This window comes from Phodopus roborovskii, unplaced genomic scaffold (assembly GCF_943737965.1).
Source record: "Phodopus roborovskii unplaced genomic scaffold, PHOROB, whole genome shotgun sequence".
Lineage (NCBI taxonomy): Eukaryota > Metazoa > Chordata > Mammalia > Rodentia > Cricetidae > Phodopus > Phodopus roborovskii.
The window spans coordinates 1,466,056-1,610,234 of NW_026126424.1; the positions used below are offsets into that span (position 1 = coordinate 1,466,056).

At 46.1% G+C, this 144,179-nt stretch overlaps 1 protein-coding gene across 8 annotated transcripts; it reads right to left on the minus strand.

The window, feature by feature from the left end:
* Positions 1 to 5,817: 5,817 nt before the first annotated feature.
* Positions 5,818 to 112,912, minus strand: Lef1 (lymphoid enhancer binding factor 1). Of its 8 annotated transcripts, none has more exons than XM_051185494.1 (12): positions 112,895 to 112,912; positions 111,193 to 112,035; positions 109,012 to 109,078; positions 107,472 to 107,605; positions 40,057 to 40,189; positions 35,333 to 35,423; positions 33,818 to 33,901; positions 31,571 to 31,693; positions 30,206 to 30,368; positions 24,551 to 24,658; positions 20,593 to 20,641; positions 5,818 to 6,104 (listed from the first exon to the last, which is right to left on the minus strand). In XM_051185494.1, the coding sequence occupies exons 2-12, from the start codon at positions 111,397 to 111,399 to the stop codon at positions 6,025 to 6,027; spliced, it is 1,239 nt and encodes a 412-aa protein (XP_051041451.1). In that variant the 5' UTR covers positions 111,400 to 112,035; positions 112,895 to 112,912; the 3' UTR covers positions 5,818 to 6,024. The 8 variants fall into 8 exon arrangements, with proteins under 8 accessions (XP_051041451.1, XP_051041450.1, XP_051041452.1 ...); XM_051185493.1 differs by having other exon boundaries at positions 111,193 to 112,038; positions 112,895 to 112,909; XM_051185495.1 differs by lacking the exon at positions 112,895 to 112,912 and adding an exon at positions 19,926 to 19,966 and having other exon boundaries at positions 111,193 to 112,630.
* Between the last annotated feature and the right edge of the window lie 31,267 nt (positions 112,913 to 144,179).

Here is a 144,179-nt window from a genome sequence, read left to right on the forward strand (position 1 = left end):
TAACTGCCTCATGGTCCTTGCAGAAATAGCCATTGACTCAGGATTGCCAGGTAGAGGAAGTAAAACAAAACCAGGAGTCTCTAGACTTGAGGTTTGGGTGAATGAACTGCAGCCTCACTGGGGATCCAGAGCCCTCAACCTCCATCGTAAGGCGTGGGGAGGCAGGCTGCAGAGACACGCTTCTTCTGCCAGCTGACTTGAAATAGGACCAAAGAGACAGAATACAGAGGCAGTTGACCAGTGTCACAGTGTCCACTGCAGGTAGAGACTTCAGTTTACAGACATGCCCACGGCATTGGAAGGCCAGCTGCTCTTTGGCACATGGCCTCACCGTGGATCATTGACCTGATGTCTGCAAGAGTCATAGGCCTAAGGGAAGTTCACTAGGACTTACAACTTTAGATTTACTTGTTGCTGAGAAAGCGTCTTCCTGTGTAGCCCTGGCTGGCTTCAATCCTACGGCTAGCCTTGAACTTTGGACGGCCTTCCTGACTTTCCCTCCTGAGGTGCTGGGATTGCTGTAAGCCAGCACCTCTGGCTTATGTGCCCCTTAAGTCTTGGGTGGGCACACTTGTGCTGGGGGTGGTGCAATGCTTGGCACCTGTGTATTAAAATCAAAAGAATCCCAAATGTGGAAGTCAGAGGTGGCAACATTGTTCACTGCTCACTGGTGTGATCTGCGATTAGCAGCTTCCTCCTTTCCTGAGACTCTGTATGTACCACAGTGTTTCTGTAACACCTCACATCCCGAACCTCTACTGGCTGAAGACCTCATTATCCAATCTGCAATGCTGTTCTATGAAGGGGAGGGAGGAAAAGGAGGAGGGAGGGAGGAAGGGAGGGAGGGGGAGAGAGAGAGAGAGAGAGAGAGAGAGAGAGAGAGAGAGAATGAATGAATGAATTAAAAGAATCATTGTGAGAAAGCCTGAGGTTAAAAGTGAGGGGCTGGAGAAATGGCTTAGTTGTTTAAGAGCATGTAGTCTTACAGAGAACCCATGTTAGTTCCCAGCACTTATGTAAGCGCTTTGTCAGGCCCATACTACCCATAACTCCAGCTCCAGGAGACACCATCTACTAGCTTCCATTGGACATTGCATACATACATGGATACAAATCCACACACATTCATGCTTAATTTTAAAAATGTCTTTAACCATAGTCCCAGTTGCCAAGTGCTTCATGGAGAGTAAGGAAAGTGGCTTTTGCAAGGGCCATCTAGTAAGAGTGATCTAGTAAGGTTTCTTGACTAGAAACCGAGGGACAGACAGCCCCAGCTAACTGGAACCCAAGGAAGTCAGCAGGGATAACCTATGTGGGCCAGATGCCAGGAGGTGCCAAGAAAAATAATATCATCCACAAGTTACCACTAGACCTTGTTAAGCCCCCCAGGTGAACTCCACACAGACCTTGTCTTATGAGGTATACAAGTTGGGCAAGCCAGACCTGGGAACCTGTGGTGGTTAGAAAGAAAATGACCCACAAAGGGAGTAGCGCTATTAGAAAGTGTGGCCTTGTTGGAGTAGGTGTGGTCTTCTTGGAGGAAGCGTGTCACTGTGGAGGCAGGCTTTGAGGTCTCATATATGCTCAAGCCATGTCCAGTGAGACAGTCCACTTTCTGTTGTCTACAAAATGTAAAACCATGTCTGCCCGCATACTGACACATCCCACCACGATGACAATCCTGGACTGAACCTCTAAAACCGCAAGCTGCCACCTCAATTAAATGCTTTCCTTTGTAAGAGTTGCCATGGTCATGGTGTCTCTTCACAGCAACCCTAGCTAAGACAGAAGTCCAAAGGAAAGCCTATGGTGCTGGAGAGACAGCGCCTGGTCAAGAGTCCTTGCTGCTCTGGCAGAGGACATAGCGTGGGCTCCTAACACTGACATGGTGGCTCACAGCCATCTGTAACTCCAATTCCAGGGTTCTCATCCCCTGCTCTGACTTTTGAGGGCACCAGGTATATACATGGCACATACATACATACATACATACATACATGTGGGCAAAGTGCTTACATTCATATTTTTAAAAAATCATAAAATAATAATTTAAGAAACCTTAAAGGCCTGTGATAATAACTAGGCCAGTTTGTGGGGCTTTATTTCCGTTGCCTTACATACTTTTCTCATGGAGAAAACAACATAGCATAAAGTATAAGTCAGCAATGCCACTGACTTCAGATTCTGTGACAAAGGTTGAAAATATGCCCACTCCTCTAATGCTGCTGTGACTGCAAAGAGGCACTCAAGATGACATGTGGCCACATCTGCTGTGCATGCCTACTGCTCTTATGTCCATCTGGCCCGGATGCTTTCCGCCAATTTCTCTCTCACGCCTAATATGGAGATAAGTTAATTTAACTATTGACATCTCAAGCTAGATTCAGCAAAATGTGTCATGTGTAACCTCAGCGTTGGGGAGGTGGAGGCAGAAGGATCATGAGTCTGAGGCCAGCTTGGGGGTACATAGTAAGATCGGCTAGGGCCCTCCAGATGGCTCAGTGGGTAAGAGTGGCAAAGCTAGGACCCAGGACCCACATGACAGAAGGTGAAAGCATTTACAAGGTGTCCTCTGGCCTCCACGAAGTTTTGTGGTACACACACACCCATGCAAAATACATTTTTAAGTGAGAGACAGATGATGTTCAGATTTCATGAACACACACTTCAGTGTGTGTGAATAATACCAACATCCCTCCCGCCCTGTCTAAGTGCCTTTCTAATCTTGAGTTCAAAACAGCCCCCATTAACACTTCCCTGAACATGACTGCACACTATAGAGATTGTATTTTTTCCCCACAATGGATCAAAATGAATTGTAATTGAAGGGGAAGCCCATTCTGAACTATTTTGTAGTTACTGAGGGTCAATCACTGTTGCTCTGCCCTAAGTGCTGAGATCTGTAGGTGCAAATACACCGTCACAATAAAGAAAAGTAAGCAACCTTGTCCCGCTTGGGTTTTTGCATTATTATTTTCATATCATTGTACATTATACCCTCTTTTCCTCTGTTCTGAGGGAGATGGAGTTTTTCCATTCGATAGGGACATAAGTTTAAAATAGCAGCTTCTAGAATGATACCCAAGAAAACCAATGACATCTTTATCATACACTATAGGAAGTTAGACCACTGTTTTTCTAGTAGAACTAAGAAGTTCAGCTACTCGCAGTTCCTACTTGAAAGCAGTCACGTTAACACGCAGAGGCTGACTGGACAGCTTTTAAAACTCCTGGCATCTAGTATAGTGGTGCCCTGGCGGTCCCAGATTTAGCTATCACTCATTGATTCACATTAGCTGTTTTGTCTGTTTTGTACAGGGTCTTCCTGGGGTAGAAACAGTGTAGGAAGCAAGCTACAGCTTTGCTATGTGCTATGGAATTTAAATTTCCCTCTCCTGTTTGGATCCTTCTCCCTTAAAAGGAAGCCATGCAAGGGTCTTGTTACTGTTGCTCAGCAGGAGTTTCTACATTGTTGCAGCCTTAGAGACCAACTATGGGAGAAAATAACTGGTTAGGATAGTCATGGGCATGAAACAGTTGGAAGGTCCCTCCCAACTGGACAGGTATTGCCAGTAACCAGGACAACCAAAACAGGAGGAAAACACCCCTTTGGAAGGATGAGTGTGCCAACTGTGATCTCAGGCAAGGCCAAGTTCCCAGAAGGGCCGAGTTTTGTGCGAGCTGCAGGCCAGGGGGTCACATCACTTTATGATCAAACAGAAGTGGCCAGGAGCATCTCTCAAGCCATAGGCACCCTTTTTGATCTCTCCTCTCTCTCTCTCTCTCTCTCTCTCTCTCTCTCTCTCTCTCTCTCTCTCTCTCTCTCTCTCTCTCTCTCTCTCTCCCTCCCCCCTTAGAGCAGGGGAATGTCTGATTCTCCTTCCCTACTACAAACGCCTCCAGGAAGCAGTTTGACAGAATGGCTGGGAACTAGCCTCACCCCCGCCACCTGTATCCTTGATGAACATGTTTTTGCTCGGACATGGATGAGATTCCATCCCCTCCCCCCCCCACCGCCCCCTGAAAAGTAGTCTACCGTGTTTGATTTCCTAGCTCACCCCTCAAATATCATGGTGGCAGCGTCAGAGGGAGTGCCTTGAACCATGTGTGTTCAGGAGATGATCCCTGAACGAAGGGTGGAATAGGAAATCTTTCTAACAAGTGGGACCCCCGAACATAATACGCTTTTTCCTGGTTCAAGTTTAGGATTAAATGAAGAGGAACTGGAGAGGTTCCAGAGGATAGTAATGAAAATGATTAAAGGGCTGGTGATGAAAGCCGAGAGGAATTGGGATTACTTAGCCTGGGGAAGAGAAATCTGAGGGGTGATTTAATGGCAGTCTTCAAGTGCGGTGCGTGGAGGGTTATTGCAAGCATGGGAACCAGCTGTTTCCCAGCTGTGCCCACGCTTGAGAAGGAAAGAACTAGAATTTCAGGATTTCTGTTAGCCAGGGACACCAGGGGATCCCAAGCAAACTCAAGAGGTGAAAGGTCACAAAGGAGCACCATTTTAATGTATGGAGCTCCTGCTAAGGCAGACAGCAACATGTACTAACGTAACAAGGGCTTACGGGGAAAATATGGGCTATCACTAAACCCCGGGAAATCTTAGACTCTGAGGGAATGGATGAGCCCCAAGATTTGGGGAGCTCAGGTTGAAATGCAGTGAACTCTGAAGAGGGGAGACAAGAGCCCTGGCTGGAGCCTCACTCCACCGGGGCTGGAGCCCTCATGGAGCCTGTGGTGTGCAGGGAGAATCCCATTGCCACATGGCTCTGCCTGACTCCGGGGTCTTCATGGGGGGGGGCACAGGGTTTACCCTGTACCTTCCACTGTCCTTTCTGACGCGGGCTGATCCCATGCCTCTCCGACTTCGGCTCATCACCAACTCTCAATTATCAGCGGCTTTATTCTTAATAAAATGACACTTTTAAAAAAATGTTTTATTACAAAGCTTCTTTTAAAAAATGCTCAGCACGGCAACTCAAACTGGAATGACAAACGTTAAGATGACAGTTTGGGGCAAAGGCTGTGCCTCGCTGTTGAAAAATAACAGGTACATCAACGCTCATTTTAACAACTGGCATAAATTCCCACTAATTGGCTAATAAAAACAGATACAAATACAGAACATTTAAAGGAATAACAGTTCAAGTGCTGGGCTTTTTACAAGAGTGAAAGGAAAGAAATGAAAATGCACAGCAAATGGGTGTACGTTAAAGTTTGTCATTATAAAAAAAAAATCAGAAAATTAAGTGAGATGGGCTGCCAATCGCTAACAACGAGAGTGGGTTTGGCTAATGGTTTAGCTCTATCGGACACTTCACAGGACAGAGGCCCCTGTGTGTCACGGAGAACCCGCCTGCTGGACAAGCCCTCTCAGGAAGACAGAAGGCTTCTCCTCATCTTCTTTTTATCCCAAACTCTTCCAGACCTACGAATTTCGCTGAAAAGCTCAGAGCTAGTAAAATATACAAGGAAAATAAATTTTCTTTAAAAAGGAAATTTAAAAATTAGAGTTAAAAAATAAAAGAAGCAAACACAAGCTTGATCCTTTTGTACTGTTAAATAAAAACTTGAAGAAGATAGGAAAATGAAGACAAAAACGGGAGGAGTCCTCCACAATTCTCTCGCCAGGATGCTGATGCCTGCTCTGGTCGCTGGGTCGGGTTGCGGTGACAAGGTACTATCCTTGAGAAGGGTGACAGGTCTGCACAGAAGGGAAGTGTGCACAGAGACCAGAAGCAATGCCACTCAGTGGGCAGGGCCTGCTAGCATTCTCTTGGGCTTTTTTTTTTTTTTTTTCTTTCTTTTTTTTTTTTTTTTTCTTTTTCTTTTTTTTTCTTTTTCAGAAACAACCGGTTTTTGACTTGCTTTTGGAAGTTGGCGCTTGCAGGAGACGGGAGGAAGGGCCGGCAGTGACTGTCTCTGTGGGTCAGCATCTCTAGCAGTGACCTCGGGGTAAAGAGGCTGTCAGAGCTCCTTGGGGGTCAGCCGGGCAAGCTGTGGAGGCAGTCTGGGTTTTCAACAAGCTTCCATCTCCAGAAGAGGGCCTGGGGTCGCCGCCTTGGCTTTGCACGTTGGGAATGAGCTTCTTTTGCCACCTCAAGAAGGAACAAAGGAAATGCTATTAATATGAACTGGCCATTGGGCCTCTAAAGACTGTACCTTCTATTACAGGCAGCAATGTCTGACCTAGTCATCTAAATGATCCATTTTCTCAAGTTCATGTTGGCTAAAACGGATTGCCGGATACTAGCCAAAAGAACCTCAAATACATCCCAGGGTAGGTGTATAAAGCTGAATTTTTACTTGGCTCTGTATATGCATGTGCAGACCTATGCCATGGCAAGTATTTATAAAGTGTTGGGCCTTGGTTAAACAGACAAAAAACCATGATTGAAAACAACATCCATAGGCGGGATAGGCTAGACATGAATCGAAGAGGTGAGCAAGAGCCAGGCCAGGGGATGGCCTGTCATGCTGAAGTATTAGCTGGTTTTAGTTCACTCTAGGAGCCACTGCAGGATTCTACACAGTACTAGAACATTCCAAACAGCCAGCATGCCGCTAACTCCTATAGGACAAGCCCAATATACCCAGGATACAGTGGATACATCTCCATTTACCCTTAAGTCCTCAAGATGATTCCCTCCACAGTCATGAAGACATTCAATGTTAACCTAAAATGAATACTCTGCAGGAAACTGAAAATAACTTTTTTTTTTTTCAAAAGCAAAGAAGCCCTTAGTCCCCAAAGTTTTAATGACCTGAGATTTTACAACGCCACTAAAGGTTAAAAAGAAACACTGTAACAAAAGGAGACAGAGGCGAGCAGAGGCAAGGTCCTGTCCCTTCAGCCCTTCACTAGTCCCCATAGCTTTGAACATGAGATAGAGGTGCAGGAGCCCTGTGTCCCATCTGGAGCCCGGACAGCCTCAGACGAGCCCAGGCCTCTGTGCTTCTGATTGGTATATCCCCCTTACAAGTAGACTGTCCCCCCCCCAAAAGGTTAATTCTGTGGGGTGGGCTCCTTCACACTCCCAACGAAGAGGAAAGGAAGGAAGGAGTCTGAGTAGTCGGACAAAGCTGGAACCATCTGAGGTGTACGAGCAGGCTGGGTGGCCAAGTGCTTTCCACAGGACTGCAGTTCAGAGAAGAAGAGGGCACCTGCCCACAAGCTGTGCGGAGGCAGAGGGCGCGGCCTTCTGTGCATGGAGGACCGCAGGGCCGTGCGGGAGGACGGCGGGCCGTGCGTGGAGGATGGCACACCTGTGTGTGGAGGACGGTTGCTCCCACCACAGCTGTCTCTACAAATACCTGATCTAAACTGTGAAGCAACTGTTTACTGAGAAATAAAACAAAGCAAGAAAATGGGAAGGAAGCATGGCAACAGGATAACTGTAAGTCTCCAAAGATTTAAAATCCTTACTCTGCAAAGCTAACCTTTCCCAAGTTAGCAGAACAACAACCTGTTCAGTTACAATCCTTGTTCCCAACCAAGCAACACATCGGGCCTTCACAAGGAGGGTCAAAGAGCTAGGGAAGGCAAGACCTCTCTAATGAGAGAGGAACAGACTGAAGAAGTCTGGGAAGGACACGGGCCCTGCACGTCCTCTGTTTACTTTGTGCTTCTGCATGAAGGCTGTCCAAAGGCTGTTATTCCTGGTCAGTTTCCCCTCAGTCTGTGACAGGAAAATATTTTTCCTTCCTTCCTTCCTTTTCTTTTTTCCAAGACAGGGTTTCTACATGTAACAGTCCTAGCTGTCCTGGAACTTGATTTGTAGACAAAGTCGTCCTTGAACTCATAGAGATAGGCCTGCCTCGCAAGTGCTGGGATTAAAGGAGTGTACCACCACCACCTGGATGAAAATACTGTTTCTTAAGGATATATAGCCTTGAAGTCCTATGCTGCTGGTCCATGCCAGGCTGCTGGGATTTAGACCTGACTGGCCTAAGGGAGCTGGGAATGTCTCTGTTATCTCTCTGCTGGGGTCTGTCCCCAACTCCAGGTGCAGGGAACTCTAAACCATGCAATGAACACATCCCCTGTGACCTAGCTGTGACCAATATTCCCCTTCTTCTGCACGCCTGCCTACAACCCACCCTGTCCCTCCCTTCTTGAGTTGGGCTCAGCAATAATTAACAGTCAAGACAAGCATGGCTGGCGAGAGCATCATTTTTCTCACGGACAAGACATAACTTACCTGGACACACTCTCCCTGTCTCCTCACAGCCATTCTTTGCCACGCACTCAGGGTTTGGCTGCCTTTATCTCACATTCTGTTGCCTTGCAACACCCCCTGACAAGTTGGCCATCTTCAGAGGTCCCCTGCATGGTAGCCTACCACCCAAGTTGCATCCCGATTGGGGAACTGTCATTCAAAGTGGCAAGGAGGCTCCTTGACTATCCTTGGCCACCCTGTTAAAATACCCAGACACCAGGGTAGACCAGCTCTTCTTACATCCCATGGGAGAAATGGGGTCTTCAGTGTGGTGTCTTCTCTCTCTCTCTCTCTCTCTCTCTCTCTCTCTCTCTCTCTCTCTCGTGTGTGTGTGTGTGTGTGTGTGTGTGTGTGTTAATTCAAGGTTCTTTAGAAGAAACCACTGGCACTAAGTTCCAGAGATGGGAGACTTGCCACAGTCTGCAGTGGGGCCGGGCGGCTTGCTGGCAAAGGACAGGGCTCCACCCACCGAAGCCTTCCCTTGCAATCAAAGCAGCAATTACCAAGCCTTCAGCTTCAAAGGCGGCCAGCAAGTCTCCCTTACAGATGTTAAGGCCAGTGCCCTGCCATGTGGCCATTACTGCAGTGGCTTGACAGAATACAATGCCCTTCATGCCCTGAGCACTGCTGTGTTTCTGGAACTATCTCCAATCTGACATAACACCCCTCCACTCGGGTAGAACCGAGATCCCCTCTCCTGGCTTAGGAAGAGCGGGAATGGAAAGGGAAAAGCTGAAGATTCCTGGCAGGTGAACTGCACTGACCCTGAGACACTGGGCCTCTGGCCTTGGCACAAAACTGAGAGGGAAATAAATGTGGGATTCTATTAAAGGCCCGGAGGCTTGGGAAGGCCCTGGACACCTGGGCTTGGCAGCTAAGGCAGGGATAACAAGGCAGGTCTCTTAGGGCCAAAATGCGAATTCTCCTACCCTTCACAGCAGGCTCAGAGTCTGTAAGCAATCAAAAGCACTGGTCTGGGACAAGATTCGCCCTCCACACCTCCCCCCCCCAACCACTTCAGCCTAAATGCCACCAGCAGGAAGTAGGGGCCTGAATGTGTTTGCAGTTATAACATCATCTTTGGGGGCGGGGGACAGTATTAGAGATTAGTTTTGTGAGAGGTGAAAAGAGGTTTTAAGTGAAAGAATTGCCTTGTGGCAACATACCACACCCCTCATACCAGCAGCCTGTTGTTCTCTGCTTGTTACGGCAGGGCGTGAACTTCTGAGTTGTACAATTTGATGTATGTGGAGGGTGGCTGTACAGGATTCCAGGGCAGGAAGCAAGCATGTGGACTGGTCTAGCCCTGTCTTTCTGCAGAGGAGTCTAAGGCAGATTATGACATGACTGGCCGAAGGTGACCCCTGTAAGGACAGTTGGGCCATTTCCCCAAGCATTCTGTTTCTACCGGGCCATCGCCTTATTGACCCTGGGTCAAACTCTGCAGTTTCCCACTGCCGGGACAGTGCTGTGTGTTCTCACTTATTTGGAGAGGAGGAACTCATGGCCCAGGGTGGTGATGAGCTGGCTTGACATCACCCAACCCACAATGGGGAAACAAACACACTTCTGCGCCCTCAACACGTTCATCACCACACTGTGCAACTAAACTGCCACCCACTTTCTTTACCCTTCCTTCCTTCCATCCATCCGTCTGTCTGTCTATCACTAGGCAACAGCACCTTTATCTTGGCAATGTGCTCTATCTACATCTAGAATACCACAGCTTTGCCCAACCCAAGACGCCACACTGTTTGAAAGCAAACCAGTAAAGAGACCCAAGATCACCAATCAACAACAACACTCCGACCCCCTCTGAGAGTCGTCCTAGCCTATAAGTCTGGCTGTGGTTCCCTGGCAGTGAGACAACCCTGGGGTTTGGGAAAAGGAAAAATGGAAATGTGTGGTCAGGGAGCTTGACACTGAGTTTTGTTTCTGCACTTGAATTAGCCCTTAGTTCCACACTCGGGACTGGTCCATTGCTAACCACAGAGCTGTGGGAGGGAGTCAGGAAGGGGTCTGGAGCCCTGGCTTTGGACTCAGATTAGATCAAGGCGGAGGCCCAGTGTGCAGCTTTCTCCTGTGTTAGTCACCATGAACAGAGAGACCTGTTAAACTAAATTTTGATGGTGTCAAGGTGACTTGAGGCAGGCCCGGGACCCATTGGCCATGACTGCAGGGGAGTTTTGTCTTCGGTCTATACAATACAGATCGGCCTGGCCTGTGAGGACGCATGTCCTGTGGGGAGGGGAGGCTGCGGCCCCAGTGACCGCTGGGTCTACAATCTGCAGGCACATTTGTGGCACACTTTACAACAGTGCTTCTCAACCTTCCTAGTGCTGCGACACGGCCCTTTAGTACAGTTCCTCATGTTGTAGTATCCCGCAAGCATGCAATTATTTTCATTGCTACTATCTAACTTTAATTTTCTACTGTTATGGATCATAATGGAAATATGTGATGCTCGGGATCTCTGATATGCAACCCTTGCGAAAGGGTCATTCGACCCCCAAGGGGTCACCACCCCACAAGTTGAGAGGCTGCTGTTCTAGAGAAAGGCTCTGAATTAAGAGGACATCAAAGGCCCGTTTTATTTCTGTGGACAGGAAGCCCCACTTCCAAATGCTGTTCCTAGTCCACGTTTCTCTTATCCTGACAGCAGTTCTCGGAGAGAGGGCAGAGGCTAACGCCCTATAAAAATGAGGCCGCAAATCCACGTACACTTGTGTGTTTGCTTTCAGATCAGGCGCCCTTTGCTTTAACATTGCCTTGTGAATCCGTATAAGTACGCGGAAGGCGGGAAAGTAGCAGTGCACGGTATAAGACCCTCAGATCAGACAGTCCTCAGTCAGGTTGCAATCCAAGCTCTGCAATCATGACCCTGATTTACCCGGGAAGTCGTTGCAGCCTGCCGAGCCCTGGTTCCTTGTCTGTAAGAAGCAGGTGGCAGCCTGCCCTTGCTCACGGATGAAGGAAGAAACAAGGGACTTACTGGTGCCTGATGCTCTAAGAGGGAGAGTGAGCCTCAGATACTACCTCCTTGGCATTTAAAGTGCCAAGTATGAACTCAGCAGGCACTGTGGGAGGGCAACAACCCAGGGTTCCTCCACTCCCCAGAAAGCCAAGAATGTGGGATACACAAGCCGAGAACGGGAGGGTTGAGGGGATTCAGGCTGACCAACAGAGAACCAAGACGGAGCAAGTTGATGCCACTTACGGGATTTCTGGTATAAAAGAAGGAGCAACGGGCGATTCCTGGGTACAGGGTATCTTCTAAAACAGCAGTAGCTGAGCAAGTCTGGAAGGCAGACCAGAAGTTCCGGGCATGCAGCGTACACCACATGCTAGAGCTGAATTAAAACCGAATCTTGCTTTGGCCTTTTCTGCCACATGGTGCATGAAGGAATGAAGTCTCCCTGCTAAAGCCCCAGAGGCCTGAGCAGGAGATCAGTGGTGACAGCAGAGCTTCAGGCATGGAGGACAGAGGAGGGGGTAGGAGGGGTAGGAATGTCACACAGAGCCACAGCGATGCCACGGAATTCACCAACAAACCCAACACACTTTACTTCTACTCAGCACCTTTGTACCTCTAAGTCCGGGCCCTTTAGTTTTGACTTGTATTATTCAAATAAAATTCATTTTTTAAAAATATCTCAATCCCCACAGCATGACAGAAGCCACATATTCCTGGGGAATCATTCCATATTGCAAAAAAAAAAAAAAAAGTTACAAAAAAATTCGAGAGAGCAGTTTAACATTTTTTCTATATTACTTGGAGTCACTTACAGTAATGCCAGACTACTACATATGTAATGCTAATATACCACGTATATACTGTAGCATATATAATATGGTACACACTCTGTAGATTGTACATGAAGTACTGAGAAATACATTTCAGCGTACCATGTTGAAGATAGAATTATACTTAAAGTCCTTTTTTTTTTTTTTGTATGTTTTATGTGTACAGGTGTTTGGCCTACATTCATGTCTCTACATCACCCATGCTCCTGGTGCCCGACAGAGGCCAGAAGAGGGCGCTGGATCCCCTGGCCTGGAGGTTGTGAGCTGCAGTGTGGGTGCTGAATATCTAACTCAGATCCTCTCTCTGGGTGAGCATCCAGTGTCCTTAACTACTGAGTTCTCTCTCCAGCCTCCTTGAATCCTATATAAACAGTCCATGTTTGGAGCTGTGGATGCTGACAGTGGTAGAGCCTATTGTCTTGGAGTTGTGATAAAACAGAGTGGGGAGTGGAGAGTTTATTTCATCCTACACTTCCTAAGCGCAGCTCATCCTCAAAGGAAACAAGGCGAGGAGCTGATATAAAAGTGACACTTAGCAGCTTGCTTCTCGGGGCCTGCTCAGCCTGCTTTCTCATACAACCCAGGACCACCTGTCCAGTGGAGGCACCACCCGCCTGGTGCAGAGCCTCCCCACATCATCACTAATTAGGAGAATGCTCCACAAGCCTGCCCACCAGCCACTCTCAGGGAAGCATTTTCTCAGTTGTGATTCCCTTTTCTCAGGTATCTCCAGCCCATGTCAAGTTGACAAATAAAAACAAAGAAGCAAACAAAGAAACACACACAAAAACAAAAAAAAAAAAAAAAAAAAAAAAAACAAAAAACTAACCAGACACCTACCGTGCACAAGATCCTGGGTTCTACCCTGGATACCACACACATACCAGTTCCCACGTTCTGATATTTAAGGAGATAGAATTCCGGGTTTCTGAAAAACTCAGAAGGTGGCACTACCCAAAGCTGTAGATACCTCACTGAGAAACAGATCCTAATAAAAATTGTCTAAAACAACTCATTATTAGTATAGAAGTTACTTTGGTAGACAGATGTAATTGCCTATCATAGGTTTTAGGACAATTCTAGGTGTTATGTTATCTCAAGGGAGTTTAAGTAAGCCTCTTGTGCATCTCTTCATCCCCAGTTAAATATTTTCTTATTTATTTCTTGTACATGGGTGCTTTGTCTGTCTGCATACATGTGTGTGTATAATGTGTGTGCCTGGTACTTCAGTGGCAAGAGAGGGGCTTTGGCTACCCAGGGACTGGAGTTGTGTTGGTTCTGGGACTTGACCTTGCGTCCTCTGGAAGAGTAGCCAGTGCCTTAACCACTGAGCCATAGGCTAAGTTGTGATGTCATCTGATCAGTGGACCGGGTTGATAACTGAGTTCTACTTTCCTATTTCTGCTTCTCTGGCCCATCAGTGTGAGTATCCTTGATTCTACAAGATGGTCCTGTAAGCCAGATACAGGCTGCTCCTGTAGTGTTATCCCTTGGTAAGGATGCTTTCCTGTCAGATGAGAAGTGGAACAGATCTGCATATGATGGATGTATATCCTTCCTGTACTTTAAGCCATCTCTAGACTGCTTCTAGTACCTAAAACAGTGCAAATGCCATGAAATGGCTTCTGTATTGTTTAGGGGATAACGTGGCAAGGAAAAAAAAAAGATGACCCGCTAGTGTTGCAGGTTCAACTACACTGGTCACAAGTGAGGAGGCGGAACGATGTTCAGCGGTGTTGCAGAGGCCTACAGTGGGGCAGTCCTACCTGACACCACTCTCACAGAGCGAGCACAGTGCTGAACGCACGTCAAAACCAAGTTCTGCTTTCTTTGGAACTTTCTGAAGACCCAGAGTCTTTAATCTACAGCTGTCTTTGCCCACAGCCGTGGATACAAAGACCCCGGGTTCTCACAGTGTGCAGAGCACAGTATCAGGCGTGGTGTAAATAAGAAGTCTTCCACTGTCTCAGGCATGAGAGCGTTCGGTCCCCCGTTAGTGGAGCTGTTTGGGGAGGCTTAGGAGGAAATGTGTCACTGGAGGCGGGCTTTGAGAGTTTGCGGGTTCTAGTTCCCTGCTTCATGGTGTGGTTCAAAATGTGAGACTTCAGCTTCCTCAAGCTCCTGGCTCCATGCCTGCTGCTTGCTGCCTTGTGTCACTGCTAAGGTGGAACCTGAGCCCAAGTACACTCTTCCTTCTGTATGTTTCCTCTTAATGTTTCATCACAGCAACACAAAGTAGCTAGACACAGTGACCACAGCAATCCAGGGCATAATTTGAAAACTCACAGTTTACCATGGCAGATACTTTAGCCAACCAAGTTGTCATTATGTAACCATCTCTATGTTAAAACTGTGTGACCAAGCTTCGCCCCCCCCCTGCCCTCCCTGCCAGAGTTCTGAACTTTCTAAGGAACATTACAGCTCACAGAGCTCGCTGCCGTTCAGATTCCCAATCCAGGGTTTTCCTCACCTGTGGCAGGCGTGGCAGCCATTTGTACACACACTGCTCACTGAGAGGAGAGTGGACCCAGGTAGGCCATTCCTTCAGAATGGCCAAGCCAGGGACAGAAGCCCTGGGAGACCCCTTTCAGGACACTTAGCTCTCCAGCTTCAAGCAAAGTAAGCCAGGAATCTGAGGCAAGACAGACACAGCTAGCAGCCTCTTGCCTAGGGACTAGACACTTCTTTGGGAAGGGGGATGCGGCAGCCTCCACTAGGGGGCGGTGCTGAGCCCAGAGGAACTGTGGCCTTGGCTGACCTCACTCCAGCTAGGTGGACACTGCACAGCCTGGAACTTAGACACTCACTGCGTGTGACTCCTGGCCCCTCTAACCTGACAGCTACTCATCTCCAGAGAGAGGGGCTCTTTCTCAAGTCTTTAACTCCCAGTAACTACCTTCTGCGTGTAACAATTCCCACTGGGGTGCTTCCTTCCTATGTGCTACAAGATGAAGAAGGGGACAGTAGGTGAGTGACATTTTCTCTTTCTAGGTCCAGGCAGGTGCCTTCATTTTTACTGTGTGACTATGGACAAATGTTAAGATTTCTCCAACTGCCTCCAATTTCTCTTTATTTCACAAAAAAAAAAAAAAAAAAAAAAAAAAAAAAAAAAAAAAAAGCCTGGTGGGCTGGAGAGATGCCTCAGAGGTTAAGAGCACAGACTACTCTTCCAGAGGTCCCCAGTTCAATTCCCAGCAACCACATGGTGGCTCACAACCACCTATAATGAGATCCGGTGCCCTCTTCTGGTATCCAAACATGCATAGAGGCTGAATACTGTATACAATATTCAGTATAAATCTTAAAAAATAAACAAAACAAAACAACAAAAAGTTTGGTTTTAACTTAATGCCAACCCAGAGGCAGACACCTAGAGGCTAGGACATGTAATGACATTGGTTCATGTACACTTTCAGGGTAGAATTAGGGAAACGGCTCAAACGTGCCAGGGTAAGCTTCAAATTCTATCGGAAATAAACATGTTTGAAAACCACGGAGGATGTCTGACCACTCCCCAACTCTCAGAGGACAGGGCTGAAGCTGGGGTGGCAGGTCAGGCTCCCCGACCCTGGGGTTCTCTGCCTTCTTGCAGGCCTTGCATCTCAGTCCTTGCTCTGCATCTGGGAGGTCCTCTGGGAGGAGTCACAGGACCCAGGAGCCTTGAGCCTTTCAAATGCCAGCATCAAACAGAAGCCAGAAACAATTTTTTTTTTCAACATAAATCCAAGCCCTGCACAATTAACTCCTGCAGCCTGTACAGCACTTGCAATTACCTCTCCCACACAGCTCCTGGCCCCAGGGCAGGGGAGGCTGAAGGTTCTACTTAGTGATAAACACGCTTCTTCATTTAGTTAGCAAGCCTCTGAGATAAAGATTGTGCCAGAGCCAAAGTGGGGATGGGGTGGGTAGGGTGGGTGTGAGGGGGTTGTGTGTGCGTGCATCTCTGTCTCCAGGAGAAGTTCTGTGCCTTTAGCCAGAGGAGTTCTCCGCCTTTTTAAAGAACCCTGCTTCTCCTTTTAAATTAGGTTGTGGATACCATGTAATCAGAGGCACTACACTGAAACCATATCTCTGTACAATTTTGGCTTTGGGTTTGCTGTACTACCGTCAATATTAATGAACTTGTTTTTAGAGTTGGTTTTTAGTTAATAAATGCAAGTGATCAATTTTCCTGATGTTTCAAAACTTCCAGTTCTTTGCTTACTCTCTTCTGCTTCTTCACTAAAGTCAGGAAGAAAGAAAAGTTGAGGCCTTGATAATGACCTCTGGCCCCTTACAAGCTGCTGAGGTGTTATAGGTTCCAAATCAAACCCACAACGAAGCCCTACAAGGTCCTGGCATCATCATCACCATGCTCTGGAATCTAGGAACTCCGTAGCCAACATACAGCCCAAATGTCAGCCATCCAGGGCACTGCCCCTTTCCTACTCAGATTTACCTATCTATTTTACATACTCGTTAATATAACTAACGCGCTGTATGGAACTCACGGCTCGTATCATACTATTTCATAGTTACTCTTCTTATGCCTACAGCCCCTCAAGCTGGAAACTCCTCTGGGAAAGGAAAGGATCCCATTTAGCAAGTAGCCCCTCCCCAAGGTAGCGCTTACCCTGCAGGAGTCATCCTCACTGGGGGTTTGCGGTGAATAAACCACTAGTCTGGCCTTCCAGCAGACATAGCTCATCTCCCAAGGCCCTGGGCTCTCAGCTTTTCCACAAAACTGGGAAGGATGTATTTGGCTGTTCAAAAGCGCTCACAGGAATGGCTCTTACCGATCCTATTTCCAGCAGACCAAAGTGTGCTCTGCTCCTGACAGCAGGTCAGCCATAACCCAGAGTGAATGTGCATGTGGAATTTTCAAATGTACCGCCTTTTGGTCAGTTCATACCATCATCATCCTCAATTTCTACATGGGGCTTCAAGATGCTCACATGGGATAGCCACCCCCAAACGTAGAACCATTAAATATAACTCATGCATTCTGAGGGGTGAGAACACAAGTATCTGGAGAGCTTTTTAGCGTTTGAGCTGCATTGCATGTTCAGGGGTGTGAGCTCAAAAGATCTTTCTCATTTACTAGGAGTTTCTTTAACGACATAACATTAGTGACAGCATGGACCGATAAAATGGAAGGGAGGACAGAAACAACGCATCAATCTACAGACAACTGATTCCATAAGTATATACTGAAGAAACCACAACTACTTGGAGAGGTGGGAGGGGACACTGAGTGCCCACCTTGAGGAGGCTGAAACTAGACCATCGTGTCTTACTCTACATGGATCGAAAACCTTAATGTAAGAGCTGAAACTCTAAAACTACTAAGGGATATTGGTGCAAGCATTGATTTCGGGAACTGGACTCCAATAGGAAGAAAAGAACTCCATAAGGTATTTCATTGGATCAAACAGGCTTTGGCTAAGGAGCTTTTCAACAACAATCCTGACAGGAGCTAACATCCACAATATATTAAAGACAAAGAAAATCTTTGGGAGCAGTTGCCTAAGAGTATACACACACCTAGAGAATGTGAGTTCGGCTCCCAGCAGCACCCACGTTGGGCTCATAGCTGCCCTTAACTGGTTCAAGGGGGTTCAGAGCCCTCTGCTGGTGTCCACGGGCACTGCACTCATGTGCACAACCCTGCTCACAGTTAAACTATCACTTTCATTTTATGGGTCAGGATTTCTCTGTGTATCTTTGTAGACCAGGCTGGCCTCAAATGCAGAGGTCCAACTGCCTCTGCATACAGAGTACTGGACTAAAGGCATCTGCCGCCATCACCCAGCACAGTTACAAATTTTAAGTGACTTGAAGCAAACAAAAACTTCAAAAAATAAACACGTAATGCAATCGATATATGAATAAATTATCCAAACAGATACTTTTGAGAAAATGTTCAGCATCTGTAGCTATCAGAGAAATGCAAATTATAACTACACTGGCAAATACGCACTAGTCATAATACATCCATGTAGGAAAGGAACTCTTGCATGTAAGTCAGTATAACTACATGGGAATCAATGTATGGTGGTTTCCCAAAAACACTAAAAGTAGACCAACAGTATAATCAGGCTCCTGGGTATACACCCAAAGTCAAGTCAGCATACAACAGAGATGCCCACACACCCATGATTCCAGAGGGGCTGTTCACAACAGCCCAGAGGTTCGGCAACAAATTAATTAGATAAAGAAAACGTGGTAGACATACAGACACTGTGGAGTACTATTTAGCTATAAAGAGGAATGAAACCCAGCCAGCTGAAAATAGAGTAAGTCATTAGGAAAATGGAATAAGCCAGGGGTGATTGAGCTAGAGGAAATAATCTAGACCTACATACAACAATGTGTTTTCTCTCAAGGTAGAAGCCAGAAGTCTTAAACAGCATGAAAGCAGAGAGTGAAAACTATCTGGGGAGGAGAGGAGCTATGGGAGGGAGCGGCGTGGGGGAAGGCAGCAAATCAGAACAAAGCGTACTGACACATGCCGATGGAAATGTCCCAACAGTGATGGGGGGGGGGGACGTCAGTCAAAAAGAAACATTAAAATTCCATGTGGAAACCTGATACTTTGTAAGCTAATTTAACGATAAAAATAGAACAATTTAAAAAGGCAATTCTATAACAAGATTATTTTGTGTACTAACCCAAAGATCTAACTTTAAAAAAAAAAAAAAAAAAAAAAAAAAAAAAAAGGAAAAAGATCCTGAAAATTCGAAGGGACTGCTAGGAAACAAGAAAGGTGAGGAGACCCGGGAAGGGGGGTTGAGATGGGAGGGAGGGCTGTGTGTTGGGGAGGGTGGATATGACCAAGCAAGGTCAGTGTGTGTGTGTGTGTGTGTGTGTGTGTGTGTGTGTGTGAAACCTACTAAAGTGTAGTTAATTGTTTTGAGTTTAAGAGACCCGGGAAGTGTCCCTGAGTCCACTAGAGGGGACCTGGAGGAGGAGTCCCTGTCCCCTCCCAGCTCGGGCACTGGGCTTCGTTAGTTTTTAAGTGTACTTGGTACCATCCTCTCAGAACTGAGAGATGGCTGTGGGGATATCGCTTCAAGATTCTGCAGTTTGGAAGTGAGGAGAAACTTGCAGCAAATGACCCGAGGCACAGGCACAAGAATGGGGACAGGTCTGTGGCCTTCAGGCAACAAGAGCTGGCAAAGTGGTATGCAGACCCAAAGGGCGTCCAACAGGACCGGGGACTGACTATGCAGGTTCTAGAGAAAGAACACCGAAGAAACAAAGGCAACCCCTTGGTGGAGAGCAGCTACACCCTGTCCGTTCAAACTCAGGACCCAGCCTTCATTTGCGAAGCCAGCTTCCTGGGTCATGTGACTAGAAATTAAAGACAACATAAAACTAAGCGAATTCAGTTTTACTCACAAATCCTAGGGCGATGGATGGCTAACAGCGGTTACCAATATAGAAAAACAGGCAACAGAAGAAATAATCAGTCACTTAAGTGCACAAATCTTTCTCGCTGCAAATAGATTGCCCACACATCGTTTCGACTGAGTCTTTACCGTGTAACAGGACTGAGGGGGCTACAGTGGCATCCCTCCAACACATCCCTGTCGGATGAGGAGGGTGACACGCTGCCTCTTCTTTTTTTTTTTAAGGGCAGATTTTTCCACCGGTTGGGGGTGGGGGTGGGGGCGAGAGAATAGAGCTGTAAGCAGGACAAAAGGCGTGGCAGCATGAAAGCACAATGTTTTGCAAACGCTCACGCACACTGGGCTAAAAACCAGGGGAGCTTCAACAGCGCTAGACTGATTGTGGTGGCCTTCTCCTCTCTCGGGAATAATGCTGAGTGGAGCTGGTGAGAGCGGGAAGATCCACAAGCAAAAGCCTCTTGTTAGAGCCAGATCAGCAATAGGACCAGAGAGTTGATGATCTTACCATGTTTCAGATGTAGGCAGCTGTCATTCTGGGACCTGTACCTGCAGAAAATTGTGTCTTTAACAAATTTTTATGGAGAGGTTTCTGTACATTCCAAACACGTAGTAGTAGCTACAATAGCATGTGGACCGGTTCGCTTTGCTTCTTACGGTCCTCATGGCAGCCCTTTCTGTTTGTGCAGTGCATGTGGTGGCCTTCCGATAGGAAGAAAGATGGACCAGCGTGGGACCTCACTGACTCCCGCAGCCAGTGCAAGCCCCGCCGCTTGTGGTGTTCAGTATTAAGAACCCAAAGAAAGACTCTCGAGGGAATACAAGGCAGCATGTTGTACTGTCATCATAAAAGTCACATCTTTAGGGACTATGCAAACAGCGCAGAGGCAGAAGCCAAGAGGATGCAGACAACAGAAGAAAAAAAAAAAAAAAAAATCAACCACAGCTCCTAACTATGACTCTAGGGCAAGGGGACGGGAAAGGGGCTTTTTACAGGAACCTTCACATTTAAAAGAAAAGTCTTTTTGAAATGTTCAGGAGTTTCAGGAAAGAGAGCTGAGTGAAGGGATCACACGTGACAGTCACTGGACGAGGCAGCGTCTAGGAAGATGCGGACTATTTACGAGGAGTCTCGCAGAAGCAGGAGTGCCCACAGCAAGCTACGAGGTACCTACCTGAAGTGGATTCCTGTAGTTTCTCTCTCTTCCTCTTCTTCTTCTTGCCCTGGAAGGACAGAGGCACAGTGTTAAGACAGGGAGTGGAGGGGAGGCATGCAGGTGTGCACTGCATGCAGGAAAAGCACGGCCAGAAGGTGGCCGGCCAGTGAGCCACCCAGAGTGACTGGCTTTCAGCTGTGTCTGCGCGTGCGTGCGTGTGAGGAGTCCTGTGTTCCTGCTTCCTTCCGGGGCTACCCCTCCTCCTGACTGCCCTGGTGGTGTCTCAGGTGGTGCCCGCGTTGATTCTGTGAAGGATGTGAAATGAACTACACGATGTTTTATGTCCACAGTGTCAGAAGAGTGCCCAGATCCCTGTGGCAGAAGCATGCCATAGCCTGGGATAGAGGGAGAGGAGGAAGTGGGACCTGGCAGGCTGAGACCTTCACTTCCGCCGATACAGGAGCAAGTTTAGATAGGTTCCAAACACACCTCCACGACAAACACACCTCAGTGACAATCTGGTCATGCTTTAAGCAGCTTAGCATGTTCATCTCTCTTCAAAACTACCCCCACTTAAAGAGGCTACAGTCACAGCCCGTTTCCACGAGCTGCAAGTGGCTAACCTGTGACAGGTATTTCCAGCTGAATAAACAAAGGAACGCCCACCGTGTACTTCCGTACCTCAGAGTTTTACAAAGTTGACTGACACTCTTCCTAAACACTAAGGCGAGCAGCCCGGATTGTAAAGAACATCATCTTTAATCTGACCAGAGGTGTTCCAGGGGGAGGAAGGGAGCATGCTCCCTTCACTCAAACAGTTTCTGCAGTTTGGGATGTTCCCCTGAGGCTGTTTCCGGTTAAACCCTCTGCGCTTTCCTCTCCTGCTCGCACCTGCATGAGTCTCAAGTGTCATCTCTTTCAAGAACTTTCTCTGTCCCATGCCTCATCCCTCTTCCTTAGACAGACTGGGGCTCTTCTGCTGAGCAGATGACCCTGAGCTCAGGGTCACAGCCCATCTATTTGCCAGCAGCATAGGCTCTGAGCCTCTCTCCATCCTCCTCCACCTTACAGCCAGCCAGTGTGGATAGCTCTGAGAGTCACTACTGGTACCGCTTGTGTGGTAGTTTAGGGATAAATCAGTGAGGTGAGAGAAACTCTCAGACTTTATGGAGGGTAAAGAGGGGCCCGTTTGAACATGTGGATTAATTCATGCACAATTAAACAATGTTTTGTCAAAATTACAAAGTATGCATCCTAGGAGGCAGGATAATCTCACTCAAGAAAAATTCTATGCACGGCTGACTCACAGAAACTTCCTTTATTAGCCCAAATTATGGATGTAAACTTCAATTCTAAAAAGTCAATGATGTCACTGAGTGGGCCATTTTAACCATCAACCCAGATGTGGGTTTAGTGATCTCAGAGGCCCAGGAATCATCCTCACTCTACATCCTGCTCCTGATGCTAAACTCCAGCTGGGAATATTGTTTGCAAGGGTGCTCTCACACGACTCGGCATTGCCTTAGCCATCGATGGGATGGTTAAAAAAATAGTATCAACGAAGCTGGGTTTTCCCTTCATTCAGGCAAGGCACAGGAAGACAATGTTCTTTAACAGTCAGTCATGGAGAGTAAAATCTTTAAAGATGAACTCATAGTCCACCAGCTTCCTTCAAAACTACCCTCCTTTCGTGCGAAGGCGGGCAAAGGAATAGGTAAGTCAGAGAAGAGGGACACATGCTAATGTCCGTTACATCTTTCTAAATGCTAAAACCTATCACTTGAAAACTAGAACTAAAATTGTCAAGACATTCAGCAAGCAATGCAGGTATGTGCAAACTTCCAGCTCGGCCAAGCTCTTGTATGGGGTCAAGGGGTAAAGGTCAGTGGCCCCCTCCCAGGCAAGTCACAGCCAAAGGGCAAGCAAGACAGGGCGAGAAGGGGACACACAGTGTCCCCCTTACAGGGCACAGCAAAGGCTCTGTAGGCACAGATGCCAATCACTACTCAGGAGGGAAGCTATGGCGATCCTCAGGGCCAGCTGATGTGGGTTTAAATTGCAGTTCAAAGCTGCCAACCCCACCGCTGTGGACAAATGACCTAACCTCGCCGACCTCACCAGCCCTGAGAGGTGGACCGATGATGCTGATGCCACTGGACAATTGTAAGGACGGAAAGTAACAGAGGAACATAAGGCATCGCCTACAATGTGTGCGGTGGTTGCTAAACCAACAAAAACGACAACGTGGGGCATGGCTGTGCCATTGCTCCTAAGAAAGTGCCCATAGGACTCTCATTTCCTGTGTCAAGGTCATATCTGGCAAACATGCTCCAAATTCTGAGCAGTAAAATGGCATTGTCCGTGGAGCATACTGTAGAATTCCTAGATAGATACACATGCGTTCAAACGCTGCAGTATCTAATAGGGGACATGTGACCTCAGGCACACACTGCTGTCATTGTCTCCATGGCAACTGGAGCTTCTACAGCAAAGGCCATCGATAAACTGTACAGGGATTCACATGTGTGCGTGAAGGGACAATTGCTCTGTGTGAAGGCTGTCCCAAATGGTATTCCTACTGCTGGTCTCCCGCTACAGACTAATGTGTCCCTTAAAATTCCCACTCCTCCTGACACCCCAGAACGTGATGGGATAAGTAGAACCTTTGGGGGGTGCTGACTGGGGCACAGACACTATGAACAGGACTCGTCCTTGGGGAAAGGGCAGCCTGTGAGAACACAGCCAAGTGCTCGGGGTTGGCCCTTGGTCTCCAATATCTAAGCCTCCGGAACAGTGAGTAAAAAACTTTTGCTTTTAAGCCACCTAGGCTGTGGTATTCTACTGCAGCTGTCTGAGCTGAACTAAAAATGATCTTCAAAACATTCTATTGTGACTTTATTTAAAATGACAAAATTTCAGATCTATCGTTCATAATACACTTTCTATGTGACAGTCTGTACTATAGCCAGACAAGGCCAATAAGATGCTCAGGCTGCACAGCGGCAAGGCAGCTGTCAGTACAGGGGAGGTGGTCCTCGACAATAAAATTATAGATTCTGATACAATAGATACAAAAAATAGATATTGATACAATAAAAAAGCCTAGAACATGATAATCCCTACTTCATCTTTATTCAAAGTACATACAAGATGCCAGGGTACATTAATGTGAGGTTTATACTCATCACCTGGAAAGAAATATGACAACATGTGTCAAGAACTTCAAAATGTTTATAACTTCTTTCTTAAGACCCTGATACTGTGAATCTAGCCTGTGGAAATAATGGTCCTGTGTACAGGAGAAAAAACAAAACAAGACATCCTACTATGCACAGACATATCCACAGCAGTGTGGATCCTATGACTATGAAAGGGTAAAAAGAAAAGAAACAGAAAAATATAAAATCACATAAAATCAGGAAAACCCAGGAAATTGAGACACTCACTTAACAGGATATGGACATAAAAGTGATTTCATAAAAGAAAAGTGAATTTTTTATATAAGAACAGGAAACATGCCATAAAATACATGTACATATATAATAGTATTTTTACCTATATTTGAAACTAAAGACACACAGAAAACCTACTAGGAGGGAATATAGCTATCACTAATCTTGCCTTTACGTGGTGAAATTATAGGGATTTTTTTGTTTGTTTGTTTTACATCTTTTTCTGGTATTCTAATGATAAAGGGTTCTCTGTTTTGATTCTCGAAGGAGCTTTGTTTTACAGATAAATTAGTACTCACAGCAACAAAATAAATGCTTAAAGTTTTTAGACCCCAACGTACTTATGAAATCTTCATTACACAGTTCGTTAATTTTCCAAAACACGAAACAGTGCCAACACCACGCATCCTCCAGACATCCCCTTGAGAGTGAGGGCAAGGCAGGGGTGGGGGTGGGTGGGGGTGGGTGGGGGTGAGTGGGGGTGGGTGGGGGTGGAAAGCCACAGGGATCAAGAAAAGGCTTACATAATTGTCTCTTGCTGACCAGCCTGGATAAAGCTGCATATGTAGCTGCCTTTCTTTCCGTGCTAATTCATAGTATTTGGCCTGTTCTTCCCGGGAGAGGGCGTGCCACTGAAACCAAAAAGGAAAAGGGGGAGAGAGACAAGGTAAGTGAGGCCCCAGTGGTCCAGTCCCGCTCATGCTTCCAACTCTGAGGGATGGATTTGACAGAAACGTGTAAACTCCATTCACTTCCAGAGGGGAGCAGTCCTGGTGCTACAAAGACCCTATTCGGAGAGTCCGCTGGCTGGAATAAAACTCGCTTCTGGTTTCTCTGCCCTGGGGTCCTGCAGCACATGAAACACATCAAAGCCCTCACAGCATAAAGACTGTCACCCATCCATTCTTTCTGCCAATACAAATTAGAAATAACTCCAAAACCCAGCTTTGCTCTTCTTTCTTCGTCCGGAGCCTACGCAGGTAACTGAGTTCAAGCTGCACTTACTGATGCGAAATGTGATAATTTCCACATGCCTTTCAGAACAAACACCCCCTCTTCCCACCCAGACTCTCTCCCAACTCTGTCATCTAAAGTCTGGACCCCGAGTCACGTGGTACCATTCACCCATCTCTATCACTTCACACTCACACATGCCCATGTCTCCAGAACACTGATAACACTGCTCACAGGACACACTTCCGAGTGTGGTTAGCTTATAGCGTCTAAACTTGCTTGTCATCTATGAGACCGGGGCTTCTGATACAGAACATACATTCGCTGACAATCTGTGAGGCTGTGTCCCCCGCCCCCCAGTGTAACTGATAAGCAACAAAATTGTGATTCTGAAGGCAAGGTATCCTCAGGGCTTCAAAGACTTTGCATGCATACTTTTTTTTTTTTTGCAAACATTTGTGAACCACTTGTCTGGGTCCCCAGCAGACAGTTTTCTAGTATTTTGCACACTCCTTCAGTACCAGGACCTGCCAGAAGAACCTTCCGTGGAGAAGTTGGGTGCCCACTACCCAGGAGATGATGTCACTAGGGGACGTAGTGAGGAAGAAGGGCCCCTCCCTGAAAAGTCACGTAGGTAGCTGGAGCCTCTGCCCCCTCTGGCTTTGTATCAGGCCTCTAGCACTTTGATTCCAACCCCAGTACTTTGCTTTAGTTTGTTCTTGGCTTTTGTTGTTGTTGTTTGTTTTCCCCTAAGTGACTTAAAAAGGAAAGAAAGAAAAAAGAAGGCGTGGTTGGTTGGGGAGGGGAAGGAAAGGAGAGATTCTGGTGAAAGAACAAACCCTCATCAGTGTGGCCTTGGACTTGAAGGTTTGGCGTTTTTTTCCTTCAGAAAGCAGGAATGCCTGCTGCTCTAATCTGACAGCAGAACGAGGGAGCCATCTCACGGGACTCCTGGCACCTTCCCACTATGCCAGCAGGGCAGCCCCAGCACAGCCCACAGGCCAGGCAGCCACTCCATGCAGTTTGAAATCTCCCTCTGTGGTGGATCGGGCAGATGGTTTATTTTCTAATTTTTAAATTGCATCAAAAGTGCAGAATGTAAAGTTAAAAAGCATGGCACACCGGTGACTTGGTGTGAGCATAAAGGCAAATCAGGTGATATACTTAAAATGCTTTTATTATATTTATCTGTGCGTGTTTGTGTCTGTGTGTGTATGTGTGTGTGTGTGTGTGTGTGTGTGCGCGCACACACACGCACAAGTGCCTGGGCACACATACCACAGCACACATACAGCGATTTAAAGATAATTAATGTGAATTGATCCTCTTCTTCCATCATGTGGGTTCAAACTCAGGTCATCAGTCCTGTCGCCACGCCCCTTACCTGCTAAGCTATCTTGCTGGCCCACAGTAATATACTTTTGTTACAAAACCATAACAACTACAAGTAGGGGAAAGGTGGCAGAAAACTGTTAAGAAAAGAAGTCACATGAAAGACAGTTCTGTGTACTAGTAGAATAAATAAAACAGGACAAATGGAAACAAAGCAGAAGGCGTGTATGGACTCTATAGTTGGCTGTTCTGTCCAGAAAGCCACTGGGCTTTCATTCAGTTATTCGACCAATCACAGGAAGTCTCTACAAACTGGACACTGCGTGCGTATATGTGTATGTGACGCTATGTATATGTGTGTGTAAGAATGCTTAACAAACTGACACGTGCGTATATGTGTATGTGACGCTATGATGTGTGTAGAATGCTTAACAAACTGGACACTGCGTGCGTATATGTGTATGTGACGCTATGTATATGTGTGTGTAAGTGCATAACAAACTGGACACTGCGTGCGTATATGTGTATGTGACACTATGTATATGTGTGTGTAAGAATGCTTAACAAACTGGACACTGCGTGCGTATATGTGTATGTGACACTATGTATATGTGTGTGTAAGTGCATAACAAACTGGACACTGCGTGTGTGTATGTGTATGTGAGAATGCATAACAAGACATTGATCGTTGGTATTTACTAGCTCTCATGATAAACAAATGTGGCTACCAGGCCTGGAGAGACGGCTCAGTGGTTAGTTAGGAGCACTGACTGCTCTTCAGGAGGACCCTGGTTCAATTCCCAGCACCCACATGGCAGCTCACAACTATCTAATTCCAGTTCCAGGAGGTCTGACGCTCACGACAAAACACCGATGCACAAAAAACTTTTAAAAAATAAAAATTAAAAAAAAAAATTTTTTTTAAAAAGTGACTACCAAAATGCAAAATGTCAGTTCAGATGGGTGAAGAGAAGAAAATGCCAAAAGACAAGAAGTCTGCCACTTTTAAATCTGTCACTGTAGTCATTGGAAATGTCTTGTGCCCTATATCACCTTTTGTGACAGGAGAATATTAGCATGACTGGGAGCTTTGTAACCTGAGAAAAGTCTAGAATGGTAAATTAACATTAACTCCCCAAAACACGCATCAAACTTGGGTCTTCTCCCCAAACTACCAGGTACTCGCTGTTCAGGGCAAAACGGGAAGAGAAGATGTGAGCCAGTGTGGCTTCAGTTCCCTATCGGTTCCTAACGCACAGAGCATGAACACCCCATCAAGAGTCAGGGGTCAGAGGTCATCCAGTGCAGCAGGCCTCACAACAGTCTTGGAGTTTTTCGTTAAATTAAAAAAAAAAAAAAAAAAAAAAAAAAAAAAAAACTAAGAAACTGGAACGACAGTCTTCCTTTCAGAGGTTTCGGAAACATAACTGACTAAGAAAACATTTTCCTAGCTTGTCCATTACTTAAAAAAAAACAAATATATTATCAAAAATATATATACATATTAAGAAACTGCTAAGACATTCCTTCCAACAATCAAGTTGTAGCAAATCTGTAGTAAGCAGACTTCATGCAACAGCTGGGCAAGTCAGTTTATTTTAAATAAGATTTGGGCCCTTGCTATTTATGATATACATTAAGAAAACTTTGATTCATCCATAGGAATGGGCATTTCTATTTTAGAGACAGTACAGACAATTTAAAAAAAAAAATCAAAAGATAAAATGTTCCAGTGTGGATTTAAGATCCACTTTCAGGCAGTGCAATCACGCCAGTGTAAAACTTCGTGATTCTTAAAGCCAGAACTTTAAAAGAGCCGGGAAGCGCGGCCCCACCAGAGGGAGTGCTCAAAGGGCAGAAAACCTGATCCTAATCAAAGAGCCAGAGGCCTATAAATAGAAACAGGTGTCTAAATCAAAGCCAGAGAGAGAGCCCAAATGAGAACCATCCCTAAGACATACAGGCTTGGGTCTGGGGACCGTTCAGGGAGCCGAGAAAGTAGCAATTGTTGGAAACGTGCATTAAAAGGAGGAAACATACCTCAAAGATCATATCCTCACCCTCTTGAGCAGGAAAATAATTCCTGCTGCGGGGCCAGGGGGCATCTGACTCAAAGACAAAAAAAGGAAAAAGCTAAAGAGAGGTATGCGAGCTGGAATAAAGAAGAAAAAGGCGGGGGGGGGGGGGGGGGACGGGACAAAGTCAACCCCTCTTTGCCTCTGCTGGCTTCTTCTAGAAATGAAGAGAAAAGTGGTTACCAGCTGTCAAGCTTTTAAGGTGGAACCCTTTGGAGCTGGTGGGATCACTCCTTGGCTGAGCTCTGGCTTGGGAAATCACTGTCATTATCATTATTGAGTGTTTAAGAACCCATAGGGAGGTAGGGCATTGCTCGGGGAACACCACAGACTATAACCTGCCCCTGTGCCCAGTTTTTGAGAGCTCCGTGTCTCACAGATTGGAACTGGTAATGGGTTGAGGCTCTCCAGTAGGAGTGCGTACTCAAGACCTGCTTCTGTCTCCTGTGTTGGCTGTGGCCTCCTGAATGTCTTTATGAGTGTTAATGGACTGAGTGGGGAGAACAGTAAGGAAGTATCACCAGCTGCAGCTAACACACAATCCCCTCTATGCTTTCCAGGGGTGGCTAGATCCGCCTCACCCTGCTTGAACTTAAAAAAAAAAGTCAAAGCACATATACAGGGACCATGAACCAAAAGGCTGCCATGTGCGCGTTCACGCGCGCGCACACACACAGCACTAATACATAAAAATGAAGCATTCCTAATAAATTGTAATGCAGTGTCGGCAAAAAAAATGTAACTTTTGGATTGGGCGAACTTGAGTTTGCCCTACTGCTCCACACATATCCAGCCAAGACCTCTCCAATCCTGTGGGAAAGCACTCGGAAGGGCTCATCTTTTGGACAGCTGCTGGAGAAGGAATTTTAAGAGTTCCCAAACCCGGGTTTTAGTCTAGGGCCTCTGTTTATGACAAGGGGTGAGGAGCTGTAACAGTATGGACTAACGGAAGGGTGGCGAGGGAAAGGGACAACCCAGAAACGCAGCACTTGTGGGCTTTAACGGGAGAACGAATCCTAGCACTGGGGAGGCAGAGGCAGGCGAATCTCTGCAAGTTCTAGGACAGGCTTCAAAGCTACACAGAGAAACCCTGTCTTGAAAAGCAAGCAAACAAACAAACATGACTTCTCTGGCCCCCAAGGTCTCGGAGCACAGCAGCTCTGCTTGTGCTCGGGAAGGGGTGGCCTCCTCTCCCCTCTGGGCTGCTCTCCCTGAAGCCCTACTATGTGTAGGTTTAGAGACCTGCTGCAATCCTCACCCCTCTCCCCACACTACTCCAGTTGGGGACACCTACCCCCTAAGAGCTCCGTCACTCAGGAATCACCTTAAGCGCGATGTCCTCAGAAAGGCCTTTGCTGGCCCCTGCCGTTCTCTTGCATTTGCCTGCTCATCACAACCACAGTATTTACTACAGATTTTAGTTTCATTAATTTGTTGTTGCTGCTGCTAATATCTATACCTGGTCACGAAAACACGGTACCCCAAGAAGGTAAGGACCGTGGCTGTTTTGTTCGGCGACTGTTAGCAAGCATCATCACAGACAAATAAAGACACTTGATACGTACTGTTTACCGAGTGGTGGCAAAAGCAGTTACCAGTTCTGGGAAGTTTCTGAAGTCCCAGGCATAGTCAAAATTGTCTACAACGCACAGATCAGGGTACCTCGTGCCCTACTTCCCAGTGTCCTCACGCACGCGCGTGCGCGCGCACACACACACACACACACAGACACACCACCCGACATGTAACTAAGTCTCAGCACACTTTAATGAAGCCATGCCATGGTAGTCATAACCGTTCCCACATCCCGTTCCTTACCCTTCTGCCCAGGATCTGGTTGATAGCTGCGCTCTCCTTTAGCGTGCACTCGGCTACCACGTTCGCCCTCATTTCCTTCATGTATAACATGAAAGCGTTCAGGGGCTTCTTAATGTGAGGTCTTTTTGGCTCTTGCTCCTTTCTCTGTTCATGCTGGGGCTTCCTGAAAGGTGGCGGTGGTTAGGGAAGAGACAGGAGAGAACATCTGTTCACATTGCCAAGTTCAATGTGAGGATGACCCTTCCCAGCTCTCTGCCAGCCCCTAGGACACCATCAACGTGCAAGGACAGCGTGTGGCTCCTCTGATGAAAACCCAAGTTGCAAACAACCAAATCACAGGGTTTCTTCGTTTACACAGTGACACTGAATAAGTTTCCTTCACTCAGAAAGCTCCAACTAGGGCCCCAGAGTTGAGGCCCTTGGTCACCTCTAACTACAGGTAAGCATTCCCTTTCTACTGCAATGGATGTTCACTTTGGGGGATGGGGATTGGGGATTAAAGGACTCTGTGAAAGCAAGCACTTTCCCCCAGGACCTCCTCCACCCCTGTTTTTTTTTTTGTGTGTGTGTGTGTGTGTGAGAACGTGCATACTCATGCTCAAGAGCCTATCAGAGGTCAACCTTGGGTGCTGATTCTCAGTTGACATTCCTTGGTTGGTTGTTTGCTTGCTTAGAAAGGGTCTTTCACCGGCCTGGGGACCACACTGGCCCCAGGGTTACTCTTGCTTCTGCCTCCCTGGTGCTGGGATTACAGGCATGTGCCACTACACCTGGCTTTTTTACATGGGCACTAAGGTTCAAACTCAAGTCCTCATTCATGCAACACAAACTCTTTGTAACTGACCTGGCTCCCTAGCCCCAATGGGATTTTGACTGTCTCATCAAACAAATGTATATTTCCTTTGAATATATTTTCAGAGTCTTTATGGGCTGCTGTACATAGCTTGTCATCCATAGACTAAAGAGGGAACGTTTATAACTCCTCCACGACAAGGCTCCAAAAGTTTGACCCAGTGCTGGTCCAATGGGAGATCTGACACCAGTGGCCACTTTTTCTGAATTCTGTGCTGCCTAGGATTCCAACCCAAGTAACTGCATTTCCAGAATGATGTGCACCTAGCCTGCCACTCTGTTTCCTTCATTAAAGGGAAGTCTGGGGTGGCAAGTGGTCTACAGCTCACAATCCCTCTACATCCAGGACACAGCTCCACCCTGGTGTGTGTGTCCATGAACTGTCAATCCTGTGGTCCTCTGCAGTCAAAAACCAATCAAGCCCCTGTTCTCAGAGCCTTCCAGGCTGAGCTACACGGACATTCACAACTGCAGAGGAGGCTCAGAAACACGAGGAGGCGGGGGTCTACTTACACGTGCATTAGGTCGCTGTCAGTGTGGGGGTGCTCCTGCTTGACCTGAGGCGTTACAATAGCTGGATGAGGGATGCCGGTTGTGTGGGGGCCGGGAGGACCAGGAATCATATGATGGGAAAACCTATACAGAGAGAGGAAGACAGTATGCACTGCCACTGTTACGGCCAAACCCAGGCAGAATTAGAACTCACTAATTGTCATTGGCTATGAGTGAAGATGTATGTATAGCCACCCAAGTATTAACTATAGACTGGAGTAACAACTGTTTTGTTTTTTCTTTCTGTATTCAGATGGAAACTATAATTATTCCCTGGGGTTTTTCAAACTGGGTATTCTTCCTCAGGAGGGCAGCAGGCACAAGATAAGGGGAAGCTGAATCCTTTTTTCTTGCAAACAACTTTCCAACAGAAATTTCAGTAAGAGAAATGACTGGAAACATGACACTTTATTAAGATTTAACCATTTAACATCACATTTCAAAATCGCACAGGAAGAGTATACTCATATGGCTGACTGTTGCATTAACCTCAGAAGGGAACAACCAAGAGACAGACAGGACGAGTCCTTAGCCCCTAATTTATAAGGTTTTCCGTAGCAATCGCCCAAAGAGACCTTCCACAGTGCGGTGAAGTTTGGGAGACAGGGCCTTAGGAAGAGCTGATTCTGGAGCTAAGGACAAGGGTTAAGTCACAAGGAGGGACAGGATTCTGCATACAGGCAGAAGCTTCACCTGCCAATGTCTTTCTCCTGGGCAAGAATATGTAGCCTTCAAAATGTTAACCTGTCTGCCACCAGCCATTGCAAAGGAAGTATTAGAAAAATAATACTCCAGATGTTTGCTGACATATCTCAGCAACACTGGGTAAATTTGGATATGCCTTAGATTTTTTTTTTTTCCCTTTCTGATCAGCTTTAGAGTAAAAGCTTAATTTCACAAGAAAAACCGTCTTTTGGTCTTTACCAAAGAGTGTACAACTGACCTCTCATTGGGAAACGAGAAAAGGGTATCTGCTAGGGGCCTAGTACTTCAGAAACAAACTTCTTATTTATTTTACTTTTCTAGAGACAGGGTTTCTCTGAGTGGCTTTGGAGCCTGTCCTGGCACTTGCTCTGTAGACCAGGCTGGCCTTGAACTCAAAGAGATCCGCCTGCCTCTGCCTCCCTAGTGCTGGGATTAAAGGAATGTGCCACAACTGCCCTGATCGAACTTCTTAATTATTAAGGAGACAATTTACATACTTGAGTAAGTAATGATGCTTTGCTAAATGTAAAGATACACGATGCTTGATGCTGGTTATGTCCCTGTGAGGGAACCTTTGTCTTTAGTTCTCAGTGTTAACAACTATAAAATAATAATAATAATAAAACAAAGACTAGCCATCTAGAGTTATACTTCACTGAATGGAATATATATATATATATATATATATATATATATATATGTATATTTGAAGCTGAAATTTACCACACAAACTGTAAACATCAAACCCACATTTAAAAAAAAAAAAAAAGACAGGTTCACAACCAGTTAATAGCTCACTAGCTCAGCATGGTGACACTAGCTTCCTCAAGAAAGCCACATGGGATACATAGATGACACAGCACAGGCTGTGTGTACATCACGGACGTCAAGCACAGGGCACAGAAGGCAACCCTTCCAGAAGCAGAAGCGCCACACAGAGCAGCCCCAGAGGGCTTCACTTGCAGAGACATTGTCCACACAGGGCCTGATTCACACACTAGGATGCACATCCTGCCACCACAGCTGGGCAGCTTGTGCGGACTGCCCTCTGTCCCCCTAAAAGCCAAGGGTCAATTGAGGAAGGATCTGAGCTACGGGGTGTTTTCAAGTACTGCCCGCATTAATCTGACTTAGGTCTCCGCAAAGGGAGCCATTGTGGAACTTTGATCCAACTCCTTCCATCGCCCTGTCCCAGTCTACCTGCCCCCAGCATGATTGAAATCAGACAAGTTCTTCTAAGGACTACTTTGGGGGATAGTTGTCATCCCACAGGCAGGTGGCAGTGGATCCTGGAGTTGCGATGTTTCCTAGTGTGGCAGGTGCCTTGGAGTCTCTGTGACACCTAGTGTGGGAGCCAGGCACACTGCGGGCACGCACGCACGCACGCACGCACGCACGCAGGCGCTAGGTTACGAGCTCCCAGCCAGCCAGCCCAGGGGCAAGCGGGGCAGGGTGCACACAGTGCGAGCAGAGGAGCAGCCTGGCCGTTCCACCTCCACCTACCTGGACATGGAAGTGTCGCCTGACAGTGAGGATGGGTAGGGTTGCCTGAATCCACCCGTGATGGGATATACAGGCTGACCTTGCCTGAGGTCACAGAAGAGAGGAACCCATCAATGACACAACACGAGTTACCGACTAGCAGTCAGAGTTTGGTGGCAAGACAGGAGGGGCGTCGGAAGGCGGCAGGCCCCCAACACTTTACATGTGACCCTTTTCCTTCCTCGCCCTCCCACGTTTCACCCATCAAAGCACGGGGTGCCTTGAAGAAAACCCTCCCTCCCTCAGCTCTGAGCACAAGCTAGCCCTTCAATGGTTCTTTTATCCCTTTCCCTCACCCAGCACCTTTAATGCAAAGTAGGACTTAAAGATGCTTACTGAATATATTGCAGCCCACAGAATAGTAAACTGTGCCTTCAGAGAAGCAGCTTAACCAACTCTTTATCCAAACCTTTGAGAGTTTAGAACTAGAAAGGCACAACTCTCCTATTTACATAAAAAGACACATTTCAGAGAGACCCCCCCTCCCCAATCATATACCCCCACTAGGATGAAGAAATCAAAGCCCGAGTCACTGCAGTTACTTTCCCCTCCCTGGGAAGTCCCTCCTCCCCTCTCTTCTTTCAAGTCCCCCTTGTTCTTAAAGGGGGAGGGAGTTGGATGCTCTGGCCTGGCTGGAGAAAATGTCAGAATGTCTGGGTGTGCAATTGGGTTGATGGCATGGGCGCTGTGGGGACAGCAGGCTGAGAGGACAGGAGAGGGTTCTGTTCAGCTGCAGCACCATTTCAAGAGAACAATTGAGGAGGGAAGGAGAGAGAGGCACTGACTGAGCTGGTGGAGAGACCTGTGTGATAACAGCCACACTCTGAAAAAATTATTCTTCTCATAATTGGAAAAAGAAAAAGGAAGGAAGGAAGGACGGACGGACGAGCAGCAGCCTTTGGGACGTTTCTGGAAATAGCCACTGCACAGGGAAACTTTAGCATTTGAAGTCTGAAGGAGTACCAGGCTCCTAAGTCTTCCTTGCTTCCCTGAGTGAGTGTGGGTGCTTTCTTATTAGCGGTCAAAGGATGCTAGTGTTTGGTCAATTTCTCTTTAGCTCTGTAACATTTGCCTCATTTGCAAAAGTAGACATACCATGAGTCTAAGTCCTTGGTTCAAAACCTTGAGTCGTTAAAGAGAAATGGGAAGAGAAAAGCCACTGAGCCTCAAGTTCCATATGGCACAGCAAATGCCCAAAGGCGCAAACTGAATCCATAAAACTACAAGCCTCAAAGAAAAAATGCTAGGCAGTCATTAGTGGACGGGTTCAATTCATTTCAAAGCCCCTCTGTTTTAGCTTTGGTTTTGTCTCCTGAACCTTTCAAATTGAAATGAAATGAAGATAGCACCTTGCTCGTTAGTGTGAAATCTCCTCCATTCCACAAGGGCAACCGCGCACAGAGCTCACGCCCATGAATGGGAAGTGGAAGGACACATATTCAAATACCCAACCCAAGGTTGCAGGAATGCTCTTACCAGCCGAGGGGAGGGGTGATCTGCCCAACAGCACCCGGAGACAGGGGGTAGAACGTGGGGATTTCTGGAGCTGGAGGGTGTCTGGACATGCCTGTTAAAAGGAACGGAAAGGTATGGTGTTTACAATCACGGGACAATCGTGCGGAAGGGTGAGGGAAAAGCAGACTAAGGCTTCATGCCATTTAGTGATTCTGGTATAGAAACTGCCCATCAGATCCAGTGGATGGAAGTGAGTCTTTCTTCAGATTCCAACACCTGGAGAAACAGGGTCTTCAGGCAGACTGCTGTAGCGGAAGAAATCCATGCTGGAATGAAGAGACTGCCAAGGAGAGAGCCATCTGGGCCATCTTTTGATGATCTAGTCTGCCCTGGTTCCCCTTGAAGAAAATGGCAGACTGGTGTTTTTGTGTGGACAGCCCTCCCTAAGAAGGTGGCCTGCCGTGGGGCTCAGAGATTAGGTAAATTGCCATTCTCACTGGCTCCCTTATAGACACACAGATTTGGGAAATGGGAGCCCTCAGCGGAACAGAGATTAATTAGGACTCCTCCGCAGCCTCGTAGTGGGCACACTTGATATGATTCATCTGTTCTGTGCTGCCATTTCAGCTGCCTGTAAGCTCCTCGTCAGCCCGCGTCCTCTGGGTCCAAGGTCACACTGTTCTGGATTAGTTGTATTCTCCAGCAAAGGGGAATGCCAACAAACTGTGTGTCATGCTTGAGCTCCCCTGGGAGCTGAGTGTCCTGTAACTGTGAAACCCACCTACCTAATCCTAGTCCTCGATGACGCCCCTGTTTAGACCTTACCTTAGGTAGAGGGGGAGACAAAGCTGGCAAGACAAATACACAAAACGGAAATTACGAAATTTAATATTCCGGGAGAGGCGTTTCTGAAAAGCTCTAGGTAACTAACTACACTTAGACGTCCACAGTTTCAGAAGATCATTTCTGCGTAGGGCGTAAGTACTTACCAAGACTCACCAGCAATGACTGCAAATGTGTTGGTTAATATGTGGAAACAGATGAGTGTAGGAGAGGGTGGGGCTCTTTAAATAGTATGGGATTTTCCTACATAACATGCCCATGGACTGCATGTGGAGCTTAAGATAACCAAAGGACTTGAGCACGAGAGAATGACTTACATGCTACCTTCAATGTTGATTGATATTGCTTGTGTATCTGTGACAGACTACCTCTCAGTGCCTTCCCAAACAGCGGAGAAGAGGCAGGTCTACATGTCGAACTCAGTAAGGCTCTCACCTCAGGTCAATGTACATTCTACTGTTTTCAGAATCACTCCAAATCTCCTTTAATCCCCCCCCCCAATTTTTCTGGACATACTAATATCCTTTGACCCCAGCCCAGTGGCTCCCCAAATTTGTTCCCTGGCATGTTTTTCTTCTTTCTCGGAAAGGGCAGGGGTGGTCCCAAGTTCATGCCTCAGGACCTTTGGCAAATTTTTCAACTTGTCGCTTGCTCCCTTATCCTAAGATTTCCAAATCCTTAAATCTCAGGGTCTTCCTTCCGGGAGGTTCAAATTAAAAACTACAGCCCCCCGCAAAGACAGCCAGACCCACCTAGAATATTAGAAATGTGGGTTTTACTACTTATAAATGAGAATGGTTTCCAAGGACAGCTTCTGTATATTTCTGCCTTGGGCTACCGTATGGACGTAGTGCTGTCTTCCCCTCTGCCGCCACCACCGCCCCAGAGGAAGCTGGCGAGCCCCTGGAAACAGTGGCATCAGTGACTCTGGTTCTCTAGCTACATGACACACACTGAAGAGAGCAGAAGAATGAAGCAACAGAATGGTTAGTTCAGCTTTGGAGGGCAAAGTGTGAAGATGGCATCGTACAAACTCAAGTTTATGGAAACCATAGTTTACATATCCCCTGAGGCACTTGACACGGAAGGACATGAAGCCCAGGACAAGCATGCAATTAAAACCAGGATATCCACGTTAAAACAACTAGAGAGTGTGTACGGGATACACTATAGTAATCACAAACTTCACAAAGGAAAACAAAGACGAGAGAAAGCAGAGAACTAGCTGCTCGCACCACGGGTCCCTTCTCTAAACAAGCCAGGAGGAGTGATCAAATAAACTAGGGTCATGCAAAGCAAGGGAGGAGAGAGGCAGACCGGCAAGCAATGGGGGGAATTCATTAATCAGTGGGTTATATAAACGGCTGATCAAAACTGACTGGTCCTAGAATTTTTCAGAAAGAAACCACTCAAAAGTAATGTTTTGGTTTTTCTATTTTGTTTTGGGTTTTGGTTTTTTCAAGGCAGGGCTTCTCCGTCTTGACAGCTCTAGCTGTCCTGGGAAAAGCTTTGTAGAACCAGATGGCTTCGAACTCATAGCAATCCAGATCCACCTGCCTCTGCCTCCCAAGTGCTGGCATTAAGGACGTGCACCGCCACCGCCACCGCCACCTGGCTCAAATGTGGTGTCATTTTAAAACAGTGACTGTCTCAAAATGCTCAAGCAGGGCCCAGGACACAGAAAACATTTCATCATGAAATTAAACAAAACTAAAATACATTTGGTGATTTTTTTTTTTAATAGCCAAGACTTCTGAGTCTCCAGACATTTTTCACTCATATCAACACAGTCTGCAGACGTGAATTCCAGCTCAGACCTGCTCAAGATTGTGAGCCACACAAGAGAGACAGTGTCCATGAGGGCTGGCTGGAGACAGCCCAAAGGTACTCAGACACACAACAAAGAACATTATACCGACTTTATGTCTTTGTTTTGCTTATCTGCAGCACTAACAACAAATAGAAAAGAAAAACAAGGATCTCACAGCTTAGGCAAATGTGCTGCCATCAAGCTACATGCCCAGTTTCCAGGCCGACATTCTCACCTTGTCTACACAAGGACACCTGAGCTCCACTCGGGTCCAAGGCCAACAGCCAGTGTTCCGCTAAGGTTCTATTTAAACCGCTAAGGGCCTGAGATCTCTAGTGACTGGCCGCTAAGTGGTAATCAATAGCGAAAGAGAACAGGCTCAGGAGGCCACTCTCCTCACACCTTCCATGGAGGGTGCCCCCTGCAGGTCAGAGGGCAAAACGCAAGTAGTGGCATGCTTTGGCCTCTGCATTCTGGGCTTCCTTGTGTTTTATAGGGCCTTCTGTTTTGGGATTTCCAAAGCCCTGCTGAGTCCCAAGGTTGCATGTGTAGGGCAAGACAGACAGACAGACGGACGGACGGACGGACGGACGGACAGACAGACAGACAGACAGACAGATGGACAGACAGACAGGCTTGCTGAGAGGGTGGGTGGCAGGATGAGAGAATCATGAACTCTTTGCCCAGACCCTCCATACACCACAGGCAAAAAACCAAGCATTTCAATTTTTATTCGGACCCATAAAAATGAGTTTTTCTGCAAATGAAGGGCAAGCGGAGCTTCATCATTAATGCAGGGAACCGAGACTGAAATTGTGCTGTTTTGAGTCTAAACAGAGGTGGTTTCGTTCTTTATTTATAATACCTAAGCTGGCGATGCGACATAAGAGAGGACAGTATAATGGGAATAAAGTGGAGTAAAGAAATCTCCAGAGGCTGAAAAGAATAACCCTTGAAGCAAAACATTCCCATGTTTACATTGTATGATATATAGCAAATATATATTGTAATATATAAATAGCTATTAACGGTGGCTGGAGGTGGAGCTCAGGGTTGGGAGTGAAGGCCCCAAGTGCGATCCCCACATTTTATGTAATTAATTAAATAAGAAATTGAAAGCCACTGACATCTTACATGGCAGTCACCTCCCCCACCCCAAGCCATGGGTTCTTTTTCCCGTAGTTTTTGTTCTCTATGGTTAGCTGAGGTCTAAAATAGTAAATAGGAAAGCCCAGGAACTAGTGATTTTATACATTTTAAACTGAGTGCATGATGAGAGTTTTGGCTTCTTGTTCCCTGCCTAGGATATGTGCGCCATCCCTAGACCCATGTCCACACTGTATTCCCCATTATTCATGTAGTAGCTGTCTGAGTGATCATAGCAAGGGGTCTACTATCCTAGCATTACAGTGCCTGTGGTCAAATAAGCCCGGTGTCGTTTGAAACTGACCCCGAGGGTACAAGCCATCAATCTATACACTTTTCAGTGGCAAAGGACTGTTCTATATTTAATATGGAAGGGAAAGAAATCATACTTGGGTTTCTAAGATTTGGAATAAAGCCACTTTTCCTACCTGTGAAGAAGGAAAGAGAAATCTTTGCTAGCTGGGATGTTCCTTCTCGAACCATATGAGGCATAGTTTGTGAGGAAGGTTAGTGATAGAGAACCCTGATTAAGTTTGGGGCTCACATCTATTCAGTGGGCAGGAGGAGTGGGGGCTTGAAAAACATCCCCTATAAAACTCAGTGGACGAGTGACAGAGGATGGAGCTTTTAGTCTGTTTGTACAGCCTACTGGTTTGTATTGCAGATCAAAGACTTTTTCAGATCCGTCACGTGGAACATGATGGTATTCCACTTTGCTTCTGTTTCGTGTTTTGGTTTTGCTCTTGGTCGTTTTGTGTTTGTGAAAAATTAAAGCAACAATGGCTGTTATGGACTTCTGAAGGACCACCAGCTAACTGTGCACACATGCATTCTTGACTCGCACGGGGCAATGACACCTGCATACCTGGAACAGCACCAGCGCTCGGCTCATGAGGCACGGTTGCTGGATTGGCAACAGAGGCCTGGGCAGGCCAGAGGTGCTTACCTTGCTTGGAGCTGACATCGGATGGGATGTGTGACGGGTGTGATCCTGGAGAAAAGTGCTCGTCGCTGTAAGTGATGAGGGGGGTGAGGGGGTGGACCGCATGGGATGGCTGCACCACCGGCACTTTATTTGACTGCAAAGTAACCACACAAGGCCAACCGTTAATATGGCCTCCTGCCTCTCGTCTCCTGTCCCCGAGAAAAGAAAGTCACACAGGGGCAGTAGGCAGTCATCATTAAGGGGACACAAGAGCCGTGTATCCCAGTTGCCAGCATTTCTATGACAAATACTCAAGTACAAGAACGTCCCACAAAGAAGCCGATGGTGACTTCACCAGTGGCCTGCAGAGGTTTATCTGGCCACTATGCCTCTCGTGACCCAAACCTCTTCCCCCTCATTCCCTCCTTGCTTTCTGCTTGATAAAGAGCTGCGAGGCAAAAGTTGTGATCTATAAGCTTTCCACCCACTACTTATGTCTAGCTGCAGAAGTCCATTCAATAAAAAGCTGCCCTTTGAACAAATCAGCCATCAAACATTGCCAACTGAAACAACTTGGTAGGCACAGATTGATAATGTCCAAGTGCATCAAGCCTCGGCACACCTTTCAGAAGGATGCCCAGACAACCTCTGCACATCTTGTAGCTTTGTCAGATGTGATCATTTGCTTTTGCTGCTGCTCGGCTGTCTCCTGCTCCGCTGGGTTCCACAACAATTCCCAACCTTGTATTTGCTTTCGCAACACAAAAATCGCAGTTTGAAAGAACACTTCCAGTTGCTGACACTGAGCATTTGAACATTCTTCGGCAGGGGACTACAGGTCAGGCCTGTAACCCCAGCACTCAAGAGGTTGAGGTGGAAGGAATGAGTGTTGGAGGCTAGCCTGCACTAAAGGAAAGACCTCATTTTAAAAACAACAAGGGCTGGGGAGATGGCGTAGTGGATGAAGTCGCTTGCTGAGTCTGGTTCACCATAAAAGCCTCGGTGCGCTGGAGCACGCTCTGCCACCCTGACACTGGGGGAAAGGACACAGTCAGATTGTAGGGCTTGCTAGCCAGCCAGCCAAGCCAAGAGGTTGAGTGCCATGTCTCAAAGATGAGGTTGGGAGTGGCAGAAGACCCCTGACATTGACCCAGTGTGTGTCTGTGGAGGCGTGTGCGTGTGCGTGAGTGTGTGTGAGTGAGCGTGTGTGTGAGTGTTGCGTGTGAGTGCGTGTGTGAGTGTGTGTATGTGCGTGTGAGTGTGTATGAGTGCATGTGTGTGAGTGTATGAGTGTGAGAGTGTGTACGTGTGTGAGCGCGTGAGTGCATGTGTGAGTGCGTGTGTGAGTGTGTGCGTGTGTGAGTGTGTACGTGTGCGAGTGAGTGTGTATGTGTGTGTGAGTGTGTGTGAGAGTGTGTGAATGTGTGAGAGTGTGTGTGTGAGTGCATGTGTGTGAGAGTGTGTGTGAGTGTGTGTGAGTGTGTTTGTGTGTGTGTGTGCTACAAGGAAACTTTGTTCTTTTATACTGGGGATCCACTATTGGCACATGTTGGCCAATATCTATTTAAATTCTGAGACATGGCTTCAGAAAGTTACCCTGGCTGGGCTTGAACTCATGGCAATCCTCCTGTCTCAGGCTCCTGGGTAGCTTACATCACTCTGTCCAACTTACAAACAAATTTTATTGAATTTGCAAGCCCCAGACTATATAAGTGCATTTTCAAAAAAGGATCCAGATTTGCATGGATAATCTATGATCATTTTGATTGTGGCAAAGTCAAAAGTCATCCTTCCACCCAAGCCAGGTGTGGTAGTGCATGTCTTTTGTCCCAGCCTTTGGGAGGCAGAGGCAGGTGGGTGTCTTGTGAGTTCAAGCCAGTCTGGTCTACATGGCCAGCCAGGGTATATAGTAAGATGCATCTCAAACAAACAAACAAACAAACAAATAAAAGGTTTTCTGTGTTCTAGAAAGTGCTTACTAAATAAATCAGTAAGAGTAATGATTTAAAACAGGCTCAACATTAGGACAACCATTTTAAAAGAAACAATGATTTTAAAAGAAACAAGCTAGTGACAATATAATGTATTTGCGTGTGTGTGTGTGTGTGTGTGTGTGTGTGTGTCTGTGTGTGTACAGAGAGGAAGAAGGAAGGACAGACAGAAGATGAAGGGGATGGAGGGGCAGACTAGATTCCCTTGCATCAGGCTCCCGAGTGCCACCATGTCCCATCCCTAATATACTGTCGATTTGAAAACAATGTAAGTGGACATTAACCTTCATAAAATAATTCATATGTTAATTAACTGGACTTGGCCATTTCACTTCAAACCATGTTACATGTAGTAAGTGCATACAATTTTATTCACAAATAACAATGAAAAAAGAAAGAAACCTCCCCATGCCTCAAAGGAAGGAAATGCAACACACACACACACACACACACACACACACACACACGGTGGCTCTGATTTTCCACCATCTACTACTTAAAGCATCCTCAGAAGGATGAACATTTACAAACTGTGCAGTGATGAGCAACTCAGATTTCAGAGGAGCAGAGTACAGCGAGCTCACCAGTTCGGGCTTGCCTTCACTGTAATTACTTTGAATTAGTGACATTTTACTGTGCTGTGCCAGGCTAAGATGAATGTGGAATGAGTTTCTCAAGAAGTAAATAATCATATTAAAAAGAAATCGAGGAAGTGGGCTGACTGGTGTCCCGACGTGAACTGTTCAAATGTTTGGCCATGTCTCGACGGCTAGCGGACTCCACAACACATCATGTGGGCTGCACCTGCGGTACACGCTCACTTTGGATTTGATGCTCTTTACCAAGTAAGCACCAGAAGTGTCTGATTCAACGTGAAGGTCACCTTCAGGAAAATGAGGAACAGTCATCCTGGTGACGCTTCACGCTCTTTCCCCCGTCATTACAACCAACCACCCAAAAGAAACCCATGTGCCAAGAGCAGTAAAGGCAATAAATAGGTCACACTTTCTTGGGACAATGATGGGATTTCTACAGTGCTTACTGTAACAACCCTTAAAAAATATCTCTGTAGATTGTTGGGTAATTATGCTTCTGCTTGATAATTACCAGGCCCTCTCTAATGGTAACCTTTGCATGGCTCATCTAGCCCTCGGCATTTATTAAACAGAGCGCCATTATCAAAGCCACACAATTTTCCTCTACATATATTAACACACACATCCATGCATATAAATGTGCAAAAGGCTTAAAAATACTTGAATGCTTTTCAAGTGTTAATGATGTCATTTACTAAATATGTAAGAGGGGCTTCTGAAATGCAGGGGAATCAGAACGCTAGGGAAGTGAGCCAGGTAGGGACAAAAATTATACATTATTGTTTAAAGCAGAATAACAAAAAACAAACAAACAAAAACAAAAACAAACAAAAAAAACCCTCTTGCTTCCCGAATTTGAAAACGGATACATTTTGACCCTAGTTTAAAATAACTACTCTGGCGCTGACTCTTATATCCAAAGTCTCAAAAGTGTAATTGCCAAGTAACCCACACAGATATCGTCTTAGGGTTGTTATCGACAGCTCTGCAGAGATCTTCTGGAAGGATCTCTCTATTTTGCATGTCTTTCTTGTCTCCAGAGCACCACCCTTAGGAACTTGCATTGGCAGGCAGCCGTCCTTAATGTCTGACCTGTCCCTCCAGCCATACGGCTCAGACTCTGGTGCCATGAATTTTTGCTAAATTATGCTATCCTTGCTCTCCTCTTAATTTTACGGTTTTCAACACAGATTTGCTTTCCTGTGGGAAGGAGATAAGAGGCTAAGGATTTTAATTTGAGCTCTGGCCTTGTCTTATATTTTGCAAGATGGATGGCGCAAGCAGTCCTAGTAGGTGTGTTAAAGGCATCGTGGATTATGTCCATTTTTTGTGGTCGAAAATAAAAGTCACGAAATCTCAACAATATGTGTGAGCAGAATTCTAAGGTCTCCTGAAGCCCATTTCCACAATGTGTCTTAAATGAAGCAACGTGGACTCAAGCTACACTGACGATGCCTGCCCTGCCCGCCTCAGTGCCCCTGTGGCCTGAATTTGTAACACAGTGAACAGCCACAGTTGGCCTCAGTCCTCAGTTTATGACGCGATGAACACAAACCATGTCAGAACTGCCACTGTGGTTAAATCCTAAGCCAGAAAACAAATACAACAATTCTAGATTCTGCCCTTCTCATCTCCAAGTGGCAGGGTGTATTTTCTGGGAAAAATTATGAAAACACTACCTAAGTCTATCTCACAGCAACATTACGAGCTGTGACACATGTGTGTGGGTGCAGGTGTGTCCACTTATTAAGTGTCTGAAGAGTTCCCAAGCACCATTATAGCACTGATAACACAGATGTGGCCTCTACTATCACACAACTTATCATCTAGGGGTTTGGAGGCAGGGATAGCCAGCATTGTGGAGAGCGTGTCCTGGAGATGGACACCACATTCAAAACGCAAAAATGACCTAGATCTGAAACGCAAGTGTCAAGTGGTATGGGTTGGAAAATGGGGGAGGCATCATGGGTCTAGTCCTGAGCCTTTGCCTCATGGTAAAGTTGCAAGAAACCGAGAGAACAATTACATTCCTGGTCTCTTAAAAGGCAGGGAATAGAAGCAGAGGTCATCGAGGAGAAGGCTGTGAAGCCAGGACCATGGGCAGCACTGGTACAGCCCAGCCCACCACCCGGCTCCGGGCCTGGGGGCTGCCCCATACACAGACTCCAAGCTGCAGGGAAATCAGAGGACCTTTATGCGCTCTCTCTTTTTTGAGCCCTGTGCACACAGTATTTTACTCCATGCAACTCAGCTTTCTCTAGTCTGGAGAGAGAGAGAGAGAGAGAGAGAGAGAGAGAGGGAGGACAACGGTGGCATTTGTGTCTTCTTCATCCCTAGGCACAGTTAGGTAAATCTTACTTTCCAGTATAGAATCAGCAGATATTCCCAATATGTGTTCCTAATTTCATTACCCCTGATGACTGGGGTGCATAACCACTCCATCTTTCTCTGACGCTCTGGAAGCGCCTCGACACCCCAATCTATTGCTTGGGGTCACCCCGATCTATTGCTTGGGGATGTTTAGTAACCTCCTTAAGTCCCCAAGGCAGGAAGTGGCAGAGCGAGACCAAAAACAGATTCCAAGTGCACCTAGTTGGTGAGCCAAGGGAAAGTAATGGAGATAGAGGGATGGGGCAGCAGGTCTAGAAGATGGGCAGAAAGCAAAGAGGGGAGGTGGCCACAAAACAGCTGTCCCGCTTGTGCTGAGGGCTCAGACATGGCCGTTTGGGCAGCATTTTCCCAAGCTTGGGAGGCCCACCACTGGGGCATTCCACCATGTTAAACGTAACAGTAGTGGCACCTAATACTGATGGAGTGCTCACTGTCCTCTGGCACTTGGTCTGCAAACCCTTCTGAGGCAGGCGCGATCACTGCCCTTTCATGGCAAGATCAGACAACTGCGTGGAGGCACAGGGCCACTCAAGAACTCTCCCAAGCGCAAGGAGCTAGTGTGGCAGCATGCGCGGAGTCCAGCTCTGGAAGCCAAGTATATTTCCAGCATATTACGTGGCCTTGGACTCTGAGCTGACCATCCTGGTCAGGGCTGACGGCGTGTGACTTCTACGCGAAGACTCTGTGGTCTCTGTCCCGGGCCCAGGAATTGCCTCAGACAAAGAGGCACCTCAGCAGAGGTGGTCAGGGCAGCAGAGACTCAACAGCCACCTTTCTTTACACAGCTGGAAAATCTCCCAAGGCAGGCTGGCTGGCCGCCGCCCAGGCGGGACCCTGCAGGTAGGAACCGCTTTGGCATCACAGCCAATAAAACCCACACCTCCTGTGGATATGAAGTGGGTGCCACTTAGGGATCTGAGAGCCATCTCCGAAGCCAGGTTCCCAGAAATGACCCACTCGCCACTGGCTGGCACTGGGGCGTCCTACAAGTCCTCAGTCCCTGACGTTGTGGTTCACCTCTCTCCCCCGGCTGAGGCCCTGGGCCTGCTGGGAAGTGGGAGAACTGGATGAGTGGTCAGTTGACCTGGTAGCCTATATCCAGATGTCAGCTCGGGATCTCACCGTGTACAAAGCATGTCATTACAACTGCCTGTGGATTTTTACCAGGGGCATTCTCGATTATAACTGGAATACAGGGATAAATTGAGTAAATACGCTACCAACTGACCAAGGTGAGAAATGGCACCTGGCCTCAACTTTTGGAGTCTGGTGCTACTTAAATGCAGCCGTGTGACTTCCCCTCTCTTCTGAGAACCACAGCCCAGCCTTCTCACAGAGTGACAAATTAATCTATGAACGGGGCAGGGCGCACTGAGTTAGTTCCTTGTCAGCTAGGTAGAGCTCTGTCCCAAACACTCCTGACCACCCTCCACAGCCGAGCGTTGGGCTCAGGTCCAGTGTGGCTTTCACAACTGAGAGCATAGCCATTGGAAGACAGCAGCCTCTGCCAGGTGATGAGGGAGCCCCGGATTTCTCAGCCTTCCTCACACCCAAGTCTTGAGCAAAGGAGTAGTCTAGAGATCTTCACCATCAGGACATGGAGGCCTTTTGTGACAGGAAGCAATGAATATGGACTGAATGCCCCCAAGAGTGCCTGTCACTACATGAATGCTTTCGGATGTGCTCCAGCACGCCTCCACTGAGGTGGCTATCATTAGCACGAGTATACAGATGAAGGGGCCGAGTCCTTTTGAACACAAAGCTAAGTAGTAATTAGCAGACAGACTAGCTGTGCCAATGTTGGTTTGATACCAAAACCTTTGGTCTTCCTACCCGAGACTACGGTTTTTCAGTCCCTTTCTCCACCTCTGTTCTGTGCGACCAGCCATGTGAATACAGCTTGCCACGCATCTGATTGCAATGGAAACATCCCAGCAGGAATAGCACCTTGGAGAAGGCTGGGGCATCTCCAGCAGACTAGTGGACCAGAACTTTAAGACAAAGGAGGAAAAAAAAGCATGGAGTACCCATGATTCTCCTAGCCATCAGGTAGTGACCACATATGGTCTATTGATCCCAACCCAGCATCATACCAGAGGCTAAGATTGCATTTCACCGAGAGACCTGAAGCTCTGAGAAGACAATTTATGTAAGATTATCCTGAAAGTTAAGTTGCAAGTTAGAATTTGAGCCCAAATCTGTGTGACTCTGAAGCTACAGCTCGTAAACAAAAGAATCAAAACTAGGAAGCCCTGGCATTCTTTGGTTGTCATGTGTCAGCCACCAGTATCAATGCAGTTTAATATTCAGACGTGCAGACACTGGGGCAGAGTTCAAATCCTGGCGTGCAAGTGCCAGCCAGTTCCTGTACTTGGTAATCCATTCAGTTTCCCAGAATCTGTTTGCTCATTTGCAAAACTGGTGGATTCTAGCTCACAGGGTTACACTGAGGATTAACAGCAACACAAATAAAGCAATGAACTCAGGTCCTGCCTCATCTGTTCGGCAAGTGCTCTGTGGAGTGGATATAAAAGAGAGCCTGTAAATGAATGTGCATGCCCCAAACTTCAAGCCACACATCTCTGGGGTACCCTGCCCTGACCTATGCTTTTTTTTTTTTTCCTTCCAGACTTTCCTGCTCTAAAATACTTTTAATTTGTGCCTAAGTTTCAAGAATTTTCCTCTGGTTACCGCTTGTTGAAGTACCTTTCTCATCCTTTAGGACCAATGGCACCCTGTGCCTGCAATCTGAAACAATCCTACCATTCCGGTCTGGATCTCACTGCTGCATGCACACACACACAGCTGATCCCTGCTGCATGCACACACACACACAGCTGATCCCTGCTGCATGCCAGTACACACAGCTGATCCCTGCTGCATGCAGACACACACAGCTGATCCCTGCTGCATGCACACACACACAGCTGATCCCTGCTGCATGCAGACACACACAGCTGATCCCTGCTGCATGCACACACACACAGCTGATCCTTGCTGCATGCCAGTACACACAGCTGATCCCTGCTGCATGCCAGTACACACAGCTGATCCTTGCTGCATGCCAGTACACACAGCTGATCCTTGCTGCATGCCAGTACACACAGCTGATCCCTGCTGCATGCAGACACACACAGCTGATCCCTGCTGCATGCACACACACACAGCTGATCCTTGCTGCATGCCAGTACACACAGCTGATCCCTGCTGCATGCGGACACACACAGCTGGTCACTGCACTTGCTTTATTTCACTATCAGCAGCAGCTAACACAGTAGATCCCATCTATGCTTAGCTTACAGGCAGTTCTAAATGGTTTAACTCCGAGGTAACCGTTACAGTCTTAAAAACCACAACATGCTGATGAACCTTTGTTTATGCAGATTTATCAAGAAACAGTCATCATATTCAAAATTACAATAAAAATCTAAAAGCATATAATACATCTTAAGATAGCAAAATTTATTAAAATTTTGTTTTAAATCAAAATGAGAATAGCGGCCTTGTTTACACCTCCTCCCCTTAATAGGAGACATGGATTTTCATCGTGTGTTTTTACATTCAGATCTCCACTGTGGTATGTCATATTTCAGTCCAACTTCACAGAAACACTATTGCAATGGAGGATCTTCTAGACGTTTCAGACAATTGTGGGTCTTCTTCTCTGATACTAGATCAAAACCTGACAGGTGGCAGCACTTTCTTTGTGGTTATTCACAACATACATCACAACCTGTGGCATTGTAGATTCCCTCCCCCTCTCACACACACTCTGAACTTACCCACGTGTGACTTTGTAATATGGTGCAATGATCATTTGGAAAGTGAAAACATTAGAAGAGTTCACTGGGCTGACACATTTCTTTGCATAGTGTTGTAGAATATTTAACTATGTAAAGATGTGTTACATTTGTTTAATTATGTAAAGATGTGTTGCTGTTTCACCTTGACTGCTCAAGGCACCAGATTGGTCTAATAATAGCTAGACAGCCAATAGGTAGGCAGTAGAGGAATAAGCAGGTCTGATGGGAAGAGAAGAGAATGACAAGAAAGAGAAGGAGATGTTGCCCAGGGCCAGACAGCCGGGCAGCTGCCAGCTAGTGAAGACGTAAAGTAAGATGTATAGGACGAAAGAGAGGTAAAAAGCTCCAAGGCAAAATGTAGATGAGGAGAAATAAGTTAAAATAAGTTATAAGAGCTAGCAAGAAATGAACATAAGATAAGGCTGAGTATTCATGACTAGTAATTCTCCATGTCATGATTTGGGAGCTGGTTGGTGGCCCAAAAGAAAGCCTGCTACAACAGTGTGAAGACCCCATTTATTCCTGATTCCATTGTAAACGTTTTGGAGACTGAGGGGGGACACCAGGTTCACAGTAGTGTGCATCAGTTTTCAAAATTCTAGCTTTTGTTTGAAAGCTTAATTTTTATCTTAATCACTGGCATTAAATTAAATCAATTTTCTTCACACTGCATGGCAGATGCATTCCACTCACTGTAAGAGAATATGTCAGACACCAATGTTGGTGTCTGCCTTTCAATTATATGCTTGGAGGTCAAAGGTTAACAAAGCTGATCATTTTAACTGGCTTATTAACAATATCAGTGACATTTGACCTTTCTGGCAACACAGTGCCAAATGCAGCCGCTCTACACATGCCATCACCGGCTGTTTTAGCCAATCCTGCTTTTCGCCACCAGTGCAACATGGTAATAAAGACGGAGAAGGTTTTCTGTTGCCCTGAGAACTGTTTTGAGTCATGGATGCTTGGGTTTAGAGCACGCTTTAGGGGCTGACGTCTGTGGTGAAGTTACAGCATGTGGCTAACTGTTGTGTGCAGGTGACACAAGCCAGCTGGGTGAAAGGCATTATTCCGGTGACTCCAGGAGGCAATGACTTCATGGCTTACATGTTTGGGATGGTTTGGGATAGGGAAATTACACTGTATGTGTTACTCCCCTATACCGTTGCTATAAGTCTGTGTAACTCTTTTGTATCACTAGAAAGAGATTGTAACTGAGTGATTTTCCCCTAACATTTAACTCGGGTCCTGGCAAACCCAAGATCGTCAATATCTACTTGTCAAGTGCTTGTCTGAACAGGCTTTCAACACTGCCAACTCCTTTTAAGGGCGAATTAATCCATGCCTTTACATTACAAGCAGGGTTTCCTGTTTTATTCATTTTGTGTTGTGGCATGAAAAATTACAACACCATTATCTATTTGCAGTTTCCAAGGAGCAGGGCTTTGGGTCAATTTGACCCGGTTCTCTGATCAGTGTAGCACAAGGCCAACTTCTGGTATCCGCCTGGCCAAGTTCTGTTGTCCCTGTCAATGTCCCTATTTCTTTACTGGATGTTGGTGGGGGAAACACCCACATTTCTTGACAAGTGGTTCTCTCCATCATAAAGCCAGCAATGGTGTGTCAAAGTCATTCAGGTTTTTCAGTTTCTCAATTTCCTTTTCCATGATCAGCAGAGAAACCTCCACGCTTTTCTGAAGGGCTCATGTGGCTCCCCTGGGCCTCCCTAGTGACTTGCTTTCTGATGTTGGGGAGAGGAGGAAGAAGGAAAGGCGGGCCACACTAAGCCTAATAGAAAGCAGGCGCAGCGGGTAAAGCACCTGCTGCTCACACATGGGGACTACAGTTTGGATCCCATTACAACTGAGCAATGCTGGTGGGTGTGGTGGCCTGCCTGTAATCCAGAGAGCAGAAGAAACAAACAGGATCCTGGGAGCAGCACAGCTAGCTAGCCAGATCTAGGGGCTCTGCCTCAATACATATAGTGGGGAGCAATCGAGGAAGATGCATGCATGCGCACACACATGCACACACACACATGCACACACACACATACACACACACACATACACACACACATATACACACACACATATACACACACACATACACACACAGACAGGCACACTCACACCCCCCCCACACACATACAGGCACATACACATACACACACATACATACACACACAGACAGGCACACACATACACACACACACAGACAGGCACACACACACACATACACACACACAGACAGGCACACCCATACCCACACAGACAGGCACACACACACACACACACAAAGACACACACACAGACAGGCACACACACACACACTCACACACACAGGCGCACCCCCCCACACATACATACACACATAGACAGGCACACACACACACATACACACACACAGACTGGCACACACACACACACATACACACACAGACAGGCACACACACACATAGGCACACCTACACAGAGGAAACTTAGTTTCCTATTTTCCCCTTGTATCATCCTTTGCAAACAAAAGTGACCATTTGTCGCTGCGATTATTCTGATTATAAAGTTATGAGGAGGTCATCTAGCTTTTGTGTTTCTTTGTTCACACAGAGGCTATAGCTTCCAGTGTGTACCACCCGTCCTCACCAGAGACATACTTCAGAAAGAAGGAAGAGAGGTAGCACATGCTTCCCTTCCGTCCTCCCACATCTGGGAAATCGGGCAGAGCTGTGGTACAGGAGGCCTTCCACATGAACTGCACAGTCAGAGCTGAAGGAACACGAGAGGAGGAGGGCATAGTCACACATGGATGTGCACACACACACACACCCACTCATTAAGGAGAGATGAAAGTCAACAACAACAACAACAAAGCAAAACAAAACAAAACAAAACAAAAAAACTTCCTTTGAAGAAAGTCGAGGAAAATTCCAACAGTGCTTTGGCTTGCTTTCAACATTTCCAGTCAATAACATACGGGGTAACCGACTGCCTTTTAGAAATGTTGTGTCAGAGCTTCAGCTTTAACTTAAATGATCTAACTCTTTGGGGTCACTGGAAAGAAGGCACAGATGTGTGCCTCCACTCCAAGAGAGGCGATGTAGGTGAAGAGTTCAAAGCCTGCTGGGTGAGTGAGACAGGGGAGGGTTAAGTTTCCCCTACTTTTCCTTAGGGGTACAACCTCACACTCCTGGTTCTGCCTTAAAATTGTTCTTTATTATATCTTGCTCCATTCCTACTGTATAGCAAATAGTTACACAGCAGTCTAAGGCAGTTATGCAGCTACCTAAGGCTGGCTCTCCTGGGCCAAGCATGGCCATGGCTCTCCTGGCTCTTCTCTTCTGGGGCTCGCTGTTTGCTATAATCATGTTACTCTTGCTTTAGACTTTGTATTTCCAACCCTGTAAAATTTCTGTCTTTAAGGATATGTAAAGATTTCAACCCAAACTCCTCATGATGCTGCCAAATCCCATTACAGGTAATCCAACGCTGAAGACTTCTCTCTAACCAATGTAGTAGGGAAACGGTCTTGTGATCCCTCTCAGAGAAAGAGTATGCTGTCACCATCACGAATGTTAACCTTTAGCTTCCCCAAAGAACTTTTGTGAGTTACGATCTCAGGCGATTAGTGGCGGGAATGCAGTGATGTGTAGAGATGGGCATCGAGATTAATGCAGGAGAGAAGTCAGTGGACAAAGACTGGAAACCCTTCCTCGGCTGGGCTCCAGACAACAGAGCATGTGTGAGGAAAGCCCATGACACATAAACTCTGGAGAAGATGCAGACTCACAGGGAGGGTGCTCCCTTGAGTGTCTGTCTTCCCAGGTCACCAGCCACTGCCACTCTTGGACGTGCCTTTATTGATTTTTTTCCTTAACAAACTGTCTCTATCTCTATTTTTTAAAAAGCCTCCCATAGTCCCTCAACCAATACAAAGTGGAAGGTCACTCACCCCAGCTGTTTATCACCTCCACAAACCCGAGCATGCATCTGCCCATCTGCTCACAGATGTGGAAACTAAAGCTCACAAGGACTAAGCTTTGCTGAGATCACATCTGCTCTAGTCTACTCCGATAAACAGGTCCCTGGGAAAGTTGAGATCACAAAGGGGAAACACTCACCCAGGGAACCCCAAAGGGACTCCCTGTTCTCAGTAACTGGAGTCTGTGGACAAAGAGACTGGGCCGCCTAGAAACGGAGGGAAGACCAGAGTGTGGGCATGAGGATGATGTTTAGTGTGCGACAGTGTAACATCCATCACCTGACTGATTTTGCAGCCTTTGACACACCCCTGGTGCTCTGAGCACACCACTGCTTTTCCTGAATCAGTCAGGATAAACAGCCAAAGACAAACCAAAGCAGACCTGAGGTTTACTGTGCTTGGGCAAAGCATTCTTTGTAAGGTGATATAGTGGCTAACACTGAGGCCAGACAAGAGATGGAGCATCATGGGTGAAAGGCTGGCTAGCATCCTAGGACACAAAACCAACAGGACCAGCACCTGGAAGAGTGACAGGGACCTGTCTACAGCAGAAGATACAGAAAGATATCAATCAAGTGGTCTCAACATTTTCTGGACCATGGACACTGGAAACCACATTTAGTCACAGATCTGTGGATTGGAATGGGGGTGCACAGAGTAACTAGGAGTAGGTGGGGGACAGGATGCTCCCTGGTCCCTTGATTTAAAAAAAAAAAAAAACCCTCTCATATCCCAGAAAAGAAGTGCTTAACTCTTCATGGCATAGTAACTAATTAGTACTGGCATGCTCAAGTTTCGTCAGTTTGATGACAACAGTATTTGTAGGAGCACTGGTCAGTTTTTGTCAATGTGACAAAATGTGATACAAACTAGCATCACCCAGGAACTGCCTCCATCAGACTGGCCTTGGGGCATTTTCTTGATTAATGACTGGCATGGGAAGGGACAGTCACTGTGGGCAGTGTCACCGCAGACAGCAGTCCTGGGTACTACACGAAAGCAAGCCAGTCTTGTATCGTTCTGAACGGTCCCTGTGAATCAATGGTGTATGCCGTGGAGCGTTCTCAGCCAGGCTGAAGTATGCTTCGGGGAACTGCTGGAGGCTCCTTCCCATTCACACCACCCACTCTACCTGGGAGGAAAAGGCAGTTTACTTGGAATGAAAACGATGCTGTGACATCACGACTTTCAGGGTGTGCTTATGAGTCAAGGGAAAAGCACCTTTGGTTTTGGATTTAAAAAACAAAATCCTGAAATGAGTTAGAAACTGAGGCAGAAGACTTAAGACGGATGAAGCAGATTCCAACCCTGGGTTTCCACATAATTCTTGCATATTCTGAGTCATTTTAAATGGACAAATAAGTCAATCGAGACACAATCCTCAAAAATATGTAAATAATGTATATACACATATATAATATATATATACACCTTTAAAAAGACTTTCAATCATATTTACATATTTTCTAATCATATATTCTATATTTTTCTCTCTATATATATTATTTATATGTTTTCAGCAAAGAATCTTTCTATTCTCTACAGCACAAAGATGACAGTTAGCTACGAACTGTGCTAGTGAAAAAAGCCACACTTCTGTGACTACAGAATCCAAGTCTATCAAGCTCTTTCTTGTGTCACTGAGTGTTGGTGGGAAATGTCCTTCCTTGGCCCCTTTGAGTTCCCATCATTTTTAGGTACTCGTGGGAAGAAGTCAGAGCAACACTAAAGCCTGGCCAGTTGGTGGACCTCCGTTCAGGGCAATCCACACTGCCCCAAGTGTACAGTCGTGTCCTGGAAACAAGGGAACTCACTGCTGGACTTCCAGGATTTTAGGAGCCTGTGTTGTGTAGGATGAAACCGGTCACAGCAGGATTATCTGCACTCTAGGAATCTGGTCTGTTGGCAAACACTAAATCCCTTAGTATAGTATCGTACAACTCTGTTTCTCTACTTATGTCTCCCCGTGACAGGCAACTGAGACAAAAACCCTGACCTTTGTCTAAACTATTCAAGAACAGAGTCCCGAAAACGATCATTTGCCAAGACCTAGAATGTCCACTCTCAGCGGCAGGGGATGTGGTCCCAGTCACTCACTCCTCTGCCAGGTCTACCCTTGCTGCTGGGCTGCTGGGCTGCTGGGCCTAACAGCACTGAGTTACTTACTGCACAGGTAGAAGCTCCCATGCACTACAATGGGAACAGTGTAGACCAAACGTAGTGAAAAGCACTTGAAGTGCCTTAAAGGGCCAGGAAGACAGCTGTGTGCTGTACAAGCCTAACTGTCCAAGGTAGATCCCCAGAACCACAGAGGAGGAAGGATTGACTCCTGAAGGTTGTCCTTTGACCTCCATGAGCACTCTGTGTACATGCCCTCCTCCCGCAACACACACACGCCACTACCACACACATGTGCATGCCTCCCCACACACCATCATACATATGTATGTGCCTCCCTACACCATACACATATGAATGTGTGCACACACGTGGATATTTTGACTATCTGTGTACCACATGGGTGCCTGGTGCCCACAGAGACCAGATGTGGGTGTTATATACCCTTGAACTTGAGTTACAGACAAATGTGCCACTTGGGTGTTGGAACAGATCCTGGTGACAGATATAGTATTTTTTTTTGCCACAGTAATAAGGGTTAGAGCTTTGGAGATGAATCAGTTGGCAAAATGCTTGCCACAGTATCAGGAGAGACCTGAGAGCAGTTCATAGCAAGCATGAAGAAAGCCGGTATCTGCCATGCCGGAGGGATAGAGACAGAAGGGTTAGCTCATTGGCAGGCAGCCTGGCTACATCAGTGAGTTCCAGGCCTAGTGAGAGATCGTCTCTCAAAATGAAAGGTGGAGAGCAATTGAGACAGACATGACATCAACCTGTGGCCTCGCATGCACAGCTACACATACATGCACTCATATGTATGTAAACACACATGTCTATGCTACATATGAAGAAAAGGAAATGAGTTTTACATAAAGATGCAAAACTGAGGACTGGAGAGATGGTTCAGTGGTTAAGACTGCTCTTCCATAGGTCCTGAGTTCAATTCCCAGCAACCACAGGATGGCTCACAACCATCTGTAATGAAATCCGGGGCCCTCTTTTGGCCTGCAGGGATACATGCACACAGAACACTGTATACATAATAAATAAATAAATACATTTTCAAAAGTGCTAAAGTGGCAGGGTGGTGGTGGCACACGCCTTTAAGCTCAGCATTCAGGAGGCACAGGCTGGTGGATCTCTGGGAATTTGAAACCAGTCTGGTCTACACAGCAAGTTCCACAACAGACTTCAAAACTACACAGAGAAACCCTGTCTCAAAAAAACAAAAACAAACAAACAATAACAAAAAAATGGCAAACAAGCCAAAAAAAAAAAAAAAAAAAAAAAAGCAAAACAGATTTCAGTTGGGGGTTCTGATGGACGGGACTTTAAAACCTGGGGACAGTGCATCAGAGCAGCTGCCCAGGCCAAAGGCACAGAGGCTGACACTGGCTAGAGACGGCCAGAGAGACCAGAAAGGCTGCTGCTATGCAGCATGCTGCCCCAAGGAATAAATGCCCTCTCCAGGGAAGGAAGGACTCGGCATAGAGAGTTTTGAAACTCTTGTCTTCTGGAGAGAGAGAGAGAGAGAGAGAGAGAGACAGGAGAGCAAAATTAATCTGCGGTCAGGACTGGAGGCTCCTGGGCCAGGAACTGGATTGGAAGGTCAAGAACCCAGGTGTCCTTTCTGGTCCTATCTGCTACTGTGTATAACCTTCAGTAAATGACTGCCTACTCTCCCGAACTCCGGCTTCTCTGCTGAGTGAGGGGAAGATTTTCCCTGCACTGGCTTTGTGTTAGGATCAACGTGCAGAAAGCTCAGTGCAAGAACGGGAGACCACCCTGTCAGTACGGCTTCCGTTCCGTTCCAGTTTGGCCTACTGGAAGCCATCAAGGCCACGTCCCACACTGAGAACGTTTCACTACAGCCAACATGCATGACTTCCATGAATACCCAGTGAGTATAACCTGGGATTTCGCTGAAACGGTAATAATGGCCTCACAGGTGCCTGTCACTCACCGTGCCTACTGCCCACGGGCAGCCTACTTCCGTGTTAAGGCAACTTTGTGGGAGAACGTGTTTTCTATGGCACAGTGTCATCTATCTACATACCTCAAGCTACGACATCTGAATGCCCATGTTATAAAGGTGATCAAATGGATGACTAGCCAGAGAAGATCAATCAGAAAGTAGAAACATCTTAAATGCTAGAACAACAAACACGGAGATAGCCCAAGAACATAAAAGCTTGTGGAACAGAAATGCACTTGGGAGAAAGCAGACAGGCGAAACCTGATGTGTGTGGCTACAGCTACTGAAAGCTGAACTCCTGAGATCAACAGATGGTGACATGTTCGCCACGGTCATATCTCCCAAGCTCTCTCTGGCTCCGGTGGCCCCAGGACCATCAGTTGAAAAACTCTGCATTCCAATCCTCTAATACTCTGTAGTTTGTCTCACACCAAGAAGTGACCCCGGAAGGAAGGAAACATACTTGTGGTGAGGCATGACTTCAAAACTGGGAACAGTAAAAACTGCTTTTAAGAGACCAGGGCCAGCCAGTGAGCCAGGCCTCGACGGAAGTGAGTGCTGGTAATCTATGGGAGCCTAATGGGATTTACCCAACAATATAAGACCCTGGGAGGGACGCGTCAAATGTCATTAAATTATTTCCATTGTCTTTAAAACGAAAGACCAATTTCTTCCAGTAGAAAAACCAGTGAGATTGTGTTTATAGTGTTTTTATCCTAAAGACTGAGAGGCCAAAGGATGGGACCCTACAGATGAGATGCCTTCATCCTGCCAGAACTCCATCAAGGGCCACACCTCAGATAGGACTCCCAGAGGATGGCCTGTACCCTAAATCTACTCAGAACCCCAGTGCCCCCATGAACCTAACCTCCCATAAACCCAGATGACAGGTCTGTGGCTCAGGGCAACTACACTGCCCAGACCCAGGGGAGGTGCTGGGAACTGGTGCTCATCAGGGCTCAGACAGTTGAGCTGAGGTGTGGGTTAAAAACTTCTATGACTTGGGGCTTGCAGAAGTAACTGTAGAGGAAGAGTCCCCATCACATTCCGGAAATCTAGCCTAGAGGTCTTATTTGAATCCTTCATTTTCAAGGGTTAAGAGTGAGGTCCTGTCTCAGAAATCTAACACCACATGCAGTCAACAAAATAGCCATTCCAAGGAAAGGTTGCACAAAAACTTGGGCCAAAAACTAGAAAAGAACCACAGCACCTCCATGTGCTTCAGAGAGACGCACACCCTGGTTACAAAGCAGTTTCCTCACAAAGGAACATTCCATCCCAGAGGGAAACACTAAGACTCTGGAAGTAGACAACTTACAAGTCTCAGAAATCCCTGTGATTACAAGACTCATAGGCCCCTCCCTTCCTGACTTTATGTAAATAATAAAGACAGCTACAGGACTGAGATTCCCATCCTCTTTGCTGCCTCTGAGCTGTGCAGAGGGTGGCAGAGGGTGCTTTTGTGAGCTTCAGCCACAGTGGGGGTCACTTTTGGTGATGCAGCTGTCTTTGTGTCACCGATGTTCCTGTAAGCGACCTCTCACCCACACTCCCATAAGTATCCCAGATACACTCTGGTTGGCAAGTCGTACTTTGGGGAGGGGGGGGTCATTTCTTTGGTCCATCATGGGTTCCCTGTCTGGGGTAAAAAGATAGCTGTTCACATCTCTTCAGGAAAAGTCACCAACACAGTCTCCTTTGGATTTCCCAATCTCTTGGTAAAGAAGGTGCTAGTAGCTCTGTGTCTCAGAGAAGGGAGCTTCAGGGGCACAGGGCCTCAGAGACACAAACAGAAATCACAGCACCTTCCGGCCCTCCTCTGATGTGCCACTGCCATCTGTGTTTAGGCCAGAAATGGTCACACAGGGCCATCTGAACACACTAACTACTTGGGTCACCATTTGAATCACTCACAAATCCCACACTTGAGACAAGCTCACCAGTGAACATCAGGAAGGGCTGTCCTGTTTAGAAAATCCTTGCCCATCAAAAGAAGCCACACCATTAAGGAACTTTCTGCACCCCCCCCCCAAATTGTCCAGTTCATTCTAAGAATGACCATGCTTCAGGCTTCCAACTGGAGCAGTGCTCAAGGTTCCCAGTCAACTTTGTCACCTTTAAAATTCAACCTTTATATCACCAGGATTGGAAGGTGTCTTCACAGGAACCTGTGGGGAAGCCTTTACCCCACATTTAAATCCAGTCTCCGTCTTGAAATGTAAACATACTGTAAGCCAATGGAAGGTGTCTTCACAGGAACCTGTGGGGAAGCCTTTACCCCACATTTAAATCCAGTCTCCGTCTTGAAATGTAAACATACTGTAAGCCAATGGTAAAGGTTCTCCTGCTTAACTGATTTATCCTTCCCTAATGGCCCGGTTAATTGTGTCTTCACCCAACAAATGTTCTGGTTCAGTATTATCTTCACTTTATTTTCAATTGGCTCATTTTTAAAGCTTAAAAAATATCCAAAACAGACGGAAAACTATTTCACAATTCCTCAAAAAGTTAAACATGAATTACGTTACCCAACAATTTTATTCCTAAGATCCAAGAGAGCTGAAAGCATTTATTCACACAAATAGTTATATATAAATATTCATATGCAGAACTGCATATGATAGCCAAAAATCGGAAACCACAAAGGCCACAGACACAGGCAAACGGCGAGATATACATGATAAGGAATATTATTCACCCAATGAAAATAATGACGCACTGGCATACAGTTGATGAACCTAAAAACATGTTAAGTGAAACAAGCCAGATTTTTAAATATATATATATATATATATATATACATATACATATATATATATATTACAACTTCCTTTACATAAATGTACAGAATTAGCAAATCCATGGAAAAATGATGAAAGTCTACCACTACCTGAGAGGAGGGACTGGGCCTGGCTGGTGAAAATGCTCTGTGATTTGACGGTTTTGACAAATGGCCAACCATATACACTATAATGGCACCCGCTGAACTGTACACTTTGAGTGGATTTAAGTTTATGTAAATTAGAGCCAAATCTTCACAAAACCCAAAGGATAAAAATGGACTTGGACTAAAAAGATTGTTTTCTTGTGTTTGTAGAGAGAAATCCAAGATTGTGAGCATATAATTGACTCTCTGAACCTCGTAATTTTATAAGTTTTGATAACAAGGGAATCTGAGGAGGCTGCAGTTGGAATTTTATACCATGTGTCGGGGCACTGTGGCCCCCACATTAAACAGGGGACATGTCTAGAAGCTCCTTCCCCATTCTTTCTTCCTGGCCTATGTCTCAGAGACGGCATAAAAGCTCCTTGCCCCTCTTATAGCCCAACTGTTTGCTAACACAGACCTTTGGGAGGGGCAAGGGAGAGTGACACCTCAGACGCCTTCCTGTCCACTATAGCCCGGCATGTTGCACACCTCCTGGGACCTGGCCTGGTCCTTGTTCTCAGCTGCCATGAGCACGCACACTGGGACTTGAGGGGAACACGGTGTACAGATTCTAATAGCCAGGCTACATGGGCCAGGCGCATGTAGCCTTCATCAATACCCTGAAACCGCACACGTTCAGCTCTGGGCTCAGAGGCACCACTTTTCTTCCCCATGTTTAGTAAAGAGACTTTTTAAATGGAAAGGAGCAGACTCCACGCTGAGGCAGCATTCACCTTCTCAGACAACTGCAGACTTAGAATCAACGGTTTAAAAGTTGCTCTCAGGCAGGGCTGGCAAGATGGTTCAGTGGGTGAAGGCACTTGCAGCCAAGCTCTGTGCCCTGAGTTTGGTCCCTGAGCTCCGCATGGCTAAGGGAGGGAGAGAATAAAGAACTGACTCTTACAAGTTTCCTCTGACCTTCACACACACACACCAGCTGCACACACCTCCCCCACGGCTACACACAAATAACAAAATAAAATGCAACAACATTTAGCTGAATGGTGGTGGCACACCTCTTTGGTCCTAGCACTTGGGAGGCAGAGGTAGGTGAACCAAGGCCAGCCTCGTCTACAGAGTGAGGTTCCAGGACAGCCAGGCCCACACAGAGAAACCCTGCCTAGAAAAATCAAAGAAGTTGTTCTTTAGGAATTTTAAATAAATGACCATGATTATTTACACTTTCCCTACTAGTTTCAAAATTCACTTCAATGCTGTTTCAACTCATACTTTCCGTCTTCTTGGACGTGAACGAGATTTGAAGCCTGCATCTTATTTTTCTAGGCTCTGGCCATGTTCTTCTGACTGAGCCAGGGCTAAGACCGAATCTGTTCTGCAATCTCTCAAGGCCCTCCTTAGCTGCCTGTCAGGATATCCGAAAAGTTGCCTATGAGCTTGGGATAAACCAAGTATCTGCTACAAAAGGGCCCACACTGCCACTCCAGATGAGAGAAGCGGAGAGTTGATGGGGGACTGCAGAGCTTGAGATCAGAGTGGCAGCTTCCAATGTGCCATCCTCCATCAATCACTATAGGGGGGATGCTCACATGAGCCACAGCTGGAATCCAGTGCCGCAGCCGGGACTCCAAGCTACTGCCTGGCTCTGCTGATACTGGGCAGAGGCGAGCCCACTCCCGTCAACACAGCTCAGTTCTGTCCAAGTCGACGAACGCTGGATCAAACAGCTTGCGTGGTGACGGGCTGAGCCGTGGAAGGAAACAAGGGATGAACATGAGCACAGCTTCACCACCTTCCCAAGAACCGAGTCTCCATTTGGAGAGGGAGGGTATCTTTGCAGATAAAACCAATCTGGAACGCGGAAAGCAAGGGCAGCAGGAAACAAGTGTCCAGGCAGGAAGAGACAGTGAGTGTGGGAATGCACACAAACATGAGCGCTGTTGCGGGTACGGAGAAGATTGGGGAGTGGCGAGGATGCCCGAGGACCCTCATGGGCTGGCACAACGTAGGGGAGAAGAGGGAACCCGGCACCCGTACCAATCAACATCCATGTACTGAGCCTCAGGTTTCCCATCGGTGCTTCCCGCAACCAAATGAACAGTGACTTCCACGAGTCACTAGGCTACCGAGTGGCAGAAACGACAGCCAGATGCCCCACCCTGCCACTCCGAGCCCCTCCATAATGCTGTCTGTCTTAGATACGTTTCAAAGATCAGTTTACAGAACCGCAGGTGAGACTTGTAAACCCCAGTGGAGCTGGCTAAAAAGTAAGTAAGTAAGTAAATAAATAAATAAATAAATAAATAAATTAAATAAAAAGTGTAAGACCATGTGACGGTGACAGGGCCTGGTGCTTCAAGCCTGCAACCCCAGCAATTCAGGAAGCTGAGGCAGGAGGATCACAAACTCTATCTCAATGTGTGTCTCGGCGGCTGCAGAGCCTTACCAGGGTGCAGAGCTCTACACCGTGCTGATGAAGGGGCGTTCACATGTACACCTGTGCCTTTCTGTTCCCTGTGAGTACTGAGAGAGGAACCCCACAGCAGGGGAGATGGCAGATGGACCAGAGGAATGCTCTCAGAACCCAAAAGCCAGAAAGCCTCTCCCTTTCCAAGAGCTCCCTGACCTGGGTGGGACCCTGCTGCACCTCTGGCAACCCCACGGCTGCTGTTGCGGCTGCCATCATCATCTGTGTTCCACAGGAAGGCAGACCCATGCCTGGGTGTGGGGGCAGTGACCTCTATAGCAAATACAAATTGTGGCTATGCCCACGGGGAGGGTTTCAGCTTTGTAGCAGACCATACAGCTTTATCAGACGTGGCTGTAGGGGAAATCACTTTCTGGATAAAAGGGGACAAAGAGGAAAAGGCCTAGAAAGAAATGCACTGAAATGTTTAGCTACTGTCATCATGTTAGGGTATAGGCAAAGCTTGTCATCTACAATTGATGTGTTATTCCTGGGAGTCAAAGATTTTTTTTTTACTAAAAACAAACAAACAAACAAATAACACTGTTGCCCTATGTAAGTTGCCCTGTTAGAAAAGGACACTGCTAATGTAATCTTGGTTATGCTATTGTCGTAGCAAAGAGAGCCTGTCCACACCCACAGGTGCACACTGAGATGTGGGGTGGGGCGGGGCTATGTATAGTATATGTGTTTTAAGAGAAGTCATGCTACCTAGTCTTGAACTTGCAATCCTCTGCTCAGCCCGCTGAGATTAGACAAGTGCCACCACACCCAACTACGACGAGTCTCAGGTTCGGTGAGTGGATAAGGAGGACTGGCATTGACACCCACCATCCTGCCCCACTCATCTCCCTGCTGCTTCTGCTTGCCACTGTGACCTGGACTGAGACAGAGACCAGTATGGGCACCCAACCGTAGGGACGCCTGCCACCTGAGGTTTCTTGAAGTGGCGCCCAGAGAGCAACCAAGAGACAGACATCAGAGCTAGGGCCGATGAGACCCTGACAGGTACCTGAGAAGGGAAGGGAGGGAGAAGGGAGGCCCCCACCTCCAGATGCAGCCACCCACCCCGGCTTCGGAGAGAGCATGGCAGCAATGGCCACTGAGGCCCACACAGGCTCTGCCGGTGTGCTGATGGCGGGACCATCCTCTCCATCGCTCAGGTTATCCATGCCGGCTGTCGGGAGCGTCACAAAGAATGGCAGTACCGAGCGTGTCATCTTACCTGCAGTTTGTCACAGTGCCTCTTGCTCTCAGATTCTCCTGGGTTTGACTCATTCACTACAAACCCTTTCCCCCAGTCAAAAAGGCTCCGCATTAAGGACATTTTACTGGACTCGGTTCCTCCTACCCAAATGGAAGCGTGAGGTAGACTCCTGCTTCCCTTCTCTGGGAGCTGGGGGCATGGCATCAAGATCAAGCACACTCAAGAGGGAGCCCTGTGCTGCAAGGCAGACGTCCCGGCCCGTCTGACAGACCTTTCCCATGTCACAGACAGGATGACAAGCAACACCAACACAAAGGTCAACCTTCTCAGGTCCCTGGCTTGCTGGTAAGAACACCCACCTTGGCTTAGGAGAAACCCAAAACAAGCAAATGCCACCCACCTCCCATACACACTCCTCAGGTGCCCCCTCCCTTCTACACCTGCCACTATTACCCCTGTTAAATACAACAGAAAGACCCTACAGAGAAATCTCACACGTGACTAGGGTTGACTGGTGTGTGTTTTCATTTTCTATCTGTGGCCAGGAAGACAGGATGGGAACCGGGCCAGCTGTGGAATTCGGTAGGTCTGTCCCGGTCGGTCCCAAGTTTAGCATTCGAACTTGGACGTCTAAAATCTCGACATTTCCATCTGGGTACCCTGTCCTGTTAACAGAGGCACTTGGCAGACAGAGGGGCAACTTGTTAGATCTGTTTATCTCCATCTAAGCAGCTGTAGGTGCGTCTGCCTGCACGAGCACCTGCGTGCAAGACGCAATTAAATAAGAGATGTGAGACCATGCTTGAAGCCTTGGCATCGGAGCCTTGGGCAACTCCATTTGTCTCCATTGTCAACAGACAGAAAGTGATGACTTCCCAAGGCTGTGCGCCTACAAACGCTTCTGAAAGTCTAGAGGGGCAGCTTGCCTTCCCAGACAGGACATACGGACTCCACCCACCGACACCCTGCTACAAGTCTGAGAGTCACTGCTGCTGCTTGGAAGCAGTGGGCTCTGGCACATCATCCCATCCTCATCTTCCCTCAGTTGGAAAACAGGAGGGAGAACTGGGCGCCCTGGAGGGCTGTGTAGAGGGCACATGGTAGTATGCCCAAACCTCTTAGGACTCTGCTGCAGATGGTGCTGTGGCCGCCTTCAAGTAAAGGTATGTGAAATGCCAAGGCCAGGGCCAGCAGGCACCAGATGCCCCAGCTGTGCTGGACTGATTCACACTTTGATCTAGAAGGCAAAGCTCAAACATCCAGGTTCTCTGAGCTTCCTGTTGTTGCCTAACAAAATCGGGGGAAGTCATTTTCCCCTGTCAAGTCCTAGGCTCTTGGCTTGGTTGGGGGGCCCGGCTGCCACAGTGCTCACACCCCCATAATTAAGCAGAAGCCACCAGTGGACAACACTACTCCTGGGAGAATCACCGGAGCTTTACCAATACAAATTACTTTCCACCAGCTTTGGAGCAATTATCACTTTTAAAGGCTGGAGGGGGAGGGGTGTGAAAGGGAAAGTAATGAGGATTCCCACTAAATAGGTTCTTCCTTTCCAAAGCTTCTCCTCAGCGAGGTCTCCTTTCAGCAGTGTGGGGCGGGGGATGGAGGGGGGATGAGTTGGTGGGGTGGGGGGGGGGGGAGACAACACGACATAAGACACGGGCCGACTGTGGCTCTTGAGCACCGAGTTTGCATTCGTGTGTGTGTGTGTGTGTGTGTGTGCGTGTGTGTGCGTGTGTGTGTGTGTGTGTGCGTGTGTGTGCATGTGCGTGTGTGTGTGTGTGTGTGTGTGTGTGTGTGTGTGTGTGTTGTTGTTGTTGTTGCTGCTGTTGTTGCTCATGGTTCAATGACTGAAGCCACTCAGCAGCAACATCCTACACCGGCACACTTTCACTTTCTAAAGGCGGGGGGGGGGGGGGGCTGCATCTCAAGATTCTGTTCCCATTCCTACACAGTGGGCACCCTACACTCTGCAGGCGTTCACTGTCATCACAGTACAACAGCATTGGTGTGCCCCAGGGGCACAATGTCTCTGAGATGGAACTTTTGTTACAGAAATGACCAACACAAACACTACTTCTTCACCCTCCTGAAAGCACTTCTCGGCCTTTGGTGACTGTCACCCGGCTCCTTTCCATGCCCTTCCCCAGCAAGGCGCCTGCAGTGGCTGTGTGACTGGCTTCCTTTGGAACCCTGTCTACTTGCTCAACTCTGCTTCCTCAACTGTAAATGGAGAGGATGGTGTTTATGATATTAGTAAAGTACTAAAGAAACAGGCCCATGAGCCGGCTTTAGTGGCTCACGCCCTTAGTCCTGGCACTTGGGAGCAGACACGGGACAGAGCAGAGACTCTGTGAGTTCAAGGCCAGCCTGGTCATCATCCTGAGTTTCATTCAGGTCAGCCAGTGCTATACAGCGAGACCCTGTTTCTAAATAAACAAGCAAGTAAACAGAACAATACATGCAGAAATAAATACTCATAACATCCACAACCCTTAGCCAATGCTCGGTAATGACATGGCTATCTGCACCCCTTAGTTCTTATTGTCACCTGGGAAGAGGGAATCTCAGTGAAGGAACTGCCTCTATCAGAGTGGTTGTGGGTGTGTCCCTGAGGGCTTTTTCTTGATTAATGATTGATGTGGGAGGGCCTGCCCACTGTGGCTGCTGGCACCCTCAGCAGGGGTGGTTCTGGGTTCTATAAGAAAGCAGGCTGAGCAAACCAGCAAGCCCCTCATGGCTTCCGCTTTGGTCTCTTCCTTGAGCTCCTGGCTCCCCTCACTAATGGACTCTACTGGTGATTCATAATAAACCCTTTCCTTTTCAAGCTGGGTTTTGTCATGGCAATCGAGAAGAAAGCAAGGACCACCTTTTGTATTATCGCCATAGCATCTTTGAGATCTGTTCAGGCTCTGTGAAGCAAGCTATGACCTTTTGGTGAATCTGATGAGAAGACAGTGGTTAGTGGTTCTTCATGGACGAAAGTGGCCTAACAAACTAGGTCAAACTACAAACAGTAGTAACCTCCTTGCAGCACCCCCGGGTCTAAGGGATCAACCCCCCTCCCCACTCCCAAAGGGTGCAACAGAACTTGGGAACCAAAAGTGACAGTGACCTTAATAGGGCCCAGTAGGAGCCAAGGGGAAGCTTCCCACCCAGATGCGCGCAAGTGGATGAGATGTCCCACCCTGCCTTCAGGTCCCGTCTCCCGGGCACGCCGGCTAAGGCTGTGCAGCTTCCTAAGGGTGGCATTTATTATCTTGATTGCCCCCGGACTGCTCAGATGGCTCAGTCAAACAAGCAGCCAGCAGGCCGCCGAAGTCTTCACGGACCCCTTGGGAGGAGAGGGGATGGGGTGGGGTGGGGGAGGAGAGTGGGGATGGCTGCAAAGCTGGATCCTCCCACTCCCTCAGCCCACACATAGACTCTGGAGAGGGACGAAAGATGGTGGGGTGGGTGGGACACGGGACCAGCGCCAAAGACCCTGGCATACAAAAGGAAAGTATAAAGCGGGCTTCGGCCCGGGCCTTGCTAAGTGTTCAAAACAAGGGAATCTGTACTGTGATGTTTTGACAGAGGCAGATGGGACCCACGTGGAGGTGGCAAGAGGTGTGGCTATTGAGCATCTGTGGGGGAGAGAAGCCACACAGGTCCCAGTGTGACGAGCCTATACACAAAGAAAACGGACTGGTGTGAAGGTGAGGGAAGTGAGGAGCAGAGTCGGGGCACCCACCCTGCCACAACCCCACAGCCTGCAGGCAGGCCCACCCCAAACATCCTGTTTTGCTGCACACCACAAGCACCCCAGACCCAAGATGGCTTCCAGGGCTGTCAAAACACCAGCCCCTGCGCCCTCAAGTAACTGTCTGGTACCCTTTCAAAGCAAAGGATGGGTCAAGCAAGGTGGCTGTGGGCCCATTGGCAGCGCAGGGTAGGGGTAAGGGCAAGAGGCTGGTCGGCAGGAGGCCCTCCACACCCACACATGGCCCCGAATGTCACCAGGCTCAGAACAATCAGAGTCAGAAAACAAAGATCCAAGCTGAAAGTCCATTTGGGCTGTAAAAGACCCAGCCCTGGACCCCAAACTTCTTTTTGTTCTTTAACCCCATTCACAAGGCAAAGAATAAAAGGCAGCATGTAAGTTTAAAGCCATCTGAAGTTTTTTATTTTCCTTAATGAAAAGTAGAAGAGAGCCTAGCAGCAGAGGTGGCTGCGGGGACTGGGTTGGGACCTGAGAGTAAAGAGGACAGGGGACTGAGGTAGGAGACCGGCTGACACAGAATAAGTTAACAAACAAACAAACAAAAAAGTCTAAAGAGGCCCGTGTTGGCTTGTAATCATATCTGAACTTGGTTCCCTGATTAATCTCCACCCTGGATTAAAAAAAAAAAAAAAATCTGGAACTGGAGAGATGGCTCCATGGTTGAGAGCACTGGCTGCTCTTCCAGAGGACCCAGGTTCAATTCCCAGCACCCACATGGCAGCTCACAACTGTCTGTAACTCCAGGTCCAGGGAATCTGACACCCTCACACAGAAAATACACGGGTGAAACACCACCGCACATTAAATAAATAAATAAATAAATAAATAAATAAATCTTTCAAGGAAAACTCTAACTTGAAAACTTCCTGCTGTTAGTTACTAGAATCTTAGCCTGTTGTGCACTGTGCAACTGTGGGGAAGCAATGGGGTCAGAGTGGCCTGGGTCTGAGTCCCGGGCTTTGTTTCTTACAGGCTGTGTCACCCTGAGCTATGGCCACCTCACCACACCGTGGCTCAGTTTCTGAAGTGAGGACAGCCAGCGCCTGACCGCACAGAGCCGTGCAGGTCACGGACCCCAACACAGAGCCCGCAGGCGGGGAAGCGAGGGGCTACGTGGCACAGCTCCAAGCCCACAAACCCCCAAGGTGGGAGCCTGTGTGCACAGGTGCCCTCAGTTTGAAACACCCCTGCACAACTCACCGCGCCGCATCCTCTTTTCTCTGAAGAAGTGAAAATTTCCACCTGAGACAATTTGGTTTCTTTCTCTAAAAATGAAAATTCAGCTGTTTCTTCTAAACCCGTGTAAGACTCATTGAAAACCCAAATTATAAAAAAAAAAAAAAAAAATCTTGGCACTGGGCTGAGGGAAAAACAGCTTCAATAGAGAAATAGATTAGAGATAGATTAGAGATAGATGCCTTTCTTTGTCATAACTCCATAGCTGCAGTCAAAATAACAAAACAAAATTGGGAGGTGGGGTGGGCTGTGCATTTGTATGCTTGTAATCTCAGGTATGAGAGAGAGAGAGGGGGAGAGAGAGAAAGAACGAGAGGAGAGAGAGGGAGAGGGAGAGAGAGAGAGAGAGAGAGAGAGAGAGAGGGAGGGAGGGAGGGAGGGAGGGAGGGAGGGAGGGAGGGAGGGAGGGAGGGAGGGAGGGAGAGAGAGAGAGGTGAAGAACCCAGGCAGGGCCCGACTGCAAACACAAAAGGAAGCACTGTTTGCAGTCTGGTATTGTATTGCACCTATTTCCCTTGACTGTGTATCTTGTTATCTGGTTTTGAGGGTTGCCTTGTTTGCTAGGCTGTGTAAGACACACGGCTTTTTACCACCTTTACGATATGACCCATCCGACTGTCTTCTTTTCACCCTTTGTGGATCCCCAAAGGAAATGAAAGCATAGCAGGGCTTTGGACAGGGACCCCAAGCAGATCCCTTCTGCTCAGGTTTCTCCCCAGCTCAACTCTGCGCCCAGCGCCCTTCCCTCAGAGCAGGAGCTTCCAGCACACAGCGAGGTGGGGGGGGGGGGGCAAATCGAGCAGCCAGCCCAGGGTCACTCGGGAATTCCAGGAAGGCCTGACCCTTCTCAGGGCTTTGATGTAGCAACCTCCTGCAGAGCCAGAGCGGTAACGGTGGGGGGAAGCTGCTCAGACAAGAGGAGGAAGAGCAGGGAGGGGACCACAGTCCTGTGAAGGACACTTCTCTCTCGGGGTAGCCACACAAGGTCCTGGGAGGTTGACTCGGTCTTATCAGAAAAGAACAGCAGGGAAGAGGGAAAACAAGAAAAAAGTTTAGCACTCTCCTGCCTACTAACTCCCCATTTTAGAGGCCAGGAAACCCAGGCTTGGGAAGACGTCAAGACTAATCAACACTTGAGAAACACAGCATCATATCAGTGGATGATAAGGCCCACAATTACTGCCATTTGGGGTACCATGAGCCAAGTACCCACGGAGCAACAAATGTCTAAACCTGGTGAGAGGGCCGTCACTGCCCTCTCCCTGTTTTTAGGAGTAACCAGCCCTGCAAAAATGAAACAGGTTGCCTCAGACCCAATCTGACTGTCAATGGAAGGCCACGCTCTGCTCAAGCATAAGAATGGTTATTTTACAAGATAAACTCAGCAGGATTTCCCGAAGGGTTAGGTGTCAAGGAACCCATGCTTTCCGCTCTCCACTTTTATTTTATTTTATTGATTGATTGATTGATTGAATGATTGATTGATTGACCAAGAGTGGGATCAGAATTCTCAACTGCAATCAGTCTGCAATCAGCTTCCTTGTGCTTTTTATAGGATAGGGGATCCGGGAACAGCCAGGGGGCCAACTGAGAGGGAACTCCCAGGGCCATCCATCCTGTAAGTGACCAGCCCTGCGAGGCCACCACAGGTCTGCAGAGGCCCAGGGCCTCCAGGTATATATAATTACAATGCTTCTTCTAGGTGATTAGCAGGTAGACGATGAAGATTTCAAGTAGTTTGTTTACTTATTTTTTTTAAAGGCTCTTTCTCAGAGTGACTCATAGCAACAGTTTAAGCAAACAGCTGGGACTGGCAAGAGAAGGCCATGGCCGCCTGCTCTGCAGGTAGGATGCACTCAATCTGTGTAGTTAATTAGATCAGCCTTGACTCATTTTCTTTAATGAGACACTGCAAAGCGCAACACCCACCAGACCTGTTTTCTGGATTGTGTTCCACCTGTCCGACGTTCTGTCTCATCCCTTCTCGACTTTTATTTTTGATTGCAGCAAAAATCTGTAATTTTTTTTCTCCAAACACAGATTTTCTGCAAAAGCATGGCATCTGAATATCTTTGTGAAAGAGCCAGAGAGCCACAGCACAGGCTTTCTGCTCAGTGATACTCGCACCAAAGGTAGGGATCACAGACATTCACAGTGTGGGGTTGCTTGAACTGCTTTGCCTTTCAAAAAGTTTGCTTCAAAGAGGCTTAATATTATTAGCAGTTCTTTTTTTTTTTTCTTCCTTTCTGGACTGTAAGAATATCCGCTAAGATGATTTTTCTCCGTCTTGCTCTAACCTCTGTGACTGTTTTGTAGGATTCTGAGGTCTAGCAACCAAGAGGAAGGGTGTGATTGAAGTCTTGTCTAGCAGCAGGCAGCTCCCCCAACACAGGACAGGGGCGCAAATGTCAGGCCACAGAGCACCACACACTACAGACAAAAGTGGGTCTTTGTGTTGCAAGTCACTTGCTAAATCTGTGCTCTGTAGCCCGGATTTTATTCTTGGAGATACTTGCCTCCTTTAAAGTGACAGGCTCCTTTCATTTAGTTTAGATAAGAAAGTCTACCAAACAACTGAACGCCCATAGCTGACCTGTCAATTGCTTTACAAAACCCAGAGTCAGGCCCATGCAATGGTGGCTCTTTCTTACCTGCAAGGGTATTTTACATGTGTTTCCCATTTCATCACCAGGACAGTACAAGGACATGTATTCCGGGGCCTGGAGCTTTCACTGCTTTGTTAAATGACACTAACTTTGTTTTGAAAGCTGGGAGTCCACAGTGATAAAGAATTCCCTAGTACCCACTAGTGTCCTCACAGTTGGGGGCCCTGCCACAGTCCGTCCTCAGACACCAGAAGTTTGGCCAATCATTGCTTTTTGTTTGTTTGTTTTGGTTTTGTTTTGGATTTTGTGAGACATGGTCTCTCTGGCTATTATCCTGGAACTCACTGTGTAGACCAGGCTGGCCTCAAACGCACAGAGCTTCCCTGCCTCTGCCTCTCCAGTGCTAGGATCAAAGGCCTGCTTGCACCAGCACCGCCTGGCTCTGTTGCTTTCTAACACCAGCACAAGATGTCAGCACTGAAGATGGAAGGAGAAAAGATGACAACTGATTACTGTGAAGCTAGCTTTGATCTCATGGACCCTCTCTACGGTCTCAGGGGACTCCAGAAGTTCAGAGAGCAAGCAGACTTAGAGAGTGTGTGTCCCAGAGTGAACCTGCTCTTACTGGTCAGGCTGAGGATCAGTCTCACTGCTGAGAGCACTCGCCTCAGCATAAGCGGCATTGAGGCCCTGGATTTGATCTCTAGCAACAGACACACATCACACAACTAACACACACATACACACACATACACACACAGATACACACCACACAGACACATACCACATACACCACACAAACCCACACAGATACCACACAAACACACACAGATACCACACACACACACACACACACACACACCATAGGCATACTACAGAAACACATACACCACATCATACACAACACCCCATCACCACCCCTACACACACACACACACACACACACATACACACACACACCAGACACACCCACACACACCAAAAGGGAAAGATTAAAAACTTGGCTTTGTTGGGGCTTTCCCATTTCTTGACAGAAAAGGACAGAGACGGCAAAGCATGAGCCGGTTGCACTACAGGCTCTGGGCAGAGCCTTCCCACCCTTTCTCTTCCTCCTAGGCCACCTGCTCCATGAACACAGATAACTTTTTCTGGCTGAGATCTTGGAAACCTCCAGTATGGCTAAAAGTGAGCTGCTGCAGTGAGCTGCATTCACTCCCGCGGCTTCAAGCATGCCCTTCACCCCACCAGATGTGCATGTTTCAGCTGTTCTTGTTTGCCCTTGAAACATAGAAGAAGACTGCAAATTTCCCTGGGATCGCCGCCCTCGGTTTCCACTGCTTCCAGTTGAAAAACTTTATTGCTATCATTCAGACCTGAATTATTTTCTTGGACTCTTTGGGCCCTCGGCAGAGTTTTCTCTGTTGAGAAAGGGTTTCTCTGGTTGCTTCCTCCTAAATCAATGACTGCATAATCAGAGAATACGATTTGCTACATTTGATATGTAACATTACATGTTCTTTGGCATTTGTTAGCACGTGACTTGCAGCCCAGGGTTTACGTTCTGAGTTGCTGGCGCACAACAATCCATATAATGTATGTGATGAGTCAACACTCATGTTGACTTACTCATTTCATCCATAACGTTTTGGGAGGGAGAGCTTGGTGACTTACCAGTTCCTAGTAAAGTTAAAATTCCTTACTAGAAAGATTTCTCTGTATTTCCTTGGGGTTCTGTCACTTGCAGAGGCTTTTGTCCTCTATGAAACAACTCAGAACCACATTTTCCTCCGTATGGTATCACGGTTCTGTTGCAATTGTTTACCCTGCTTGCTAATACTTTCCATGGTCCTGCTTTCATAATTTTCTCCTTTGTCTCTCTGTAGGCTATGATCTTCCAGTCTCTATTCTATTTCATGAATCCACCTAAATCAATCTGCTATTAAACCTATCCATTTTAGTTTTAATTTTTTTCTTCTATAGAGTGGATTCTTTTTTTCAAAATTAGGTGGCCATTTTTATAAAGCTACACTATCTAATGTGTAGTCATTTAAATTTCACCTGGGATCTGTGTCTCTGTTGCTACATGCAAGTGATCCCTTCCATTCTGAGACATAGCACTGAATTCAGATTGTGGGGTCTGGCCCACCCAGCCTAATGTGCCAACTGTGGCTCTTTGTGTGCTGTGATGCTTACCATTTCTTTACTATGAGTGTCTACTGCTGATCAGCTCATCGACAGGTACTCTGAGGCCTCCATTGAAGGCAAGTGCTTCTAGCAAGGACTCCTCCACATGCTAGCAATCATCAAACTGGATACCTCTTATAGTCAATGCCCAGGCTGAACTCTTCCACTGTGCCTTAGTTAATATGTGTGAACTCAGAGAGTAAATCTGATCGAGAGTCAGTTGTAGTTACGACTCCCAGGAACACATTCTTCCCTTTCAAGACAGCACAGATGTGTGGCATTGCCTTTCATTGACAAAGCATGTTTATCTAGTATCTAGTTCACCTCTACCTAATGGTTGCTGCACTCACAGGCTTGGGGATCCTTAATTTCTGCCAGAGTTCATTTCTCGTTTCCCCCACTAAGCAGCTACTGCATCCCTGGACTATGCAAGATGCAAAATGAAGGTTGGCTCATCACATTCCGGCAGCACCAGCATCAGGGGTCCTGCTCACACCACGGGGTTCCCACTGCACTTGTTCACTGTCCTTTACTTTCTAGCCAGCCCCGGAGCATTCTAAATGTGTACTTTCAGAAAACAGTTGTCTTCTGGCTTCCGTACATGTGCAGGATGTGTACAAGCAAATGGGCACACACGTATGATCCCCATAAGCCACACACAAAAAATGTATTTTTTTAAAAATTGAAGAAGAAAGCTATCTCTTCCGTCAGCAAAACCACGTAGGATTATCACTCTAATCTCTGTGAGGTAACTGATGCTCTCATCCAGGGCAGAGACTTTCACTTCCTGATAGTCGCATTCGTGAGGGCAAGAGATTGAGAACCACACGTTATACATAACACGTCAGCAAAGTCGCCAGCGTCACCCCCTCATTCACTTACTTCAACATCTTCTCAGTGAAACTCAATAAAAATCACACTCAGTGGGACTGGTAAAGGGGACACACTCACACACACACTCACACTCACACACACACATCTCACATCCGTTTTTGGTCCGCTTTTTGCTCCCCAAATACTTTGGAAGGCAATTTTAGATGTGAGAGGTCTGTAGATTTGACCTTCTCTTATCTGTGAGCACTCTGTTCGCAGTCAAGCCTGCAACTAGGCCTACCGCTTCCATCTCCAGATAAACCTGACTTGTCGCGTAATTGAATGACGCAAAGATGGCACTAAGCTGTGGGAGACACGATCCTCGACCTGTTAAATCTGATCTGAGTGGTCTCCACAAGATTTTTATCCTCCTGACTGAGGACATTAACACATCAGCATAGACTAGGGACAGTTTCTCTCTGCTAATACACCAGATGTATTGGTATTCATTGCAGTTAACAGTTCAGTCTAAGCCAGCCAACCAAGTATCGTTATCATTGATCAGTAACAGTTGTTTGAAATGAGTTTCTTCATGTGCTATTGCTCCCCTACACGCCCAATTTTCTGCCTTTTCATGTAGTGCGCTCACGAATTTAACTGTTTTAGAACTCATTGAATAAGCTAGCAGATTGTTATGGAAGGTCAAGCAGAGCCGTGCCAATTTACCGACAGTTTATATATTAGTGGTATGTGGATGACTTTGAGATCTCACCGAAAAATAATGTGCAGAATAACATAACAACACTACATAAAGCTCTTAAGAGCATTTTAAATGGCTTATTAGTAAAGTTTTGGGAACTGACCCACAATATATAGTGTGAGTGCCTCTGGCTGTATAGTCTCACTATCATCTGGAGTTAGAGGCCACAGTTTGTCTGTGAACTTACGTTAATAATGTAACCTACTACAGATGGTAACTGTAATCTATGTATGAGATAATCTGAAATGTATGAGTCTAGTTAAAATTCTGAATTAAAAGTTACTAACTATAACTTTATTCACAAGGAAGATTGTGTTTTCCAGTCAAGAACACAGAAGCTCTCAGACTGAGGGAGAAGAAGGGGCTATTGTTATTGTTTGGTCCAGTGTATGGTCCTACTGTGAGTCCAGTGGCCTTAACTATGCTCAAATATGTGCTTCCGTTTCCTCTAAGGACTTAGAGGCCAATTGTCATAAATTGTAAGTATTTTATATATATGGGAATATAAGAAGCCAACTCTAGTTTTTGTTTTTTGATAATAATGAAAAAGAGCTAACATAGGTACATGTAGTAATGTCAGGAAGCATTTTAGCCAGTTGTACCAACCTCAGTAATCAAAACTTTTTCCTTTCAGTTGCTAACCAGGAAGGACCTAAACTGACAGAATATAATATGACCTTTTGGGATGTACCTCAGTGACAGTGTCTTGTGTGGTCAATACCACAGAGGCAAAGTGACAGGGTTGAGATGCAATAACCATATCTATTGAAAGGGTAGCCATTGTTATCATTTATTATACGTTTAGTTAACATAATAACATGATTATGTTATTTATTATAATCATAATACAGTAAGATCACAAATTATGTAGAATTAATGCTTATTGGCAAAGACTAGAAAAGTTTGAACGATGAAGAGTGATCAGTTTATTGGAATAGGGAGGACGAGTATGAATGACTAATTTTACAGCAATCAGACGAGAATCATGACATAAAATAACAGAGTGTCTCCCAAGTCATAGGCCATTTTGCTTCAGAAAATAGGGGCCAAATAAATGCCCATGATGCCCACTGGATGCCAGCTTCACTCTGTCTTTCCCCAAACATGAAATGCTGAACGAGGACCTTCCTTCTGGCTCTCCTCTCCTCTCTCCCTCTCCCGGAAGCCTTACCATCTCTAGTAAGGGCAGTTACAAGCTCACACTACCTATGGATTGCACATATTTTGCATGCATTGCCCCAACAAAAGGTTTTAAAAGTAAAAAACACAGTAGTTCATGAGGAATAGAAAAGGAGACAACTCCAGGCCAACATCAACTGTTTTTAATTCTAAGAAAATTCTCGACAGAAAGCACACAGCTACCAGGACACTCCACTTATCAAAACAACAAACAAACAAACAAATGTCCTGTGATTGTTTCCTTTACTTTCAATTTCCAACAACAAAATACTTGTAACTGACAAGGTCAGACCCTGTCATTGTAATTGTTTGGTAACATGAGAATATGCGTATAGTATCTGTTAGCAAAAGCTGGCTAGATGAACAAAGGCACAACACATCTGTTGACTCACTGGTGGGTAATCGCTTTAATCATACTGCATGTTCTTTGAACAATTTACCTAGTGTATCTGAAGCGCGGATGCCAACTGGTATCTATTTAGGAAAGAAATGAGACCCTCTTCTGCCATATTATGGGTAGCTGCTTATAAAATGAACAGCAATCCATTTTTCATTCCTTTTCTTCCATAACATCTTCAGTACTGATGATCACATCGCAAACATATTACTTCATAATACTTCTCTTTGAATTTCAGAATGAGCTAACATAACCCATTGAATTTCTCCCTTCTAATGGGGACATTTTAGAAGCACGGGTCAGAATTATCAACTTATAAAAGAGGAAAGGGCTGGTACATGCTTGTAATCCCAGCACTGACAAGGCTGTGACAGGAAGATTTGTAGGGCTTGCCAGCCAGCTAGTAAGCTTAATCCAAGGACCTGCTCAAAGGAGGGTGGCCACTGAGGTTGTCCTCTGAAAATAGCATGCAGCACATGTCCACACACACACACACACTCATGCACACATGTGCACGCACACGCGCACACACACACACATGCACACACACACACACACACACACACAGAGAGAGAGAGAGAGAGAGAGAGAGAGAGAGAGAGAGAGAGAGAGAGAGGTGGCTGACCACTACCTGACTGAATGAATGACTTTGATATTAAGTCCAAAGCAGCTTTTGCATGGTGTTCGCCAGTCTGGCAGCATGGAGTGTAATCATACTGTAATCACACTACCAGGTCTTGTCAGAGTGTTGCAACAAGACTTCCCCATTAGTTGGCTAAATGAAAACAAGTCCCCAGATTCTCTCCTAGATGTGAAGGCTTTCTTAAGTCAGGGAAGAGTGAAAATTGAAGTCTGTTTGAACAATATAAAATAGAGTAAATCTGTCTGTCTGTGTCCATATTGAACTGTGGTGAGCTGCTTTATAGACATGTTTTCATATACCACTCAAGAACACCTACAGGATGCCTGCAAGAAATCACCAGAAGCTGGGCAGTGGTGGCACGTGCGTTTACTCACAGCAGGGTCAGGTGGGTCCCTGGGAGTTTGAGGGTGGCCTGATCTATTGAGTGAGTTCCAGGACAGCCAGGGCTACACAGAGAAAGCAAAATCACCAGAAATTCACCCCACTACGTATCCCTAGACACAACCCTGGCTGCAGGGAAGACATTTGGAAACATCAAACTCTCAGGTCAATCATCACACATCAAACTACCAAAGTCAGTCTCCACAGACTGCTCATATGGTCTAAACAGAAGGTTGCAGAAAAACTAAGCCTGTTGCTAGCCTTTGTCATAGGCCAAAAAAACACTCGCTAATCAGAGATCAGCATGATTAGCTATGATCTCTGGCTCTTGAGGAATATAAACTTTGAAAAGTTCTAACAGGTTAAAATCCTCTACAGAATCATGCCTTTCTGTTGTTTTAGTATAATATAAAACTGACCTATTAATAAGCAGACTAGAATGAAAAATAGAGCGCCCCAGTAAGTAATCCAGAAGAACTTTTTATATAAACCAGTGTTTATAAACCATGCAAGAGGAACTAGAAATATATCTAGGCTAGGAGAGTGCTTGCCTATTGTACACAAAGCCTTGGATTCATTGTCCAACATGTTATAAAACCAGGCCTGGTGGTGCATGCCTGCATTGCCTATACAAAGAATGTACAGGCAGGAGGATCAGAAGTTGATGACACTCATCCAGAATAAAAGATTAAAAAATAAAAAGGCAAAAGAGTGTGTTGTGTGTGTTGGGGGGGGGGCTTGCTTAGAGAATGCATTAAAACAGGGCTTGGATTTACAAAGAAATTTCAATCACAAGTTTGAGGTTCTTACTGTTGATCAGCACAATAATCTCATCAGACAATGAGGCAGGCACTTATTTAAAGCAAAAGGGTCTAGATTAAGGCACCTATTTTGTTTATGATACAACATATAATGTTTGCCTGAAGATCAGAGTGCAAAGCTAGCCACACTAGTTAGCCACAGAGGCCAGGCAGTGGTGGCTCACACCTTCAACCCCAGCAGCCACATTAGTTGTCCATAGAGGCCGGGCAGTGGTGGGCCTTTAATCCCAGGATTCGGGAGACAGAGGCAGACAGGTCTCTGTGAGTTCAAGGCTCACCCTGAGCTACCCAAAATTGATCCCAGCCTAAGAGAGAAACAGCTCACACAAAGGTGATCTCAGCACTTTGGACCCCACGCCTTTAATCCCAGCACTCGAGAGGACTATAAGGTGGGAGGAGACAGGAGCTGAGAGCAGTCTGAGGTTTGGTGGAGACAGATGCAGTCTGACAAGCAATGCCGTCGGGAACAGTCTGAGGTTCGGCGAATCGCCCCTTCAGCCTGAGCACTGGTAGAGGTGAGAACTCTCTAGTGGCCAGCAGCTTTGCGTCTTCTCTGGTCTTCAGCTTGAACCCCAACATCTGTCTCTGGGTTTTTATTATTAATACCAATTAGAATTTGTGCGATAGGTGCCTGCCCATATCAAGGAGAACTAGGAAAAGGTTCTTGGGTTCCAGGAGAACTGACAATGTATCCACACCATGTGAAATGGGTCTAGCACTAGACCAGGGATGACATTCTATGTCTGACCCCTCAAATCCAACCCATACCCACTGCTCAAAGCACATACTTCCCCCAAGGCTCCTCCTCCTTGTACCAACTTTACCTTTTCCTTTTCCATTGTCCTAAACATCTTGAGTGCTGCGTACCATCACCACCCATCCACCCAGTGTGGACCCACAGTAGCTTAGACCTGTCTCCCAAACTTCCCTCTGAGACCCGTGGGTTTCTCCAGGTTTCTTCACAAAGAGTAGTCCACAATGCTTACTAAATCAGGCTGCCTGAGAATGACCTGGACAGATTAGTAAAACACCGTTTCCAGTCCTCACCCTACAGAGTTCTCAGAAGACCCAAGGTGGAGCTCCGTAGCTAAGCAGCTTCCAGGCACTCAAAGACCACACTTGAAAGAGACCCACACCAGGTAAGATGGGCGTTTGGACAGAACATCGCCAGACTTTCATTCAGACCTTACCATGACAATGTGATCATGGGACTGAAGTCATAAATGTAAAGTGCTGGTGGGCTCCTCCTTGGGGACTGCCACTCTCTGCAGCAAAGTGCCTGTGCTTAGCTTACGCTCTCATTGTGGCAATGGCTTGGTGCTTTGGGCTTGTCCTCCAGAGTAACGTTCCTTGGAGCTTTACTGCCCTACACTAAACAAATTGTTTGTCAGATTAACAATGCAAGGCTGAAAGGGACTTTATGGAGGTCTATCTTCCTACACACTAAGTTCTTCTGATACCATCCTTAAGGACATGCCATAGGACTCCCAACCCCACCATGAAGATCTGTGCCTGGGCACCAACCCTTTGAGAAATCGTCTCATTTTATTGTCAACCATGTGGGGGAAAGTCTTCCTTAAAGATAGTGGTTTTTGTCTTGTCAAAATGTCCGTCTACACAGTGCAGGCCCACAACCTCTTAACACTGGAAAACCATCTCATTTTATTGTCAAATGTGTCGGGGAGTCTTCCCGGAAGTCAACAGTATTTGTCTTGTCAAGATGTCCATCTACCAAGTGCAGACCCACAGCCTCTAATCTGATACCCAGAGGGGACATTCATTACAGGATTTTAAATTTTAAGTTTTAGAACAGTTTGTGACAAGCATACTTTCTGTCATATATTTGCCCCTAGCGGGGTTCAGGGAATCACTCTAATTATCAAATGCATTTATATTTTTGGAGTGAAGTGGGAAAATTTCCCACAATTAGTGGGAAAAATATATAAATAACTTCAGATTGATTAGTGTAGGATTTTACCACGAAATTTAAAACCCTCAATTCCCAGATATCTGTCAACTGCAAGGCCACACATAAAGGACCATGACCGCTACTGTACTGTCATCAGTGAAAACTACAACCAACCTACCTCCTTCTCCACATTAGGGGTCCTGCACCTGGCTGAGATGGCTGCCACACTGTTCCTCCACACAACCATTTTTATGATTTACCAACTGCCTGCATAATTAATTCATTGCAATGAAGGAGAGCTGGGAACACATTGGGTGCCTCAGCCAAATAAGCCTGAGGTCTAAAGATCCACTGTAGAGTGGGTAGGAGAGTTGTCAAAAGACCTAGCCTTCCGTTTAGAAAAGAGAAGCCCTGTGACTGATGGACACAAACTTATTTTAATACACCTAGACATGTGCACAAATCACTTCACGTGATTACAAAACAAATAGGAAAAGCAAGAGACAGTAGTTGGCTGGCATCACGTGCTAGGCAGTTGGATGATTTACATACGCGTGTCTCATCTTTACACTCACTGTTCTACGAAGATGATGATGACATCATTCTTTACATGAGGAGACTGGAGCCTGGGCAGTGAAGTTACCCAAAGCCACAGGGAAAGCCAAAGGTAGATCCAGGATTCCGCTGCTGCTAGGGACACTTTAATCAGTGGTCACAGAGGATACAGATGCCCCACGGGTCAATAAGAGGGGAATCACTGACACTCCCCAAAATGACTAAGAATGACCAAGTGGCAGGGGGTGGGGAGGGGACTTTAGTGTGGCTACTGTGACACTTTGCGGGGTGATGTATTCAAATGCTGGAGGAGAAGAGAAGCCTCCTGTAGTGGCCCAGTTGCCCTGAGACCACTAAGATTCTAAAGGCTGCCACTTCATCAACTCTAAATTCCAGATGAAGGACAGCCTGCACCTGCCCTGCACTGGAAGGAGTCAGATCTACTCTCAAGTGCTCAGGGTGGCCCCAAGTGAGCCAAAACAGAGGAGGCAAGAAGGAGGCTGGCAGAGCGGGCGAAGGGACTCAAACACCAGGGCTTAAAGACCTAGGCTTGTTCTGGCCAAAAAGCAAAGGACAAAGGTCTCCACCTCACAAAGACAGGGGACTCTTGAGCGTTTTCAGGGATGGCTCAAAAAAAAAAAAAAAAAAAAAAAAAAAAAAAAAAACCAGACTGCTCCTAGCCTGGGCTTGGGCGGGCAGTGGAGAGTTAGCTTCCTTCACTGGGGCAAAAGGCAACAGCCCCCACTCTGTGGAAAGCCTGGACCAGTTGGAGAGGAACTTGGGGAAGGGGTGGGGTGGGGAGCTCAAGTAAGCCGGCTGAGTGACACTTCAATGGACTGCCCACGGAGGGAGGGCTTGAGGCAAGCGGAGGCTCGCAGGCCCCCTCCAGCCACCTAGTGTAGGTAATTACCCTCCCCTTCAGTCCTTCAGGGCTTGACCTGCTTGGATCCTGGGATGCTGGTTCCTTCCTCTGCTCTCCTCCCCCTCCCCTGTGGGCTGGCTCCAAGGAACCTGTACATTTTGGCTCCACTCCTTCCTTGAACCCTGCCCACATGGGAACAGTACATCAAACGGGGTAATTAAAAATCCTCGAAGCTGACTTCTTTTTACTCTGCCTAAAGAAAATTGTTCATGAAATGGCCAAACTGGTCAAACGAACACAAACGCTCGCTCGGAACAAGGTCAGGATGCGGTGTGGAAGGAAGCAAACCCTTCCCGAGGTTGGATTTTAAGTAGGAAAAAAAAGCTAAAGCCTGGCAAATGAGAAAGACAGGGGAAGACTCTGAATTTAAGTTAGAAGAATTTTGAGATTATCATATTAAAAGTTTTAAGTTATGAATCATGGTTCATATTTTTTTTTTTTTTTTTTGGATACAGAAGCCAGCAATTACATCTCACAAAGAAATTTCATTTGTTAAATTTCTACTTGATATTGGGGTTTTTCTATCCAACTTTGGACTAATTTCTATTTTGTCCTTCTACTGAATCGTCTCCCAAACCTTTAAAATTAGGTCCCACTGGCTATTCAAGAAGGTATTCTAAAAATCAAAGTATGGTTTTATTTCATTTTGAAAAGAAAAAGTATGTTCTGCACAGGACGATGCCAGCTCAAAGGTTCCTAATGAGACAGCATCAATCTCTGGAAATTTCTTTTTTATAAAACACCCTTGGGCTCTTTGCTGTAGTGCAACTACTCCAGATTTGAATGCCCCGCCTACATCTGGAAAGCTCTGCAATACACATAATCCAATGCCGGAAGTCAGCATCTTCCAGGATTGCAGGAGGAATGCAAGCCCAGTGTTGTGCTTTCCATGCTGTTATAGGAAGCAACTTAATTCTTAGTTTGTGAATTTTAAATTAAAGAAAATCTAAGGTTATTTGCCCTCATAAATTGATTTTTTTTGTTTTGAAAATATCAGTACTTGTGATTATTTTTTACCAATTTGTTATAAAATTTATTATCAACCATTCTATGTTGGTAGAATTTTAAAAATAATGATGTAACTTCAAACATTCAAGAGCAAAGGGGAATTAATTTCCAGTAATTTCTCTGAAGTCATCTTAGAGGTACAGTCCCTGAAAAAAATATTTTCAATGAAGACTCTGAATCTCCCTTTAAAATGACGAGTTTTTCTAGTTCAACCATTGCTAAGAACAAAGATGCTTGATTTACACTAAGCTCATTTTGATGAAAAGACTGTCTTTTATTTATTTACTTTAAATGCTTCAAAGTTGACTTCAACTTCAAACTACATGCTGGCGCCCCTCCCCTAAATAATTAGCAATTATTCTCCAAACAGGACAGAATTTGCAGCTAAAAAGGGGAAGAAAAAATTTCAGAATAGTTGGTTTTTTTGTTTGTTTTGTTTTTAACAATACACATCATTAAAATTGATTTCTCCTTAAAACAGAATGTAGCTTAAATATCACCAAGCTATGTTTACTCTGCAAGAATTTGAATTTGGAGTCTGTGAGGTTCCTGCAGTTAGCCCTAAAGCTCCTAGCAGACCTGCAGCTGACCCACAGGAAGGAGCTGCTGGGGAATGAGGGGAGCCCTCCACAGGCCCTGCTGGGGTATGAAGGGAGCCCTCCACAGGGGCTGCTGGAGAATGAGGGGAGCCCTCCACAGGAGCTGCTGGGGTATGAAGGGAGCCCTCCACAGGAGCTGCTGGGGTATGAAGGGAGCCCTCCATAGGCAAGGAGGAAACCCTGCTTACACTGAGCTTCAGATCCATGACAGGGTGTCCTCTCAGAGGACCATGAAAATCTACTGATCTCACTTTTGCTTGTGACATCTGCCAGCCCCTGGACTAGAGTTTTAGACTCTAAACTCACATTTTATCTGCAATTGAAAAACCTGAAGACGGCTTTCCGTTTAATTGCTGCAAATGTAGTCAACTACACATGTGTAGACTCTGAATAAAAACCTTGTCTTACATATAATATATAATACTTATATAATGTTAAAACTATTCTCCTTCAAATAGATAGCTAATTCTCACTGGTGTCTTAAAAGGGCTAGAAGAAAATATAAGAGATGGCTTTGCTTCCCTAAAAATAAATTACTAAACCTTAAGACTTTAACACATTCTGGGGTCCACATTTTCTCCCATGACCATGCAGCCCCTACGAACACAAAACTAAAATCTGATCCTTTTTCTGCCACCTCACCCTGGACTCTATGCTGTGGACAGGTCAAATGTGGAAATTCAAATATCAAGCATGCATGATATTTCAAGAAAAAAAAAGAAAAGAAAAGAAAGAAAGGGAGGGGGGAGAGAGAGAGAGAGAGAGAGAGAGAGAGAGAGAGAGAGAGAGAGAGAGAGAGAGAAGCGGTTAATAGGGATGGAAAGTATGACAGCTCATTGGTTAAGAGCACTTAATGCTCTTGCAGAGGACCCTGGTTTAGCCCCCAGCACCCATCCTGAGTGGCCCCCAAACACTAATAACTCTAGCTCCACAGTCCCAACTCCCTCTTCTGGTCCCTGTAGGCACTGCAAACACATGGGTCACATAACGGCAAGTGGGCACACACACATTCACATAAGTTATAAAAGTAAACACAAAGAGCAGGCTCATAGCACAAGCCAAAACCTTTTTAATTGCATGGCAAACAGGCTTGTGTTTTCCAAGCAGGCTAGCACTCACTAAGATCTAAGTACCAAGGGTGTTTGCATTTTTCTCCCCTTCTTCTGCACCTTAGCTAGCCACTCTTGCCACTGAATACTGAGGGCTGAGAATGTGAGGGATCTGAAGGTGTTCCCAAGCAAGGGCAGCAGGGAGCTCCCTGCACCAGACACAATGCCCTGCCTCCCTTCCTTCCTTCCTAGCATGTCAACACGAAGAAGCCACTTACAACAAACATCCTGTAAGCAGGCTGGAAGGATAACGAGAAGGGATTACGGATAGGAAATGGCACCCAGACTGGCGTGGAAATGCTGGCTGAGGCCAGCCTGAAGGAGAGTCAGAGGACAAAGTCCTAAAAATACAGCCTGGGATTGCCCTATCACAGCTCCATTTTGAGAAACCAGAAAAAAAAATCGCACCTCTTCTCCCCAGCCCTAGGGCACCTACAGCTAAACCAAGCTTCAGTTTTACTGTAAAGAACATTCGCTAATGCCCCCGCCCCCTTAAAGCCTGAGATGTATGGAAATGGCACTGTCACTCCATGGTAGGAAATAAAAGTTGCTGCAGACAGTGTGTGGTTGTTTTGCACTTGAGTTTATTTAGTTTTCAAAAGAGTGAATCATCTGAGCTATGCAAATGAAAGTTATGATGGCTTTACTCAAATGACTAACTATGGTTATATATAGAGCACAGTTCCTTAAATAGCAGCCTCTAGCTTGACAGTGCCAAGATGACTTCCTTTTGTCCCGTAAAACCTGAGACCCAAGGCGCGAAAGGGCTGGCACAGGCCACCACTTCCCTCAGCTCACATGGGGTGGGCTGGACAGTAGCTGAAGTGATGGATGCAGGGCCAGAGCCCCACCCCTCCCATGCCCATGGTAACTCAGATCACTGCTCTTCACAGAGGAGAACGGAGCCTGGGGACCATCTGTGACCCCTTAGGGAGGAAAAAGAAAAAAAAGAAAGCATCGTTGTGTCTTAGCTAAGAAGCTATTAGGTAAAATGGTTACCATTCTAGAAGACTGTACTCAAAATATGGGCCTTTTGGTGTGTATGAGTGTGTGTGTGTGTGTGTGTGTGTGTGTGTGTGTGTGTGTCTTGGATTCATCAAAATGCATACTGGCTTGTGTTTCAAATGCTGCGAAATGCTTCAGATGGTTACTTTCCAGATATATCTGATATTAGCCACAAGAAACAGGGCAAACATAGATGTCTTACCCCCAAAAGAAGGCCTGGGCTTTCCAGTATTAGAAACATGGCCACAGATGAACACACACTACTGAGATTTGCCCAACTTTTCATGTAAACCTCAGCTTACAATAAACACACACACAAACACACACACACACACACACACACACACACATTCTCTCTCTCTCTCTCCTCTCAGTTTATATTCAAAATACCAAGGAATTATTAAAACCTCTAGTTTGCTGCTGAAGTCAGTGGCAAGCTGTATACATTGGGTCAAATGCAATCTAATTCCGAGTTGGTTATATTTAAGATGGGGGAAGCAATTTTACTAAAGCTACCTCTCCGGGCAGCCTAGGACGGGACTGGATCCAGTTTGAAGGCAACTGGCAACCAACCCCTCAGACTCTGTGCTAAGATAAAACCCACTGATGTTGGCTCGCAAGGGGCCGGCTCTGACTCTGACTGGTCCTCCACGTTTCCCTGGCATGGCTACCCTTTGCTCTTGTGTTGCTTTAGCACAACTTTACTTTTCTCTTTTATCTCTCCACAATTGCACCCAGGGACCCGAGGGGATTGACTTCTCTCTCTCTCCTCTCTCTCTCTCTCTCCCTCTCTCTCTCTCTCTCTCTCTCTCTCTCCCTCTCTCTCTCTTTTGTTTTGACTTATTGTTTGAAGATCTGTAACTCAAAGCAGCTCTCACGCCTCTGATGTCTAAGCTGGGGCAGCATAAAAGGTAAACCCAGGGCCTGGGTATCAAACTGCGCAGCAGCAATACCGAGGTTTATAATCAGCCATCCAGGTTTTCATCTGATTTTGTGCTGCCCGCCCCCCCGTCAGCCGCCAAAGTGTGAGAGAGGTGACTCCTACGCCTTTGTTGGGGGTCAAGAACAAGCTAAAATAAAAATAAATACCTCGATGGCTTTGCATGCCAGGCCTGTGAGATTAAATACGCTTCTGTTGAAGGCAAAACGTTATTTCCAAGGCCAATTTTCTACCTCACAATGAAAGGAAACTTAGGGGCTTTTCAGAAGGTTGTTTTAGAAAACCAGCACTTGAAAACAAGGGAAGATGACACAACTGACAAAACCCACTTTCCCAAAGGGCGCTTGCTGGTGAGCAGACCTAACTCCTCTGTGAGGCAGGCTAGCAGACTCAAAGCACAATGTTAATTCCAGACCCAAATGTCTAAAGACAGACCCACACGCTAAGTTAGAAACTGTGCTTCCGGAGTCCTGTGTTAGCACAGCATACTCAAATCAGCAAATATAACAACCCGAAGTTAAAGTTCCTTTCTTCTTATCTGGCATGACCCTGAATTATTTGGATTATTTTGATCTTTAATTCTGCTGATATTAAAGTCTCTCTCTCTCTCTCTCTCTCTCTCTCACACACACACACACACACACACACACACACACACACACAGAGAGAGAGAGAGAGACTCTAGGGAGGTTTTAGGGGTCTGTTCCCCGAAGTTGTTCAGCGTGCTGAAATACGGTTACATATGCAAACATTATCTCCCAATTGTAACCTCATTTTCTGCTCTGCTGGACAGCGTGACCAGCATTTGTCATCGCGCCTCCCCCCCTCCCCCGCCCGCCACATCATTCGTATGTCTATAATTGTCATCGAGATGTGGCATGTCAGCAGGACTCCAGTGTTCTCTGCCCCCCGTCCCCACACAGTCACTCAGGTAACAAACCCGTAATCTCGTCCTGTTTTCATGATGGTTGAATTACACATAATTGTTTCTGCACAGTGATTGATTTCTGCCTGAATAGAGACCTCTGCCTTTTTTCAATGTAAGCGAGTGGCAGCCAAGTCTCTCCATCTAGGAGGAGGCAGCAGCCTTTGAAGAGATCAAAGCCAAGGCCGCGAGCAGTTGTGCGCCCTGGGAATATGGAAAGCCTTTATGCTCTCAACGCCATTTCCAGCATCATGTTGGACTGCAGCTGCATTGCATTCTGCCGGCATTCTTAATGCTTTTAGTATTGACTCTGACATCACCGATAGCTGTTTTAAAGTAACAAAAGCCGAAAGATGACTTATTTTCACAACTCTGTAATTGGAACATGCAAAGGTGGGGGGGGGGGAGCCAGAATGAAGGGGAGGGAAATACATTTGCTTTTAATTTGAAGCAGCACAAAAGAGAGACCAGGAAAAAAAAATTATATAAGTTTCCACAAATGAAAACCATGTTTTTCATATGGAAAAACCAGCGGGGGCATTTTATAACTCAGACCACACAAAATGGACCGATGGCTAAGCACCCACTTTTTCAAGCCAAAAGGGCAAAATGAAAATGATGGGGTGAGTGACTCCAATTTGGGGAGGGACCCAAGCCTGCACTGGGGTTGAAGACTCTTCAGACCCTGATGCAAGGTAGAGCCCGGCCCCGCCCCCACCCCACACCCCCACCCACAACCCCAAAACTGCTTGGGACCTGCCCCTCGCCCTAACTCTTCCCCTTTTCAATCAAGGAGGCCTAGTTGAGATCTGCATTCTGAATCCATCAGGCAGGGGCTTCTCTGGGAGATCCCAAAGGCATGATCCCTGATGAACGGCAGGAGAAAACAAGTAAAAGGTTGTCCCTGGCTCCAGAGGCACAGATGCAAATCAGTGTGCTAGGATCACACCTACTTATTGCAACTGGAAGCTTAAGTATGGCATGGAAGTTCTTAAGACCACAGGGACCAAAATACATCAACACTAATAGTCCACCATTTCTTAAAATAGAAAAACAAATTCTTACTTTTAAAGGCACCTTGGAGCCTATTATACATAAGTATGTTCCACACTTAACCCATTACTAAAGTATATCCCACACTTAACCCATTACTTCATTTAAAATCAACACAGACAAGCAGGTCAAACCTTTTATTTCTCCTGTTATATGTAGCACTGTTTATACGGCCACAAACTGCCACTCTGTAGCAAGACACCCTTCTTTCTATCTCTGTGTTCTTTGAGAATTTCATAGAATATGTTTTGTTCATATTCTCTTCTCTCCCCTAACAGGATCCTCTCAGATGCCCCCCCATCCCTACTCTATCAACTTCATGGTTTTTCCCCCCTCTTAAAAAAAAAAAAGTCCCCACCCTCACAAAGAGAGCACGCACATACACAAAAACCAGAAACCCACGGAGTCTTCCTTACATTGGCCAATCGCAAGACAACCTATTGATGCTGCAATTTCAACATTTAAACTGATGCTTTGGGAAATACCTACCCTAATCAATTCAGAGATTTCAGAGGTAAGGAAATGACAAGACTTTTCTATGGAGAAAATAAATGTTATCTCATTCAATAAGTCCTCTCTTGACACTGTATATGTAGAGAGTGGCCAATGGACCGTTGGGTTTCAACTTTGCCAAGTCTACAGAGTTCTAAAACTCACCGACACTGAGGAAATGGCTGTAGTTAAGTGCCCCCTTCCATTTGGCACAAGGCCTCTTAGTTCTGACACTGGTGGCCAAAAGCAGCCTTTGTGTGGTAGGGTGCTGAAGCAAGGGTCCTGCCTGTAAGGTAACCAACTGTAAATTTTCCTTGACAACATTGCCTGAAAGTGTGCTGAGCTGGTGTGAATGCTCGGTGTGAACACTTGGTGTGAACACCTGGTGTGAACGGCCTGCTTGCTAGGTTACAATCTCACTGGGCACTTGTATTTTGTTTTGCTGTAGACTCTAAATTCTAGAGGAAAGGGATAGGCTGTATGGACTGGAAGTTGCAACAGCAAAATTCAGCGAGAATCATAGTATTTCAAAGTCTAGATCCTTTTCCTTTGCAAAAGGACATCATTTCTTAATTTATCATCGGCCAAAGGGCTGGAAGTAAGACCTAGTGTTCTTAACTATTTTTTCTCTAGGTTGTATTCCTCATAATCTTATTAGACTTCCAGCAACCAGGGACCCAATCTAACTTCAGGTTGTCTGCCAAAAAAAAAAAAAAAAAAAAAAAAGAAAGAAAGAAAAAAGAAAAACAAATCACCCATTTTATGAGCCTCATGCAGCAAAGTACCAACCAGAATAGCAGCAGAGTCACCCCAGCTTCTCATCGACACCAGAGAAGTCATATCTGTCTGCTGACACACAAGCATTCGGCTTTCCCGAAATCCCTTCCTGTGCCCTTCACTCTTTCCAGGCATTTCGGACTTTTGTCACCTAACCGTGTGGCAGAAGGCAGCGCCATTTGCTCATCTGCCAATCTCAAGACAGCACTGAGGTAGGCAGAGGCAAAGTGAAAATACTCAGTGGCTGCGGGGACTGCGCATCCCTAAGACTGCCCTTCGGCAGAGATGACCATAACTGTGAAAGAGGTGACGGTTCTGTAATAACACACAGGAGACTCATTACATAGCACAACCCCTACGCTGGCCTACTTATTCTCCCCTTCAGGAAGGAATAGAATCTCTTCAAGGACCTGGCGGGTCAGAGTGCTTCTCATGAAGGTGGGAGGTGGGAGGGCTGGAGGTGGGGACTCATCCCAAGCCTGGGGTCCCTCCAGGTGGAGCACTTCAGACAGACATCTTGTCTTAAGACCTTGAGATACTCAGGTTCTGTGCTTGCCTTTCATAAGCCACGCCGATGCTTATTAGTCCTGCCCTCTGAAGTAATTCTCCCAACCCAAATTCTTAAACAACTGAAGCCCCATTTCCCTTGGCTGCTTCTTCAGGGAAGAACAAAGCCCCTCAAACCCTGCAGTTACAGAAAGAGTCTTTCTGTCTGGAGGAGATTTTCTCCTGCCTTCCTATCTGCTCCAGGGCAAGGGACAAGCTGCTTGTCTAGGCAGATTCCCCTGGGGACTAGCTTCCGCCATCAGGACACACGAGACTAGGCCCAACGTTGAAAAACTAAAAGCAGAAGCACATATAATCCAGCTATGCCACGTCTGGGTGTATTCGTAAAGGAATCAGAGGCAGAACACAGGGGTATCTACACAACCGTGTCGGGAAGGAATTCACAATTCACAACGGCTGCACTGTGGAATTAAGGCAGGCGATTATCAACTCCTGAAGGAAATGTGGCCTACATACAATACACAAAGGAGTATTACTTGGTCGTAAAGAATGAAATTGCACCATTTGCAGGAAAACCAGACATCATCTTAGTAAGTGAAAGGAGCCAAACACTGAAAGACATGTGGGATTTAGCTGTTCTTTTGAAAGACATGAAAACGGCAGACGGACTGTGTGGAGGGAATGAGAGAATGAGGGAGCGTGTACGTGTGAAGTACATTGTATACATGTATGAGAATGTCACAATGAGACACTGCTTTATATGTGTATTGAACACTAATAAAAAACTACATATGTCTGGGGTTTGAAACGGGGTTTCATAGGCACAGGGAATAAGTCACTGCTAGCTCCTCAAAGCCTGAAAACTGGCTCCTTCTCAGGGGCTGTCGCCTGCGCGGAGCGCCTCTGCTTCTAAAGGTAGCGCTGATGCCTAACCCAGAGGGAAGGCGGCCAGGCAGCAGAGTTCCCACACAGCTGCTGAAGGGCAAGGGCCATGGGAAGGGCAAACTGCAGATACCCTGGGGTCACTGTGAAGTGGAATCTCCAATGAGGGAATGCAGCTGGGCTCAACCAGCATGGGCCAGCCATTGCCCACAGCCAGCGGGAACCAACCCGCAGGACCCCAGCCAATCCTTTAAAAAAAAAAAAAAAACCCTGAGCAGGCTGAGTCACTGACCTGAAGATGAAGATGAAGAAAGAGAACAGTCTTCTGAAGACTCTAATTTGTGGCCTCAAGCAAAAAGTTCCTTCACCTGAAATACAGAGCTTCAGGAGTGCCAGAGGTACGTCAGCTGGACAAGTATTAGCACAGTTCTCTGGGACGATGTGAGGGCAGCATGGCACGGTCCATTGAGACACAGGAAGAAAACGTTACAATTCCAGTTTTCCACTTGAAAAAAAAAATGTAAGCTTTCTCAAACATGCAATATATAGGTTACCACTGCCCCACCTCCCAGCCTGTGCTTTGTCCCAGAGGATCAAGGTGATATGAATAGCATAAACAAAACATCAAGAAAGACACAGAGCCGGCAGGTCCTTCTGATCTCAACTCTCTTAACTGAAATCATGAGCCTCGATAAGGAGTCAAAAACCAACCAACCAAACAAACAAACAAACAAACAAATGGCCAATGATCAAGTTTATGGGAAATAGGAACTTCTACCTCCCATCACTAACACAGTCATCCATACTGCAATCTGAGTCAAAAGAAAATTGTGCAGCCAAGGTATATGCATCATAAATAAGAGCACAGCATCCAATATTTAAAACTGTTAAAAGATCTGCCATCAAAAGCATTCCCACCGCAGACTAGGCACCTGAAATAGCAACTGGCTTTGGCTTTCTTTTCTCCCTGTACAATCTACTGGCCCTCTCCCCATGCACGCTAGCGCACACCTCTGCCTCACACAGCACCCCACCTCCAGGAGTGAGGCGTGGCCCTGGGGAAGCCAGATGGGAAAGAAAGTGCTGGCCATTAGAACAACACCCAGCCTCCATATGACATGCCAAGTGGCCAATCTCGGCGCTTGGGAGGTTGAGGCAGGAGGATTGAAAGCTTAAAACCAGCATAGACTGCATAGCAAGGCCCTGTTTTTTTTTTTTTTTTTTTTTTTTGAGGGGGGGCAGATGGAAAAAAAGAAAGAGAAATGAAAGAAGAAAAGTAGAAAATCACAAAAGACCTGCATTCTCTGTATATGATCCTATTTGTGTGTACGATTCTGCATGTGAAATGTCCCGAGCTGGGCAGTCTTTAGATAAGAACTGGGGCCTGGGGTGGATGCTGGGGGAAGCAAAGTTGGGGTAGGGGGGTTAGGGAGTGGGGGGAGTGTTGGAGGGCACAGGCTGCCTTCTGGGGTGATGACAATGTTGTCTGACTGCGGTGATGACTTTGAAATCCTGAATACACTAAACCCCAATAATTGCATACTTCACATGGGTGAAATCTTTGTTATGTGATCAATTCAGGTAAAGTAAAGCTAGGAAAAACAACAACAAACACACAAACAAACCACTGAGGGGAACCCCAGCACTGGCAGAGACAAGACAGGAGGAGCGCTGTGGGCCTTCCCATCAAGCAGTTAGGCAGAGCCATGTTAGGCACAGGTGCCTTGACTGGTGTGGCTGACTGCGTTCCTCTCCGAAGACTGCCAATAATGTCTGTACTCCAGGCCACGTGCCCCGTACCACACTCCTCCCATAAGACTTTGGGCTTCCCCTCTACAGCACAGAAACCCTCCATCTCTCAAAGTGCTGCTGAAATAATGTGAAGTGGAGAAAAAGAAAGGATGGGTTTCCTTCCGTGAGCTGCTTCAAATGCCTGGCTGCTACCCAAGAGGCCAGGGGGCCTTGCTATGTCTCCCTTAGCCCAAGTTCACAGCCCCTTGCTGTGACCCCCTCCCTTCCAGATAAGAAAACAGCTCAAAGCAAGCAGACGTTCAAGACACAAAGGGAACCAAGTATCCAGCCCAACTCTATACTGGCCTTTCTCTCCCACCATGAGTTAGCAGAATTCTAAAACATTCACAGAGCCTTTGAAAGCACTTTCTCAAGCAGCCACGCATTTGCAATCTCCACACTGCATAGACAGCACAGAGTTCATTTCAGGACTATTAAAATAACAAACAAGAAGGAAAACAAGCAGTCCATATATGCCTGAATGATGACCCATCTCTTTGAGAACAACTTGGATGTCACAGTTCCTCCAGCACGCTAGGTCCCCAGACAGGTTATCAGAGAAAATTTACTCTTGAAATGCAGACTCCTTAATTACTACAATTGGATAGCTAAGTCCTTTATCAAGTCTAATTAGTTTAAACTTACATTAGTTGACTCTTGTGTTAGCTTCATGTTGCTTTTTTTAATTTTATTAATTTTCATTTTATGAGTGTTTTGCCTGCATGTATGCCTGTGTACTGTGTGCATGCCTGGTGCCTATGGCGGCCAGAAGAAGACATCAGGTCCCCTAGAACTGTTGTCATCAAGAGTTGTAAGCTGCCTTGTGGTGCTAAGAACCAAACCAGGTCTTTGTAAGAGCAGCCAGTGCTCTTGATTGGATACATCCCAACTTCATGTCATTCACTGAACAGTATGGAAGACACAAAATCATCTTCAGACTCTAGTTCACAGACCAAGGCTGACGCTGACGCTTTATTCCCAGAAGGATTATGACATCTCGCCATAGTTCCTGACCGTTTTTTTTTTTTGTTGTTGTTGTTGTTTTGTTTTTTTTTTAAATCAACAGTAACTGAGTTATACCATTTTTAAGGAGTAATTTTTTCCCTATATTTCTAACTATCTTCAGGATATCAAATATTCTATTTACCTTTAGGATATCAAACATTTTAGTCAAATATTTCTGAGCAAGAAGTGCAAACAAACAGCTTATATGCTCATACAAATGCCAAGTGGCTTGAGCTGTTTTGGGACCAGACACTTAAGATGTCCCCGGGCATGTCACAATACAAGGAAATGATACCTGTTTTCCCTCCTGGGGTTCTGAATGCCCAGCTCTATCTGCTGTCAGGTTGGACACCACAACTTGAAATGTGGTTATTTAACGAATACACGCAGGAAAGCTCTTACATGAGAAGATTTCTGAATGAGGCATGATCAAGACAGCAACATGGCACCATTGAAAGAAACCAGGGAGGGAGAGGGGCCCAGTTAACTGGCAGCAATAAACTTATTCAAAGGCTCTATTAAATACCTCCAAGTTATTGTCTTAAATCATTGTGGGTTACTTAAATGCATGTTTTGTTGAAAAAATATTTTATGTGTATGGGTGCTTTGCCTGTATGTGTATCTGTGTGCCATAGGTATGCCTGGTGCCCAGAGGCCAGAAGAGACACTGGATATTTTGAGAGTGGTGTTATAGTGGTCGTGAGGTATCAAGTAGGCGCTGAGAATCCAACCCAGGCCCTTTGGAAGAGCAACAATGCTTGTAACTGCTGAGCGATCTCCCCAGACCCATGCAGATGGTAGTAGTGGTAGTAGCAGTAATAATAATAATAATAATTAATAATAACGTCATCATCAACCTGCTTCCCCAGCTGGATTTCAAAATCATTACCTACAAAACCATTTTAGCAAGTAAATCAAATATTTTCGAGCATGCTTCCAATTAACCAGGCGAATCTGAAAGCAGAAAAGGAGCAACACACACAAAGCTACAGTCCTACGAGCCTGTGCTAACAGGCTGCCACATTCTGGGGCCTGCCTCTGTTCCCTGCCGCCTCTCCAGGAGCATCTGTGATGAGCAGAAGCTTCTGTCTGCTCTGGGCTAACCTGTGAGCCTTGAGGTTGTCCATGATGGGGTTCATTCCACCATCCAGAAAAGCACCATCAGTGAATGTCATGGGGGTGACAAATAAGGACATCTTTGGTGTCTGTCTTCACTCGGCCAGGGAACCTGCCTAACCCTAAACAGTTGGGTTGATTCAGACATCACTGTAGCAATAGGAATTTTCTTCTTATTAGTGAATTGGAATCAAGATGAGTTTCTAGTTACTGTCTCACCCTACCAAGGTCAAAGGAACTTTCATAGCCCTGTTCTTCTGAGATAAAATGTAAATAGTCCCAAAGTAATGATGGGAAGGAAGCATTTTCTCTTAGAGGGGACCCTCAACTAGGCAACAGTAAAGAAACTGAGAAGTATCATATATTTTGTGTGAAATAGTTTTGAATCATTCATTAAGAATACTTGAGGGAACCAGGTGTGGGAAGCAATTCCTACAATCCCAGTATCTCAAGAAGCTGAGGCAGGAGGATTATAAGTCTGAGACAGCCTGGGTTATGTATATAAGAAGTCCCTGTCTTAAAATGAAAACAAAAACAAACAAACAAAGGCAGTAATTCATTTAAATTAATAGTTACAAAAGCAAGAGAAATAGGAGGCAGCATCTGACATGGACAAAAATAGGCACTAAATTTATTTTAGCATCCTTCATTGAAGCATTGGTTAAAACAAATCCCTTCACAGCCAAAACGGAAGATAAAAATGTTCATAACGAGGTGTCAAATGGCATCTAGAGCTGAAGATATAGGCCTATATTTACTCACATAGAAAAATAAGCACATGGAATTTTTGATGAAAACAAAACGATTACCAGAGAATAATTTTATGAGTTTATGAGCATCTACTAAGACACGGGTAGACATAACTGAAACTGTTACGTATGAATGGCAGAACTCTAGGTACTTTTTCTTTATTTTTCTGTTCTTTCATGGGTTTCCCCCGGCTTACCTTTATATTACATATATACATGTTCACATATATCTATGACAAATAAGAAGAAAGAGGGGGAGGAGGCGTCGGCAATTTCCCTTTGGGAGAGAAAAGACAGATCCTGATAAATACTTCCCTGAAAACCCACTGCTGCAACACCCCAGGGGTGACCATGATTCCCATTATTATTAAACTAATTTCTCTTATTTTCCTTAGCACGATGCCACCAGAAACATCAGCGCTCGCTGCTAAAAGTGACACCCATCCTACAACAGAAGCACTTGTCATACAAAGAGCACTTTTGGGAAGAGTTTTGTGTGTAAATGCCTGGCTCCTATAGAAAATGTAGGTTATGTTGTTTGCCAGAGCCCAAGCACGGCAAAATCTCTGGGCATACAGCTGTATGGTTAACATACCCAGTACTAGGAGAGAATAACGGGGGACCACTGAGGCCCTTAAGGATTCCCTTGGAAGCATATGGGGAGAAATGACATGCAATACCCTTAAGCAATAAAAATTCCCAGGGAATTTTCAAAACCATATTGAGCAATGACACAGTTACCTGCTGAATGAACCAGCTATCATTTTCAAATGTCCTTAGCATCTACTACTTAAGCCATCTCTGAAGCCTAGTTATCTATATTATCCCAAAGCCTAACAGTCATTCTCCAACCTCAAACTAGTTTACTGGCTGTGGGAATTCCTCTCAGGGCCTTTTTGTGCGGGAGTGTTAGCTTATGGATTGAGTCCTAAGTCTTACATCAGAGACACACCTGTGCCCGAATCCAAGCTTTACCAGTTGCTGAACTCTGGCTGGATAAACAACCAAGTAGCTTCCCCTTGCCATGGGTTCTTCATAGGAAACACAGAGACCCAGTACACGCTCCATAGTTGTGTAGTGAGGATTAGCACAGAATGTGCTAAGTACATGCATTAACTAGTATATGCACTGTTTTACTAATCCTACTTCTCTCCATCCTCTCCATCCATGGGCAGCATGTTTATTTCTCATGGTCACACAGAAGAGTCTGGTCAAGGTAAGGGAGGTGATTTTGTGGGGCATCACTGGTTTATTTTTAAAGCTGGAACAAAAAGGATGTTCACTAAACAATGACTTGGGTCTAGATCTCAGGGTCTCATAAAAATGAAGACATAGAAAGATGCCTAAGCAAAACTGGTGGATGTGTGTCCTGAAACCGACTCCTCATTCTAAGCCCACCATTTATTTAACGCCCGCCCCCTTTGGTCTTGAAGCCGGAGCACCCCAAAGCACACCCTGACATCTTCCAACTACTTTCCTCTACTGCTTGCCCACTCACAGTGTGACAGCTCTCACCACCAAAGACAACGTGGGAGAGCTCACACTTTCACATGGGATCTCGTTTGTCACCACACATCTCTTTACAAATCACTTCTAGTGATAAGTCCACTGACTTAAAACTCCTCCAGCATCTTCTGGGTGACAAGAGACAGGGTGAAGCTGCAGAAAGCAGCCCGCAGTGAGAGTCAAGGCCTAGGTCCCATGCATGGTTCATCTGCGGGCCAGCTGGGTGACCAGATCTTCTTCATACAATCTTCAATTTCTCGACATTTTTCACCTTCTGTGCCTCCCTCATCCACTGTATGGGGGTGAGGGAGGGGGTGTGTTAGGGCCAGCACTGAGTTGCCTTGAGTATGAAATGACCTCATTTGTGGTCATGGGACGTGGAAAAGTTCTGGTATAGACCAGACACTTGAAACTGATGGCTTCATAACAAGTTCACGGACACTATCTAATGGATGAAAATTTCTGGTCTCAGCCTTAGCGTTGGGAGTCAGCACAAATCCATACATACATTTTAAGAGTTCTCATTTACATAGGGACTGGTATCGGGCATTGTCACCTTTTACTCTTGAAGTTTGAAACTTCCTAACTTGTGTCACTAAACATCTGGTGAACAAGCTGTGACATGGAATGCAGTATAAAATCTGGTGGGTAACAGAAGATTAAAATTCTATTCTTATCCTCAAAGGAACTGATGGTTTAAGAAATAGATATGGGAGATACCCAGCTCATACCAAAAAAAAAAAAAATGTATACACAGGGGCTGGAGAGGTTAAGAGCACTTACTGCATTTGCAGAGGACCTGAGTTCAGTTCCCAGCAGCCATGTTGGGTGGCTCATTATCACCTCTAGAAGGTTCTAACACCTCTAGCCTCTTTAGGTATCACTGCACTCACACACTTACAGATACCTACACCAAGCACGCATAAAATTAAAATAAAATCTGTTTTTAAAATGCATAAAGAACCATGAAAACCGTGTAGAAATTTACAGGAGAGCAAGGCCACTCACTCTAAGTTGTAGGAGAAATTGTCAAAATGCTCCATGGGGGTGGCATCTTCTGCTCTGCCCCTTTAAGTGTGGACAAGAGGATGAATGGGGTATTTCAGGGACACTGAGCCCCAAGAACCCAGTCAGGGACAGGAGACACAGGAGAAGCGAGGATGTGAGATGAGATCTGCAAGGCAACTGCTCCAGATTGTTGGGAAGCTTTCCAAATGATGCTGGACAGTGGAGATTGCCCTCTGGGATCAGCCCCGGCCTCCACAGTGCTGGGATTGAAGGCATGCGCCACCACACGCTGATGTTAACCCATGTGAACATTAAAGTACCAGGTAGTAGTTTTCTTACACTTTGGTTTTCCATTTCCACTTCAAAGCAAAAAACAGTGATACTGACTATTAATCTAAGAATTTTAGCATACTCATAAAAACAAGCAAAAACAAAAAAAAAAATGCTGAGCAATATTCAAGAGAGTTGATTCTCTTAACCCTGCGGGCTGGCTCGTTTGCTAAATAGTAGTAAATGGTAAACATGTCTTTCATTTTAATACTCTTGTTTTTTGTCTCAGACTTTAAGAATCTAAATTTAAAGTCTAATACACTTGAAATAAGACGATATTGCACTGACAGCACTGACAGAAGTCAGGCTGTTGTCCTTGCTCTGTGCACTATCAAGCCAAACCCTCATCTCATCCCATGTCTTTTTCCTGATCCAAGTTACTAGAGTGAGTCTACAAAGCACCTTATTGCCGGAGACATTACAGAAACTGGAACTTTCCACAGACCGATTTTTTCCCCCTCAATGCCCAGCTGACATGTCCCTCGGACCTGATGTTTTTCTGGTCCAAGACAGATAGAAAGATTCAAGCCAGAAGAAAATGTAATGGGAAAACTGTAGCCAACTCTTTGTCCTCACATCCCCAGGGCCTCAAGCTCCTTTCCATGATAAAAGGTTAAGGGAAGAACCCCTTCCAACCCCAATCGACTTACTCCTGCGCCAGGCAGAGAGCACAGGTTCTCTGATAACTAACTTCCTATCAAATGCTGGAAGGGAGAATTTGGAAGCTATTCCCTTACACATCGCACTTCCTTAGAGGAGAGTCGGGTGTTAAAGGTGAGAGAATGAGAGAAAGGGAGCCCAAGAAAACCACTACAAAGAGGCAAGGATGCTGCAGAGCCCCTAAACACTTCCCAAAGGTTAGGGTGAGGCCTTCGCGAACCGGGCTCCAGATTCTGAGCCAGCCTCATGGCACAAGCAGAATCGTGTGGCCTTCCTTTGTCCAGCCACACACCAGTCACAGCTACAGGAGTCCTACACCAAGAGGCAGTCTTGGTACCGGTTCATATCATTCTAGACTCTTATTCTATCTTCTCGGCTAGGAAACAACACTTTCACAGGCTTTGTGCCCCAGAGCTCCACTGGCACAGCCAGGCAGGCCAGCCACACAGGAGGGTGCCATTTTGTAAATGAGAAAGCAAAGGCTGGAGAAGGGGACATTTCCAGAATAGGGCAACAGACTTGGAACTAGGCCTCAGGTCATCTGACATCTCACCCTGGACCTCCCTCCATCAGTGCTGCCCTAAAAGGCTCAAAATCATGTTCTCAATCAACTTATGGCACACGCTGGCTTAGAAGCCACTCAGTCACATGTGTCTGTGAAGATTCAGATTATACAGAATTTCTAATATGTATAAATGTCCCAACTGTTAGTGAAAACCTTGTCCTTTCTAGCTGGAAGAAAGTAGGAATAAACTGCAAAGCATTAGTGATACGATGCTAAAAGGCATTTAGGGGTGGTGCTTTCTGTGTTCTTGTGGGAAAAAGCCACCACATTTCTACTTGTTCTCGGTGTCTAGGATCCTCCTGAGGCTCTGGTCCCATCCCTTCCCATTCTTCCAATGAGCCAGTATCAGATATTATCTGGAAACAGAACATACCATGAAATACTGACTTTTCCTTAAGCACAGAGGTCTAACGGCCCTCTACAACAAATTAGATAATAAATAAAATATTAAAAGACAGCATTGTTTAGCAGACACTTTCAGGTCTTGTATTTCATAAGGAAATTGGTTTGATAGAGAGAGTGAGCATATCCGAAATATAAAAAAAGACAAGAATATACACAGCTCCTGTTGGTGCTTTATTGGTCTGGCCAGGAACAAGGGAACTGATGATGACCAGACATCCCTTCTGTTCCACAGTGAAATAACAATCTCAATCCCTGATGAACTCATGACCAAGAGATCAACTACCATCACTGTTGAGGGTGTTTATGATAAAACTATCAGATCAGGGGATGGAGAAATGGCTGAGCAATTACTATTCTAGAGGACCCAAGTTCTGCTCCTAGCATTTATACATCTGGTGGCTCAAAATCATCTGTAACTACAGTTCCATGGGGTCTGATGCCTCTGGTCTCTCATGTGTACACACCTGCCTGCCTGCTCACACCTACACATAATACAAAATTTCTAAATACAAAAATTTCTAAAAATTAGAGATTTAAAATTTGCAGGCAGGTGACAGCTCAGAGGCTGGTAATGTTTTCGGGTGGGGCTTTCCCAGAAGCAACCCCCCCGTCTCAAGTCATGCAGAGCCTCCCTATATCTACCTCTCTGTCCCATCTTTCTCAGTGCTGAGTAACAACAGGCTCATTCATCCAGCATACTGCCTACTGGGTATGGAACCCAGGGTCTCATGCATGCTGTGCAAGCATTTACCATGGAGCTATATTTCCAGCCCTCTTTTCCCTTCTCTTCAAGACAGGATCTTACAAAATATTCCAAAAACCTGAAATGTGCCTCGACCTCTTGAGCAGTTGGCCTTTGCCCCCCAGCCCTGGTCAATCATCTTTAATAAGTGAACTTTTTATCATCTCAGTAGTAAATGACTCCAATGGAGATCAAAATGTGATTTCTGCAAGACTGCCATCAGGTGCCATGTAGAATTATTGATTGGTGGGTATGAGAAGCCGAAATGATCAATAATAGACCTTTGAAAGATTCATTACCTGTAGATAGTTGCAAAAATGAAAATATTCTATTTCCAGACCTTCTGTGATGCAGCTTTTCTGCCTCTACCTGGGGAGGTGAGAGAGCCAACCTAAATTCTTCCTGCTTTGGGCTGCCGTGAAGAATTTCCCACACAGACTCATTCCCTAGAGAGCTTTGGAATGATACACACAGGCAAGTTCATACTTTCGACGAACTGACCTAGAGTTGACAACACATAAATGCCTTCTCTGGAGACTCAGTTCCTTACCATCACCTCTGCTAAGTGTAAAACACAAGCAGCTGGGTTGCAGACTTTCTGAGTTAGCAAACCCTACTTGCTGCAAGGCCCTCTGATTAAGAGACTTGGTTCTTCACCCCATTCCACTTTTGCTGTTGGGCTTTAACTCATTTTTGGGCTTTAGGGCTCCAAGTTTTAGAGATTAGATCATTTACACCTTTACAGGGTTATAAGGAAAGTTAACAATTACTAAATTTGTGATTTAAACTAAAAAAAGAAAAAAATCAAAATAGGGCCATTGTTCAGGAGGTAAAGGCACTTGCCCATACAAGCCTGATGACCTGAATTCTACAGTGGAAGGAGAGAACAACTTCCAAAGTTGTCTTCTGCTTCTGACCTCTACTCACATGCCTATTGTGATTTCATTTAAAAGAAAGGAAACGAAAAACTCAGAAGTAAATGTTAGGGAATAAACCTGAACATCGATGGAGCAACGATGAAGACACAAACACCTCTTTCTACCCACTTCCCAGACAGAAGAACCTGTACAACCACTTGGCTCTTCCTTTTCCTCCTCCAAGTGTCCTTCTATCTCCCTCTGAGTCCGCCAGGAAAGCTTTGTGGTCCACTCTAGCCAGCTGAATGTAGACTCTGCCCTCCCAGTTGAGGTTAGACTCTATTGGTGGTCTCAGAGCAAGAACACAAACAAAGCATGCCCATCTTGGCAAACTTAACAACAGTATTCATTGGTATGCACTATATAGACCACATATACATGAATAAAATTAAATTAAAAATTTCAAGTTACAATATTTAAAAGACAATCATGAATTTACTAATAATGTATGTGCACGCACACACACACACACTCACACACACACACTTTGCTATGCTGGCTCAGACTGGCTTTGAACTCCTAAACTCAGTCTTCCTGCTTTAGTTTTCCAAGCAGCTGGCTATAACTACCAGTGTGTGCTACTAAATTTGATCTTGAAAAAAAAATATATGATTAGTTTAGTATGTATGCAGTGTTCTGCATGATTGCCTGCATGCTAGAAGAGGGCACCAGATCTCATTATAGATGGTTGTGAGTCATCATGTGGTTGCTGGGAATTGAACTCAGGACCTCTGGAAGAACAGCCAGTGCTATTAACCTCTGTGCCATCTACCTATCCCGCTCTCTATGAGTGTATTTTTAACAGTTATTTCAATAAAGCCTATGGGTACTACTTGTTGTTCTTGCCCCCCCCCCCACCTCTTGGTAGGGGATTTCTTGTAGCTCAGGCTATCCCAGAACTCACTATGTAGCTGAGGGTTAGCTTGAATTCCTGACCCTCCTGCTTCCATCTCCCAAGTCCTGGGTTTACAGATGTGTGTACAGATGTGTGCTGCTCTGTGCATGGCAGGCAAACACTGCCACAGCCTCAGCCGTCTCTAAGTGAGCATATGCTTGCTGGAGTGGTATGAGCGCTACTAATTCTCCATTACCAGGGTACTGGCTTCCTGCAGCCTGCACCAGCTTGTCACAGTTGCTTATAGAGAGCACTGCTTTAAAACGCACACCTTCAAAAACAAAACAACCTTCAGTCCTATGCCAGCAACTCCTGAGGTATGGTTGCTGTAGAGTGCTGCATCTATCTGGAAGTAATGCACACATGCTTTCTCTGCTGCCACAGACGACACTGCAATGTTTTATTTTTAAACTCCAAGCCTTTCTCCAAAATCAAAGGGAAACCAATCCATAAAATCCCTATCTTATCCATGATATGTAAATGAAGAACAAAGGAGTCAGGAAAAAAAAAAAAACGGGAGTGCACTGATTGCTCAAAAAATGTCATTCACAGATATAACAAATTCACCTTTAAAAACTCCACAGCTGGCTTGCTTTCGAGGCTGTAAGTTCAAGGCCAAGTGGGCTTACTTGTAAAACTCCAGCTCTGCCAGTCATTCCAAAGTGTGTGTCTGGAGTGAAAACTGAACTAGAACAAGGAAGCTGGTGCGAGTAAAGCTGGGATCAGGACCCGGATGTGTGATTGCTTTAAAACAGCACGATTCAGCAAACAGCGACAAGTGACCTCTTCTCACTCTGATCTGGTGATCTGCGTTAGTGACGTTACAATACCTTGGTCTTTCTGAATAAACAGGCATACAAAAACGTTAACTGTAAATGCAGTGTTGACTGCTAAAGGGCCACATGGAGCATGGCTCCCTGGGACCCTACAGTAATTAACATCATTAGAGACCAGGGCTATCTGGGGGAGCAAAGGTAATTGCTCCAAATTCTTCTCAATTATGTGCCTTTCTCAACTTGGTAGCAGCTAGTGAAGAGGGGTCAAACAGAATAACGGGGACTCTGAAGAGGAATTTTGCCACACCTCCTGACAGCCACATACAAATATTACGCAGAATTCACTTTGAAAATATATCCCATGCTTGAGGGGAAGGAGAGAAAAGCCAGCTTACTTAGTTGTGAGAAATTAAAACAGCTGGATTCAAAAAGGTAAAATTAATGTGTCAGGAAGTCAAATTAGGTCGCCCCTTGCAGGACAAGGAGCCTCCTCCTTTAAAAGCCTCTAATGAGGCACAGACCATAGCCACTCTCTCCAAGTTTATGTACTTTACAGTTTGCTTCAAAGCCATACAACATTGGTATAGCAGTATTCAGGGGCTTCATGGTTAGCTAAATCCACCTCAATTCCTTTGTATGTGAACACTGACAAAAATCAAATCCTGGCTGTTTGTAAACCCATACAAAAACATGGTGGGAGATAGAACAGACACAAATCTGTTGGTCTGAAAGACAGATGCGGATGATGGAAGAGTCATCCGATAGGATCAAATCATTCTAAATAATTAAACATGCATGACCATAACATGTCCACAGCAAGTCATACGTTAAAAATAAGGGCTTTAAAGGCATCTGAAATGGGGCAATAAACACCTTCCCTTTCCCTACCTAAAGGGCTCTCAGGGAAGATCACAGAGACCCACAAAGTTCCAAGCTCTCAGGACTCAGAGCTACTGCTTTGGGCAGCAGCTCTCTGGCTCTCTGGTACCACTCTCTCCCCAGGCATCAGGAGAGAAAAGGCAGGCTTCTCTGGGAAGGTGTTAACCATTTGGGCTACAGGGAAGACAAATGGAAGTTTGACGCTCAAGATGACCACAGGCTAATCTTATCCCAGCTGGGAACTTTCATATGTTAAAGAAGCTCTCTGCTAAGGATCTGTCCACACTGTGCTGGGACACCTTCTCATGGCTGTGCTTGAAGAGCCGGCGGCCTGTCATGGCTGTTTTTCCCCTGACTGCTCAATTTTACTGAACTAAAACTTTGCATTTAAAAAATAAAGGAGAGACCCATTCATAAGATGTCTGATAGAGACAGTTTTAGAAGGAAGTCCCAACTGAAACACCCTTGCAGGAGGAGAAAGGGTGGATGGGTGGAAGGCGGTTCTCCTGAATAGGTTCCATGATGCCTGGCCTGGCTTAAAGCAGGAGCAACCGCATATGGTTATGATGAAGTTTCAGAAGGGGCATCCCTGTGTGTGCCAGTTGGCCACAGCTGGGATTCTCAGGGTTGCAGTTAGACACAGAAAGGAGAGGGGCCCAGTTGATGCCTCTCCCACCCACAGATGTTTCTCCCCAGCTCTCACAGGCAGCAGATGCAATAAACCAGGATTTGTTTGTGATGCAAATCCAAGTCCCAGGGAAGCCCCAACCCTAAAGACCGAATGCAAATGGTCACCCAGCTCCTGACACCCTCTAAGAAGGGCCGCCATTGCTGATGTCAGCGACACAAACAGTCCTGCTGAGGGCAGAAGGAAGGAGGAAGACAGCAGAAGTGTGGTTAGGGTGAAGAAGAGAGACTGCCTTCCGGTTAAAATGTTTTTGATCTCAAGAACACTACAAACAGCTGTTAGGTATTAAAAACCAAAGATTGTAACTCACTTCAGTTGGACTCTAAAAAAAATTGACATTGCCTTGTGGTTAAAACTGAAAGGCTTCTGGAATTGTGCAAACTGCAGGGTCTCTCAATAAAACATACCTAACATGAATGCATTTTAGCATGTGAGAGGATTCAGCAGAGGCACCAGAAAATAGAATAACGGTTCTCTGAACACCGTCTACACCTAGTGACATTTACTCAGCCCACAAATCCTCCCTAAGCAATCAATGGCTGATACATGGGTGTCAACATTTTAAGACATACATAACAATAAATATCCAACCTATCGACATTTCAAAACTGTGCTGGGATATAAAGTAAGCAGGCAGGCGCGCACGTGCAGGCATACACACAAACACACACACCCCAGAAAGAATACACTGGAGGAATCCGAGAAGGCTACAGAGACCTAAGACAGAATACTAGCTTAAAGGGAAAAGGGTAATTGTCAATATTTGAAAGAGTTATGCATAAATACCAGGAAGTTTATTAGACTAATTTCTCCAATTTCTTGTCTGGGGAGAGAAGCAGCCCTTCTCCCCATGGAATAAACCACAATTCAGTGCAACTGTACTTATGGGAAAAACAAGCAGCCTTGGCAGTGAATTCCTATTACCAAAACTCTAACTTGTATGAAAAGATTATGTGTTGACCTTTTAGCCTTTCCACCAAATCTTCAACTGTTCCTTATCCAAAATATCCCCCCCAAAAAAACAAAACAAAACAAAACAAAAAAAAAACCAACAACAACAAAAACAAAAACCCTGCAAAACTGTTTTAAAAAAATCAGGTATAATTTGTCTCTCTGACTCAGCAAGTCTTCTATAAGTTTTAAAACCCAGAAGTATGTTGGGGATAATCTCTAAATAGTAGACTACAATTGCTTTATTAGTTTATCCACACTTTTGGCAGAGGAGCCTACATACTACACAGACATTAAATATCATTAACTATTTGAAATGTTTTAAAATAATAGGAGGGATCATTCCTTATAACATGAACACCACAAAAGCTCCAAGATTTGGTCCCCATGAGCTCCATTTCAACTGCTTTATAAAGATGAGAAAAACTGTGTCCCCTGCCCGAGTTTAGATGTCTGAAATTTGTATAAAAAAAAATTATCACGAAGTCTGAAATCACAAGGCCCACACACTCCATACACCTATCATTTCAACCATCAAGGGCTTAGACCATTAAAGATGGCCACAAGCACTCCAATTGACTACCAGCAACTTCCTCTCTGTTTCCTTAGTGAACCTCCCAGCTCTCAGATTCTGTCACTAAGGCCTCAGTGACACCCTTCCCCCAAGTGTTGCTGACTTCTCAGTTTGGGGAAGCATTAAGTCTCTCCCACTGAGACTGCAGATTGGCCCCAAGAAGTCACTGAGACCAATCCCTACATTTGCTTCCCTGGGGGAGGAATGGGGCTGGGAACAGGTAACTAATGACAACCTCTGCAGCTTCCTAAGAAGCGCGAGTACATACAGTAACCAGTACAATTGCATGTCCTCCGTCCTCTACAAGTTACTACGCAAGGCCTCCAACCCTGCCCCCATTAAAGGGAAAGAAACACCAAACGACAAACGTGAAACCCTTCATAATACTGAGCACACTAGCATAGTGCGCTTGTACGACACTGCATTTAGTTTTACAACTTCAAGTTAACTGGCCCAAAAGATTAAAAATGGCAACGACTTTCACTACTTGATCTTCAGATGATACTTTCCCAACTGACATGCCGTGAAAATGGCTCATCTGCCTTCCTTATAAACAATAGCTAATATGATAAAAAAAACAAGACATTTTCAGAAGCCAGAATAACAGCCTGAATGTCTAGGTCCAAATGAGCCCCTAAACGACCCTTAGTTGACTGAAAGATCCAATCCATTTCCTCCCCCCCCCCCAATCATCAGCATAGAAACATAGCTCTTATAAAAACCATAGGCTTGTTGACTTGGCTCCACATGGTTCCATAATTTGTGGTCCTCTACTTACTTATTCGTCTCAGCACGTTAGCCTAAATTTAAAAAATCCAAACGGGAGACATAAAGACAGCGCTGTCCTCAGGCTGCCATTCCTTACACAGCTCTTACCGAGTGATGACTAGTCACACACAATGAAGGCATTGCCAGTGTGCTTGAAGAAATAAGCATTCTGTTGAAACACAAATTAATTTGCACGTCTGAAAATAATTTTCAACATCAGCATGCTACTCACTGTCCTCGGGATGGGTGGAGAAAGAGATCCATTTGACATGTATGGGTCGCTACTCATGTTCGGCATCATTATGTAGCCAGAATAACTGGAGTAGGAGGGTCCCTTGTTGTACAGGCCTCCATCAGGATGCTTTCCTGGGAGAATCCAGATAAATAAATAAATAAATGAATAAAATCGAAGATGCATCGACCTCCCTTTCCTTTTGTATCAAACTATTTTCGCTTTCATCAGAAAAATCTCTTGCTTCTAAGACAAGCCAGAGTTTACATAAAATATTATAAAATAAACAACTGGGTTATTACGCTTTATTTTAGATTGACAGTATTTGTGCTCTCCAGTGGCTTAACAGCAGAACAGATGTTTTGAAAAACATGTGGTTCAATTTACTTCCACTACTGACTGATGTTTTTACAAAAATAAGTGTTATTCATCCAACTTAATTTGTTCTAATGCTAACAATTGGACTGAGAAATACAGAAACACAAGGGAACACACACAAACTTAAAATTGAACTAATATGTGAGGCCATCTACCCCCCAACACACATACATATTTCTACATTTGAAGTCTCCTTTTACACAAACTCAAAAATTCCACCCGTACCTCTGGATTTCTAACAAATTCTTAAGGAGAAAACTGGGTCTAGCCTATGGTTAAAACCCAAATTTGTAGTGAATTAACCTTTGGAAGAGCTAATTTCATGGCTAAACTTACGTCTGTCTGCCAAAGAAATGTTCTTTTACTTTTAATCTGTATAACTACTTGTTGCCAAGAAGGCTGATATACAGCTCTCTCCCTGCCCTTAGGTCCACACTGAATGTACAAACATTCCATTCTAGACAGGCCAATTGTTAAGTAATTGAAGGAGACCAGAGATGCCAACTGATTGACAACTGAACCGTATGGTGATCTGAGTAAACTTAGAATGAGCAAAGAAGGGGTGTGTGTGGGGGGGGGCGTTAAGTATTGACACGAATTGCAATGGGGGAAATGTCTATCATTTGATAGGTGCAGTTTCTGATATTTGTCTATATTTTAGAAGCTAAGCTCAGTTTTACAGAGCCCTGATCCATCTGTCCACACACTGTCTTCTTTCTCCTCTGTACTTAGAAACTACACACCACAGTTTTGCAAATGAAGAATCTAAATTATTACTGCTGAAAAATACTGCTCAGAAACATCCCTTCTTCTCTGAGAATGTGGAAACCCAAAGGCCCAGATTCATTCAGGGACACACACACACACACACACACACACACACACACTCACAGAGAGGGGGAGAGGGAGAGGGAGAGGGAGAGGGAGAGGGAGAGGGAGAGAGAGAGAGAGAGAGAGAGAGAGAGAGAGAGAGAGAGAGAGAGAGAGAGAGACTGGGTTTCTGGGCTTTCTTTCCTATTATGTTGAAACAGTACTGACATGGGCACATTCTGGGATTATCTGGTCCCAGCCTACTGAACTCAGATGGCAGGGTCACAACCAGATACTCAAATTGTAAATATCCTCTGTTAAAGTGGGGAAAAAGAGAAATCTGGCTTCTTACCGTCATCAGGATGTTCTCTGGCCTTGTCATGGTAGGTCTCCTGAGAGGGCTGTGCTTGCCTGACCACCTAATGGCATGGGTAGCCACCCCCAAAAGAAAGAAGAACATCTTAGAGTTGGTAACAGTTATGGTGTGTCTGCTGGTAATTCAAAGAAAGACAGGCTAGGCTTGATTGAGTACAGGAAAATCTTTTCAAAGTGTATTTTTGAGTGATGTTTTAAGTACTCGGGATCAAAAGGTAAAAATGGAAGCAAAAAAAAAAAAAAAAAAAAAAAAAAGAATAAGAATGTGGGATGACCTGTCCTGCTCTAACAATCCATCTTCTAGGATATGTTAGCCCCTTGGTTCACTTTGACAGGATCTGACTAAATGCCACCAGGATACAGTAACTGAAAATGAGATCTGGAAATGTAAACAAAACAACCCACTTTGCTGAGGTCTTAAGGAAATTGCCTAAAAGGCTTCCTAGCCTAGCCGGATCTGCGTTCACTTACAACTTAAAGGCTGAATGCTATGAGGCTATCAGAGTAGAACTGGTCTGTGGTTAAAGGGAGGGAAAATTGAGAGTCGGGTTACAGACACCTAAAAGGTAGCCCAGTTAATATCAGTTTTGGTAAGCGCCACCGACCCGACTCAACCACGTGCAAATCAGCGGTATCAGCCCTTCACCATCTTCCGTGGAAGATGCACAGTTCAAACTCCCAACCCCAGTAGTTTTCGGTTTCCAAAACACTGCTTTTCTCTTCCTACTAGTAAACCGTGGAAACGTGAGGTGGCTGGAAATCTGTGGACTACTCTATTAGAGGCCACTCTGGCAAAAAAGTCCCAGAGGTTAGGTAGTGTGTGATTCTTTGAACCTGTGTCCTCCAGGCGACCTCGTTCTTCAGGCACACAGAGATTTTTTTTAAACTTCATTTTGACTGCACACTAGCCACCTTCACTTACTTTTTGCTGGACTTTGGGAACAGAGAGCCCTCTTATATTCTAGGAACGAACCTTCCCCCTCCCCCCCCCCAGCCTTCTCAAATGCGTACTCACCCCTGCCATCGGGACAGAGAGGGTAGGTAACTCTGAGGTGTTCTTAAAGGTACTCTTTAAACCCAAAATGTCCCCGCCCCCGAAACCACCCTTCCTTTGGGGTGGGGGCAGAAGCCTGCCATTTAAGGAAAACGGTTTACTCTCCAAGTTTCTCTGGGAGGAAAAAACGTTGGGGACATCATTTGGCTATCAGAACTTTTCTACTGGATGTCCCCGTGAGGTTTCCCCAGCTGCTGAGCCAGAGCGGCCGCTGAGGTGTGGGCTTTGGGGATCTACGCCCATCCGATGCTCGCGCGCGGCCCGGCTCTCTGCTCTCTCGCGCTGGCACCCACGTGGCTCTATTTACTCTACTCGGGTTACCAGCGCCATCGCCTGCAGCTGGCCCCTAGATCTGATAAAGCGTGTCCCTCCTCCCCAGCCGCGGCCCGGCTTCCGCTGCTGTCGCCTGGCTCTCGGGCTCGCCTTTCTTCTGCAGAGATCCAAGGCCTTGCTAACCCCAAATAAACGCCCTTCTTTCCACTTTAAGTGCCGGGGTTGCGGGCGGAAGCACTGCGGTGGCTATGCTGTTGGGTGGCTCGGGTCGGCTCGCCCACGGCTCCCCGCAGCAGCCTAGCCGGCTTGGGGACCCGGCCCCGCAACGCCCCCACAGTTGGGGCGCGCGCCCTACCCCGTGGCGGTTGGGACGGCCCCTCCTGGCCGGCCCACGCCCGCCTCTTCTTCCTCCCGCCTGAGGCTCCGCTCCTAGGAGCCTCGGTGGTTTAACGCACTTTTGCACACTGTACCAAGAAAGCTAGCGGATGCACTTTGTGTTCTATCTACCCTAGGATGGACTTCGCAGTCGTGTTCAGACATCTCTGCTTTTAATGCATGGCGCCCCTCAGCCCGGCTGAAACGTCGGAGGACGAAACCGGTCGGGTAAAGGCCAGCGTTTCCTGCCCATCCACTACCGTTTAGCCACAGACCCACTTGGAATAAATTTCCCTGCCCGCCGCTCACACACGTGCGCACCGTGGACCAGGGGCCGTTATTCCCCGCCCAGCCCGAGGGACCAGGGCGCAGAGGCCAAAGTGGCCGCGCGCTTAGCTTGCTTCCTCCCTGCGTCCCCTGGACCCGTCACGCCTCTCGGGACAGCGGCCCACTCACCTCATGCCCGTTGCTGGCTGGGATGATTTCGGACTCGTTAACCAAGGATGACTTGATGTCGGCTAAATCTCCCTCTTCTTCAGGGTGACTGATCTCGGCAAAAATCTTCTCTTTCTGGGGATCGCCCTCATCCTTGAAGGGGATCATCTCATCGGTGGCGCAGAGTTCCGGGTCCCCCCCGCCGCCGCCTCCAGAGAGTTGGGGCATCCCGGCGGCTCTGTAATCTCCGCTCCGCTGCGGGAGCACTCAGCGATGGCAGGAAGAGAGGGGGTCGGTGTGTGTGTGGGTGAGAGTTGGAAGACTGAGTGTGGGAAGACTATGAATGGAAGAGGGATGGGAAAGCGAGGGGCCCGCTGCCGGAGCAGCTGCAGGAGCCCTGCGATTGCGACGCTTTCCCTCTTCACCCGGGGCGAAGGGCACCAGACTGCGAGGGCGGCAGTCGCCGGCGCCTCTGAGAGCGTCTGCGGCGATCCGCGTGCGCTAGGCTAGGCTGCCAAGGCCGGGTGGCCACCCCGCCTTGCTGGGGTCTATGCGCCGAGAACGCTGGTTCCGGAGGGGATACGACTTTCCAAAGTGCAGAGGAGGGTCCCGTGGCGCGTCACCGTGCAAAACTTCTCCACTGTGGTTTCCTCGGATGCCGATTTCGGAGTTGGTGTTTTCGAGAAGCTGAGAGCTGGGCCAAAAGGCTCCGTTTGCCCCAGCAGAGGTGCGAGGAGAATCAGAAAATACCGAAAAGTCCACTTCCTGAAGGGTAAACAATAAAGAGCCACCCGGGCTGCAGACGTCCGTGTTAGAGCTTTCCTTCCCTTTCGCTTCGGTTTTCCTTCTGGAGGAGCATTTAATCTGCTGGGGGGAGGGGGGACGGAGGAGGAGGGGAGAGAAAAAGAAGTTTGCCAAGAATAAAGTTTGTGCTGGTGAGCTCTGGGAATCGACAGTGGCTGGCACGGCGTAATCTTGGGGAGTCACAGCAGGAGCCTCGGGCCCAAATGTTCCAGCCCGCAGCTCGGGCCGATACACACACACGCACACGCACACACGCACGCACACACACACACACACACACACACACACACACACACAAGCCCGATTCCTCTTTGTTCCCGGCTCGAATTTCTGCCTGGCTCGCTGGCGCTGTTACTCGCCTCTTTCCCCGCCTCCCCTCTGTCAAAGCAAAGAGCTGCCGGTGGCCCCTCGGCTCCTCCAGGCCCGGGCGGGGAATACCCGGAGCGCGGCCGCTTGCAAGGCTCCGGGCGAGTCCGGATGCCAGGGCCCACGGGAGCGCACCCGGGTCCCTCCTGTGCGCGCTGCCCAGCAGGTGAGCGGTTGCGCCTTCCCACCGCTTCTCCTCGGCGCGCCTAGCCGGCGCTGCAAAGCTATTCACTTGCGTCGCTTCTCCTCCCCCGCCCCTCCCCCGCCTCCTGCTCTCCTTGGCTGCTGGCTGGAGGGGTGGGGATGAGGGAGTCTGCTAGGAGGAGGAGGAGATCCAGGTTCTCCCCCAGCTCTAGTACATTTCCCAGCACCTGGAGGACAAGTCATAGTTTGGGGGGCGCCGTGGGGGTGCATTCGCGGGCGCGCGCTCGTGCATGTCTGGAGGGGAAAAAAAAAAAACAACCAAACCCCTCAACCTGGAGAAGGACAGGGTGCTGCTTGTAACCCACCCAAAGCACGCTGTGGCCAAGGAGAAATTGACAAGAAACTCTACCTGAACGGCTTAACTTCATCATCTAAGCGTCTCTTCTTCTCTTACCCCACTCACTCCTGTCCCCTTTGCCAGCCTCTCCCCCACCTCCTTTCCGCCCGCCCACTCTAGCCCCCTCACTCAGGCAAGGGGAGGAAGATGAAAGAGAAAGCCGCGGGCGCTGTGGTCGACACCACGTTGATAGATGCTCTGACAGAGGGAATGAGGCGAGAATTAGGGACTAGGAGAAGGGAAAAGAGAAAATGTAACTCCTTGCTCACCTAACCAGAGAGAAGAGACGCAACAAGCAGGAGAAAAAGAGTTGTGACTGTGTGGCGTGTACAATATCGCACTCTCTTCGGAGACAAGGGGAACATCTCCATCCTTACCAGGGAGAGAGGACCAGGAAGGAGGAGGTGAATGAAGACTGAACCTTAATTATCGCTTCTAAAACACTATCGCTTTCATTGTGCCCTTACCATCGGATGGACGTGGGTTTTCCTTCGGCTATGCAAGACTCAGTGTGTAGAGACCTCGCAGAAAATGAAAATACGTCCCAAAACGAGGGAAAAGAAGGACCTAGGAGAGGGAGGCATGACTGCACAATTGCTGACATCCTGGACAACAACGCTGAAAGAGACTCTTGAGGATGTAAATCCGAATCCAACCTCAAAAAACCTCCCAGTTCCCACTGTCTCTTCGATGCATTCTGTAAAAGAATGGGACTTTTAAGGGAGACGCTTTGTGAAAGTTACTGTGTAAGTGAGACTTAAGTTTGGAAACGTGACATTTTTGTCCTTTAGTTCTCAAGTCCTCCCCGCAGTCAAATGTTCAGGCGAAATTATCACACCAGTGCAGTAGCCATCTGTAAAACCTGGGGACAGTAAACAGGAGACGGGAAGAACTGTATCTCCATCTTCCTTAAGTTGAAAATAAAACACAGAATTATGTGTTAGTGCCGTTACATAAGAAAGCTCAGGCAAAGATCTGTCTTTTAAAGGTGAAATTGTGGGCTATTGGACATTGTAGACCTTAACCATTCTTTAAGTAAGCATTTAAAGCTTAGCTCACTGATAACTACCAGTCTGGGAGCTTGCTAGGGTGTAGTTTACAAAGCTATATATCAGTTCAGTTGGTCCCATGGGTAATATGTAATTAATAGGTAATATGTCCCAACCCGTCGTGTGTAAACTGATAGATTTAGGAACAATTAAGAGGCTGGTGAAAGAAGTCAGAAAAACGAAAACTTTTAGAAATTAACTAATCGACAAAGCCATGCCTTACAGAAGAAAACCAAAAATGGCATTTTACTTCAAGGTGTCAGGGATAATTGTAATGAGGGTTGGGAATGAATCCATTTTTATAGTGATGGTATGTAACCTCCATCGCTGTTAGTATGGTAGACGGTGAGAGGGGAAACACAGTTTTAGACATTTACAGCTCCTGCTAATGTAAATTTAACAAAGTCAGAATTCCTCCTCCGAGTGCGCCAATTGGACTGAGCAAAAGAACCCTAGAAGATGCAGTTTCATCAAAGCAGCCTGAGTAGATCGGTCCTTTTCATCAGACCCAGAGGGGGAGGGGGCAAGAAGAATGGCCAGAGGGTATTTTCTGAAAGCCAAGAGGAGATTAAATGACGGCTCTACATCTTCCCTGTTTAAGTGTTGCAACTAATTCGAATTCCCATTTTCTCCTTCGCGTTAATTATCTGGACTCTGTGAGTCATACCGAGCTCAGCTCCAGGTGTCCCGGAGATTAGGAGCTCAAGAAGATGGGAAATTTTGGCGCAGTACCTAGTGAGAACGGCTTACAAACAAACTGAGATAGGTGGGTGCGTTTGGTACCTTGCGGTTACCCTCCTTTGAAACACTGGCTCTAACGAAATCACCTAACGGCCTCGCCCTTTACGCGCGGCGGTGAGTGGTCTCCCTGGTGTGCTGTCTTTAGCAGTGCTGCAAGCCTTAACTGAGGCCCCTCTTAAAAACCATGCGTCCACATGTTTTAAAGCGTTGTCGGTAAAGGAAGGTGACTTTCCCTTGGTGGAGTCTTAAGAGAGAAAAGCAGGGAGATAAAGGAGGGGCGAAGTAACCTCAGGAAGTGGTGTCTCTGGACTTCGCCTTCCTGGCCAAGGCATTCCTGCCGCCTAGCAGTCTATCCTAATTCCTGTGGGGCTGTTATTAGCATAAGCAGCCGCTTCTTCGCCTCTTGGGGTAGGGCGAGTGAGACCCTAGGTCTGGGATGTGGTGGGTGCAGTGCAGAAGTAGCCTCGCCGCCCCCTTTCCTGGGATGTAGAGGCAGGTTGTTCGTGTGAACTCTAGCGAACCACTGGAGGTTGGCTGTAGTAGGCTTACTCCTTCAGGATGTGGGTTTCAGGGGGCGTTTTGATGTGATTTAATTCCGACCGTGAAACAATTGCTAGGGGCTGACTGCGTTGCTGTTGGTTTTTCCCCTCCTGGTGGCTTTGGCTTTAGTTTTGGGAGCGAACTTGTTTTATAGCAACACTTCCTTTTGCATAAGGCGCTGTCGCCGGTGCTGTGCCTCTCAGTGGGGGTGGGAACAGGGAGTGTTAGAGGGGGCGAGGCGCCCAACCCCAGCCGGAACCCAAGCTTCGGGGAACACAGTTGGCTGAACTTCCCCGAGGTGAGCGTAGCCCAGTGCGCCGCGGGGGGGGGGCGGCGACGTGGGTGTAGACAGGAGGAATAACCCACACCAGAAGACCCCCACACACACACTTAGCGTTTTGCAGCCAAGTGGAGTCCGCTGCAGACCGTCCAGAGTCCTTTAATTACAGGGATGAGAAGCGCAATGCCCCCGCACAGCCCTCTCCGCCCCCTAGGTCCTAACCCCAGCCCAGGCTCCGGGTCTTCCCTTTGTGTGGCCTGGACTCTCTGCCAGCTGCAACCTAGGTGGGATCCCAAAGGAAGGAGGTGGCGGGGCCTACGGAAGAGGATGCTCTGAAAGACAGACGAGAAGGGACTAGAAAAACGAATTCATGTGATTTCAGGGGCGGAAACGAGAGCCCGGTTTCCCACCCCAGCTTCGGCAGGAGGCTCAATCTGTGGGCACCTTCAGTTTAACCGACGTCGCGGAGAAGGGGGACAAGGGAAGTGGCAGTTTGTGTCCCAGGGGCTCTTCCGCCTTAGACAAACAAACCCAAAGCCCCTTCCTCCAGGGCCAAGGAACTCGTGGGACCGTGAAACCTTCTCCAATCCGGCGCCAGCAGACGCCCGGTTTCCGCGCGGCCGGCGCCCGCCGGTTGGCGTCTGTAGCTCGGTGCGGCCTCCCGCGCGGGCGTGCGGGCAACTCGAGCGCGAGGTCGGCGGTGCGGTCAGCCCTGTGCGACCCCCTAGCAGGGTGGAGGGAGCCCCATCCACTCTGGGACATGAGATGTCAAGGCCAGGCTGGAGTGCCAGCCCCAACGCCGGGAAGGCGCAGAAGGCTGGCTGAGGACAGGCGGTGGAGGGGACAGGGGTGGGGTAGGGGGTGATCGCAAGGCAACAGAATGAGTCCAAGGGGGTGCAGAGGCTCAGCTCTACCCCAGGAAGTCGAGACCCCCCCACCCGAGGAGCCCGCATGACATGGGTACAGGAGGGATGCCGCACATGGACTTCGGCTCTGGAACACACGTGCCAGTCGGGGAACCGCTAGTCTGGGGGGGCTCGAACATCACATCCTTTTCTTCCATTTCTCAAAACTTTTCTCTCTCTCGCCTAAATGTGGCGTGGGCATCGGCTTTCTGGAAAGCACGCCCCTTCGGTCCCTCTCCCGGTCCCTCTGCCCCCTCCGTTCGCCCTGGAGCCGGGACGCGCGCGGAAGGGCCGCCCGCGCGCGCAGGGCTCGTCTTATATCGGCGGAGGGCGGCGCCTGCGCAGGGCCCGGCGCGGCGGCGCGGCCTTTGAAGTCGCGGCGGCTGCGGCTTTCATCCTTTCTTTTTTCCCTCTCAGGCCCCTTTGTGTGACTAAATTTGGCAAGAATATGGATCCCAGCCAGTCTTTCCACGTGTGCTCCCAGCTCCCAGCTGAGAAGGCCAAGGGTTCTCTTCCGGGTAAGGAGACAGGGAGAAAGATCAAAGAGTTTGGGGAGCTGGATCTGAAATGTGAATTGAAAATAAAAATCAAGCCTGGACACATTCCAGTTTCTAAAGCAAAACCAACCCTCTGCAGAGGCCATCTCGCTATGGCGCTCTTTCTCTCTGCTCCCTTTTGCCCCCCTCCCCCCCTTTTTCCCCTTCTCGAAATCACTGGAGCACATGGGATAAAATAAAGACAACATAGGGAAGCACTTAGAGTCTCCAGATTTTGTTTTGCAGTAATTTTATTAGGGAAAATATCTTGTTCATAATTACCGTTATGTGAGGCCAAATTTCTTCGGCCATAAATATTGTCTTCTTCCAGCATGCTTCACACTTTCTTCTGTGGCCACAGTTTTTGAGCGATAGCGCCTACACACCACGTGTGCACGTACTGTTCATCCTGCTTTTTAACCCCTCTACACACGCTTACGGTGCACTGTCTGCTTCTCCCACAGAAATTAAATTCTAGAAAACTGATGTTAATAGCATTCTTAATTGCTTTCCCAGTTGGTCTCTATGGCTTGAAATTGTCTCATTGGTAGGTCTACCCACGTGTTTCCACAGAAGCATTTGTGCCTATCGTGAAAAGCCTGTAAGCTGTCTTCTCTGACACACTGCTTGAACGAGGTCTGTGCAGACACATTTTCCTGATAGTGTGACTCTCCCCAGAGCCTGTTTTAGAATATCATGTCACAGGCCTCAATGCCCCAAGTTCATAGTGCAGTGAAGGTAGGTGGTGATTAAGACTTAGTGTGAAATGGCAGAAGCAAGTGTAGTTCTTAGGGCAGTTAGCACTTGTGGGATACTAACTAACTCCACGTCACCCCACCAAATGGAGTCATCTCCCCGGGCTGTGTCTCAGCATAAACTCTTCCAAGTAGCCCTGCACAGATTGGTAACTGGATGGGAATGTCCAGGGTTGCTCTTTCCTTATCCCTGGCAGGGGACTTCAGGGCAAACATCCTGAGATGTTCAGTTTGGTTACCTTCTACTAACAGTAACACCCAGCTTCCCCACTTAAAGGGACACCATAGCAATTTGGGTCGATTGACACCTATTTGTGTAATATACTTTTTGGCAAAAGTTACAGATTAAAAGCGGGTACCAATCTAGGTAACTGGTCAACAGCACTTTTCTCTCTCTCTCTCTCTCTCTCTCTCTCTCTCTCTCTCTCTCTCTCTCTCTCTCTGTCTCTCTCTGTCTCTCCGAGACAGGCTTCTCTGTATAGCATTTGGTGTCCTGGGACTCACTCTGTAGACCAGGCTGGAATTGAACTCACAGAGATCTGCCTCCGAATGCTGGGCTTCTAGGCTCCTCTCATATTTCTTTATAAATACAAACATTTTATAATTTATTTTTATTTGTCTGTACATTGGTGTTTAGTCTGCACATGTGCGTTGGTGTGAGGGTATCAGATCCCCTGGAACCCCAGTTACAGACAGAAGTGAGCCACCATGTGAGTGCTGGGAGTTGAACCCAGGTCCTCTGATAGTGCAGTCAGTGTTCTTAATTGCTGAGCCATCTCTCCAGCCCCCATTTTCTGTTTGTTTTTTGTTTGTTTGTTTTGTTTTGTTCATTCAAGACAGGGTTTCTTTGTGTAGCCTTGACTGCCCTGGAACTTGCTCTGTAGACCAGGCTGGCATTGAACTCACAGAGATTCCCCTGCTTCTTATTCTGATATTAAAAACATGTGTCACCACTGCCTGGCCTCAGACACAAACTTTTTAGAATTTTAGTCTTGGCCAGAGGAGGGAAGTTAGCAAAGCACTAAGGGCTCTAGCTCTGTCTTGTTTGAGTGGGCAGTGAGGAGGCCCTGGAAATACTAAAGACAACAGCAACAAAGCTGGGTCTCTCTTTAAGAAAAGAAACTCTGGAGAAGGCAGCACAGCTATGGGATTTACTTCCTCCTGTAAACCTGCTTCCTTGGTGGACCTGGTCATGGGGGCAGGGGAGCTCTTGAATGTTGGTAAATGTGCCTCCTAAGATGGGCAGCCTGGTTTGTATTCTGGGGCTTCCAGGGCTCTGTGAGCATCGGGCAAGCCCCTAATCCCTGGTTTGAAGCTAGAAGCCAAAGCCACAGCCTTCCTGCCTAAGGGCGGCAGTGGCACCAACTGAGCCTAGGGAGATTAATGCAGAACAAGGTCGTTAGTCTCATTGTGTCCACCGGTCCCTCAGCACACACTGATAGGAATTTCACCTGCAGGGACTGCAGCCTGCCTTTGATGTGTGTCATCTATACAGTGCAGTGTTCTGGGAAAGTGCCTGAGCGACAGGCTCTCCATCCAATGCCTGGAAAACACATCTCCACAGGCACAGCCTTGTATTGAACAGATTTTCAGTGTGGGCCTCATCAAAGTCAGTAAATTAACCTGGGTGCCTGGGATAGAGCCTCCTGACATGACTTTTGTGGGGGTGGGGGTCCTTATACGTAATTTGTACTTGTTTTCCTTAGGAACTGGGTAACTGTTCCACATTTTCATTTAGTTCTCAAAGGAGAGAGTCAGCCTACCCAACATCTGACTTGGACAAGGCTTTCATTTTCAAAGTCCCTAGAAACAGACTCACTGGATGAAATTATCTCGATTAATGTGTGTGCGGAGGGGGTGGGTGTTTCTAATTCTTAACTGCATCTGGCTTGCACCCTTAAACGCAGAATATTCAGTTAGGGGAGAGAATTCCCAAGGCTGAAGGTGCCAATACAAATAGTTTAGACTACAACATTGTCATCTGGCTCGAGTAAACACTTATTTGGCAGAATACGTCTAATTGCCTTATCTGAATCTGACTTAAAATGTCCTGTAGTCCTGCTCCACCAATCCCAGATCTCAAGCCAGGTTCCCTTAGGTTGAATTGGCAGAAAGTGAAGCGGAGAGATTAATTACTCTCCTATCAAGTTAGGCAGTGCATTTTGACTGGCAGTTCTGATAGCTCTCCAGACTCCTAAATGTATTTTAGGACTTGACTTGGACAGATAGATATGTGGTCTTTGTTCTTCAGTTTCTCAGGGTAACGTTTAGAGTGCCTTGCTTTGCATTACGGGAGCTGATAATTGACCTCGAAGGAACTTCTGCTCCTGTGATCAAGTCAGCCTTTGGCACCTGTACTAGATACCCCACAAGTCCTCAGCTTTCGCTCTGATGGCTTCCATGCATGACCCTCCACACTTCACAGTAAAGCCCTTGTTTCATGCCTCCCAAGCAAGACTTCCCAGGTGTTGTGTTAACTGGTTGGTTGCTGGCTCTTAATACCATTCTCCCGAACCACTGATCCTCCAGCTGTGCCGGGCCTGTGAGCAAGGGTCTGACTCCTTGGTCCTGCTCCTGTAGCCTCTCTACAGAACTCACAGCTGGGTCGATACTTCCAGTCCTTACTCCTCAGCCTCATTCAGCCTCCTGCTCAGATAGCATCTTCTCAGGCTTTGTCTGAAAAATAGTCCCACCAACCCTGCCTTCGCCCAGATTGCAGTTCTTGTTACTTTATATTCTTAGGCTTTATCCCTCTGCTCCCCCGTCACAGCCTGGCATCCTTTTCATACTTACTTATTAGCTTTCTCTCTTCTTGGAACATGTGTCTCATGAGGTGGGCGCTTTGTTTTGCCTCGTCTTCAGCAGCACAGAAAATAAACTAGAAAGGCAGTATAAAATCAACCAGCATGCACCTGGTAGAAGTAACCATAATGAACACTGGATCTTTACCACGAATGGAAATACAATGAAATTTTGTATGTAATTTTAAGCTAAGAATCTAGAGAGCAGCGCATTAAATTAATTTTAATAATATGATTTACTTAAATATCCCAAATTTAGCTACTCCTCTGTTTCCAGGAGAGATGGTTCTGGAGCACCTTAAAGTACAAGGATGTTCACATAAAACAATTCATGCTGTGTTTACATATAACCTACTCACCCTCCAATATTACTCTATTTTAAAAAAATGTTTTAGCAGATATTTATTGTACAAAGTGATGAACTTCATCATGGCATATTCATTGAAAAATATCATAGACTTTTAATATATGCACCCTCATTACCTTTTCCTGTACGGCCTTCTCCCTCTTCCCAAATAATCTACTTCTCTAGATTAAATATTTGAAAGCAAATGATAATTGTCTTCTGAAGCCTGGCTTGCTTTATTTAATATGCTTATATCCAGTTCCATGCATTTTCTTGCAAATGACGTAACTTGTTATTGTTGACAGAATAAACCCATATTGTTTCTGTGTGCTGTATGTTCTTTATCTGGTCATTGGTGGATACCTAGGCTTATCTATAACTTGTCAATTGGGAGCAGTGTCAGTAGACATGGATGCCAAGTGGAGGGTCTGTCATACGGATTTCCAAAGATGCTGGACTGTTTCAATGACTGCTAGCAGTATTTAAGGGTTCACCCAGCTCTCCCCCGACCATCCTCTTATTTTGGCCAGGATTTGTTTCTGTGTGTGTGTGTGTGTGTGTGTGTGTGTGTGTGTGTGTGTGTGTGTGTGTGTTTTCTTCTAAAGATCCATTCTGACTAGAGTGAGGTAAAGTCTCAGTGTGTTTTGATTTGCATTTTCCTGATAGCTAAAGATATTGAACATTTTTCTTCATATTTATTTGTCATCTGCACCTTATCTTTTGAGAGCTATCTATTCTGTTCCTGTTTCTGATTGGATGGTTTAGGATCTGTTTGTTTCATTTTTTTTTTTTTTTTCATTCAAGTTCTCTGGATACTCTAGATACTGATCACCTGTGAGATGTATACCTGGCAAAGATACCCTTCTTTCTGTAGACTGTGTCTTCTCTCTGGATTGTCCTTTGCTCTATGGAAGTGATCTGATTTCATGCAACCCCATTTCTCAAGTCTTGTTTTTAGTTCCCAAGATGTTGGTCTACTTTCCCAAAAGTTCTTGTCCATGCCTAAATCTTCTTGTTTTGTTTTATTTCTCAAGACAGGGTCCCTCAGGGTAACCCCATGGCTATCCTGGAACTCAATTTGTAGGTCAGACTGGCCTTGAACTCACAGAGATCTGCCTGCCTCTGTCTACCCACAAGAGCCGGGATTAAATGCATGTGCTGGTCCATGCCTAAATCTTGAAGTATATTCTCAGTTTTCCTCCATCAGTTTCAGAACTTGGATTATGGGCTGTGATATATTTTGAGTTGGTTTTGGCATGTGAAATATGGATGTAGTTTGGTTTGTCTATGTGTGAATATCGAGTCTTATCTCTCGGTGGCACCTTTGTAAAGAAATCAAGGACTTAGCTGCATGACCTTTATCTTATGTCTTCTGTGTCATTGGTCTGTGTGTCTGTTTTACAGTGCCAGCACTGTGGAGTTTGATACTATGGCCCTGTAGCATAATTTCAGAGTCAGGTGTTAGGATGCCCTCAGTACCGCTCTTTCCATCCTTGACTGCTTTGGTATCCGGGGTCTTTTGTGTTTCCACATCAATTTTACAATTTCTGAGAAGAATGTCCCTGGAATGTTGCTGGGGACTGCACTGAATCTATAGATTACTGTCAGTAACACAGCCATTACCCTCCCACATATGATATTAATCTGCCCATCCACAAATGGGAGGTCTTTCCATCAGCTAGTGTCAACTTCGGTTCCTTTCTCCCGTCTTTAAGGTTTTGTAAAGGTTTGCTTTTTAAGCATTCCTTGTTAGGTTTGTCCCTAGGTAGCTTTGTTGTTGTTTTGAATGGAATTACTTTCATGCCTTCTTTCTCAGTATGTTTGTGAGTATTTAGAAGAACGACTCATCTCTACATACTGGTGTTGTATTCTGCTCCTCTGTGGAAAGGGCTCAGCTCATCTTCTTCTGGTGGGGCCCTGACAATCTAAGAGCAGAATCAGGTGATCTGCAGTCAGAATAACTGGGCTTCTTACCATGTCCCCTTTATTGCCTTCTCTTTCCTTATTGATGTAGCGAAGACTTCTAGCACCACTTTAAATGAGGGAGGCTGTGAACAACACCTTGTCTCCTTCCTGATTTTAGAGGCGTTACTTTCTAGCTTTCCTTGTCCAGCATGATGCTGGCCAGAGATTTATTGTGTATAGCCTTTATCATGTTGAGGCGTATCCTTTCTTTCCTTACTTTCTTTAGGGCTTCTGTCATGAAAGGATGTTGAACTTTACCAGAGGCCCTTTTTTGCATCTATTCAGAGGATCATGTGATTTCTGTCCTCAAATCTATATTTGTGCTGCCTTTAACATTTTTTGGTTTGAGCATATTGGACTGAGCACATCTTTGCATCCTGGAATGAAGTCAACTTGCTTGCTCCCATGTACGTCAAATATCTCTAGATTATGTAGATAGCTGATCTACTGTATTAATTAGGGAATGTCCTGGCTGATTTTGTGTGTCCAACTGACATAAGCTAGAGTCATCAGAGAGGAGAGGAAGGAGCCTTGGTTGAGGAAATGCCTCCATGAGATCCAGCTGTAAGGCATTTTCTCAATTAGTGATCAATGGAGAAAGGCCCAGCCCATGGTGGTTGATGCCACCATTGAGCTGGTGGTCTTGGGTTCTATAACAAAGCAGGCTGAGCAAACAATGAGAAGCAAACCAGTAAAAAGCACCCCTACAAGGCCTCTGCATCAGCTCCTGCCTCCAGGATCCTGCCCTGTATGAGTTCCTACCCTCACTTCTTCCAATGATGGACCTGGAAATGTAAGCCAAATAAACCTTTCCCTCCCCAATTCGTTTTTTGATTATAGTGTTTGGTCATAGTAATAGTAACCCTAACTAAGACAGGAAATAATAAGAAAACAAGTCTTTGAATATTCAATACAGACACAAACTATTTCTACCTATAATTCTGTTTCATTAGAAGGCAAAGTAAGTTTTCCTTAATAGCTCACAATTGTAATAATCTTTTTTGGGTGTTTTTGGTTCTGCTTTTGTTTTGAGATGGGGGTCTCACTATGTAACCCGGGCTGGCCTTGAGGTTCTGATCTTCCTGTGTCAGCATCCCAATGGGCTTACAGGTATATGCACCACCATGCCCAGCTTTTGCAACAACCATTTGAAAGTGTGATAATAGGACTGTACCCAAGTAGATGTGCAATGAGTATTTGTGGCTCAGGATGTTGCTGGATTATCTGGATATTTCTTCCACACTCTAAATAATGAATTTGCCGTTGAATGTGAGGAAGCATGGACCACGAAGATGTTCTGTATTATATATTCTAGGATCGTTTTCTCTGCCCTGTAAAACTGCCAAACTCACAGCTCCCTGAATCCCCTGGGATCAAAGTTTTCTCAGGAAGTCTATAACATGGACAGTATCTGTTCCCTCTACGGAGTTCATATTCAGCTACACTTCCTCATCTGAGTCTTGGGATGTGGGGGTAAAGTAGCAAATCTCCCCTGGCCTGTGCCTGGAGTTCTCACTGGAAGACCTTCGTACCCCATGAAGCTCAGGATTAGGCCGATGCTTTGTGGGCATGAAACTCATATCCTCCATTTCAGAGGTGAACTCTAAGACCCGGAGGTAAGCAAAAGAAAGCAGGGCTGTTTCTGGAGGGCAGAGACGAAGAAGCTGGTGTGCCGGGCCTGGCAGTGTGCAGATAGACCTGAAGCACAGGGGCACTGAGCACGCAGGGCAGGGAGTTGGAGGACAACACAGGCTAGTTTGAGACCATGCCTGGTAAAGTTGAAAAAGAAGAGGGGGAGGAAAGGGGGGGGGAGGAGTTGGTGCCGGCTTCTTGGCCCTTGTTATGCCTTTATAGTAGAGAACTATATGTATGTCATCCCTTACTATGATTTTAAAAGTGACTTAAAGGAGCCTGCCGGTGGTGGCACACACCTTTAGTCCCAGCACTACAGGCAGAGGCAGATGGATCTCTGCGTTCAAGGCCAGCCTGGTCTACAAAGCAAGGTCCAGGACAGCCAGAGCTGTTCCACAGGGAAACCCTGTCTCAAAAAGCCAAAAAAAAAAAAAAAAAAAAAAAAAAAGGGTCACACCTCCTAATCCAAATGGCATCACTAACTAGGGACCAAGTATTGAAATACATGAGCCTATGGGAGACAGTCTCATTCAAATTACTATGGACTAATAACAATAAATAAAACATTAAAATTAAAATAACCTACATAAGAATGAGCCAGGTGGTAGACAGCCTAGTCTTCAGAGCAAGTTCCAGGACAGGCAGGGTTATACAGAGAATCCCTGTCTCAGGGAATATATACACACACACATATATATATGTGTGTGTGTGTGTATGAATGAGATATATACATATATATGCATATATGTGTGTATGTATACATACATACATATCAATCATGGTGACTCATGTCTCTAACACCAGTGATAGATTAGGCAGGGATAGGCAGACCCTTGGGGCTTGCTGTCCAGCCATGCTAGTCTATCAGTGAGCTCTACATTCCATTCCTCGAGAAACCCTGTCTCATAATTAAAATGGAAAAGTGATTAAGGAAGACATTCCTGATGCCAACCTCTGGCTGCTTTGTATAGGTTCCTTTAATTCTGTAATTTCTCATCGCCATCTGAAAATCTTGTCGGAGTTAAAGTCTGCCTTTCTAAAAGTGTGCTAACCACATAATTTATAGAGAAGATAGAAATGGAAATCAGGTGATTGGCATGACAGCTGGGGTGTTGAAGCACAAGCCAAGTAAAATCAGTGAGATACTATGTATTACAAAGTGTTTTCAGTATAATAGATGAAAAACTGTCAGTGGGCCCTGCCATACCCAGCATTTAGGTCTTGGGTGTTTCAGGCATGGGCCTTTGGGGAAGGAGGCTCTAGGAGCAAGCGATGAGGTGATTTCCAGAGGTAATTGCATCTCCAAGACAGAAATGTGGGACTCTGGGGGATGCTATAGCAACCAAGGCTTGCCTGGCCTCTGCTTTAGTCCACACATAGAGCCATTGAACACAGTAACAGCAAAAGTCTTTCGGCTGCAGCACAAGACTGCACTCATTAAGAACAGAGAGCACTTTCTGAATTTCTTTGATAGGAAATGTTAAAAAAAAAAAAAAACATACAGGGGAGATGTAGTCTTGACCCTTCCCTGTTATGAAATATCTTAAGCCTGCCTTCCCACCCCCACCCCCACCCCGTGCCCATCCATTGTCTTGTCTTCCTCCACTTCCTCCCACCAATCCACAGGTTCCATCAACTGGAAAGTCAACCAGCTTAAATATTCAACAGCAGCTCAAAGAGTCATGCCCAAATAACCTGATTGATCCGTATATCAGAATTGCTCAGAAAGGGACTGTGAAGGCAACTGAAGCATGGGTAAGGTCAGAAAAAAAAAAGTTTAATTTCTTGGGTTACTCTTCTTGAGTTCAGAGCCTCACTGCCTGCTTCGAGGGAAGCGAAAGCATCGCTAATCAGCCCTGAGGAATTACTCCAGGTGTGGCCTTCAGCTGATGCTGTGAGCCTTGCTCCCTGCCTTCCAACAGTCCAGCCTCTCTGTGGGTCCCGCAGCATGCTAGGTGTGAAATCACTCGATGAGCCGTTTCCACCGACGTGCTGTGAGATTCTTCATAGTTTGGTCCCTGATAATGGAGGGAATTAGTTAGAACTGATGGGAAGGGTGATTTGGTGCCCAAAGAGGTGAATTGATCCCCGCCCTGCAAAAACCCCACCCAAGTGAGATGCACTGTTGCTGGGAGACCAGCAATAAGGGAGATGGAAGTTAGGATGAAAATGACAGAGTTCATGCAAAGACCAATTGGACAGAGATGAGCAATACGTCCTATGATAATCTTAGAAATGGAGCAGGGGAGAGAAGTTATGTGACCAGATATTTTCTGTTGTCTCTGCCCTTGTAAACCAAGATGGACATCTGCTTTCCACCCAGAAATGAGGCTCCGAGATTAGCTACACCCCTTATTCTAGCAACAGCAGCAGACATGGACTTGAAGTGGATGCCACTGCTATATTTTACTCATAGGTTACTCAAATTGGGGAAAATGCCAAAAGTCAAGTGCACATTGTATATTAGTTACTGTGCATATTCCACTTACCGTGGATGATGTTTTAAAAAAAGAATAACCCTCTATTCTGTTTCACTTAAGGCTTGAAGGAAATTGCATTTTCTGCCTCTCATATTTGAATACAAGGCTGTTATCTTAGGTTTTCCAGCACTGTGGAGGAAAAAAAAAAACATTTCATGAAAGTAACTCTGCTTCAGCCATAATGTCTGCTCCTTCTCCTTTATTTATTTATTATTATTATTAAAGAAGAGGGAAAAGAAAGAAAATAAGAAATAAGAATTTCGCCGTAGCCTGGGACCAGGAGGCTATGAGGAACACTCTGCCCTCACTCCCATTAGTCAGGGGATGGCTGGTGCTGTATTTCCTTATAGCTTCTTCCGGTTCAAGATGAAAGAGAAATTTGTAATCAAATAAAAGTTGCACTGCAAACATTACAACTAATTTATATACTTTAAAAACCCAGGGTTGTATTCAAATCCGACTGGGAACATGACACAAGATTTAATTTAAAAGGAAAGAGAGGCAATTTCTCCTTTCATTTTGGTAACTCAATTTACATTGTGCCATGACTTAGCAATTACGCTGCCGGCCCCACTGTGAGCACTGACAAAGAGACTCGACTTCGCATCTCTCTCGGTTCTGTGGATACAGGATTCACATAGAAACAATGGCATCACCCAAGTGGCTTAGAACTACAGCAGGCTCCTCGCCTCCTTCCTATGGTCTCCTGTTAAGCTGCTCTCCTCGTTTCTGGTACCTTACAGACGCTGAGAGGCGAGACCTTCATGTAGCTACCACAAGCTGTTTACTTGCGGCGTAGACCAGATACACAGGCTATCGAGCACTGCACACACTGTAGGATGTAGGCAGAGTTTCATTCATGTTAAGAGTAAAGCAGAAGGCTGGGGTTGTAGCTCTGGGATAGAGCATCTGTCTAGCATGCACAGGTGGGTCATTCAATCTCCATCGCCCCCCCCACCCCTAACCCCAAACAAGCAATGACTGAAAATCAGTAACAGTCACATCCAAAGTCCAGTTTTTAAAAAGCAGAGCCAAGCTGGGTGTGATGGTGCACGTCTGTAATCCCAGACCTTGAGGGCAGAGAGGCAGAGGGATCTCTATGAGTTTGAGGCCAGCCTGGTCTGCAGAGCTAGTTCCAGGACAACCATGGCCACAGAGAGACCCTGTCTCGCAAAACCAAAACTTCACATGTTTAAAATCCAAACTCTAAACCAGATAGTAGGGCACAAACCTGTAATCCTAGCTGCTAAATTGCAGAGGCAGAAGTATGGCGAGTTCCAGGCCAACCTGGGATGTATATAGCAAGACCCAGTCTCAAGGAAACAGCCCTCTCTCTGTCCAAATCAAGCCTCTAGTCTCTTCCTCAGGCCAGGCTGCTCATGCACAGTCTCCTCCATCTCAAGAAATAGGAGGTCTGTTTCCCATTTGGCCATGCCAGAAGCCTCTCCACGTCGTCTTTCACTCACCAATGACAATCCATCAACAAATCCTTCACCTGCACGATGGAGCAGCTACTTCCCTGTGACCCAGCACAAGCTCCCGTCTGCTTCCTTCTGGACTTTACAATCAGCCGCCTCACTGCTTACCCAGTTTCCACCTAACCCACTTTGAAAAGCTGCTGGGGATGGTTTCAAACCTGAGTCCGTTCCGGCTTACCTCCACCCAGAGCTCGCTAGGAGCTTACCATTTCGCAGTGGTTTGCCAGACTCTGTGTGGTCTGCATTCTTCATCCCTCCGCCCAGCCAAGGGAGCTTGTTTGTTGCATCTCCCACTCAGGGTCTTCGCTCTTTCCGCACCCATTTTTAAAAGAGCTTATTTCTTTTTATTTTATGGGCATTGGTGTTTTGTCTGCACGCATGTCTATGTGAGGGTGCCAGATCTTGGAGTTACAGGCAGTTGTGAGCTGGGTACTGGGAATTGAACCTGGGTCCTCTGAGAGACCAGTCAATGCTCTTAACCGCTGAGCAATTTCTCCAGGCCCCCCCCCCCCCCCCCCCCGCACATCCATCTTTTCTGAGACCTTCACTGGGCTTAATCCTTTACCTCCTCCTCCCAGTAAGGCCCTCTCCATCCACGCTTTTTGAAAGTAACACCGCTGCCACTAACCCTACCAAGCCACTGGTACTTCTTGTCCCCTGTCCCTGCTTGAATTCCAGTACTTATCACTAGCAGGCGTCCCGTATATATTAGTAATGTGTTGATTGACTGCCTCACCCTCTAGATGCAGTTCTCTGGAGGTAAGGGAGTTTTGCTCTTTCTTTGATAACTGTAGATTCAGGTACCCACAGCAGCTCCTGACATGTAAATAGAGTCCAATAAATGTCTGTCGAATGAAAGGACATCTACAAAAGCACGTGTATATATATGTATAAACAAGAGTCATATGATGCCTGTGTAGTTGGTTCCTGTTAACAATGTGATCCCTAAAATGGGTATATCCAACAACAACAACAAAGTCATTCTAAATGTGCCTAGGATGTTGTTACTAGGAGGAACTTGATGGTCCTTTTAGAAGAGTAAAGATTCTTTTTCAAAAGTGCTAATTGCTAAGGGCAACTAAGGAATGCTGAGATCAGGAGAAACAGTCTTCTCCAGGGAAGAGCTTGCCAATTGGTTAACCCATGCCAAATGGCCAGCCATGAAAACAGATACATAAAAGCAGTATTATACAGACTGAGCAGGTCATGTTTAGGAATATGTATATATGTATATATGCATGTGTGTATGCAATAACAATAACAAAGCGGCCAAGAGAGCAAGGAGGGGTGTACAGGTGGGCTGGCAGCGGGAGGGAAGGGAGAGACACGTTGTATTATATCTCAGACCCTTTGAAAAGAGAGACGGCTCAGCGGTTAAGAGTGCCTGCTGCTCTTCCAAAGGACCTAATTCTGGTTCCCAGCACCCACACTGTGTGACTCACAATTGCCTGTAACCCCAGCTCCAGTGAATCCAAAGGCCTCTTTTGGCACACAGATGCACATGCAAATGTAAATAAGTTTTCAGATCCTAAAAAGTCTTCTTAAGGTATATGAGCATGAGCACCTAAGTGGACAAGATGGCTCAGTGGGTAAAGGACTGGCCAAGCAGGCAATCCTGGTATCTGAATTTCATTCCTAGGTCTTACAGTGGAAGGAGAGAATCGTCACAGGGCATCCTCATTTACACACGTGCACACACACACACACACACTAGTGAATAATAATGATAATAAATAAAGTGCAATTATGTTGTCACTTGTCTGTGGTGCCAATCATCAATTTTTAACTTCATGACTTGCTTCCATAGAGTAGGGACTTTTAGGGCTGGAGAGCTGGTTCAGTTCAGTTGCAAGCTTGCCTTGCAAACATAAAAACTCCAGTTCAACTCCCAGAGCACAGGTTTAAAAGAATAAAAGAAAAAGCCAATCATGGTGGTATGCTTTTGTAATCCCAGAGCTTGGGAACAGAGAGAGATGGATCTTGGGACTCTCTCTCTGCCCAGCCAGGACCTGGAAAGGAAAAAAAAAATGTAGATGGCACACTGTACTTCCAGAATCACACACACACACACACACACACACACACACACACACACACACACGAACAAAAAAGAAAAGAAACACTCTTGGAAAAGCATTTATGATGAGTGTCCTAAGCCCTCAGCCTGGCTTTGAACTTGCTATGTAGCACATAGCTGTCTTTAAACTTTTAAAGCAAAATCCCCTTGCTTTAGCCTCCCAGGGCTGGGATCACAGGCATTTGCCACCACACCAGCTTGATGGGTCTATTCCTTACTGATATCGTAAAAGGTTTGCTTCCAGAAGCCTGGTGTGGCTGAAGTAAGCCAGGTCCGTCCGTCCGCACAGCCTGTTTTCTGCTGAGCTGCTTCAGGCCCCTCAGTGTCTGCACAGGTCTGGGGTCAGGATCTAGCTCAGTAGGATGGAAGATGCTTTTGAGAGGTTTACAGACCCAGCAATAAATTCCTTTGACTTGAATAACGAGAAAGCCATTTCCTTGTCTCCGAGTCTCGGTTTAGCCCTAAGAGTTAAGCCTGCATTGGAGCCCTGGCCTACATTTCTCCACCTTTGTTAAGTCTGTGAGTGGCTGCTGGCTCTGGCATCTGAGGCCTGCTTTGCTGATGCAAGGGGGCCCAGGAGTGCTGAGTAGTTAATGTTCCAGAGATGAACCTCCTGCTTATGGCTGACATGAGTTGTTGAGTAAACCCCTTAGTCTGGCCCTGTGTGCCCGCTGACTCTGAGCTGTGTTTGATATTGGCTCCATGAGTCTCTAAGTCTCTACAGCGTTCACTCTTGTTGCCCACAGGGATAAGAGGCTCTGTAACATGTCAATCATCTTGCCTTTGCCCCACCTCTTTCTCCAGCACCTTTATTACGTTTACTAAGTAAACTATTAGCACCAGAGTTCTTATCTCAGACTTCAGGTCTGAGGCGATCCTAACGAAGCGGTACCTGTGAGTCTTTAAGCGGTACCTGTGAGTCTTTAACCACTCCCATTAATTGTTTATATCCGCATTCACCAGCCCAGACATCTTGCTAGAAGTACAGTTCCCTTTTCTTCACTATATTTACTTAGTGACTTTCCTTTTATTATGATTTTCTATGTAGTATTATACTTAAAAACTGAGTTGACATAAACAAAACATTTGTTAAGTAGCAGAGCATCATGATGTTGGAAGGTTTGGCCAAAATCACTGAATTAATGGTTTGCATTTGGAGAACATGCTGCCATCGCATTCTGAGCTGGCAACTGCTGGATCCTGGGGACTTGGGATTCCATACCATGTTACATGGGATGTTTTTTTCCAAATGCGAGTAGTAATAGTAGTAGCTGTATTACTATTTTATGATAAGATAGCATGAAGCTGATCTCTCTCCTGTGAATTTAAGATCTTGAGTATGCTGAACTAATGTTTTGTCTGTCTTCCAATGTTTCCTCTTGAAATAGTGCACTTTCTTCCTCTGTTATCCCACTGTTTTCTAGGGGAGAAAAAAAGAAAGAAAGAAAAAGAAAATAGCAATCACCCATAACCCTAGCAGTCTGGAATAATTATGTTGGCATTGTGTTTTGTCACCTTCCTGTTTTGAATAATAATACACACAAATAATATATACGAAAGACACATGGAATTCATCTGGGGCAGCTCTCTGATGACCACTCCCAGAAAAGCCTGTTTCCTTGAGTAAGGTTCCCTGTTATGAACACAGTATCTAAGATGTTTTCCCTCCTGCATATTCTCTGTGCCCGATCCCATCACCAGGATGCCCCTCCATCATGCCAGGAAGCTGTCTTAGCCCTTCTTCTCTCCATAGCTATTTCTTCAAGTCACATTTCTCTCCTCAGCTCTAGACTCAGGAAATCCAGTCCATGCCCAAAATTACTCCCTACCATCAACTTGTGGAACTTTTCTGTATCTGATGTCATGAACATAAGCTCAACTCATATCATATTGCTTTAGTACAATATTGCATACATGTATGCAATATTTCTTGACTATATCTATGCAGCACAAATAATAAAAACCCAGAGACAGATACTGGGGTTCAAGCTGAAGATCAGAAAAGCAAAGTGGCCAGCCATTAGAGAGTTCTCCCCTCTACCAAGGCTCAGACTGCAGGGGCAATCCTGTCCTCAGACTGCACTGAGCTCCTGCCTTAGATTCCTCTCTAGTGCTGGGATTAAAGGCATGCCATCCCAGGTGCTAGGATCAGAGGTGTGAGCTGTTTCTCTTTTAGACTGATTCACTCTCATATAGCTCAGCGTGGCCTTGAACTCACAGAGACCCACTTGCCTCTGCATCCCGAGGACTGAGATTAAAGATGTGGCCACCACTGCTGTCCTCTACGGCTAACCAGTGGCTTAGGTGTGTGGCTAACTAGTGGCTTAGCACTTAGCTAGGTGTGTAACTAGCTAGTGGCTTAGGTCTCCACTCTGATCTTCAGGCAAGCTTTATTTGTTAAGTCATAAATAATTATCACCACATATCTACCTCCCATCTCCTCTCCATCTTTCCCTTCATACCACATGTTCTCTTCTCAATTTCACAGCCTCCTCTTTTAAAAAAGAAATCATTTATGTTTTCATGACTGAGTACAATCAGTGTTTCCTGTGTGAGTGTGGGGCCGCCTAGTAGAGCACAGGGAATCTGCCAGTGGCTGTACCCTCCAGAGAAAAGCAACCCCTCTCCCTTCAGCAGCCATCAACCGCCGGCTCTCTCCCCATAAGTCCCTCATAAGTCCCTCCCTCTTCGTGTTGGAATTTTGACTGGGTAGATCTTGCGCAAGCACCCACAACCACGATGTCGTGAGCATAGCAGTCATGCTGTGGGGTCCAGAGAGCAGCATTTCAAAGCATTCCTTCCCATCCTGTAGTAACACACTCTTCCCACCCCCTCACATGCCTTGATTCCCTCCCCCACCATCAGAACTGAAGAGGAAAGGCCTAGGGTCCTCCTGTGTGAAGGGTTCACCCTCATCACTCAGGGAGGCTGATGGCCGAAGTGATGCTTTTTAATACAAAATCTGATCACAACGCTGTCTTCTGCAAACGCAGCATTAACAAACATGATAGCTTGAGGGGATAGAGCAGGGCGGTTTGCTTTTTATTCTCCCTCCGCCTGTACTACCCAATTTTCTAATATATGCTGCTGTTACAATTAAAGATAGAGGCTGCGATTATAATGTATGTATCAAAATGTCCCATGTAAGGTACCTGTAAATACGCATAATTGCTATTTATCAGTTGAAATTAGAAAATGTGTTTTAAAAACATGTTGGTCAAGGCTGGGAAGATGGCTCAGAGGTTAAGAGCTCTGTCTGCTCTTCTAGCGGACCAGGGCTGGATTTCCAGCACCATATGGTGGCAGACAACCATTGTAGCTCCAGTCCCGGGGGAGTTAATGTCTTCTTCTGGCCTTCTTGGGCATCAGGCACATGGTGTAGCGCACACACACACACACACACACACACACACACACACACACACACACACACACACACACACACAGAGAGAGAGAGAGAGAGAGAGAGAGAGAGAGAGAGAGAGAGAAAACATCTGTAAAATCCAATAAAGTACATTTTAAAGCTTGTTGGTCAGAGAGGAAGTGTATCCAATGACATCACCCCAAATGGCTTAGATGCTCCGTCTGTCTCCTCTGCAGCTGCCTCTCCTGTTGGTGGTCCAGGCGTCTAGGGAATGCTGCACTCAATTGCCTGTGCCCCTCCTCCTCCATCTGGAATGCACTTGTCTCATGTTTGGGCAATGTTTGTAGTTCAGTATGTGTCACCTCCTCTCTATGCAGACAGGACTGGCCATGAGTTCCTGTCCCTGGTACTCTAGAACTTTACCCTCAGGAGACGGTTACCTTCAGGCCTACAGGGTCCTTTCCGTGTTTGTTTCTTTTTCTCATGTCCAGGGTCTCTTAAATGTGTGGTCCATGAATACCACTGAGCACTCAAAACACAGAATAAAACAGAATCCCAAATGTGTTGCTTACTGAGCCTTGAGTATGAGGTGCCATTTGGAATCCTGGAAACAGTATGTAGGGTAACTCCATCTCACAGAATGGAGACTGGGGTGCGGAGGTAAGGCCAGGGATCATGAAGATGCTTGCGACCTAGCTGGGATTTGGAACTTTTGCCTTATGATGTTACTGAAGGCAGGGCTGTGACATAGTTAACCCTTAGCACTTGCCTCTGGGGAAAAAAGTAGGATATAGTTCCCTAAAAAGTACTTACCCTAATCACAAATGACCACATGGTGCACATGATCCTGGAGGTAAGTGTACATGAGTTTACAGGGCCAGCAGCATGTATCAGGCCTTGCATAATCAACCCTGGAAAGGAATGTTGGTAGCCATCTACAAGTTTGTAAACTTTTACTTGGAGGTCAAAGGGCAATTTGAGGGAGTGGGTTCCTTCTTCCACCGTATGGTTCTCCGGGATTGACACACGTTGTCTGACTTGGTGCCATACACACCATCTTGATGGCCTTATTTGGAGTCATTTTAAAATTGCTTGCTAAGTTTATTACCCAGCATCATGTCCCCAAGGGCGATATTATTCTTACTAACAAAGCCTAAGGCTCTGGGTGGGGATAACTCTGGCTCTGTGAAACAGAGAGACCCAGGCCAGAATAAAAGTATGAGTGTCACAGGAATCTAGCCAACAGTGGTTTAAGCCTGGGAGCCCTGTGTGTGTGTGTGAGTGTGTGTGTGAGTGTGTGTGTGTGTGTGTCCCACACTCTGGGACAGTCTGCATGATGGTAAGGAAAGTAGCAATGGGGTGGGGAAATTAAGGGTGGAGTTATCTCTTGCTGAGGAACAAGGGTAAGTGCACAGTAACAGTTCTGTGAGTTCTTATAACTTAAATCAGCCTGTTTATATTAATCTGCATTTTGTTACGTGTCCTGTTATCTCCTCTCAATAGTGTACATCCAACTTCCTCCATGTCTGGCTGGCAAATCTGCCTTTCCTCTCAGATTCTAACCAGAGTTCCTGTCTCTGCTGGCAAGTCCCACTTATCCTTTCCTGCCTAGCTATTAGCCGTTCAGCTCTTAATGAAACCAAACAGAAGGTGCCTTAGGCAGGTGAGGTAAAACACAGAAACATCTTTACACAATGTATTCAAATATCCTGCAACACCTGATAAACTAGCACATGGAGGAAGGGTCGTGTGGAAGAGGAGATTGTCATATGACCCCCAATACACCTCTTCCTCTGACCGCCTACTTGCAGCGGGGGTGGGGCCCACAGCCTAAGTGTCCCAGAACCTCCCCCAAATAGCACCATTGGCTGGGGACCAAGTATGCCTGCAGCGGCATAGCTCATCTCACCATCCTTGAAATCCAGTGAAGTGGACACGTCTTCTTCATACTCTAAACTAAATTGAATTGTAGCTACCTAAGAGTAGCACCAGGGCCTCGGTTTAAATCCAGGTCTGCCGGATGCCAGATGTGACCCATTTTAGCACACCTGCCACCCAAGGGGTGAATGAACTGCATATTGTGAAGTGTGCTGTGCACATGCGCAGTGTTGCCCACACTATTACATCTCCGCCCAGCAAGGCAAGCACATCCAGATAAGTGGAATCCAAATTTGGTCAGGTTGCTGTGGGGAAGTGGACGGCTTCCTGTTGCCAAATCCTGTTCGGGGTTTGGGCCACAGTGCTTTGATCTAAAAATTTTAGTAGACAAAGAATGAATATTTATTGTTTTTATGATCATTGTTTTATATAAAACAAATTTGGGGGAGTGGGAAGGAATAAATATTTGGGACAGCAAGCATTTAAATGCCAGTGGCTGGTTTACTTGGGCTACCTTGATTTACAATAGTAACATTTGGGTGGAGAGTTAAAAAGGAATACTCTTTTGTTCTTGTTTTATTTAGAATTTCTAAAGTCTAAAGGAATGTTTTTATAGCAAGTACACACAGTAATGGGAGGAGAAAAAACAGAGAGAGAGAGAGAGAGAGAGAGAGAGAGACAGAGAGACAGAGAGAGAGAAGAAAAAGCTACACCATTACAGATGCTTAGACTTTGGATATGTATTAAATGAGCAAAGGTCAATTTAGGAAATTACTTTTTAATCTTTTTTTTTTTCTAATTTTCTTTTCTTCTTAAAATAATCTCCACACCCAAATTTGTCATTACAAGAAAATGGGCGGGAAGGAGAGTTTGGAAGGGGGTGGGTGGGGTGAAAAAGGGAGTCAGCTGTAGGCTGACCCCGAGGCAGGAATGGAGTGCTGACTGTGGAAGCCGTGGGGGGCCGTGGCGATGACGGTGACCCTCAGAGTCCTTTGCCTGTAGATCTGGCCGGATGACTAAGCAGTTACAGGCTTCAGAGTCTTAGGAACCTAAAACCCTAAAATCACATTCAGAGCTGATGTGAGGTTGAGCAAGGGTCGCGGGTGTGCGGGTGGGGCGTGGGGTGGGGGATGGGAGGGTGGGGAGCAATCATCTGATAGGCTTAGGAGGGTCAGGGCCCAGTTTTCAGGTCTCAGACATACCAATCGATGAGATCAGATGTTATTTTGGGGAAAGATTTCACCCACACTAAAAATCCTCATCACCTACACGGGTTCAGAGGGAAGACGAAATAACACAGCTTATGTTTTCTAGGGTCCACCATTTCATTTCCAATTCGATTTTCCTTATGCCTTGTTTGGTTTGCATCATTATCTCATGCAGAACAGTGCAGCTATGGAATGCTTATAGAATCTGTGTGTCCAGCCCAGGGCAGCCAGGCTGTCTGTGGAGCAGCGTGGGTCATCTGCAAAGCACTCCAACGAGGAGGAAGATGACATCAAAGAACCTGAAGACCAAGCACATTTACTTTTCTGATTCAAATTACTTTGTTTGGAAAGCAGTAAACACAATTACCTTAACGACAGAGCTGGAGGCTTTGAGGGTTTAACACACTGTTTTCCTAGCAGGCAGGCAGAGACTGCTTAGGATCAAGGCTGAGGGTCTAGGGACCCAGGTGGCGCCTCTATTTGATTCTACCTTTTCTCATTTCAGAAATGAATTTGGGTAGTTACAGGGCTTTTGATCGAGTTCCTTAAAATTTAACTTCGTTTATTTTCTTCGTTTGAAATGAAATTAATGTTTGTTTCTCTTTATGAGTAAAACCCAAGGGGAGAACTTACAGATTCCCTCAGTGAGTCTTATTCTGTATCTTTCTCCCCAGAAAGTGTCCCATACACAGGTTTTACACCCAGTTATAAACATGCAACACAAACACACACACCACACTACACACACAGACACACACCACATAGAAACACAGACACACGCATGCACCACACACAGACACAGAAACACACCCCATACACATAGACACACCCAAACACATACACACAGTCCACACAGACATAAACAGACGTAGACACATACCGCACACACATAGACATACACATACAGATGCCACACAGACACACACACACACACACCTCACAGACACAGATATACACCGTATGGTGACATTCATTCACCCTCTTGTCTTTAAAATTCTTTATATTTATGTGTCCACTCGTGCAAGGGCCTTCCGAAGTCAGAAGAGAGACTTAGAAAAGCACATGGGACCCTGGCGCTGACATTACAGGCAGTGAGCCGTTTGGCATGGGCGCTGAGACCCAAACTCAGGTCCTATGTGAGAGCAACAACTTTCTTAATAGGTGAGCCCCATGGTCTGTCATCTTACTTTAATGCAGCCCAGAGGCCTCCATTGTTGGTTACTGTAGGGTGGGGTCATTGATTTTTGTGTATTTGCAGTGGTGTTCTGTAGCTTGTTGCCTCTACCTTCTTGATAGGTATTTTGATAATTTTTACTATTTTGCTCTCCCCAAGAAGGTGGCGATTAATATTCTGTTTGTGTGATTTTATGATTGTTAGGATGTGCTTGGAGGGTGAATAATAATTTAGACTACTCAGTCAGACAGGAGGAGCGTTTGTGGTTTGGATTTAAATTACATTGCTAAATTGTCTTCCATATAGATCATAAGGGTGTTTCTGCCACCCTTAGTGTGCTTGTTTCTTTATATTCTTGATATACAATATGTCAAATGTAAAAGTCTTTGCCAGTATGAAACACCTGCTTAATGTTTGTATTGCATTATTTTGTAAGTAAGAATGTACATCTTTGCTTAAGTGTAAAATGGCCCTTGTATTTCCTATTCTGTAACCTGTTTAGGATCTTTGCCTGTTTTAAAAATTGGATTACTGCTACATAAGGCGATGCACGATGTTAATCCCAGCTTGGTCCTGGGGGGGGGCGGGGAGGTGTGTGTGTGTGTCAGGGGGTGAGGGGGGCGGGGGAGCAGAAGCAGGTGGATCTCTGTGAGTTCAAGGCCAGCCTGGTCTACAGAGCAAGTTCCAGGACAGCCAGGGCTACACAGAGAAACCCTGTGTAAACAAATAATCAAAAGTAATAAAAATTGGATTACAATTGTCTTATTAATTTGTCCAAGCTCTTTCTATATTAAAAATGCCTTGAATTATAATCTTAAGCATGCTTACCAGCTTGCTGTTTGTATTTATTTTGCTCAGAATCTGGTTTTCTTATCTTTTATGACTTAAAGATTTCCCATTGTACATAAGAAAGCTGAATTTTCCAAAAAAGATTATTTAAAAATCTCATATTTTTGTCTACTTTGTGTATAGAAATTTCAATATAGCTGAAATGTATTTTGGCGGAAGGTTAAGCAAACCATCAGTCTTAGTGATCTATCCTCAGTTGCCTATGTACAAAATTGAATAACACACCTTTTGATTATTGCTTTGATAACAGCATTATATATCAAATTATCTCACGAATTTAGGTTTAATTCTAGGCACAGTCATTTTCAGACATCAGCCACGTTTCATTAGTGTTTCTACCCAAGACCCTTTTGTGTTCCAGGATTGAGTCTGGTTGTCACATCGCTTTTGGTACCATTACTCTGCCATTAGCTCACGCAGAGAGAGGCAGCTCTTTGCAGCATCTGGGTTAAAAGTACGTGTCCCCATCCATATGACCAGAAGTATCCCTGACAACTGCAAAATCCCTCCACGGGATTGCAGAGTATCAATGCCACTGCTATGCCTTCTTGTGTTTGCGCTGTTCCATTAACTTACCCTAAATGATGTTCATGGTGTGTGTGTGTGTGTGTGTGTGTGTGTGTGTGTGTGTGTGTGTGTGTTATGTTGAAGGAGGCACTTACAGAGAACATTCATGAACAGTATCTGGGTTTTTTTGGATACCATTTCTAGGCTCTGTTGCCAAAGGGAAATGTTTTAGTCTACCTGGGGACATTTGGCAAGGGCAGTAAGAGAGGTTCCTAAGGTGAAGTCTTTGGGCTGATCTAGCCCAAGGTGTTTCTGGGACATTTACTGTAATTAACATTTTTCAGTCTATACCATTATCTCTACAAAACTTGACACATTTTTCAATATGGAAATATGTGTTCCTGGGTTTACACAGAGAAGCATTCCATCTCAGCTCACGTATTTCTTTACCTGGGGGTGATACTGATGACAACTTTTTATAATCTTTTTCCTATCACGGTTATGAAATCTTATACTATATATCTGTACAGAAAGGTATGCAGACTTTTAAAAAAATATTGCTTTATTTTTGTTTTATGTGTATGGGTGTTTTTCCTGCCTCACATACATTGTGAGACAGTTGTGTGCCTGGTGCTTATAGAGGCCAGAGAAGGTGTTGGATTTCCTGCAATTGGAGTTACAGAAGGTTGTGAGCCATGATATCAGTGCTGGGAATTGAACCTGAGTCCTCTACAAGAGCAGCCAGTGTTCTTAACCACTGAGCAAACTGTCCAGACCCCAGTCATTTCTTTTCCTTTCTTCTTTTTTCCTTCCTTCCTGTCCTGTGTGTGTGTGTGTGTGTGTGTGTGTGTGTGTGTGTGTGTGTGTGTACCGGCATGCACACATATGGAACATGTGTGTGGTGAGCATTTGCGTGCATGTATGTATGTGCACCACATACATGCTTGGTGCCCATGAAGGCCAGAAGAGGGTGTCAGGTTCCCTGGAACAGGAGTAACAGATGGTTGTAAGCTGCCTTGTGGGTGCTGGAAACTGAACTCCAGTCCTGTTTAAGAGCAGCAAGAGTTTTGAACAGCAGACCCATCTTTCCAGCCCCATAGAGATATTTTTCTTAAAGCCAGTACATTCTTTCAAGCCACCGGTAGAAACTCTCAGTGAGAAAACTAGCACTGAAAGCTGTACAGCTGTTTTCTCTAATGATGACTCTCTTAATGGAGTGCGGAAATATAGGGTACCAACATGCAGCCTTGCAAGTCTGTTCAGCAGCAAAACAACCCTTAGGCTCGCCCATGGATAATCTCTGTGCCACCACATTCTTCCAGATGCTCACACTATTGCGTTCCAGGGTCAGGTGCATGGGTGCAGAAGGCTCAGCCATGGCTTCTTACAGAATGGGGGGACCATTTCTTTCCTTTGGTGTGATATCTTCAATATTATACTTTCACATTTTTTGACTAATTTATTCATTGACAGATTCATACACATAAGATGCACTAATATTTTCACCACTGCTCTGCAAAGCCGGTGTATGGCTCTTTACATCCTCCAATATGACTACAAATTGCCATTACAGCATTATGGGAGAGAAAGGAGCCTAATACACACATTTCCTGCGATGCTTTCTTCTTCTTCTCCCTTTTCTTTTTTTCCCTCCCAGGAAAACCAGTTCAGCTATTAAGGGAACCACTCAGTGCGCGGCGGAGCAAGATAAGGCAGTGTTTCCCAGAGAAGAGCTGTTTACCATCAAAGAGACTGCTTCCACGCACACATGGGATATTATACACCAAGATGGAGGTAAATGTGCCATGGTTTTCAAGAGTAATTTACTCTGCTTAAAGAAAGGTGCTAGGCTGTCTACAATTCTCACTGATTCTATTTCTTGTTTCTCTTTTGTTAAAAAAACAAAACAAAACAAAAAACAGCTAACTAAGCAAATACAATTAGAAAAATCAGTTGCTTGAACCCCTTCTCCTGCAATTGCCTGATGCCCCTGTGATATCAAGCACCTACCTGTCACACAGGAATGAGTCATTCCCTGTGACAAATGCCAGCCTGGTAACACTACACAAATGGAAATTTACTAGACTTTCTTTTTTTTTTTTAAAGTGCTTTCCTCCTCTCAGTTTTTAAAAGCAAGAATTTTACTTGGAGTTATATATATTTCCTGGGTTAATTCATATTTTATAAACATGTGGAATTATTAATTCATTCTATCTGTAGCATGCATGGACCCTGAAGCTTGTGGCAGAGCTGTTATCTGTTGTAGGGATGCAAACATGCTCTTTGATGTGTTATTCTTAGGGACTTGGGGGATAAAGATGAAACATTCTTTTGGCCAGCCTCTGCAGACGGGCTGGAAAATGCTCTGCTGATTTGTGTGCCTTTCCACAAGACCATCATCTCCTCTGTATCATGGCACCAGTGACCAAAACATCAGAGTAGCAGCCTCAACCCTTCCTACCATGGCCCCTCTAGGCCAAGGCATGGGAGTCCCAGCCCACAGATGCCCTTTCCTGAAATGTCTGGCTCAGCAGGTTACTCCTGACAGGGTAGCACGGTATTACACTACCCAGGAGAATCAGCCCAAGTGAGAGACCACGGTGTTTACACAGTGCCATGCTCTGCAAGGATGCTTTCTTTGCATCAGCCCCCTTGACACACACAGCATTCCTGCCACATGGGTTTTCCAGCAAGCCCGATTTGCAGATGAGCAACTGAGGCACATGGCAGTTACCCGAGGCTCTCTTCCCTTCTGGCCCCAAAGCCACATTATTTTAGTAAATAGGGACGCTTGTTGGGATTGAGATTTAGTTTTGAATTCTGTCATTATGTTAGTCAGCTTCCACTGATGATGACAGACACTTAGGATAATTAACACAGGGGTGAGTTTAGCCCATAGTTTGGGAGGTCCCACATTTTGTGATCATTCAACCCCTGTTACTGTGGGTTTGAGAAGAGGCTACGCATCAGGGAGGAGGTGTGGGGGAAGGGTTGAAAGTCCCATTTAAGGTTGTGCCCACAAACGCCTAACACCCTCCCATAAGCTCCCCTTGCCTCCCAGCAGCACCACCATGGGGACCACACAGACCTTTGGGGGACATTCAGCATCCAAACTGTCTTACTTCTTTTGAGACTTTATCCTTTTGTTTAATAACTGTTCTTTCAGTCACTAGGTATATTTTAAGAGATCCTATGAGAGAAGCACTGTGTTAGCTGCTAAGGATACAGTCATGCCCTAAACAGATAGGATGGAGGCCACATGGTGCTTACATTCTATAGGAAGGACAGATGTTATGCTGGGTGGTGCATGCATTTAATCTTAGAACTTGGGAGGCAGAGGCAGGCAGATCTCTGTCACTCCAAGGCCAGCCTGGTCTACAGAGCGAGTTCCAGGACAGCCAAGGCTACAGAGAAACCCTGTCTCGAAAAACCAAAACCAAACCAAACCAAAACAACAAAACCCACAAACCATTGTAGTGGACTGAGTGGAGGGTGTCTTGGGGAAGCCGAGCAAGATCTGATCTGGGAGGCAGAGAAAGATCAAACTCACTTAGCAGGAGAATGGGAATTAATCAGCGAAGAGCCAAGAACATTGTCCTGGGAACCTTGGAGGGAGACAGGTGTCTTTGTAAGACACAGAGAATCTGCTGTTGCAGGAGCTGAGAGGGCAGCTTGAGTCTGGAGTGTGGTGCTGTGGAAAGAGTGGGAAAGAGGCTTTGGGCATGTGCTTTAAAGGCAAGCTTTAGCAGGACATTCAGGGAAGTAATGCCATCTCATACTTGCCTTCCAGAAGCCCACCCCAGCCCTGCTCTGGAGACTGTCCTGGAGGATCTGCAAAGATCAGTATTTGGGTACCACCAGCCACTGGAGATGCTTAATTTGTTACTCCATGTGTAAGGATAACTGTGGGGTTTGAATAGGAATGCCCCCCCCCACTTAGATTCATGTGCTTGAATGTTTGGCCCATAGGGAATGAATGGCACTATTAGGAGGTGTGGCCTGGTTGGAGGAAGTGTGTCACTGTGTGGGTAGGCTTTGAGGCCTCATATGCTCAAACTATGTCCATTTTGCGTCACTTCCCTGTGGATCAAGATGTAAAACTCTTAGTCCCTTCTCCAGCATCATTTCTGCCTGAACGCCATCAAGCTTCCCGCCATGATGATTGATAATGGACTAGACCTTTGGAACTGTAAGCCAGACCCAATTTAATGTTTTCCTTTGTAAGAGGTACCATGCTCATGGTATCTCTTCACAGCAATAGAAAGTATTCTTCTTAGTCAACATAGGTCAAAGGTCAACTGGACACACATGGTACTATACTCTCTAAAACAAGACAATAAGAAAGTGTGGGGTCTGTACATCCAGGTCAGACAGAAAAGGACCCGGTAATCTGTGCGCTCAACTGGGGAGCGCTGGGGCGAACAGTGGTCAGCATGGAAGCCTTGGGATGTTTTGTCCCTTGCTGGTTCATTTAATCTTCTTGTTAATCCAATAGACACATTGGCTCTCTAGTTTTTATCCAGTTGCTAATAGTGACAGCTACTATTTCTTAAATAATCAACACACATCATCCTAGGCCTCAGTATCGATTATCTTCTCTGCCTCATCACCGACTCTGAAGCTGATAACAACAGTGATGATAGTGAGTGCCAAGTAACAGACCCAAGGCCCCTGCACGCTTAATCGGCGCCATCTTCAACAGCCTGGGGCACATCAAGCCCAGTCTCAGCAA

Excerpts from the sequence above, each read along its gene's own strand:
- Lef1 (XM_051185494.1), bottom strand. The coding sequence starts at position 111,399 with ATGCCCCAACTCTCTGGAGGCGGCGGCGGGGGGGACCCGGAACTCTGC. Across the intron at positions 35,424-40,056 it reads CGATGTCAGCTCCAAGCAAG|GCATGTCCAGACACCCTCCA; the intron begins GTAAGCACCTCT and ends TCCTTTTAACAG. Across the intron at positions 20,642-24,550 it reads GGTCAGCAAGAGACAATTAT|GGCAAGAAGAAGAAGAGGAA; the intron begins GTAAGCCTTTTC and ends CTGTCCTTCCAG.